We start from the raw sequence: 140697 nt of genomic DNA on the forward strand, positions 1-140697 counted from the left end.
GCTCTGTGCTTGTGGCTGCCTCTGACTTCTCTTGCCTCCCGCCGTCATGCACACCCCTGCATGAGATCCTGCTAGAGCGACCATGTGTTCTCGGAAAATAAGTCAATATCCTTGAGACATTCAGGAAATACCTGATGGGAAGTGTTGGGGAAGAAGCTGGGGAGAGGCATTCAGAGAACCTAGAGTGGGTTCAGTGTGTGCTGGTGGTGTAGAAGGAGGCAGATGAGAGCACCCAGGGAGACAAATGGGAGATTTACATCTTGGAGCTATTTTAGACTATGTAATTCTCTATGGGGAATTCCCATTCAGCTAAGAGTGGTGGCATTCTTGTAAAGTATTTCAGTGAAACTTTGTGATACAATTTTATATCAGAAACTATAAACTGTAGAATATAGAAAATACTACAAGAATTATCCACTTTGTCAAGGCTTTTAAAAATAAATGACTGTTAGTATTGCAGAAAGGGAAACTGTCAAGGTAGCACGAAGTTATTAACACAGGAGTTTAAGGACAACCTTAACGCTGATTTTAAGTATTTGAATTAATGACTTTGGAAAGGCAGTCCTGACCAACAAAGTTGGGAGGCATCACTACAGGGGAGGAACAAATCGGGCATGAGAGCCAGCTGCCTGTGTCCCTAGTGCTTCCTTTTGCATTAGTACTAACATTTGTATAACCAGAAAATGAGCAGAAGCTCATCTCTTACCTACGTCCTCACTCCCCCAAAGCAGGATTTGGTTAGATCAGGTGCTCAGCCTGGCTTGCCGTGGTTCATTGCATGGCCCCATAAATGCCAGTGCTAGCAGGGGGAGGTAGTGGGAATGAATGAGTGGTTTTGTGGAAGAGCAAAACGTCCCTTTTCAGAAGTAGAATAGACTTACATCAAATGAAGTGAGGGACTTCGGAAGCATTGCCTAAACTTCAACATAAAATAAGCTGGAATTTGAATGGCAGTCCATCCAAAGGTGTTCGAATGAGACTGTGTCAGGCCAGATGCCCTTTAAAAGGGAGAGAGGTACCCAAACCAGGTCTGGTGTCCAGCTGGATGGTGATGACTAGAGGCCAGCTAAGTATAATACCTTGCAAGAGCCTCATAATACGGAGGAAGTCAAGGCAGTGGTGGCAGGATCATGTGCTTGTGGTGCTTTGTGGTTACAGGGTGAGTGGAGATGGAGAGAAAAAAAAATACTGTTTTGTGTTGCTGTACTCTGCTGTAAAGCAGCCAAGATTTGGGAACACGTGTACTTCTGTAGGTTTTGGGGTTGTTTTTTTTCCCCTCCCTAAAAAGGAAGCAGCTTCACCTTCTAAGCATATGAAAAACAAAGATTATTAAGTTGATTAAATTATAACATTATTTACAGTAAGTAGTAGAAGACCTAAGGAATCCATAGCTTCTGTACCTTTTGCTAACAGCAGTGACTCAACAACAAACTGACATTGTAACCTCAGCTGCCTAAAAGGACCCAACTTACTTTCAAAAATATTTCCTTAATGTTTCAGAAGAAAAAAGAAAAACTTGCTGAGGTATTGAGGTTTGTTGGCAGTATCTCTTGCTCTTACAGTACACAGAATTCAGAATATCTCAGACCTTGACAACCAAGAAATGAAAAGTTATGGTACAAGAAAATCCAGATTTAAATCTTCCCCTGCTGAGCTGGCAGTAGCAACTGAAAATTATTTGCATGCTAAGGTGTAATCGCACTGAATAGTGGAAGGAGCAGTTGAAATATCTAAATGGAGCTGTTGATTGGATTTAAGGAGATTTATTAAACTTTCCCTGTTCACCTCATGTACGGTCTTTCTGCATGTTTATGCTTCATTTCTACAGTAAATGGGGCCCATTTTCTATCTGTAAGGTGAATAGGACCCATAGACTTACGGGTTTACTGGTACTCAGTCAGAGTTGGTTGTCATCCAGGGAGTGGGAATTATAAAAGCGCATTTCTACCTGGTTGGAGGGTATGGGGAAGGCAGAGGCGGGCTTGTCCTGGAGGTGCACAGTGAGGGGCAATGGACTCAAGTTGGAAAAAAGGAGATTCCCGTTAGATGTAAGGAAAATTAAATCCCCATGAAGGTGCTTGGTCACTGGAGAGGTTGTAAAATCTATGTCTTCAGAGTAATGTGAAACTTGGATCTATCAATGGCCTGAGCATCCACATCTAGTTGGACCTGCTTTGGGCAAGAGGTTGGACTGGAGACCTCCAGAGGTCCTTTCCAACCGGCCTGTCCTGTGATTCTAACCTATAGTTAAGTGTAGGTTTTCTGTGGAATGAGTGAAACACGAGGTTATAGGCCAGGTGTGCTGCCTGAGGTCAACATAAATTTAGTATGGGCAGCTCTGCCTTGTGACCGTGATGACTCCGCTATTTACAGGCCTCCACCTCTGTTCTGCAGAGCTCCATATGGCCTTATCTCTCCGTAGTTACCTTCTTGTGCCCTGCTTATGATAAACTACCCACAGAAGCTCATTGCTGTTACCGTGTTGTCACGGCCTGCCTTTTGCCAGCACTAGTGTTTGTATGGTGAATTACATCAAGAAGTTAATTCAAATTATAATTAGTGCAGCAAGAAAACATGTTAGTTTTAAGGGTCAGCTCCTGGTGCAGTTAGCTGTTGTGCTACAGCTAGGGGAAGGGTGAGGTGTAGGGCAGAAACAGATAAAATGCAGAAAAATTAGGACCGCTTCCTTCAGCAGTTGAATGTGAAAATGCAGAAATTTGGTATCAATTCCTGATAGATCATAAAGTTACACTTTGTGCTAATTATTTTTTCTTGATCCAAAACGTTGGGATTATTGCCATAACACTGTTCAAATGGCCAGGATTATCTGTGAACAGGCAGATATTTTTCTAGGTTGATTTCATATGAAACCGTATCATTATGTATTTACTTTGCACAGCAAAAATGTTTAGCATTTCTGTGAATAGGGTTTTGGTTTGGTTTTTTTGGTTTGATGATAGTATTTTGTGTATATTTTCATGTTTGCATATATTTGCTGTGCATAGGTTACCAAAACCAGAGGATTTCAGGAAATACCTGGTTTCTTAGAATTTTAGTACCAAAGGCCCATACATCATGGCGTGTGAGAGCTAGACACAAATATCAAATTTTAAGGCCTCAGTGCAATCCATTGAAAAGGATGTAACTGGTTGCATGACTTATAGCCATGTCTGTGTGGACACTCACTCCAAGGGATTCCAGCCAGATGATTTAGTATTACTACTTCTGGGCTAAAATGGTGGTTTGCCTTATTTATCGAAGACACCTGAATGTGCCTTTGTCTGGTCTCTTAAGGAAGTAATGTTATAGAAAGACTAAGAAAAGAGAACAGGCAAGACAAGCCTTAACAGCCTACGTATATCTAAAATTGTAAACAACTAAAGATAAAAAGGAAATATTCAGGCTAGCGTAGGGGCTTATAGCTAGAAATAAAGCAGTGAAATGAAGAAAGAGAAGATTAAGGCTAAATGTCATGAAAGAGCATTCTGCAACAGTAGTGGTTTTTTAGATGACTCTTCCAAAGAAAGCAAAGAAAAAACTGTTTCAGGACAAAGGCCCTTTTTTGCTTTTTCTTTTTTTCCCCGTTTCTTTCCTTCAGCTTAACCACTCAATGTAAAATAATCTCATATGGGTATATAAAAGAATGTATTAAATTTTTGAGGCATGAATGTGAACCTCTGCATCCTTGGGAGCTGCTGTGATGATGCCTGAATGCTGCACAGCTTTACAGAGCCGAAGGCGCAGTCTTTGCCATTGGGATCTCGCAGTACAAGGTTCTGATCTTGTGAGTGAGTCGATGGTAGTAGGTCTGTGCGCAGTGTGCACCTCACTAACTTCAGTGGGACTTTGTAGGAAGGGAGAGATCTGGGTAGTTCAGGATTTAGTTTTAGATCAGTTGAAAAAAGTGAGAATAAAAACTGTTTGGGCTGAAGTGGGTAGCAATGAAGGGAGGAAGATAGGAAGAAGTTATTAAGCTTTTATAGGAGTTTTTTTGCTTTCTTTTTTGAATGCGTACAAATGCTGCCGCTTTATTTACTGTCAGTAGGACCTAGATGGCAATTCTACTAGTAATTTGTACTATTTTATTTGAGATTAGAATCATTCTAAAAGAGCAAGATGGGGGTATGTATTTGTGGTCTGTTAACCACCAACGGGAGATGAAGAAATAACAAACCAAAATCCTGAATTTAAACTTTTAAATGTGTTAAATAGATGACAGTTTTTAACAATATCGTTATTTTGACATGGATACTGTTAGCTAAGCTTTTGAAAGCTTTTGATGTCTTCCCTTAAAAAACTTCTAGTATTATCTCCAGTGCCATAAAATTCTTGCAGATCAGAATTGCTTTGGTAGTTTAAATTGGTGAGTTACACTGGCATTAGCAACACTGCCGTAGAAAGGATACTTTGCAGTTTTCTCCAGCAGCCAAGCTGGTTGGAGAAATTTCTGCCCACTTCCTCTTGGCCAGTTTTTCCTTCTCCACATGAAGGTTTTCTCCCCTTTTGTACTTGCACCAGTGGAAGCGGTTGTGGTGGTGTATCTGTGGGCTAATGAAATGGTGCAGATAAAACAATTTTTTGTGTGTTTTTATTGGCGGGGGGGGAGGTGGTTAGCTGGATTCTGCAAAATTTCCTCCAACAGGTTCAATTTTTGTTCTTCTGGATTTTTTTGTTTGTTTTATTTGTTTGTTGTTTGCTATAAGCCCCAATAATTTCAGTGCTCTGGTTTTCAGCGTGGCTCTGCAAATATTTGTCTTGGCACATTGGGGCGTTAGAAGCGCTGTAAGAGCCAGGTGGGAAACACGCAGCTGAGGACCAAGCAGTGAATCTGTAACAGGCTTGGTACTAGAGAAGACACACAGGCAAAAGTGCCCTTGGATTTTTCTTCTTCCCACATATATATTTCCAGTCTTCTACATATCCCAAATAACCATTAGAAACTGATTAAGAAACCTGTTAAAATACGCAGTGCTTCTAAGAAACTTGTAAGTGCTGTAGCTGAAGATGAAAGTTGTTTCTAAAATTGTTTGAAATTATTAGAGCTATCAACATCACCTTATTCTCGTTTTCGATAATAGAACAGTAAACTTGGGTGTTTTTCCTTTACTTTCTGCTCTTCTCTGAATTTGAGCAGTGTTCCAGCTGAATTCTGAAATCTGACAGTCATCACTTCCAACCTGGTAATGAAGTGTCGCCTGGGTGAAACTGGAGACTAGTCTGGCTCCAGACCTCTTATGTATTTGCTCCATATTTAAAGAAGAGGTGTTATGTGATATTTTGTCCAATGTAACAAAAATAGTTAAATCTCTCCTTAAGATTTAAAACACAACTTTTCCTTGGGCTCAAATGCCTCCTTGCTGCCCCAAGAGGGTCTTATTGAAATGCAGACACTCCATCTTTCCCTTTCTTAGAGAGCAACCTGTCTTATCAATTACTTCCATAAAACAGCATTTACTACGAATACCGTTTCTGCTGTTAGACTGTGAAGAGACAAACTGCATACCTGATATGTCTGGATACTAAGGAAGTTAAGCAACACAATCCTTGTAATTCCTCCTGACGACTGTGAAACAGGGATGTGATGATTATGGTTCTCCTGGGAGATGTCTTAAAAAATTAACAAGGTCATTTTCTTAACAAAAATTTCCAAACCTCATTTCAACCAAGTAGGAAGGGAATACTGCTTTTATCTGCTTCTGACTTAATTGTCCATGCGCCTGTTGTGGAGATGTCATCATGTGATAGTGGTACCGCTAACAGCAGAGAGGTGCTTCTCAAACCCCTGGGAGGAATAAGGCAGTTTCCCTGAAAGATTTTCTTTTTAGTAAAGATAAGATGGAAAGAGTAATGATGGAGACAAAACTGATAAAGGCAGAAATACCAGAAGGAATGGCAGGCTAAAGCCAGAATTTTTCAAGCTGCATTAGATGCATCTTTGGAGCTAGAAAGGCCATTCAGAAGAAGTTACCTACATTACCAAGGCCTTTAATAGCAGATGATCTTTTCTCTGCAGAAAAATAGAGCGCTGAGCTCTTAAACTGAATGTGTCTTAACAGGGGTGTCTGGCAGCATGAGTCAGGTTGGCCTCCTGAGCAATGGCAAGCACAGGTAGCCTAGAGAAGCTTGGTATCACTGAACGTCTGAAGGTTGGATACAGGATTTCAGAGCTGTACAGAAACAAGTACTCCCTCTCTGATGCCTAAGTCCACTTTGTTAATAGCACAAAATTACAATTGAACTAAGCTGATTAAATGGCACAGTAGATTTGTCACACAGAAACAGTGTTGTTAATCTGGCAGGCAAATATATTGGAGGGGAAATGAGGTAGAAAAAATTATGAAGTCCATCCAGAATTATGATTTTGCTTATTTAAAAAAAATAAAAATAAAAAAGGAGGACAAAAACCTCTTAAGGCTTTTCTTTTTTTTTTTTTTTTTTTTTAATGTGCCTAGAAAGTCTGCTTTTCAAGAAGGCAGCACAATGAACTGGGAGGAAATAGGATTTTATCTTTTATTTAACCAAGGAAGGAATACAGGCATAACTTCAAATAAATTTGCTATTAAAAAAAAATTGCATTATTACATTTGAGGAGTATTCTGAAGTTTCTTGGAGTGATTTGCAGGTTCCACAGGACTCATCTGTATGTGCTGCACACACATAGTTAAAAAGGGAGATAAATTCCGTTCTGTTAGTAATACAATCATCTCGCAAGGTATTTTTTATTAAATTAGACTTGCGTAACGAAATTGCTCCTGATGCCTTTTGTGGATGCTCCTAAATCATCAGCTAAATAGCAGCTGATCTAAGTTTGGCAAAAGGAAGAAATGAAGTTTTGGAAGATTATATTCGTTGTTCCTGATAGTAATCAATCAGAATTTCTTACTTGTACACCATCTTGTTTTAAAAGCATTATAAATATGGCAGTGCTACAAATCACGTTAATGGAGGAAAAAAAGAAAAAATAGTAAATACGACTCGTACTTTGAGCTTAAACAAGCATATACTGGCTTACCTGGCCAATTAGCGAATTGTTGTCTTCTGTTATTTCCTGTTTAATTCATGCTTCTGATAACTATTCTTTGTCTTTAGAAAAATCTTTCCTGTGTTCTAGGGGTCTTTTTCAAAGCAACACTCAGACAATAAGACATGTTGGTATTTAGGGCATGTCCCCAGCTTTCATCTGCTTTTCCTTACCTTTCATGTTTGTTTTTTCCCATTGTCAGAACCTGCGGTGCCTCCTCTTTGGTATCCCTGGCAGCAGCCGGTTGTGTATTTGTTTCAGGAGGTGGGTGGCCCTTCTGTCCTGCTCTTTTCCAGACATTAGGGCGAAGGGAAAGCAGGTAGAGTAATAGGTATATGTGAATGTAAAGCCTGAAAAAGTGGGTATTAGGCTTATGTATTCAGATACATGCATTGAAAACATTTTAATCTCACATGAAAAGTTACACTAGATTTCAGTTTGATGGTGAACATGCACTGCTAATATAAAGAAATATTCCTCTGTTAAATCTTGTGGGATTTGGGGGCACTTGTGAATTAATTTGTTTCTAGGAGTTCCATCAAAAGAGAACTCCTTTGTAAAACTACGGACGTTAAAATACAGGCAAAAAACACTTCCTGTTCTGGGAAATTATAAACAGTTATTAGCAGTTGAATATTGAAATTAAAATGCAGAAGAGACCCCTGAAACCTACTATGTTTCTAAGAATTCAGAGAAACACTTTTCCTAGACCTTCTTTCTGGTTCCTTTCCTTAAAAATAAATAAGATACTTATGAATTTATGGAAATATCCATTTAATTTTACTTACAATTTCACCAAGACTTATTGCTTAGACATTAATAGAAGTTAGGTAAATTACAATGAGCAGGAGAACACGGAGTTGCACAGACACAGGGGAAGCCCCCAGCCATGGTAGTACCCATAACCAGGCAGAACAGCTCACCCTTTCATACTGCTATGAATGCATCTATTTCACTTGGAGATCCGGCGATTCCACAGGAGTTTTCATTTTACCTCTTCTACCTAAAATGATTTTTCAGGTTTTAGCACTGCCCTATTCCCTATCCCCTGCCACGCATCAGGAGCTCTGTACACGCACAGACACCCGCACTCTGGTCCAGCAGCGTTTGCCATCGTATTTCTTGTAGCCCCGTGACCCCATCTGCCTCTTCTTCTCGTGTTTGTGGGGTTTTCTTAGTGTTTTGGGTGGGGTTTTTTTCCTGTCAGGTGGGAAAGTCATCTGGCACAATAGGATATTGAACTGTTTTGAGAGTCTGGCCAGAGGTAAAAAAGGACTACTGCTCTACTGAGTGCCACGTATAATTGGTGCTATCAGACATCTGGCTAACCTGGTACCCGATATTAAGGTGTAACTGCTGAACAGGTAACAGGGGCTCTAGTGATATCCCTATGTTCCTCCTCTTTTGGTATCAGTTTTCTACAAAGCAGTAGCATTCTGCCTATTGGTATTTGAAACATGGTATAAAACTATGCGGTTTGTGCTGAATAATTCTGTTGCAGCTAAATGAATGGAAAAATAACATTGAATGGAAACTGTCACAAGATCAACCGATTAATACAATTTTTCTGTTGCATTTGATTGCCTTTTCTGTTCTTTAAAGAAATCAGAAAACAAAACAAGAGATATATCTGAAGAGATGCATTTTTTTTCTTTTGCTGTGTAATCATCACAAATTCATCCATTCTTAAATTTACAGCGTTTTGTGCTTCTAAATAGTTCTAATTTAACTTTGGAGGAGAAGAATATTTCTTCAAACAACTGAGGCTCAATGCTGCCTTTTTTCCTGTTTTAAAAGAAAGTCTCTGAAGAGATGTCAGTGTTTTATCTGCTCTGTAGTGTCCTCTTTTCAGTTTTTGATTCAGTGTCATGATTTCTGGTATTCAGTGTTTGAAAGCACAGGAACGCTAATTATTTTATAATAGTAAATGTCAGTAAGCAGTTTTATTAAATTAAACCAAAAATAGAACTTTAGTCCAACTTGTAACATCTTTGCAGGTTTTAAATTCAAGTATGGATAGGAATTAGCCATTCAGAAACTAAAGCTTTGTATCCATAGTTCTATAGTGCAGTTCCTTCATTCTTTAGTTCTATGTTTAGAAAAATTATTACTATGACATCAGTTCTCTACAGATTTGTTATAGATACAGACTGCCCTGGAGCTATAAAATGCTGTTAGGGTGATAGCAACTGCCACAAATCGGAGGTGAATATTTTTGGAATCATCTAAACAGCAGAGGAAGAACAACGTGTTGTAAAGCATGGTGATACAGTTATAAAGAAAATGTTTCTGTTTTCTTTTTTCAATTCAAAAATAAACCAACAGGTAGTATTCCTAATCCTTTCATTCATTTTTCCCAATCTACGCCTTTTCACATTTTCAAAAGAATTTCAACTATCTTTGCAGTGTTGTAACCACAAGATTACAGTTGACAGAAATTTTGTTTCCAACTGTGTCACCAACATACCAAGAATTTGAGGAGGTCACTAAAAAATCACTCTGCCACAGTTTTCTGTTAGAAAAGTAAGAACTCTGTCATCTTCACATGACTTAGGAAATGGATTACATTTGAGAGTATATTTTTAGGTACACTAGATGTTTGGATGAATGGCAGTATAGATGCAAAGTATTTTATTTTGTATATGGAAATTCAAAAAAGGTCAAAACCGTCTTTTTTTGGAGAGATTGTTCAGATTTGCTGATGTGTCATCTTCAGTGAAAGGTGAGGTATTTGTGACTGGTCATTTAGTGGTTATTTTAATTAGTCAAAATTCAAAAGAGTACTTGAGTGAAATGTGAGTAAATCTCATTACTTTGACAGTGGTTGCATAACTACAAAGAAAGCATATATTTAGTAAATGTTACTCACTTCTATGACCTAGTTTGTTATGGATAATAATTTTCTTAGAGCAGGACGGGGCTTACTTCCCCTCACTTTTCCCTTGTTTAACTTACATGAATGAGGGATTTTTCCCATCTTTCATCTTAATTTCTGGCTAACTCATAGCAAGGCAAGGCTCTTCCTGTTGGTGTCCATAGTAACTCTTGGTTCCCACTCTGGCTTCACTTTGGTCTGCTCCCAGTCCTCCTCCTGTTCCCATGGAAGCACTCAGAGTTTCCTGGTTTGTCATTTCTCTCTGATAAACTACGAGTTTAAACCCGGCGTTCTTCATCTTCCTATGTCTGCGGATGGTATAGATACTGGTTGGGCAGCCTGACTCAAAGACCAGCTGAGATGTGAAATAAATTGATGCCAAAGCTTCTGCATACTCAGTTGAATGAGTCATGATTTCTGTACTCACGTAAAGCGTTCTAGCTTTAAGAGCGTGCTCTACTATTAAGGTAGTATCAAATAAGTGAGAATAAGAAAGAAAAGAGTCGATGCTGCGTTCGCGTGTTAGTGAATGATGTGGCAGAGTATATATAATGCATGGTGGGGACTGAAGTAGGGGCGCACGCTTCCTTAGTGGTTTGGTTGATAGGGGATTTTGGGGGAGGTTTAGGGGGGTTTTTTATGTGTTTGTTTTGTTTTTTCTCTTTTGGTTTGTTCTACCCATTATGTAGGCTCAAGTATAGTTTTAGTTTCCTAAGATGTACAGCCTAAAGTCCTATGATGCTGCAGAAGGTGGTTGCACGTTAGACAATCTCCATGGAGAATTTTGCTTTTGCTAATTGTAGAAGAAGTTACAGTGTTCAGCTTTAAAGTGAGATGAGCTGCTAAATAAGTATTTAGAAGTAACCTAGAAAGGAAGGAAATGTAGATATTCATGTCTGGAAGAGAAATGGGATCTCTTTGTCATGTAGTTTGTGTCTCATTGAGGAATGGCTTTTTGTTCCAGAAATATTGTTTTGTTTGTCAGAACTTTTCATAGTATTGGGATTTTGACTATATTAAAAACTAAAGTATCAGTTCTCTATATACATAGAGGAAATACATATTTGCATTTTGTATATGCTTATAAATATAATATTTATATGTATGCACATACGGTTTAGACTTAAACATTGTGAAAAATAGATATATAAAAGCAAGTATCTGTTACAGAAACAATGCCCAAATTGAAGCAGTCCCACGCCACAGCGTTTTACCCTGAGGACTGCAGTGCGCTGCGTTGCCAAGTCCCGCTTTGCTCGGTGCAGTGACGGGGAAGTTTCGTTAATGACGCGGGCCCAAGTGCTGCTGGAGAATGCTTGAAAACTGAAAAGACTGGCCTTCACCAGCTTACTAGTGATAAAATTAGTGAGGCTTTCATACTTTTAGCTAAAATGTCTTCCTTTTTTTCTAATGCTAATTAGAAAATTCAGTTATATTGGTGTCAATAAAATGGTAAATAACAGTTAAAAGCAAGATGAAAATTTTTCTTAGAACAATATTGGAGCAGTCGTCTGTCATGTGATCTCATTAGTTCTTGCTTCCTCGTCTGACAAAAACAAGGCAGACCTGGTTTGTTTATTTCTTGCTTAAAACTATAAATTTTAAAAAATATTCAGGCTGCCTTTTCTGCATTATTGTGGAACAAAAAAAGAAAAACACGTGCTTTTTCCTCCTAATTCTTTTCCAGTGGTAGCCTTTGCAAGTGAGTTGAATCATCTTGTGGATTCTAAAATCGGAGAAGGATGTAACCTTGTTAAGGATCGTGGTGTGTTTTGTGCAGTGCTTATTCCTGTTGCTTTCTTCCTCTTCCAATATGCAGATCAGGTGTGATCACCAGTATGTGACGTACATGTGTGTTTGTGGGTGTTAAAGTAGAAAGCTGGAAAACAAAGATCTCTTCGTGTTTTCCAAATTTACTAGTCCTTTACATCTGTCACTAAAAAAACATCTAGAAAAGACTTTCAGTTACCCTTGTGTAGCTGTATGCAGATATTCTATTATGCGTACTAAAATTTCTCACGTTTTCTGTGTACGTTTATCTTAGTGTGAAATAATCTTCATGCGACTGTAAGGTTTTTTTTCTCACAACTAAGAAAAACATACCTCCCAGAGGCAAATGACTGATGGAGATTGCAAAGGCTTTGTAGTATTTCTGTGCTAGTGCCGCTCACATATATTCCCTTATCTAAAAGAAGGTGGTCTGAGATTTTGCACCTGTCCAAGCTAATGGGTTTCTTTTAATACCTAAACGTCTATATGAAGCTCGGGCATGTTTTTCACCCATGTGATTTGAAGTAACACATGTAACTTCATCAAAGTTACTTTTGATTTATCCCTGTGCAGAAGCTGGCTCTTTCAAGAACCTTATTTGCTGAAACTAATGCAAATATTTAATTCCTGAGGTTATAGTGTCTTTTGTTTGCATTTGTGTTATTCTAATTAAAAGCAAACCCCCTGTGTGGGGTGGATGTGGACAGTTACCACAACTCACGGACAAGCAACGTTTCGCCACCGGAGCTCTGGACCGGCCCAGAGACTCATCTAAAGAAATCCGGTCATGGGGTCAGGGTAGTCTATGCTGTATCATTTTCTGCATTCGAGTTATTTTTGTAAAATGTTTGAACAATACTTTGTGCCATTGTGTCAATAATAGTGGAAAATCTACCTTATCCCAAATAATACAAAAATAGAGTAGAAGAGCTATTTACGGGGGGAACAAATGGAAGGCTAGGCTAATGACATTAGAAAAACATATTGATGTTTTTGCATAGCTATGCAATAAAATATTTAGGTTAAAAATAAATCTGATGGGTTTAAGACTTAGTAGCACCCACGAGCATAAAAAATAATGTCTAAACCAAATTTATTGTTTTTCCCCAATGATTTTTGAGCATTAACTTTAAATGATTATTGTCATGTGTTCAGACAGTTTAGCTTCTTCAAAGTTGCTGTTTAGGAATAAATTAACAAAAATATATTTGGGATTTAGAAAGTTTCATATCTCAGAAGATACTAAATGTTGAGTTGTATCTAAATAAATGTTTTTGTCCCCAGTCCAGGAAGAAAAAAAAAAAAAAAAAAAAAAAATCAAAACAGATTCTTACATTTGAGCAGAGACATATGTTTTGTGGGTTGGCACCAGACTAGGATGCAGAATCTTGTAGAACCAACTCTTCATACTCTAGGATATTTAGAGGAACAACATTCAAAACAAGGTGCTAGAGAATTTATAAAAAAAAGGGGAGGGGGGAATATAGATTTTCTTTAAGACGGAAAATGTCTGTTTTGAGTCCCTTCATGACTGTCCCTTTATTTCCAGTGCTATGTAACTGTGTCTTTTGTGTCAGTGTCAAATGACATAACAGTATCAGATATTGTAAATAAGATAATGTGTTATTAGAAAGAAAATGCTTTCATTTCATTGGTAAATTCACATTAATTGAAGATGAGATCATAGTGACTCCTTCTGGCTGTTAGGATCATGATCTTAAAATCATATGAAGGAAAAATAACAAAATGCTTGGGTGCCGTTCAGCAAAACAAACAGGTCCCAAGAGATTTAGAAGATTGCCCTGAAACACGTGGTTTAACACAAAAGAAACTTTTTCCCTGTGATGTGATGCTCAAACTCCTTCGAGAAGGCTTAGAGATTTTGAGAACAAAATTAATGATACCCTTACAATTACTGCAGTTCTTGTGTATGAGAGAAAGATTATTAAATTTGATCAGCAATAACATCTGCAATGGGAACAAAGTTTAAATATCTGGATTTTGGTTGTGCAGTTCAGTGCCAACAAAAAAAGAAAATACCATCTATTAACACAAAAGGCAAAGTGAGAATGATTTACTTGTCAGGCAAAAAAAAAATATTTTTTCGGTGGCACTTAAAAAATCTGGGGACTTTTGGGTATGATTCAACTTCTTAAGAAAATTGAATGCTAAGTTTGAAGGGCAATTGATAGAAAGCCTCAATATCAAATTACATGCACAAAGTTGCTTTGGGGAAAACAAGTCACAGACTCTGAAACACTTTGAAGAATAATTGTTTAAAATGGCACAATGAAATGTTGCATTCATTTCCCTGTAGTTGCTCTGTATTATGTGTTCTCCCTTAAAAAAAACAAACATTTTTTACTCCAGTTCTCAGTGCATCTTCAATTTTAAGATCTCCTTGTCAGCAGGTGTGCTTTCTGGTTTGTAACCACTGATAAGTATCTTCAATGCTGAACTTATTCAACAAATCTGTTGATGGATTCTGCTTTGGCTTCCGTTACCAGTTTGCTCTTCTGACTTTATTGGTTTGGCGTATAAAACAAGTCAAGTACAGCCAAAGCCGAGCACAGCTAACAAAAGAAGCCTATGTCAGGACTGCACAAGATACAGACCTGTTGAATTAAAAGTAATTGTTTTGGTTTTAATGTTCATGCGGCATACCTTAATGCAGCAACATTTGGTATCTTAGATCGGGTTGTTTAGTGACTTGGAGCAGCTTATCAGCAGAACCTGTTGTTCTCCTGTTTCTTTCACAGACTGCTTCTGTGCGCTTCAAGGTATTTCATTAGATTATTTGAAACTTTTTTCCATTAGTCTCCTGCCCCTCAACCCTGTCTTGAACCATATCTGAAAATGCAGTGGCAGTCTGCTGGGGCAGCGTCACTTTCGGTGCATACACAGCAGCTTTTTAATACTTTAATAGGGTCATTTTGTATCTGGAATTTTTTCCCCATACAATCCATCAACTCTGTTTGGTAGGCATCAAGGCACAGTGTACGTCCAATTTCTTTTTCAGATTTTTCATTAGAAAAGGAGAGTTAGCATAATCATGGTATAGCCTATGCAATTTTATTTCAGAGACTGATCTGACAGTTATCTTTTCTACAAGGATTCTAAATTTTTGGAAGCACTAGAAAGAGCAGAGAATATTCATTTAAGTATTCAATAACTTGCTATTTTGTAGAAGAAGTTGATTTGAAAGGTGTTTATTCTCAGATGATGGAAGTTGGGGGGCTTTGGAATGATTTCAGAAGAAAGAAACATAGACAATTCAGATAAAGCATTATCATAAAACTGAGATGAAATAACTTTTTGCATTGATATAGGCAAACTGCAACAACTTAAGTGTTTTTGCTATTAGAGGCATTTAACTATTATTTAAGCAGCAATTAATTGTCCACAAAGCCTGCTAAGTAATCTGGTGATCTGATCACCTTTCCCATGTGTCCTGACTGCTGGCAATTGGATGTCCCAGGCTTGCAAGTAAATAAATGAGTAAATAGATAAATCATGTTCTAAAAAAAATATATATTCAAGACGAATTAGTTGCTTGTGTTAACCCAAGTTGGATTGCTGCTGTGGTTGTACACTGTCAAGAGGCAGCAGTAGGTTTTCCTGTGCTCAGAGTTGGATTCCTCCGTAATCCGAGAAAGTCTAAACCAAGTGGAATCAACTGAGTAGAGGGGAAAATTGTTTACAAGACAGAAGCTGTTTGACTTGATTAGTCTTCTGGTTAATTGCATCTGTTGCTAAATGAGGACTGAAAGATTTCAAAAGTATTGCAGCATATGTTAGGTTATATGGGTACCGGCGGGGCTTAGTTTTGTATATACCATCGAGCATGTACATAAGGGTTGGTTATACTGACTTAAGGCTGTTATCAAACTTTGTCTTGTGTTACTCAGCTATGCTTTGAGGTTCCTTCATTAAGGAAATGTTCTGCAGAGCAGAGAATGTCAGGACGTTCTGGACATCAGGAAACACCTTTTTACTGTGCGGGTGGTTGACCGCTGGACCAGGTTGCCCAGAGAGGCTGTGGAGTCTCCAGCCGTGGAGATGTTCAGAGTCCGACTGACCGCGGTCCTGGGCCACCAGCTCTGGGTTGCCCTGCTTGATCAGGTGGGGTGGGCCACATCGTCTCCAGAGGTCCCAGGCAACCTCAACTACTCTGTGGAAATTTTATCGTGGTTATAGTAGACAAGTGGGTTATCTTTCAATGAAAGAAGTTGAGACCTGAAAAAAAAATATTGTAGCTATTTGGCGTTTTAGTAGAAGTTGATTCCAAAGAAAGTACGTGCATAGACTAGTTCGTTTGATGCTGACCTTACCATAAGCATAGTAATTTTTTTTAAATTCATCTTTTCATAGTTACACTATTGAAATATGAAAACAGCACTAAGAAATTATACTGTATGGTTATACTGTTGAAATTATTTTTTTTTAAACATAACTGGCATTTTTAGGGAGATTGTTTTAAAGTTACCTTTAATTTGACTTTTCAAAGTTTAGGGAGGTAGTTTAACTTTTCATAATCTATTAGTGCTTATAATATAATGCATTTCAATACTAATTTGTAATTTTATTTATCTTTTCTAATCTTTAATTCATGGGATGATTACTGCTGTTGTTATTTTGGTATGATGACAGTGAATTTCCCAAGTTTGAGGTATTTAGTCTTAACAATTATTCTGCATTAGTATATTTATATGCCTCAAGTAGATAAATGCTTTCCCATGTAATGGCTCTGGTGCTTCTCTTTGTTTTTAACAGCAGCTAATAAATTCATGTATTGTATGAAATGCACAATTTTACTTTGTGCCTTCTTAATAAATAAATAATTTTTTTTTAAATCCTCAGTCTAGTTGCAACTAACCTGGCTTACATACTGCTTTGTGGTGTTTTTCTTCAGATCCTTATTGACGATGGTGGTCATTGGAGGCATAAATATTGAAGAATATATCATTTACAGACAAGATCTTTGAAATCTGTTTCCTTCAGACAGCAAAGGTAAATAAAATAATCTATATTATGCATTTTTATATAAGCAATAAGTTAGATAGTTTTTTACCTCAAAAATAACCAAAATTGAACAGCAGCTGAAGTTCAGGAGCCTGACTACACTACCAAAAGTTTTAACTTTTTTTAGTAAGTTTATTTATCCTACTAATGTGAAAAATAAGCTATATGGAAGGAGCTTGGTTTCTTTTCCTCCTTTTAGTTACAAGAATATGAGTCCTTAAGTCCTTTTTTTTCTGCAATTAATGCTATTCCTTATTCTTCCTTTCTCACAAGTTTTTCAAACTACAAATCATTTGCAATATCTGTGTGTGATACTGATGAGAACCAGGAATACCTTATATGTTAAAATCTGAAGAGTAGTTGGGCATGGGGATTACTACTCAAAAAGACAAAAGTTACGTGGAAAAGAAATAAACAGCCAGCAATACACAAAGTAAAATAGTGGTCAATCTCTTGAAGATTTCTATAGAAGTTTAGAAATGTGACTTCTTTTTAATTAAATATTAGAGACACAAATCTGATGTGCACTCCACTTGTATTATTTATTTTGAATGTGTGGGCTTTTGATCAAAATAAATGTTAGATATTTGGGAGAGTTTTGTTTGTGTATTATTTTTTTCTATTTTGAAACTAAGTATATAAAACACTCTAGGTAATATGGGAAGAATTTTTTCTGTTATGGAAATAGAGCTAATTTTCCCACTCATTATCTGCTGTTAATTTAATGTGTGGCAATATCTGAAATTTAGTGATGATTATATGGCAGTAGATTTTTGGTTAGCTGTACAGCTCATCTATGAGCAAACCAATTAAGACATAATTTCAGAATATAATTGAACTCCTAATGGGGCACTTTAATTCACTAGAAACTTACATATTTGCTTTGCTTTGTTTTAGTAGACAGGTCCAAAATGAGGGTACAGCTTCATTTTTGAACTTCTGAATACAGCAACTTCATCTGAGACTTTTGAAAATGAAGCATGTAAAATGCTGTTGAATAAGAGGATGGATAAATTCATGAATAAGCTACTTAGTTCTCAAATCTGAACTTTGGATAGCTCTCCTTAGCTCTTTATTTGAAGAATAAGGCTTGCTGTGTTGTTAGGATGCCGTGGCCCTATTGACAGTCTTTTCACCTGAAGTGCAACACCATGCGATGCAACACAGTGAAAACTGATCTACTTAGTACAAAGTTTGTTCACTGTTTGTAACTAGTTTGCTTCCTTTAGGCATGTCTGGGCAGCCTTGATGTGCTGGGAAAGGGCTCATTCTGCAGATCTTTGTAACTGATTTTTCAAGCAGCGTGAATAGAAAATTCTTGGAACCGCATAGTTAGCCCAGACCCAGCCTGATGGAGCATTGTCCTGGTTTCAGCTGGGATGTAGTTAACTGTCTTCCTAGTAGCTGGTACAGTGCTGTGTTTTGAGTTCAGTATGTGAAGAATGTTGATAACACTGACGTTTTCAGTTGTTGCTCAGTAGTGTTTAGACTATAGTCAAGGATTTTTCAGCTTCTCATGCCCAGCCAGGGCACCTGACCCAAACTGGCCAACAGTGTATTCCATACTATGTGACATCCCATCTAGTTTAGGAACTAGGCTGGGACACACAGGGTCGGAGATCTGTCTCACTTCTGTGTTACAAAAATGAAGTACCTCATTTACGTAGTGTTTGTAATGCATTTCGGGTTTACTGCCCCTTCAGTTTCTTTTTATGTAAGTCAGAATGAAACTCCCCTTTTACTTTCTTGAGGTTTTTTTCAGCCCAAGTTTAACTGCAAGGGCACTAAAATGTTATGTTACTCATGTGTATCACCATATGCAGTGGACACTGGCTAACGCAGCCCTGGTTCCATTGGGTTTTGCATCGTTCTAGATTTTCTCAGCTCCCAGGTGATGCTGCAAGAGAACAGCAGATGGGAAAGAGTTAAAAAGCGCAGCATGCATAACTGACTTACATGACCTAAAATAAGGAAACAAACAGTAGCTGTTTATTAGAGCAAAGCTCAAATTGAGAAAGAAATGAAGGCAGTTCTCATCTTTTTCTTCTTTTTCCCTTTTTTTTTTTTTTTTTTGACCCCCAGAATGGAAGACCTTTTTCATTTAAAAGATAAACACTACTGAGCTGAGAGAGGTAATTTCTACCTCTGCCATGTTGAGGTTAAATTTTTGTGTTTGTTTTGTTGTTACTGTTTCCTTCAAGGATAGACCTTTGCGTATGGTTTTGTTTGTTCTAAAATGGGGACCTAAAACATTTGGTAAAGGAAAACCAAACATTTGGGGGGAATAATTATCAAAGTTTGTATTTGGGTTAAGAAGAAACATTTTTCTGTATGTGAAAAACTGGGACAGGGAAAATATTTCTTTCTGTAAGGTTAATGTTTTACTGGTTATTTCCTTAAAGTTTTCATATGTACATGTGGATAAACCTCAGAATGCTTCTACGAAATCCAAAAAACCACTTAGCTCTCATTCTCAGCATCTTAGCTTTTATTTTGTATTCCTTTGTCTACCAATAATAAAATGTTCGCAGCTGTATAGGTATGTGGAGACACTGTTTCTATTCCATTTGATCTATTTTTAAATGCAGGGGCTTTTTGTATTTAATACGCATTACTGTGCTTGCAGTCTAATACTTCAAACCTTAGTGACCTTGGTTCACCTACTTGTACCTTGTACATTATCATGCAGTCTTTAATTATACGATAGCATGCTATTTTTCTCCATAGAAGGAAATCTTTGCAATAAATAGATGGCATTTAATCAGTATGGAGCTATCTAGTATTTTTAATTGTTCGGTGTGTGGTTCCAGATCTTCTGTACTATATAATTTTCAAATGTCACTCTGCAGATAGAATTAGGAATTTGCCTTTATGCTTTACTGTACCTTTTAGCAACAGGTTTTCTCTAAGACTTTCTGGCAAAATGCAATCTCTGAAGCCCAGCTTATTTTGCAGAAACATTTTCAGTTCCAGGAGTTTCCCTTGCCAGCTCTTTTGATGGACTGCTGGGGTTTGTATACTTTTACAGTAGTTGCAGAACTGGAGTACTCCCTCTGTGAAGATTCTTTCAAGCCAGAAAAGCGAGAGCAGCGATCCTCCATGAAAAGCACAGGAATTGAAAGGATTGTTGGCCTAGGCATCTTTTTTTGAAGTCATGATTTCATTCTTCTTGGTTCTCAGTTTCCCATTCAGCTATTCTTACTTGTATCCTAGTTCCTTGTATGTCTCGTGTCCTGCATCTCTGTTTTCATTCTCCCTCATCCAAGTAATTTCTAATATTAGCCAGTTTCTATTTCAAGTTCATTATCCATTCTCACACGGTACCAGTCTTCCCTCATTTCACTTGCTTTCCAGAATTATTGTTCTATTCTGGCTCCAGATTTGCGCCTGTTTTTCTCAGGGTGAGTCTGCACAGATGGGTCTTGAAGGTTGCACATCTTTCTACCCATGCTCTGAGTCAGCCGATGCAAGTCAACTTCAGTACAGCAGCCCTGTAGCTACTTCAGCGTGTCTGTGAAGGGCTACGGAGGAGCTAAGTCTGCCTCTGCTGTGCTAAGAAGGTTACACACAACCGTAATGCAAAGATCAGCCGTCTGCCAAATGGCATCCTTGCTGTAGTGCGTATATACATGGAAATTTTGCGTTTCCAAAAAGGTATGTTTCAAAAAGCTTTAAAATGTGTGTTGGAAACCAGTTTGGAATTTACAGTTATTTTTAATACACATATAGCAGTTTTAGCATGAACACTGTGGAGCTTCCTTATCTGTAAACTGAGATGGCATTTATTGATTTGTATTATTTATTTCAGCATGTGAAAGAAACCAGAATGATACATTACAAGTCCTCATAATATTTTGTCTTGTTAGTCACTTAGAAGGGTGCAAAAATATATCGGAGAAATATTGCATGAATAAAATAGAAAACTGGTTATGCAGACTTAAGGAGGATAAGTGAGGTTTACATCTGTTTCTTGTATTTTGTCTTTTTAAACAGTACATGGAAAATTCTAGTAGCTAGATAGTATTTTTATATTGTGTGATAAAATGATAGACTTGTTTAGTCCCCTGTGCCATCTCCAGCTGCAAGCCATGTAGTCGTTGAGAACTTTCTGAACTGCTTAATTCTGGGACTCATGATATATCGCAGCACAAAATTGGGCCTCTCACTATCCAAACTTCAGGATTTATAAGGCTGTTTAATTATACTGAAGTATATAACGTATGACTTGGCGCTGCATACACAGTTCTTCTCTAAATAGTTTGTCTTAGAACTGTGTCGTTACTAATGTTTTGATTGTAGTTATTCTAAGACAGAGAAGGAACAGCGTCATGTTGCATCATTTTTCTCCCTAAAGCAGTCTGCAGTCTGGATTGATGGACAATTTTTCCTGAATTGTCATTAAAACCAAGGAGCCCAATTGTCTTTTCTGAAGCCCTGATGTTTTCCTGAGAACAGTCAATTTTCTGTCTCTGTCTCATCTTTTAATATGAAAAGGTTGGGGTTTTGTGAAATTCAAGTTACTTTCACTAATACAAGATGTAAACTAATTCTACCTTCTTAAATTTAATAAAGGGAAACCTACTTAATTTGAAAGTTACTTTACAGAAATTATTTAAAGGATTTTGGAAAAAAAAATATATTCCTATAATATTGCTCCACAATATGACTACTTTTAGGTACATTTTAGAGCCAAATTTTAGAGTACATTTCAAATATGGTAGATTTGATAAGTCATTCTCTGCCTTAGGTAAAAATTTTGTACCTCTTCTGCCATGTTTTTCACATTTCACCAGAGCAAGAAGTTTATTTTCAATGGTTCCCGTTTCTTTTCTAGCTGGTCCTTCTGAAACAATTTTCAAATAGAATATGGGCTGCTGTTTTGAACCTTTTCTGGAAGCAGATACTGTAAATAAATATTGCAAAATACAAGGGCTTTCCATTTTGAAAAATTGGAACAGCAGGCACCCTGAACAAAAGTAAATAGTCCTAACACTTTTTTATTGTGACCAAATTAATCAAGCTCAGTGGTTTAATTGTAATTTCAAAGTTAAATATTTAAGTAATGCAAAAATTTCTGACACTGCAGTGCATCTCTCTCTTTAAAATTAGTAACATCACAGCAAAACTGTTAAAATTCATCTTTTTAATATATAATTTTCCTTAGCGAAGCTAGACATACACACACACAGCTTCTGAATTAGTTGCCTAAGGGTTGGCTTCATACAACCACAGTAACCTGGATATCTCCAGAAAGTTTGGGGGTTTTTTATTATTTCAGTCCATGATGTTAGAAGGTTTTACAAATATCTGTCCTTATGTTTTCCTGTAATATATCGAGAAATTTCTGTGAAGTAAAAACCACATCATCATTGTCTTTCCTTAAAGAGCTATGGATTTAAAATAACAGATAATAGAGTTAATGTCATTATTTTTTAATTACACAAAATATTTAAAGGAAGAATGTAGTTAGAATGTAGTATCTAAGATAAATTGGATTATTCTTTTCTGTTGTAACACAAAACCAAATTCAGATCTCTGATTTTTGTTTTCATAATTCCTTCTGAAAAAACAGTGCTCTGCAAAGAAGCTCAAGGGTAGCAAATTTAAAATCTAGCTGTTAATGAAAACCTAAGAAACCATTGTTTTTCTTTACATGAAGGTGGTCTGAAAGGTTGTGGAGGTGGGTTTTTTTCCTGTTTTGCTATTTAATTTTGTTTTATTTTCCCCTTACTATAAATTCACATCCTTGGAGGCCCGCTATCATGATGAAAATCTATTGAAACGGTTAAGGAAAGTGAAAATACAAAAGAAGAGAGATGTCTGTGCTGTGTTTCATCAGCCAGTGGTTGCTTTGGGTAACTGGCACTGGCGATTCTGACCAGTGGGTGCTGGTCCCAGATACAGGTGTCCCCACAGCAAAGGCCTGGCCACATTGGCCTGGATCCTCATTTCTGTCCTCATTATAATGTGCAGGGAGAGGGTGCAGCAGCTTGTCTTTTGGCTCTGTGTTGAGCTGTTTGCAGTTGGCTCCAGTTAAGCAAGAGTTTAGTTCTCTAAAGGGACTGGCGGGAAGGGATGAACTGTTAGCACTCCCATGGCTTTGCATACAGCCCTGGTTTGAAGTTGGCACGTTCAGCTTGGGTCACCAGCATTTATCCGCATCCGATCTGGCCTTGTGCCACCAGGAGCTGCAATTTATATATTCTAAGTATAGCCACAACAGCTTTCCTACAATGGGAAATAAGAGCTTTGAAATTAAACTAATTCTTGCTTTTGTTGGTTTATCTTTAAACAAGGCATCGTCATTTTTCAGGTTCTTAACTGGCCTCTGTTGGCATATCTCTACTGAAGGGAGACCCTACCCCAGTTAGTTTCTGCTGGTCCAGCTCAGTAAATCTCAAACATCTTGGTCTCTTCTCCTAGAAGGATCCCAGTTCAGTGAAACGCTTTTGAATTAAAACCAGTGATGCTTTTAAATTCAAGCTCACACAAAGTTTCTGAACAAAAAAAGCCACTCTTCCTCTGAAAACCTGTGGTGATACTCCAGAGCTGTCATTGCAAACAGAATGTTTATTTTTATTTTTTACCACATTCCTGAAAAATATTAATGAGCCAAGATTTTCACCAAGATGGTTCAGTAATTGCCACAGTTGGCTTTAACTTAGTCTCCCACTTCAAAAGATTCATTAAATTTCTTTTGGGTTTTATCCTTAGTGTGTGAAAGTTTATAGGTACCATTCTGAGAGTGGGGGCAAAAATACTTAAGCTTAGGAAAAAGATAGGTGAACTAAACTTTCCATTTGGAAGCTATCATGAAAAGTTAAAATACCTCATCTTTTTTCATCAGCTTCATCCATCTGTTGAGTCCTTAATACAGGAACCAAAACTATGTAGGACGTAGATCCCAGCGTGAATTTTCCAAAGTAACTGTAATGTATTTGAGATGCATGTTGTTTAGATGTTAGAAAACAAAATGTTATTATTTTTATACTATTGATACATAAATGGAAATGTTCATTGTTGAATTTTATGTATGATTTGATCATAGTTTATGAGAAGGTAGCTGCATGACAGAATTCTCACTTAATTGCTGTCCTGACAAAGGAAACAGGAAATGGAGAAGGAAGCCTGGCCACAGGTGCACCATCAGTAAAAGCAGAAGAACAAAAACTGTGTAATTTATATTACATGTATTATAATGTATATAATTTAACCTCACCTAGATAATTCTAACACATTGTTTTTGCTTATGCTACTAATTCTTGCTTGGAAGTTTTATACATTTCCTACTGTAGACATTTATATTGGTTCAGGTATATATCTTTTTGCTTTAATATTCTTTTTATCTCAAGCATAGTTTAAGTATTTGAGTGACAGCAAGTGACATTTTCATAGGATAGATTCTGTAGGCAAATGAACAGTTGACAGTAGGCATAATGGCAGCCTGGAATAGTCTGACATGTAGGTGTTCTGACTGGAAGATACTCATTGTGTTGAATGAAGTTCTCATGTAGTAGCTTTCCATTTATATTGTATTCTCATAGTATAGAATTAAATATATACCCATGACATATGCTTCAGATGGTTTTTTTTTTACACAATTTCATCACTTGAAGGAAGAAAGGGTATTACATAGTCTGAAAGGAAATTCACCAGGCTTTAGTCAAAGTTCTTGGCTTTTGCATTCTGTAGATGGGAGAGAGTGAGATGTCTTCCAGCGTGGATAAAAACACTGTATGTTCCCATACAACATCTCTGTAATTAGATAAGAACAACACAGAATAAAGGTGTTTTTTTGTTTTTTTTTTTTTTTTAGAAAGAAAAAGGGGGTGCTCGGTCGTTAATTGAATGCCAACTTTTGGCCTCTCTATGGACTTATAAACCCCAAATATTCATATTCAAGCAATCTTGGTAAAGTTATTGAGTACCTTCTGTGTAGTATGAAATTTCACAGCTGTAGAAAGTAAGAAAACTTTATCTGATTAAAGTTTAATGATAGTGTTTCCGTTGACTTGCAGAAGATTAGGTAACTGCTGCTAGCTGAAAAACGTGATGAATTCAACATTAACTTAGATTATATTAGTATATTATTTTGGCTGTATGGAAGATTGATCGGTAGATCATTTTACTCAAATATCATTCTAACTCTTATAATACCATTTAAAGTGTAAAAATCTTAGTAAACTGTCTTTAACTGTTATATCAAGAGAAATCTATGCATATGCCTTGATCAGGTTAATACTTATTAAAATTGGTTGTGATCTTTGGAAAACAATTATTTGGAACCAGTGATGCTAGAGAAAAGCACTGCTGTTCCTGCAAAGGGGCATTTTCAAACACACTGCAAATTCATTCGTATTATGAAACTGCAAAACATGTGTCTTCCCATGTAGCAAGTTATCAATTTGCTGATTTAGATGATATTACTTAAAAAATGCCACATTACTAATATTTAGCTGATTTTGCCATCTGTCATGAATAATATTAAGACTGTGGATAGCCCTGATACCTTATCTGCATATCTGAAATCCTGTAAAAACCAGTTGGTTTACAGTGTCAAAGATTGAGAAGAGTAAAAATTGAGCCAGGCACCTTCCTCAGCATGATGGTATAAAATTCAGTGGTTACTACCAAATGTGTTTCCATAGTTCAGTTGGTTTTGTCTGTTTACTTTGTACTTAAAAGACTTCTTTCTAATATCTTTTCAGTGGAAATTATTATGAAGTAGTAGTACATACATAGAAACAATTATTTTCATTATTTTTCTTAAATTGGGTTTTGTTGATGATCTACAATTTGAAGTACATTTCAAATCTCTAAAAACAGGTATGCTATTTCAAATGACACAACAAATTCACTTTTTGCCTACGTGTTTCAGATGGTGGGAGTACCATCCTAAACACACCTATTTTTATTTAATCCATTTTCTTAAAAGAAGAAGAGCCTCGTCTTCACAGCGTGAGCAGAATATTGACGTTTTGTTTTGGCGGCACAAAATATCTTGGAAAATGGTGGCTTTCTTCCCCTCCTAGGACATAAGAAAGATCTTTCTATGTTCTAGTTAGCAAAATGGGTCACTGCTTTAGCATGATCACCTGGTACATTTCCCAAAAAGCTTGTGATTCCCAGTTCTACTGAAGTTTAAATGTCCACTCTAACAACTGGGGGGACTCTGTCATTCAGCCGTAAGATACAATGTTCTGAAATCCTCTCTTTCATGTGAGAGGACAAGTCACTGGTTTGACACAGATGTTTCCGAATGAGGTTCGATGCTCTCAGATTAGATTATCACGATTGTCCCGCATAAACATATAAAATTATGCAGTCTTTATGAATACTTTTGATTCGGGCTATAGGAATGCAAAGCTAAAATTCCATCTGAGACAGTAAAAGATGGTTTATAATTACAAATGAACCAGCCTGGCTGCAGCTGCAGGGAGAGGGGGTAGGGAACAAGCTGATGAGAGTGAAGCAGCGAGGTCCGGAGATGCAGACCACACACCGCATCAGACGGTGCTCGTTTGGGAAGCAGGGTGAAGAGAGACAAGCTGCATTTCACATAGCTGCCGCCTCTTTCCCTGGTGAAGCAGACTCTATGAACGCATGCTTAATGCACAAAGTTATGTTTAAGTACTTTTGTAAAAGAGTGAAGTGCAGCTGATCAATGATAAAATGCTTTCAAACTAGAAATACTTGTTGTAAAAGCATATCTTCGAGCGAAGCTGGGAGTGGTGCCTTCAATTGGACATAGATTCTTTAGTTGTGTCTTCCACCTATATATCTACTCTGCTTGTTTTACTTTCCTGCCCAAGAAGGGTCCTTTTTTTTTTCTAGTCAACTAAGGGAGAGTAAGGCAATTTAAAAACCCAAAGGTCAGAAGAGACCACAGTGACTGTTTTCTGGCTTCCTTCAGCATGCAGACTATCACTTTTTGCAGAACCTGGATTAAAACTCGCCTATTTGAAAGCTACCTGATTTTGTTTCGAAGCCTGGAAGTGATAGTGAGCTCATCATTTCACCTAGAAAACTGTTTCCATATTTAATTACCTATAATAGTAAGAAATTGCATTTTATATAGAATTAATACTGCTCTGCCTTTCATCTGGAAGGACTTAATATTTTCTGTTTGTTTATATGTACTAAATCTTTCATAGTTTTGTTGCTTCTTGTTGTTATAGCGTGGTATACTTTCTTCATCTCCCTTAGCTTTGCGCATGCTTTAGCATTTTCTTGCACTATTTGCAAAAAGAAAAAATTATGCCAATTGGGAAAAGTTTGTGAAGGCCATTTACGTGAAGATGATCTGCCATACAGTGTGCTAAGAAACACAGCCTAGCATACTTTTGCTGTGGCTCTCTAGCATAAAATTGATACATAGCATACTAAGTTTGCAGCTATACTACTGACATGCCTTATTGCTTTATCCCCTAAATTGCTGATAGAAACAATGTGGTGGATGTTAAATAGAATTTAGAGATTTTTTGGAGGCTGAAACATTTATTAAGGCTAGTGCTGCCCCAAATATATAGTTAAACACAAAATTCTGTGATATGGAAAAATTACCCTGCTGTATTTTAGCACCTAAACTCCAGGTACTGACTTTCTGCAGAATCCCTCAGTGCTCTGTGACCGGCACAGTCTGTCCTTTCCCGTTACGGAGCTCTTCTGGTGGAGCAGCTAAAGCCGTAAGTGACTTCTGGGTTTGGGTCAAGGGGATTACATTTTTGACTGGAAGAAAAGAAGGGTCTGACTTACTCCTCCATGATCAATTCCTAAATCCAGAACTAAGTATATAAGAAGCTAAAACCAGTTTAGCCCTTCAGCCTGGGAACTGAACTTGCTGGCAAGGGGGCTGAAGGGAAGGGAGGCAAGGAGAGGTTTCGGGGGCTATAAGTTCTTCCTTAGGTGTTGGAATAGCAGGACTGTGTTCCTTAGAGTAAGTTTTAGCTTAGATTCAAGTTAATATAATATTTATGATAGTGGGATGTTTTCACTGAAAAGGTGGGGGTGCAGGGGAACACACCACAGTGTACAAAGTATCTACTGGACAGACACAACAGTAAATGATTTGTTTAGGTGGAAATAGAAGTTTATAAAACATGCGTCTAGGATTGAACTATGTTTTAGCATTGAACTAAATATAGTCATTTAGTGTTGATTAAAAGGTGATTTTAAAGCAGACAGATTTGAGGATACAGTCATTGTTCATATGCAATTACTGAAGTCTGAGTTAGGTCCTGGCTCTGTGGAAATTGATGGCAGAACTGAAAAAACATTTCAGTTACGTTCACAAAGTGCAGCGCTGTATTGATTGAAGTGTGTTTCGTTGCTACATTCTGGATAGGCATCTCATTTGAAACACCTGGCCCTTCTTCTGGATTTGACACATTTAGGTGTTTTTGCAGCATGTTTTGTAATATGAGCTCTACGCTAGAGATTTCGTATCAGTTAATTTTTTTTCTTATCTATCCTTGAACTGATCTAGTATTTTGTCCCATCTAAAAACTGTTCATTGACAACATTAAGGAACACTGTCTGAATGCTGAAGCCATCTCTGTTGTTCATTTCCTTGATTCTTTTGCTCTAATAAAAGGAAAAAAAGAAAAGATTTTGCAGGAGTATTGAAGATGTTTCTAATGAGGTTCTCCTGTGAAGATTTTCTAGAGAAATTAAACATGGATTTTTTTTTTTGTAGATTTTTCTGCAATTTGATGATTTAAGTTCAAGAAATTACTAGATTCAGGGTTTGGCCAACAAATACAAATGGCGGGGTAACCTCTGACACATCTGGATTTGTCCCAATCTATGTTGATTGAATGTGTTCATTGTGTACTCCTCAAAGTTCCCTCTTCTGCGTCTGCTGAAGAAGAGCTCTCCAGAAATTGGTGTCTGACCATGCAGTTGCCGACATGGGATCTTTAAAGACTGCACAGACAATCCTGTGCCCCTGGGTACTTCAGGCGCACATTTTCAGATAGGTTTCACTTGCCTGTCTTCATGCACTGCTCCCTCCTGACCAGTCGCCCCTACGGAGGCAGCATACCCTGAGTTTGTCCTTGTCCACTGCAGTTCAAGGCTTGACAGTAAAACAAAATACAGAACTATTTCTGAAAGCTCAAAGCAGAGAACGCTGACTTAATACTTTCAAGACTTGGAAGCAAAAGAGTACAATAAAAAACCAAACCTAATCTGTGCTTCTAAAGAAAATATGCTAGAATAGCTAAAAACGTGCTACACCTTCAAGGCAGTCTTTGAACATTAGAAGAACTTGCATTTTATCTAATATTCACTCACCTCACCCTCAGATACATGATCTTGGTGTAGTTTCAAATGCAAATGTTGGTGATCTCTAGAGCCTGTATGCTTTTTACCTTTGTCATTTCATAACTCCGTAATAAAGAATGGTAGGGCTAACTGTCTACCTAATTAGGTTGATTTAAGTTTTTAACAGTCAGCTTTCAATAGATTTAACATATGATATCTTTGGATGTATTTTGACAGAAGTACAAGATTTAAGGCCTTTGGCCAGTCCTTTTCAGGAATCAAGCTGTCTCTTCATCTGTTGTTGTTTCAGTGGTTCATGCGCACAAGTCCAAAAATGGCTTTAGAGATTTGGGATGCAGGAGGAGAGCTTTCCTGCGTGTCTGTTAATTTACTCTGATCAGTACTGGTGCCAAAAAAAAAAAGAAAAAATCCTGATGACTCACCAGGAGGAGGTTTCCATTCTGTGTGAAGTACTGTTTGGATGTTTCACTAGTGTGGTGGTGTATATAGCATCTGATAGTAGGACATCAACAGCTAGTGCTTTTATGATGGACACTTACATGGCGTGGGCAGCAGTTCTCAATGCTTCAAGTCTCAGATTATGCCGAGGCTTTTGACAGAAACTGCATGTTTCCATTGTGCAATATATCAGTGTGTATCCAGGAGGAGATAAAATGGAGTAAATCAGTTTGGGAAAACTTGTGCTTGGGGAAACTTTTAAACACTTGTTAGGTGTTTAAAAAAATACCACGTTTTACAGCATTCCAAAGAGTGCTTCCAAAAGAAGCTTAATAGCTAATAACTTCACCCTGTTAAGGGTAGGGTACCTCAGGAGTTGGGTATCCGTAGGTCATGCATGGGACAATTAGAGAGGCAGGAGGAAGCGTCACACCTGGGCTGCAAGACTCAGAGTGATACCTGCCCAGTAGTAACAGCACATGGTGAGTTTTGTGTAATATATGTGATGCTAAAGCAAGGTAATTACTGATGACTAAGTTAGAAGTAATAGACTTTCAGCTCGTCTTCCACAGTTTGAAGAATTGTTTCCTGTGCTACGGGAGATGGGGCTGGCAGCAGGGAGAGCAGGAGGAGATGGAATGAGCTCTTACTAAGGAGGTGGAGAAATCTGATGTATTACTTAGGCACTTACAAAATATTTTACCTTAAGCATCATACGCTGTCAGTTCTGGTTGCTTTCATAATTTCATCCTGCTTTCTCATTTTGTAAACTATTTACGCTTCAAATTTTTCTGTTGAAATAAAATTAACATTCCAGAAAGCTATCTGGTAACTGTTAGTATGCACCTGAATAGCAGTATCACATTTTACGCAAAAAATGGAAGAATATGTTTAGCATTGCTGTTAAACGAAACGATGCCAAAAATAAATTGGATGCCTGTTCCTTTTTGTACCTTCTGAAAAACAAAAACTAAGCTCAGAGTTGTGTTATATCCCTGGCACTTTATTAAATCCAAAAATATAACAGCTACTTAATAAAACAAAAAAAGGAAATTCAGAGACTGTATAAGTTGATAATTAGAAAAAAAAAAACCCAAACCTGCTAAACAGCATCAAGCATCTGAAGTTGCACAGGCGTGCAAAGAGCAGATAGTTTGTCCTCAGTGTAGTCCCTTGGCTTTCTGTGTGCTCTGAGGTGTATGAAACTGCTGGGAAATACTGTCCATCCTCAGGGAGAGCAGTGAAGGAGAGATGTCTTTTAGGGACTGGGAGAATGGAGCGAGTCCTTGTATCCTGTGCTTACAGTTCAATCTCAAGATCAGGATTTGTCTGCAGAGATGATCTTGGGTGCAGCAGGCATCTGTGGTTTAACAGGACAAAAAGCTTGTCCCTCTCATATCCAAAATATGTGTGTATCTTTGTACAGTACTCACAGTTCTTTCTCATAGGTTCACATGCTTCTCTTTCTTTCTTTCCTTCCTTTTTTCTTTCTTTCCTTTCTTCTCTTTCGTTCTCTCTCATATAATTTTCTATGAACAGTATTTTTAAATCGCTGTTCTTTGGCTAGATTTTTGGTTAGGCAAGGGTGCAGATCATTTGGTCTCAGCCATAAATTTGATCAGCACCTCAAGGAATCATAGAATTGTTTAGGTTGGAAAAGACTTTTAAGATCATTGAGTCCAACTGTTAACATAACACTGCCAAGTCCACCACTAAACCATGTCCCAAAGTGCCACATCTATCCATCTTTTAAATCCCTCCAGGGATGGTGACTCCACCACTTCCCTGGGGAGCTCTCGTCGTGCTTCTGCTTCGCTCCAGGGTGCTGGTGGCTGTAAAGGCTCGGACCTGAGCAGTGGTCTGAGCTCTGAGCTGCCAGACCAGGGTGCTTGGGGAAGTGAAAAAAGTTTTGAAATCTTGCGTACTTTCCAGTTCAGGAAGCATATAGACGGCTGTCCAGCCAGCCCCCAGAAAGAAATATTGTGCTTTGCCATGGAGAAATCCTGGGGTATCTGTGCTTATGGTGTATATGGGTTAGAGAGGAGAGGAGGCACACCACCTCTAGGAAGTCCTGTTACATTTTTCCTTGATTTGAGAAAGTCACTTTAGTATATAGTGGAAAGAGGAAAATTAGCCTTACTCTAGGGTGCTGGAAATCAAACAGTTAATAGTACAAGACGTCTTTATGGCTCTCTTGTAAATCTTGCTCAGTTAAAGGGAACATGGCAATTTTAAATCAGCTGTCCCAGGAAGTCAACACTGGTTTTAAATGTGTGCAAACTGAAAACAATCTATGCCAGAACTTCTTGTGCTAGTGCCAGCTAAAAAGAAGAAAAAAATCAAATTGATGGGTTTCAGAGTTGATAATTGTGCTTAAGCGTTATGCCTGTAAACTACTGAATAACTTTTGTGTTGATATAATAGTTACTGTATGTAAATGTACATAGTGCCGTTGCAATAATACAAAATACCTGAAGTCCTGAATTCCTTGCTAAGCTCGCAGCATTGCAGTTACTAAAATACAACCCGATGCAAAATATTGCCATTTGGCTTAACCTGAGATGATTCCATGAATGTCAAATAACATAATGCTAAGGATATTCAAAATTCATGCAAAACGTGAATATCAGTATGTGTGACCTCAACTACATAGTAGCATAATGTGTTAAATTATCTTGCTATAGTTCCAAAAAGCTTCATGGATTAGGTTTTTAAAAAGTGCTACTCTTTAACAGTGGGAAAGAAAAAAAAAAGAAAAAATTCTACCTCCTTTAGCTTTTTAGTTTACCTTAGCTTCTCAAAACTCCCATATCTCAAACTGTCTTTATAGGGTGACAGTTCCTGCCTGTGTCTGTAGTCATTTTGGGCAGAGAAAATCTTTGCTCTGAAGGTAAGTTAGATGTACTTCTTGGTATGAGAACACCTAGTTGCACACATGGCAGTCTCCAAGTTGTCTTCTATTGCTGATTGCACAAAAATTTGAAAGCAGAGATTAATATCAGCTTCTATTCCTTTTTATTGGTTTTATGTGTTAGTCTTCTCTACTGATAAGTGGCATCTGGAGAGCGTGCTACAAAAATGCATTTCTATCAAACATATCAGCAAAATTAATACAGAGATGCTAAATAGTCTGCAGTTGGTAAAGTTCAGGACTGTGGGGTTCAGCTGAGAAGAATTTAGAAGACCAAGGTGAAATCTGACTGCTTCAACAGACTTGTGCTATTTAATACTTGTACATAAATTTTGTATTTTCAGCTTTGAGACTGGTGTTGCAAGGGCCCAGGCTACCATTCAGTGTGCAGTTGCAACAAATTTAGAGTTTGCTGTGGGATTTGTATATGGACTAAGACAACAAATAAAATTAAAAAAGCAGAAAGGTTAGTTAGACTCTGTGCTGTCAAATTGACTCTGCCGCAAAATGACTTGGTTACATCAAGTGGGAAGAAATACTGATATAAAATATTTTGGTATGTGGGTATAACAATAGTTCTTGATGATAATATGAGGAATTCTAGGGTACAGTGTTACTTCTGTGCAGGTGAATTCATATCTTCTGTATTTAAGGTTTCTTTGGAAGAATAAACCAAAAGTCTATTTAAAGAAAAACCTTGTTTTAAACGGCTCATTTTTATCTGCTGCCTAGAATACTTGAATTACAAATTTATGTGCTGAATTACAAACTTACTTTACGCTACAGTATTTACCATAGTGTGCTTAGTTGGGCTGACCTACAGTAGTTACAGACAAATGATTTGACTGTTCCCATTTACTACAGTTTTGTGTATGTTCTAGGATAAATTCTTACTCTGAGTAAATTTATGCTGCTTTGTAGCGAAGCCTGGTACACAAGATGAGGATCTAGCTACATGAGTAGATTCTTAATTTTGGTAGTTTAGCAGAGGACATGTTTATAATTCAAAAAATAAATAATTCAGAAGACTGTATCTGGTTCGTGTTGTCCATTTGGACCCTTACTTAAAAATTACTAGTGCAGTCAGTCCACTTAGTAACAGCTAACTATTACATATGTGAACTTTTACAGCATTAAGACTTTTTTAGTAATGTTCATATTCTGTATCGTGGCTTGGTTAGGCATTTCACATTGTAACAACACATTTGGAGGTTAATTTTAATAGTGCTTGTGTTGGCTTTTTGAAAGCACATCAGGCTTTCTTTCTAAATTTCTTCTGAAACTCTTGTTTTGTGTGTAAGGTGAGTCACTTTCCCTAGCATCAAAACTTTTGATGTGGTACATGTTACTAGAAGTATTCAAGAACATAACGCTCAAAAAGATTGTAGCTACTGGAGTTGAGGAAAGACTTGATGGACACTGTTACTTGTACCTGCTAGTGCAAAATGTAAAGAAGAGTATACTGACATTTTCCCCAGTTAATGTATTATGAGGCTACTAGAAACTTTGGATGATGCCATAGAGCAGAAAACTTTTGACTGTTTTAAAATCTTATCACTAATGATTGTGGTGTTAAACTAGCCACATTAGGCACAGATCTCAGTTCACAGAGAATTAAAGGCATTCTTATCTGTTGTTCAGGCTATCTTGATATTATCAAGAAATTATTGAATTATTAAGAAGTAATTCTTGTTGCCCAAACTTTAAATACTTCTGTCTGTTCTCTGAGATTGAGCAGTAGCTAAAATAGGTATTTCCTAATGCACTAGTGCACATTGCCATTTTATATAATAGCTTACTTTTGTGTCTTTATGTATGACCATGTTTTGTTGACATCTTCTTACACTAAGATAAGACTGCAGGTCTTTAGTTCCTCAGGTGAAGTTCCTCAAGTGTCGATCATCTTGCTAATCCAAAGTGAGGCTGAAAGTAGAATTTTACATGGTGATTTTAGGTCCCAACTTTTGCTTAGGTTTGTTTGCCACAGGTTTCCACATTCATCAGTTCAAAAAAGCTGACTGAAAATTTCTCCATTGACATAGCTACCTACTGCCATCCCCTGTAAGACATTTTTAAAATCTAATCAAATTCTTCATGTATGCAATTACTTTCAGCCATTAGTGCTTTTTGAAGGCAGCACAACCATTCAGTTACTTTGTCAGGCATGCACCTGCTTGGTTTGGATGAGTTTGTAGTAGTTAAGAGCTCAAAAATACTGAAATACAGGGGAGGCTGTCTCACGAAGCATCAGCTTACGTGTGTTGTAAGGTAAGGAAGAAGTTTCTACATGAAGTAAGTGCCCAGACACCTGTAGTTTCTGGTTTCCTGATGAGGGAGACAGCCTATAGGTCCCTATAGGTGGCTTCAGTTCCATCTGCCGTACTCTGCTGTCTCACCACTCTGCTCCCCACTTTGGGTGCAGGCGGTTGGCAGATCAGGCAGTCCAAATAGCTGGACCTGGCATGTCTGGCTTATTACGTGTCAGACCAAGGCCACTGAGCACTGCTTCCAAAAACTTGGGAAGTGTACTCTTACAGCTGTCAAATTTAAAGCAAGTTTGCATTAAGATGAAGATATGCTTTGATCCTTAGGCTTCAGCTCACCGTTAGTATCTCAGCACTTGGTTTGAATAGAAATCTTTTTATCTACCAGATTAGTAGCTGCCAGGGGATCTGATTGTCCCATCAATTTCAATCTAGCGTAATTCAGTAGGAATTTAAAGTTTTTCTCCTTGAACGGATGTCTCGGTACTCTCTTTGGGAAGTGAATTCTGTCATCTGGAAGCTCTCATTAACCCCTTCCTACCAGCCATCATACCTTAGAGACGTTTACAAGTACAGAAGAGGAAACAAGCTTCAGGGGTCAGAAACTTTCTCTTACATTAAACCTAAATCCAGATAGTGTAAAAACATGCATGAAGGAACTGGGACACACTTAGCGTGTGGTTCTGTGAAGAAGGAAAAAATCCAGTCATTAAATTAGACCAGTTGACACTGTGTAATTCAGTGTTCTTAGATCCATACAAAATTCTAAGGCTATGCTGCTATTACACTTACATTTTTAATTATTAAATTAAGATTCCTTGTAAAGCAATTAAAATTGTTTTAACATCTTGTTAATGACTGGAGGTCTTAAACAATTTAAGTCTTTTGCACTGTATATTAGATGTTTCTTTGGCTTGAAAGGGTGGGTTTTTTAGTGGTAGAGAAAATTTCACATAAAAACTTGTAATTAAAAAACAAACTTAGGTGTAACAGAGTTATCTGTTCACTATTACTGAAAGTCTTGTTCTTGGATCCTTTTTCTGTGTGCTCCGCTGGACCTTGCACTTGGCCTTGTTGAACTTCATGAGATTTGCACGGGCCCACCTCTCCAGCCTGTCGAGGTCCTTCTGGATGGCATCCCTTCCCTCCAGCATATCGTCCACACCACACAGCTTGGTGTCGTTGTCAAACTTGCTGAGGGTGCCCTCAATCCCACTGTCCATTTTGCCAACAAAGATGTTAAACAGCGCCGGTCCCAATACCGACCCCTGAGGAACGCCACTCGTCTCTGGTCTCCACTCGGGCACTGAGGCATTGGCCACAACTCTTTGAGTGCAACCATCCAGCCAGTTCCTTATCCGCTGAGTGCTCCATCCGTCAAATCCATGTCTCTCCAATTTAGAGATAAAAATGTTGTGTGGGACAGTGTCAGATGCTTTGCACAAGTCCAGGCAGTTGATGTCATTTGCTCTTCCCTTATCCACCAGTGCTGTAACCCCGTCGTAGAAGGCCACCAAATTTGTCAGGGATGAATTGCCCTTAGTGAAGTCATGTTGGCGGTTGCCAACCACCTCCTTATTTTCCGTGTGCCTTAGCGTAGTTTCCAGGAGGATGTGCTCCATGATCTTGCCAGGCACAGAGGTAGGACTGACTGGCCTGTAGTTGCCCAGGTCTTCCTTTTTCCCCTTTTTAAAAATAGGCATTATGTTTTCCCTTTTCCAGTCAGTGGGAACTTCCCTGGACTGCCACAACTTCTCAAATATGGATAGTGGCTTAGCCGCTTCATCTGTCAGTTCCCTCAGGACCTGTGGATGCATCTCATCAGGTCCAATGGACTTGTGCATCTTCAGGCTCTTTAGATGGTGTCAGACCTGATCTTCTCCTACAGTGGGCAGTTCTTCATTCTCCCAGTCCCTTCCTTTACCTTCTGCATCTTGGGCGGTGTGGCTGGAGCACTTGCCGGTGAAGACTGAGGCAAAAAAGTCATTAGAGTTTCTCAGCCTTTTCCATATCCCAGGTAAACAGGTCTCCCATCTTCTTCCAGAGAGTGCCCACGTTTTCCCTTGTCTTCCTTTTATCACCAACATACCTATGGAAGCTCTTCTTATTGCCCTTGGTAATAAAAAATTGCATCTACGTTTGTGGAAATGTTGAGGAGGAGTGTTTTGGGCAGGGGGGACTTGCTGCGGCAATTCTTTCTAGTTCTGTTTTCATCATCTTCCCCCAGAAGCTATTTGGTTATCTCAGTAAACCAAAGGGATAGTAAATTTACGATGCTGTGTAATAAGTTTTTTTTCTGAAAAATTATTATAAGTTTTTAACAACATGATGTTTTTTCTGGCTTTTCATTTGCAGTTTGACTAGGTGGCATGACACTTTGTCATACATTGGCACCTTTAATTTTTAGCTTGGGAATCTGCCTTGTTCTTTCTTGTTGGTGAATTTCTCAGAGTAAAAACAACATGGTATTTTATCAAGTAAAAATTATCACTTCTGTTTTGCATAATAAAGTGTGCAAACCAGACCAATAAACCAGTTACATGCCTCTGTTCATTCATTATTCTTGAGCCTGCATAATTCTGTATTGCAAAGTACTGCATTAAAAAACGGAATTGGAATATAGGATAGAAAACTTTTTATTTGTAGTGATCTGCAAATTGAAAAAAAGTTAAAATCCAGTCAAACAGCTGGTTTTGAGTGCGAAGGTATCAGTAGCCATTTATGTGATGGTCTGGGAATTACTCTTTTTTCCCGGTAATTAAGAACTCTGTAGCAAAGGTTCTTAATGCCTCCCTGGTAGCTTTACACCAACTCTCTTTCAGTATTGCAAATGCTGAGTTCGTGCTTGAGTATCTTTGTTAGGTATCGAACTAAGTATCAGAATCTAATTAACTTACCGCTATCGGATGATTCTTATGATCAACTTGCTGTAGGAGATGTTTAATGCAATGCTTTGTCTATGTCAGCTGTAGCTAATACTGCAATCATTGCCACTGAATTTGATTTATATTTTTTTTCCAATTACAATCCGCTGCAATGAGACAGCCTGCCAGAAAGCGAGGATGGTGTGGCAGAAAACACCACGGATGCCCAAGTCCCAAGGCAGCCTTATCTGCTACCTCCCTAAAACTCTTACATTAGTACTTACAACCTTGCAGTTTGCTGAATACAGCCGGGTGGTATCCTGCTTTAGGAAATAGGCTGGGGTTCGGTCATCCTGATTTTTGTGACGTCAGGAAATCCGACCAGTGACCTATGCTAAGTCCGCCAGCGAGACTGTTGTGGATTGCTTGGTCATTTGCTTGGAAATACTCTCCCATGTGGCTGAAGTCTTACCTCTGGGGTGGGAGTTCTTAATGTTGACGGGGAGATGGGTGTGCTTCTGGCCATGGGACGGTGGTGGGACTGCTGAGGTCCCGCCTGCTTCTGGGGAGAACAGTTCCTTAGTGCCAGGAAAGAAGCAGGGAATAGGTGCGGATTAAGAGAACTGTCTTCATCCTTGCTTTGCAGGCACAAACTACCAGCTCAGGTATTTGTCTATTTCTAGATTTTTAACTGAAAAAGTCTTATGTGACTAGAAATGCTTCCATATCCATCACTTGCTTAAACTAGCCTATGACCATACCCATCAGCGATGTTCTTCACCAGCTGCAGCTCTCTCTGGTTAGCTCTAAAGTCATCAACAGCCTCCCTGGAAGAAGGTGCGTGTTTGCCTGATTATGCTTCTCTAAACTAGGTGAGGGCTGAGGAGGTACACTGAGACAAGTTTTGCCCTGATGAGACTCCACAGAGAGATACTAAAGAAGTTGAGACTCATATCCAGGGGATGAGTAGCAAGTGAGTTCAGCTGGCGTCAGGATGAGGTGTGTTACCATGGTTAGGAGAGGACTTGAGCAGGAGATGAGGAAGACTTTCAGGACTGTACTAAGTGCAGGCTGTCTGCTTGATACGTGTGGGGGATTAGATCCAAGAGGAAAAGCGTGGTGAGGAGAGGAAAAGGTAAAGGAGCGAGAGGAGTTGGTGGTGAGAGAGTGCAGGAACGAGCTTTCCAGCAAAAGCCCTGAAGGCATCACAGCTGCTTCTGCCATAGGGGTAGACAGGGAGTCATGCAAGAGGATTTTTGCTTTGCTCCTATGTCAGAAACAAACCAGTGGAACTGAGGTGTACCCACCAAGCTTGATGAGTTCTCTAGACATCCCTTTATTACATGCTCGGGAGCATGGGTTTTGTGGCCTGTCCAGCATGACATTCTCTGAGCCAGAATCTGAAAGGATTCTGGCAGGTTTGCAGTGCTGACTGCTGACCTGCTCTGCAGAAGCTTGTCGGAGGGCAGTCCAGAGTTTGCACTTTTATGAATGGCTTTCTCATTGACTGTAGGATGTTGCTGTGCGCTGTAGTTGTAGGCTATTGTCAAATCAATTTTCTATGGTTAAAAAGTTTAAAAATTTTGCTTTAGTAGTAATCGGATTAAAATTATGGTTTCCTCTTGCCAGCTTTCTGTACGTTTTTATTTGACTCTTGGATTAGGATTTTTTTTATTTTGTATAATTATGCATATTCTGTATTTCTATAAAATATTATATAGATACTAGTATTTTTAAATTTCAGTATGGATTTGTGTTCAAAATGTGGTTTCAGGGAAAATTTGGCTTTGTCAAATTCTGCAGTGAGGATAATTATTTTTATGATCGCAGCAGCGGCCAGAACAATACATGATGTATGTATCAATAATTGCCCAAGACCACCATAAAAGTTCCAAATTAGTAAATCCAGTAAGACATCATGAGATCTTAGATATATTTATATATTAACTATTGTCTGAGGCATTTTTCTCATCTCTGGCCTTTTCACAACCTCATAAGGCTTCAGAAAACCTTGCAATGAAGAAGTGAGTTTTATTAGCCTTTTAAGAGGATGGGTACTTTTTTTTTCCCCAATGACATTTGGTACGTTTGTCATTAAGGCACCTTAATATTATTTCATGTCTCTGTTTGGCCTTAATGCAGGTGATATATATTTCTAAAAAACAGAGGAATGTTTGATGATTTGGTACCATGGTACTTAGAAATACCTTAAAAACAGACTTCATAAACTCTATCGAAGCTTTCTGAAAAATTGTTCGATCGTAGGCTAAATTTTTAGAGAATTTTGACCTCTGTCTATGAATAAATAAGGTGGATATTTTTCGAATGATCAAACAGATTCAAATAGTAGGGCATTTTATATAAATATAGACTCAGTAGTGATCCAATGTGAATTATATTAAACTCAGTGGGAAACCATCTATTAACCTTAGCAAGAATAGAATTAGAATTCCAGAAACTGAATTCTTCTATAGGAGGCCTCTGTCAGGGGATTATTAAAATACCATCCTGATACTTTATGAATGAATTGGACAATTAGTAGTACTAATTAGTAGCAACGTCAGTTTGAAAGAACTACTTAGAGGAAACTCAATGATGAATATTCCTCGATGGTGAAGGAGGCAGCCTTCAGCAGGCAGCGTGGTATGTGCTGGGTAGTAAAATGAAATTCCTTCGCTAAGTAAATTTATCATAGGATCATAGAGTTCCTTGGGTTGGAAAGGACCTTAAAGATCCTCTGGTTCCAACCCCCCTGCCATGGACAGGGACACCTTCCACTAGCCCAGGCTGCTCAAAGCCCCATCCAGCCTGGCCTTGAACACTGCCAGGGATGGGGCAGCCACAGCTTCCCTGGGCAACCTGTTCCAGTGCCTCACTGCCCTCACAGTGGAGAATTTCTTCCTTACACCCAATCTAAATCTGCTCTCTTTCAATTCAAAGCCATTACCCCTTGTCCTGTCACTACATGCGCTTGTAGAAAGTCCCTCTCCAGCTTTCCTGTAGGCCCCCTTTAGGTACTGGAAGGCTGCTGTAAGGTCTGCCCAGAGCCTCCTCTTCTCCAGGCTGAACAACCCCAACTCTCTCAGCCTGCCCTCATAGGAGAGGTGCTCCAGCCCTCTGATCATCTTCATGGCCCTTCTTTGGACTCGCTCGAGCAGGTCCATGTCCTTCTTATGTTGGGGGGCGCAGAGCTGAACGCAGTACTGCAGGTGGGGTCTCACCAGAGCGGAGTAGTGGGGGAGAATCCCCTCCCTTGACCTGCTGGTCACGCTGCTTTTGATGCAGCCCAGGATACGGTTGGCTTTCTGGGCTATGAGTGCACATTGCTGGGTCATGTTCAGTTGTTCATCCAGTCATACCCCTAAGTCCCTCTCCGCAGGGCTGCTCTCAGTCCATTCTCCACACAGCCTGTATTTGTGCTTGGGATTGCCCTGACCCACGTGCAGGACCTCGCACTTGGCCTTGTTGAACTTCATGAGATTTGCATGGGCCCACCTCTCCAGCCTGTTGAGGTCCCTCCGGATGGTGTCCCTTCCCTCCAGCGTGTTGACCGCACCACACAGCTTGGTGTCATCGTCAAACTTGCTGAGGGTGCCCTCAATCCCACTGTCCATTTTGCCAACAAAGATGTTAAACAGCGCTGGTCCCAATACCGACCCCTGAGGAACACCACTCGTCTCTGGTCTCCACTCAGGCTTCAAGCCGTTGGCCACAACTCTTTGAGTGCAACCATCCAGCCAATTCCTTATCCACTGAGTGCTCCATCCATCAAATCTATGTGTCTCCAATTTAGAGATAAAAATGTCATGCAGGACAGTGTCAGATGCTTTGCACAAGTCAAGGCAGTTGATGTCATTTGCTCTTCCCTTATCCACCAGCGCTGTAACCCCATCGTAGAAGGGCCACCAAATTTGTCATGAATTGCCCTTAGTGAAGCCATGTTGGCTGTCACCAACCACCTCCTTATTTTCCGTGTGCCTTAGCATAGTTTCCAGGGGGATCTGCTCCATGTTTTCCCTTTTCCAGTCAGTGGGAACTTCCCTGGACTGCCACAACTTCTCAGATCTGCTGGATTTATTTTGAACTTTCTCAGCCTTTCCAGTTTCAGGTGGGATACTTGCTGTAGTACACACTGTCCAGGCTTTTCTGTAGCATGACAATTTTTAACACATTGTAAGGCGCTGTGGAGATAATAGAAATGAAATCTGTACGTATGACGACTTTGGTTATCATTTTACCAGGAGATTAACACCCTCTAGCCGTAGAGGGATGATAGAAGCAAAGAATACAGACAGTGTGCTATGGTGATAAAGTTGGTCACATCACTAAACAAACAAAGAGTAAAATTCAACATGTTAAAACCATTGACTCTGCAGTTAGTAGTGGTGAAAGCTATTCCCTGGCCTTCCTTAAAGTAATTCCTCTTTAACATGTTTAGTGATGAGCAGATTGTGAAGCAACAACCTTTTTTTTTTGTTTTCCTTCCTTCCTTTTTCTCTTAGCTTCCTTAACTGTTTCCAGTTATCTCATACCTGAGCAGTAACAACACAAAAAACATTTATATGTGGTAGTGTTCGTGTTCCTGGGTGGGATGATTCCTTTCCATGTGAACTTCAGACGTACGAGGTAATATTTCAGATTTAGCAGAAAACAGATTTCTCTGCCACCGGCATTGGTTGCAGACTGAGTCCAGACCAGAAGGAAATAGATGCAAAGAGTCTGTGCTGGACACAAGTCACTGAGTCCTCCTCCCGTCAACTGCCGTGGCAGCATTTGGCCTGCATGAGAGTTGCCAGTTACAGAGAATTGCGCCAAGAATTTTTAAATAAGAAATAACATAGTTTAGAAAAGTTTATGATATTTTCTTTTGGGGGGATTTAATTTTAAACAACGGCATAATGTCCTGTCTAAAAGAAGGCACTTTATTATGTGATGATAAAGTATCATGAGGCAAAAGTATAAACTGTTGGTGTGCTTGCTGCATTAAATTTCTTCTTTCCCTAATGAGTTTGAGGCTTTGGATAACAGTTTAATCTTGAAGTCAAGGTATCCGTTTCTTCTGCTTCTTATGCTGTTGGTGTATTTATTCAAGTATTTGTACAGTGCTTCAGCTGCTTACACCGTGTTCTTAGAGGAACAGAAAAGCTTACAATCTTGGTGTCAACACAAATATTTTTATATAAAATAATCTGAATCATAACTGGTGGGTTCAGTTAGGCCTTATCAGTGAAAGACGAGTTCCAGCCCAGTGTGGAAGCACACAAGCAGCTGGAGAGGCAGGAGGAAAGATGGGTTCAGCTGTCTGCAGGGCAACATTTGTGTGTCCTGTCAAACAGTGCAAAAAGAATGTACGTTAATGTAAATAAAATGCATATAACATGTATTTTGGCCTTTAAGCAATTTGTAAATATGTATTTGAGACTCTGTTTCTGCAAGTCGTATACATTATGACGTATAGGAGAGGTTAAAAGTCATAATCCAGGACTACTGACCCCACTGACAAATTCTCTTCACTAGTTTCCAATGTCAAGATACGATGCAACAAACAAATGAAGCCATCTACAAATTCTTTATTTTCATGTGTGGGAAGAAGAAGAGGAGTGTGTGCATTTGCTGATAGTGGAAAACAACATTCCTATCAAAAGAAAAATACTTTTTTTTTCCTTTCCGTTTTGTTTTTTTTGGGGTTTGAGTGTGTTGTGTTTTGGGTTTTTTTTAAGTTTATGACTATTACCAGGTTTTGTCATGGATCTTTCTTCAGTGGATGACAGCTGAGTTTGCAGTTAGTCTGGTAGGGACCCCTGGGGTGGGAAGAGAATTGTTTCTCTCTGCTGTTGGAGTTATCAAATGTGTTCACTTTGGGGTATTTATGTTTTGTATGTTAAGGCTTTATGTTAGCCATAGAAATCAAGAAGAAAATGGATTAACATTGTCGTGTCCTCATTCGAATGGCTCTTGTACTGATGGCTGGCTCTTACGCACCTTTTGAAATACCACTGTGTTTCAGGTAGAGGCAAGTACAGAAAGAAACTCCGTTATTTGTTAGTTTGCAATAGTAATGACTAAATAAATTCTTTTACTAATGCATTCTTTTGTACCTCTAACAACATTTGTTTAGGAAAAAAACGAGGGGAAAAGACAAATTGGTATTATACAGAACTAAAATTATTTGTTTATCATCTCAGTTCTCATCAGTTTCACAGTTATCTTTATATTAAATTAAAGATCAGTGAAGGAGAAAAGTAGATTACATTTCCATTGTGAGCTAGAAAATAGAAATGCATGTACAACAGATATGCAGACTAGCTAATGGAAATAAATCACAAGTTTTTAAAAAGCTGTGTTACAGATGAATGAAAATAATTTTTAAATTAATGAATAATTTTTAATTCTAAGATGTTTTCACAAAACCAAAATAAATTGGAATGCATGATTATTTGAGAGAACCTTCAGTTTCCATACCTTACAGGTCCAAATCTTGAGTATTAACTTCATCAAAATATCAAGAATAAGGAAGCAGAAAACATATTACTGTTTAACGTACAAAATACAGGCAAATGCTTGCCATAGCAACCAGCAGTTAGGTAAGATGAGTGCTATGGTACACGGGCCTGCACTGTGCTTACCTCTTTATTACCCAGGGTTGTACATGGGAGTGATTTTCTTCAAAGTCGGAAACTGATCTATTTGTCAATTTGATTGTTTTCATTCAGTTTTTAAATTGTGGGGTGAAGACTGCATGTATGCTGTTTCTGAATAGTAGCATGCACCTTTCCTGTCAAAACCAAGGCTTTTTATAAAATAAAAGTCTTTTCATGGTTGTAAGATATATTATTAGTACTTGTCACTTTCTTTATGAAAGTATCAGATATGCAGGATTTATAGGATTGAGACTATTGACTAAATTGATGTCTCTGATTTTCTCTTCTTGCAAATTAAAACTCCGTTTCTTTTTTTTTTTTTTTCCTGTAACTGGAGACAAAAAAATAGATAGTATCCCTTCTTACATCTTCTCCATTCAAAGCTACATCCACTCAAATGATACTGTTGCCAAATCTGTGAAAAATGTTAGTATGTTAGCCTTATAGCTATATATCACATACATAAAATAAATATGTTTGTGTGTTAGCCTTATAGCTATATGTCATGTTAGTAAAAGAAATGTGTTAGTATGTTAGCCTTATAGCTATAGCTAATTTTTAAATTAGCTTTTCTGAGAGACCTGCCTGTTGTTATTGTATTTGGTTTAGCTTTAATGGTTTTCACTTGGTATATTGTGTTGTTAGGCAGTTAAAATGCATTTTTGAAGTGTTATTAATATGGCCAACTTGTCATACAAAAGAACAGTATACTTGGAAAAAGCCATATGTTCATGCAAAGGTGGTCTTGGAAGGTAGGATATTTGCTTCTTGTTTTCTTATGTCATCCGTTATGTTTTAACTTCATTTTCTCCAGATACTGTGTCTGGCAAATATTTGAATAATAGATGTGAATTCTAATCAGTAAGGAAGGAATATTATTATTTCCAACAGCTTTATGATGTCTCTAGTCAGGCACTCAAAGCAGATTTTTTTAGACATGCCTACCTGCTCTTTGGGATCATAACAGTTAAATTTTAGAATTAGGATCATACATTTTGAATATGTAGACAGATAAATATTGCTTTTATTTAAACAATGAAATATACTGTGGTCCTCCTATGAAAACAGGAGATAAGAAGGTATTTTCAATACTACGGCACTCTAAAATAAAATAAATGAGCAAACAAACTGGGTTTCCCCAAGCACTTTGGACTGGCATGAGCCAAATTCGCTGCTGTTCCTTCCACTTCGAGTTACTCATTCCTGTACACGTGCCACTCCTTCCTAAGCGTCTAGTCCAGCACGAGCATTCCTCCAGCCACAGAGATTAGGGAACCGATCTAGGTTAAGACTAATCCAGCAGAAATACACAAATCGGCTCCCTTATCTGACTCACCGGACCGGCGTTAGCCTCTGCGCAGGAGAGGGAGCAGCACCGACCCGCAGCCTGGAGCAGGAGGAGCCTTTTAGCAGAGGGTTGAGTTGTGCCCTCTAACCTGAGTAAGGGGGGCTACACGTAGGGGTTTTCCTCCTCGGGAAGGGTCCCAGGAAAATGAAGAAGTAAGGAAAAAACCTGGTGTCCCCATAGTTTTCAAGCTTTCTGCTGAGGAGCTAACAGAGCCCTGATTTAAGCCAGGTCTTCTGAATTGATCAAGGTTCTGAGTCTACGTTGGGGAAACCTGAAAATCCTGTCATTCCCTGTAGTTAGTCCAAGTGTAGTCATGCAAAGATGTTTTCGCTCACTGTTTATGCTGGTTATAAGAATAAAATTAAATACAAGGCTCTGGTTAGGCTGAGTTCGTGATTCTCCATCACACGTCCAAGTCACAGAATTAGTTGTAGCTGTGTTTGTTTTAGGTGAAAAATCTACAAGGCATTTTAGGGAAAAATGCCTACAAGTCTAAAATCTATTTTCAATGGTATCTAAGCTACATTGGGGTTTTTATGTTAATTTATATATATGTGTATGCGTGTGAGTGTGGAGAGAGAGAGAGAGAGGTGTATATAAATTAGATATAAATAAGCAAAAGTGGGTATCTTCTTTTACAATTTTATTTGTCTGAAGTTTTATGGTAGATCTTCTCAAGAATATCACATTTAAAAGTCCTTTCATCCATTCTCCAGCTGTGCGGGCTCTATTTCTGTAGCTTTAAATTCTGTGAAAGTGTAAAGCAGTGGAGGATATAGCCAAATTTGGACCCAACTGTTGGACACTAGGGTATTCTTCTGATTTTGTGTTTGTGGTCAATGAAGAAAGAGATCCTTCTAGAGGGCAGTTCAGAATACAGCTGTATTTAGGATCAGATTAATTTATTTTAAATCACACTTTGAACTCTACCTTTCTTCACTGACCACTGAGTGTGCCTAGGTAAACTCACCAGTTTTGTTCAATGTTTGCTTTTCTGAATGTTCCCATGGTTTTTGTGTAGTGAAGCAGTCTGTTAGAGAAGCTGTGCAGTCTACGTGAAGCGCAGGTATTGATAACTTGTCTTTCTGCAAATCTTGGTTTAGTACAGCGTGTATTTTATTGCAGGAAGAAGCGGCTTTATCGCAACAAAACAGGCAAAGAAACATAAAGACTTGAACAAACAGCACTTCTCTAATTCTTTCCAAAAGTTCAGAGACCCACCAAAACCTTGTGGATTACCTCCACCAGTCTTCCTGATTTGAGGTAGGTGAATCCTCTCTTTGCCACTCTCTCTTCTTCTCACATACGTATGGATAGTAAACACAGTGATTTCAAATTTTAAAATTGTTTCTTCTGGTTTATTTGATATGTCAGAAAATAACGGTGGGCTTTCAGTAGGCTGGTGCTACAGGCAGTGTTGTTTATCTGGTGGTAAAGCAGTGCCACCTCTAGAAATTAATGATACCGTGGTTTTAGTGTTATGGAAGATGATGCAACCGCTAAATATAATTTTGTGTGATTTTTCCACTTAACAAAATAAAAATAGCAATTGTTGAAAATAAAATCAGACCCAATGCTTGTAAACAGGTCTCTAAGCTTTTGCCAGTGTTTTCCAGCATGGAGCCTGTGGCTCTGATTTGGGTTTAACTCTTCTGGAGGAGTGTTTTTCAGTTATGCCACAGGGTAAATGGGAAGAATAACCTGAGGAACAGCCAATAATCAAGTTGATTGGTTTAGCAGAAACATATTTAAGACCTACCTGAAGACAAAAGAGAACTGGCTGACTGCCATTCTCTTTCACTACTCATTTGTGACAGCACACAATTGAAAAGTTACTGAGTTTGTTTCTGTTACTGGAAGATCGTTTTCTGGTATTTTTCATTTGTTCTTATGAAAAGTAGAGTATCTTTAATTTTAGATACATCAAATACCATAGTTGTAAGAATATTGTATGTATCTTAAGAGATTAGATGGGGACAGGATTTTTTTAATGTGTTAGCACAGACTTGTTATGTAAATAGAAAGCTCACAAAGAGAATGAGACAGCACATGCACTGAAAAAACAGATGTCTATTCCCCAGAAATACATTCACCATTAGATTCCTGCAACTTGGTGAGAGCTCATTGGGAAGTTTATTGTTACGGATATATATGCAACTGAAAAATAAACATATTGTAGCCACTGTGTAAGTCCTGTACTTATCTCTGAATGATAAACTGCTCTTTTCACGTGTGATGCAGTGCTGTTTACTAACAGCTAGGACAGTCTGTGACAATCACCTTACATTAAATAGCAGACTTCAGAAGTATAAGTGCTTTTTTCAATGCTAAGTGTCCAATTTTTTACTTGAAAAATAAAATCCTTTGCAGTTTTTTTTTAAACGCTTATTTTTAATTCTTTATCACACAAACTGGTAGCTCCTAATAGGCAAAGAAAGATAGGAAGGCTGGTTTAAAGGAGAATGAGAACAAGACTTTCAGGAGGGGAAAAGCAATGCACAGCCTATTGAATTAGCCACAAAAACTCTCTTGGCTCACCGTGTAGGAGCCTTTTGATTATCACCAGTAGTCTATGCTTAGTATTCATAAAACTGTATTCTGTAGCTGGTCATCTGTCTCTATGGTGCTAATATTTTGATGCTAGTGAGTTTGTAAATGGCATATGCATAATTAAAGTAATGTCTATTTTTTCAGCAGAAACTTGTAATTACATCTTTACTTATATATTTCCATTTCTGTATGCTCAGTATGGACAATTTTTGTCATTCATTTGTTGTTACTATTTTATTTAGATATGTTAAAAATCAGGTTATTTATTTGAATTCATTTTGATAATGTGTTTCTGTAGATTTCTTGAGGCCTTTATTAGAAGCTTCTTTTACTGATGCTACTTCAATCCTTAGTACTGTCCACATGACCTAGTTATTTTAAGCCCTAGCATGACTTACGTTTTGGTTTGGGGCTCTTCTGTCCATCTATTGAAATTGTTACCAGTAAATTAGTTTTACAGTGTTTACTGTGATTAGCATTATATGCTGTGGGGAAGTTCTTCATAAAAATGTCTCTTATCGATACCTTTCAATGTGTTTAAACATTAATAAATAATTTTATCTGAAGAATGTAATATCCATAGTGAACTTATGATCTAAAATTTATTTGTATGCAAATTCTTTAATGGTAGGTTATATCATCTTTCTGTTGTTTGTTACTGTAAAGATAAGCTATGTTGTGAAGCCATGGATTCTTATTTATCTATAATTTTATGAATAACCTATGTAAAAATGTTCATTCTTTGAAATATTTCATGCAGCTTATATACAGCAGAAACAAGTTAAAAAATTATGTCATTTCTACAATTGAAGAAGAAATTCTTATGTTTAAGTTATGCCATTTATATGTTAGATTTTAAGATTTAGAATTTCTGGAGTAATTTAGAAAACATTGGTATTCAGTTTGTTGATAAGCTGAAGCTGGTAGCTGAGGCCCATTGGTCAGACCCCAACCTTGTGGATGCTTCACAGGAGAAAGTTCAGTGTGTCTCAAACTCTGTGAGATTTGTATCGTTCTCCTTTCACAGTATGTCTGACTTTGTTGTGAGTAACCTCTGCTGCAGCTCTGTCCATTGAATACCCCAATTCTTCACCTGCTAAAATGCAGTATTTTTTTCCAGTCACATATATTCAGTATTTAGAGCTTTATGACTCTTTCTGTTTGTAAACTCACAGTGTTGTTTGTTCAACAAAGTTGTTTAACCCTTTCAACTAAGGGGAGGAGGCTTTACTAATAGCAATAATGGTAATTTTGTTGTTATGTATGATTATTTTAATCATTTTAATAATATCTGTGGACTGGATGTGCCTTGTTAGTATTCTAGATACATAAAAACATTCAGTATTAAGAACAGGTAAGCCCTGTAATGTTCAGAAGCATTAAATGTATAGTGCTTAAACACAGAAGCTGTCTAGTGCCCCAGTCTTCAAGAAAATCTAAGCATATATTCATAATTTTATAGGGATGTAATTTTCGAAGTTATACTGTTTGGGGAAGAACTTTAGCGAGTTAATCATTTTTCTTCTAAGCAGCTTGCATATGAAAAAACTGTTTGCTGAAAGGCTCTACTGGGTTGGTTAATGCAGTTTGGAACAACCAAGACTCATTGGTGCCCATTTTTACAAAACGCTGTGCCCCAATTTTGCCCATAAATTGGGAAGATTCTGATCAACTGATAACTCAGATAAATTAGTGCTACTAATAAGGTCAATGAAAGCCAAACAGCAGGTCATCACCAAGAAAGCAAAAGGGTTTGCTTATAAACTTAACTAAGATATTTTAATAATTGTAGTAAATACTGTATTTGGTGTTTGCAGCCAATGTACTTTATGTGACTAATGTGCTTATACCCTGTTTGTTTGGCTGAAATTTTTCATTCACATTTTGTATCACTGGGTTTTCTGTTAGGGGAGAAGGTTTTAACAACAGCAACTGAGACCTTTACTGTAATGACAAATGGCTTTAAAAGAGATTCCAGATACGTGATCTGTAAATCAGAACAAATTCATTAGACTTTCTGTAAGATTCAGAAAGCATTGATTGGCTATGTTGCATCTATTTTAATTGCAGATTTATTTTTTAAAAAAGCAAAATCCCCAATAATTCTGAATTTGTTAAATGTGTATTTGTAATCCCTAACTGTGCCCTTACTGAGTCCTCAGGCTTTCAGGTATAATGTTTTAAAAGCCTACATTAACTCTTTTGGATATGCCTTTAACCTAATGAACTCCAGTCCATTTCACCTCTAAAAGAACTAATTAATTGACTTAAAGTCTTGCAAAGACTGTTAACTCCTTTCAGTGTCAGAGAAATTGAAACTGGCACGATCAAAGCCTCGCTAACTCTGAGCCGGTGGAGGACTGCAGGTACATTTTGGTGGTGATTCTGAAGGAAATGGCTCAGTAACAGGCAGGTGTTATGGAATAACCCAGGTTCTGGTTCAGCTGGGGGTTCACCAGTATCTGTGTACCTGTGCAAAGACTAATTTAAGAGCTCATCAACATTACTGGTGGAACCTTTTACATAACCAAGGCCATTTGCAGTATCGTAACTCTTTAAAGCCTAGACTTTTTGCCTTTGTAGTTGAAGGGTTTTAGCATGCATCAGTACAACTCAAGTTGTCTGAAGAAGTGACCTTTTTTGGTATGCATACTACTTCCGTCATAAAAATCCATATACTCATTTTTATAGAAATCTACTTGCTCTTCTGGACAGTGAACCACTGTAACGTAGTAAAAGGTATCTTTTTTTTCATCAGTTCCAGGCAGAGCCATCCTACCCTTCTTTAAAAGCAGATATTATTACAGCTTATACTACAAAGTAATTGGATAAGGGTTTACAAAGCAATCAAGAAAAGTGAAATAAAAATATTTGGCTCATTCTTTAATTTAAATAATGCAACTGTCTCAACAGATGTAACGTGGGGTGCACAAGTTCCTTAGATGAGGGGTGTAGTAAGACAAGGAGCCAGCCTCAATGGACATAGCCCCTTCTCGAGATCTAAACAGGAGACTATCTAAAGCAAAGCTGAAAGTGCATCAAGAATTTTAAGAAGCCTAAAGATCCCCAAGGTAACGAGAAGCAAGACCATGAGGAGTAATGTAGGTAAGTATGCAAAAGTTAATCAATGCATTTATTAGGCTGAGAAACTTTTGATTTTATTTTGCTAGTTTTATGCTGTGGTAATAAAGTTTGTTACAAAATGTATTTCAAGTAGTATGATACAAAAGATTTGAGCCAATATTAAAAAAAAATTAAACAGAAGAACAGCAGACACCTTCAACATTTAATGGTTCTGAATAGGAAAGTAAACAATTTAGCAATTCATATCTTTGTACAAAGATAGACAGTGCACCCATACGTGGACCTTTTTGATAACAGAACAAAGAAGAAAAAAGCATTCTTGACCTAGATTTAACAGATTGTATTGAAACAGCATATGAAGCACAGTATTTTAATGGTAAGAAAATTACCGTTTTGTGACAGTGTGATTCATATGGAGTATTAGTCATAATTGGTAGTAATATATTTTGACATAATTAAACAATAGAACTCCAGTTATCTGTATCAGAAAATATGCAGCACCATTCTTGACCTAGATTATATTGTAGTAGCTGCCTTGCCCTGAGATGAAGCCAGAACTTTACAGTAAAATGTAAAATGAAATGCTCTTATTCTTATACATTTTCATAATCAAAATATAAGGTTATACCATGTCAACAACCAGCAGATGGAGAAAAAGAACGTCCTAGGAAGCTCAAAGAACACGCTAGGAAACTGAGCTATAAATACCAGGCTAATTCCATAGCTTTAAGATTTCTCCAAAGCTTTTTTAAATCCCTCCAGAAAAGACTAAAGAGATCCCTAATCTGAAGTGCCCCAGTTGAAGAAATCTGTATGTTTTTATTTTTAAATAAAATTATGTTAATCTACAATAGACTGTTTGGACAACTTAATGAGTCAGCGTAGAGTCTGTACTATATTTGTTGCATCAAAGTAAGGTTTTTAAACACATTGGTACATTTTCATTCTTATCAGTACTTTCTTCTCCAGAAAAAATACAGAAACCTGTCTGATCACCTCTGAACCAATATGTATAGTATTCCCACAGAGTACTTGATGTTCACAACTCATTTTGAATCTCTATTTTTTAGAGAGCTGTCCCTTTCAGTAGAGAGAGCTAACAGAAGAGCAGTCTTCTTTAGTAGGATTTTATGAAAATTCGGAAGATCTTCTGATTTTTTTTTTCCTTTGCATTTGTAAATTGTACCTATGGAACCTAATGTTGCGGCTATATTTAGAAATATTTGTTTTTCTGGCTTCCATACTTAATATTCTAAATTCTTGAAAGCAGGCTTTCAGATTTCATGGCATTCCAAGGAGGATGTTATTCTCATGTTGTCATTGAATTTGGTGAATCTGGGATGTGAACAGGTTTTAAGACAAGTGTCTGTAAGAAAACCTGGACTTTGAGAAAAGTGAATTGTTGAGCATATAAGTGAAGGGATTCTTTTCTCCATTATGTTGGGTGAAAAGATGTGTACGCTTGTATTAATGAAGCACTGTGTAATGTTTCCTGTTGAAGTTAACAAAACCAGTAGCTGGGGATGTCATGAGACAGAATTATCATGTAACCATAGAGTGATACTGGTTGGAAGGGATATCTGGAGGTCACACAGAATGGCTGAGGTTGGAAGGGAGCTCTGGAGGTCATCTTGTCCAACCCCCTTGGTCAAGCAACGTCACCTACAGCAGGTTGCCCAGGATCATGTTTTTGAATATGTCCATGGATGGAGACTCCACCAGCTCTCTGGGTAACCTGTGCCAGTGCTCCGTCACCCTCACAGTAAAAAAGTGTTTCTTGATGTTCAGAGGGAACCCCCTGTGTTTCCATCTGGGCCCATTACCTCTTGTCCTGTTACTGGACACCGCTGGAAAAGAGCCTGGCCCCATCTTCGTTGCACCCTTCTTTCAGGTATTCATACACATTGAGAAGATCCCCCCAGAGCTTTAATTTTCCTAATATGTGTTAACAAAACTTTCCGTGTTGCACATGTGTCTGCTGCTTGTCTTTAACTATGGGCATCAGAAGAGACTCTGGCTCCATCTTCTCTTTAACCACATGTTAGCTAGTTGAAAACAGCAGAAAGGTCTCCCCTAAACCTTCTCTTCTTGAGCTTCTCCTTCCATACGGATCTCTTCAGTCCTTAAAAACGTCTCTTAGTTTTTGTACTTATGTTTTGCTTGAAAAAGTGCATTAAGAATAATAACTTTTTCAGAAACTTCTGAGTTGCCATTGCATGTTCCCTCTGTAAGAGGAAGACAATTGGAGAGCTTGGGAAAAAAAAAAAAAGAAATCACAAATTTTCATTCCTAGACCACTGGAAATTTTTACATTGTGTAGTACCAGTGACACAAGACTCGGTACGTGTTTGCTGTCAGTGAGACCTTAGGTAGAATATATTTTGCAGTACTGGGCACTGCCTTTTAAAGAAAATTTATATTAGCCAGAAGAAGGCAAAGGAGAGCAACAAGCTAGTGACAGATTTAGAAAGCAGGACTGTTAAAGAACAGCTGAAAGGATTGCGTTTGTTTATTCTAGGAAGAAAGAGAACACTGTAGGATGGGCATAAGGTTTTAAAAAGATAAGAGGTTCTTATAAAAGCAATGGAGGCAGTTGCTCTGTAGATTTAAAAAAAAAAAAAAAGAAAAGGCAAGTTCAATTTGCCCAAAGGATAATTTAGGATAGATGTAAAGAGAAAGCAATCCAAGGTTTTTTGTTTTACCTCATACCTGACTGCAAATATGGATGAAAAACTGGGATATTTTACCTATAACTGTCATGAAATCTATGATAGGAAATTTTTAAAAATGCATAAAGAAGCAGCTTTCAAAGACGATCTTGGTAATTTTGACCTTCCGCCACTGGCAGTGGGCTGAGCGGATTGCTCTCCTGAGATCCCTCTTCAGATCCTCAGTTTCTGTAATTCCGTCAACTTAATTGTGGGATTAGGTTTGTTTTGTTTCCCTGCAAACTTTTTCTATTCCTGATAATATACTACAGTTTGAGGTATGTGGTATTTAAAGTCTTTATGTGTGGCAGTTTTCATTACAAAAAAATGAACCAAAGGACCTTTTTTCTTAAATAAAATGCTTTGAAATGCTTTGCAAAGCTCTTATTTAAAATGGAGTGAAATTCAGGTTCAGCAGCCTTTGGAAGTTTGCCACTGATTTCCTTGAATTCAGATTTCCATTGAGATGGTAGGCTGAAGCGTAACATAAGAAATAAATACGTGCAAAACAAATGTGGGAAGCTATCGTACCTGTCTGTAGCTTGAATTTATATTTCTTAGATTTTTCTGCCAAGAGTTTATGGCATTTGTTCATGACACTAATGGCTTTGTTTATGGAGTTTTTTGTGACAGAATATATTTGTGTTACTAAATGAATTTCTTTTGATCAAGCTTTAAATATGTTGTGATAAGGAGCTGACTAAATGGTTCTTTGCCTACATTTTTTCCAGTAGCTCACTTTTTGGAGCATGGTGCCAGAACATGCTAAATATCTGTGTTACATCCCTACTGTCTGCATTTCCAGAGACATTTTTTCAAGCCTTTTCAGAGAATAAAGGACTGTTTGAGTTTTAAGTTAGTACCTGGCACAACATACCGTACTTCGATTGGGATAAAGTAGTGCTTTTCCTAGGTTCGCATCTTTTTTGGAGCTTTGTTCTTAAACTCTTGGATGTACTACATCCTTAAAGGGACACGTGGTTTTAATTTCTGGGTGCCTGCGGTCTTTAGTCTCATTTTTCTTTTCTCTGCTTTGACGAGCTGGTGGAATTCTCTTATACTTGTCAAGCTTGAATGTGATTCACCCTTTTGTTTAGTTCCTCCTGAAAAGAATCAAACCTTTACTGTGCATGCAGTAAAATCAGGTTTTATAGTAGTGCATCAAGTGAGCAAAGCCATGGATAACTGGCAGGACAGAGTTGAGCATCGTTACCAGGTACCATCTTGCTCTACATTAAACCTAACGATGTCATGTTTGGATGGCAAAACACCTCCAAGGAGAGTTTCACAACCCCTGTACTGAATTAGAGAATAGAATGCTTTTTATTATCGTAAAAACAAATGTTTCGTTTTCTAGGAGCCAGACTGCAGTCTTCACTGTTTATTGGACAATGAAATTTATCCTTATTAAGGTGTCAGTGTGAATATGTCTGATAATTGTTATATAAAAAGTCAACCCCAAAATACACAGACACTAATATTTAGGTACTTTGCTCATTTTAGTGGGCCAAAAATACCTCGGCTTTCTTAAAAGTAAATCTCTGAGTGAAGGGGATGGGACAGCCACACAGGAAAGAAGTTCTTCACTCATGAAGCACAAAATCTTATTTGAAAGTAGTGGTGTGTGTGTACAGTCGAGAACTTTATCATTTTTGTTGCCGGAATACAGATTAAACTTTAGTAGAGTAGATTTTTTAAAAAGTTGTACTTTAGTATTTTCTTAAATATTAGATGATTTTTTTCTGTGCTCATGATGTTTTATGGAAATCAAGTGTGTACAAAATATGAAGTGGAAACAGTTATTTCAGAGTTTCAAAGGAAGAATATTATTCTACGAAACCTTTCTGATTAAGTGTTTATAAATATGAAGAAATCATTAAGAATAATTTAATATTGATCTTAACGTCATAAGTGGACTGTATTGCTTACTATTGCTTATCTTCTGTTTCAACTGATTCTTTATTTTTCAGCTTGGAATGAACAAGATGAACATATCCACCTTCAATCTAATGCTTAATGAGGAAAAAGGTCAGGCTTTTTTTGTTTGTTTGTTTGTTTTCTTTTTTTTTAGTCCTGTGCCCTACTGTTAATTAGTACATTAAAAAGTACTTTTTATTTGCATTACTTATTTCACAGATCCTAAATAACAAACCAAATGTGATGTTTTAATATGAGGGCAAGAAAGTATTTTTAAATCGAACGGTATAGTCATAAAACAGCTGACTCAGACCAGTGTAAGTAGAAAAAGAAGCTATGGAAGGAAAGGTCATGTATACAAATCTTCATAGAGATTCATTTAAAAATGATTAAAATTATAATTAATGGACCTCTTGTATATCAAGAAAGAAATATTTATCATAATTTTCATGGAGTGAAAGCATTTAAAAGGATTAAAATCACCCACTTTTTCTTTTTTTTAAATATCCTTGAACTTCTGAGTCCTCTTTTAGAAAACAGAGAGAACTATCTGTCTCTTAAGTGAAACAATGGGGCCAAATTCTCCAAATACTTACACATTCAATTAGTGTATCACTGAAAGACAGTAAGTAATGATCTACTAATGCTAGCGATTCATCTATCATGTTGTACAGGTTTGTAGCATACCAGATTTCAGAGAGGCAGCCTAAGCTCTCAAACACTATTATATTTATGGCAGATAAGGCTGTAGAGTTTGCATTAAGGTGTCTGAATAGCTGATTTTTATGTTATCATTTTTTTTTAATATCTTAAGAGTATTTTCATTAGGGAAATTGCTGAGTAGAGATACATAATTCAGTAAACAATTTAAAAAATAGCACTTGGAGAAAAAATACCATGTGTCTAAAAATAGTATAGTCATGTGACTTATTACTTTGGCACAAAAGCATAATTTACAGGTTTAATTTGCAATCCTACTATGTTTCTGACATTCTCTTGCACAGAAACTCTGTCTGAATTATTCAAATGATTTAAATATTGCTGTGTCCTGAACTTCAGGTGTCTAATACAAAGGAGGTTTATACAGTTTATGGAGACCTCCGCATTTAAGATATGGGAGTATGATTTTAATTTTTACCTTTTATTGCTTAATTTTTGATAGCACAGTGCACAGTTAATGGAGATCTAGGGCTAATGCGGTAATTGTTATGCCAGAAGCTCAGAGCCTTTCACCATATTTCCACCAATCTGATTTTTTCCTTTTTTTAACTGTTTATCTAAAATCTAATTGAGTTTTCATGTTCAGGTTTTGAATTAGTTACATTAAAATATTTTGTTTTCACAAATTTATATTTCTCTAGCAATTGGTAAGTCATTAATGTACAGCAAAGCTGTCAAGTAGAACACTTATAAATAGTTGTTACCTATTTATTTTCTGCATCTATTTATTAGATACCTTAAGAACATTCTGTATCAGATGTTCCTGAAATTCATATAATCTTCATTATTAAACCATTATAAAACTATAATAATTTCAGATTTTTGGAAGCCTGAAACATGAGAATTGTAACAAGAAGTTTGTTTATTCACATGCTTGGATCTCCTTTTGAAGTAATTTTAACTTTGGTCTGAAACTTTAAAATACTTAGAGCTAAATCATTTCATAAGAATCAGTGTGTTGCTGTTAGAGTTTTAAGTTTATGTTAATTATAACTTCCTTATCACTTTTTTGGACAAATGTGAATGTCTGCAGCGGTCACTTTCTAATGAATCTGTGTGTTATGTTAGCAAGAGCGATCCCACTGTGACAAAGCAGATTTTCCTCTATTAATATCCTCTTCTGTTGTGGCAGTTGGTTTGGAAGGTCTGAATTCTCACTCTTGTAGGCGCAGATTGCTTTTTTCTTCCACATTTTGCAGTCATCTTTTTTTCTTGATGTGGAGTCATGGTAACTTTCCCTGATAGACTCTTCTAGAGCTTTTGATGTTTCTTATAGAGCTAAGAGAATGGCAATTGGTGTAGAAAAGTTTCACTGTTATAGCCATGAAGGATACCTGAAGCCACAGAGAATTAAGATTTACTCATACTTGTTCCAAAATGCTAAATTCTGGAAAAGCATTGCATAAAAAATCAAAATACTTTAAGAATTGTGACTTTCTTATGGCAAGATGGGTTTTGGAGGAGGCAGAAATTCCTAGTCAAACAAAACTTAAAGGGGACCCAGAAAAGGTGGCCTTCCCAATTGCAGAACTGGTACATACTAGTGATGCATCATCACTGCGTGATGGAGAAAGAAGAAAAGGAACTGAAGAAAAGCTGTTCAGAAAAAGACCTCAAGTGTAATTTCTCTTTATGTTGTAGAAAACCTAGTCCTTCAAAATCCTCAGCTAGGAACATTGCTTTGCAACTCTCCTGTGCTATGGAATACTATACTTGCTATCTTGTTTTAGAGAATTAAAACAATAACCAGTTTGTGTAAGATTGTTAAAGCTTTGTGCCTGCACATTGAAACAAGACCATTAAAAAGTAAACATATGAATGGAATGGCTTTTGGCCATTTAAAAAAAAAAAAAAAAAAAAAAAAAAGATAAAACATCCGAGTCCAGGTTTGCTTTTCCTAGATTTGTGGGTTGCTGAAGATGGACATCATATATTATACAAGTTCCACGTTTCATTATACAAGTTCCCCTAAAGTGACAAAGTGGATGTAATAACGTGTCCTCATTTCGTATTAGCATATAGGTTAGTACTATTCTATTTCATAATGTTTCCTAGGAAAGGCTTTGATAAGGGTGACATGATTCTTACCTACAGAATAACTTGGTTGATTTAAATTGCATACCAAATACCAGTCTTAATTTTTAAAAAAATCTGAGCGCTTACATTATTTTGACAGTAAAGTAGACCTGTCTCACATGCACACATTTTTGACCCATTTCCCTTGTAAAGAAAAAAATTAATGTGGTGGAAGGCCTGAAAGAGCATTATGACTCTTCTGTATTCTTCTGTGGACTCTATCGGGTGACCGCTGTATTTATTAAATTCTTATTGAGTAGACAGAGCTGAGGTTTAAAAAGAAAATCCTTTTGTTTCCTGCCATCTTTTTTGATTGCTGCATAGCTCAGTTTTGCTTTTTGTCAAAACCCTTGCAGAGATGCTGTGTGTATGCATACGTGCACATGTGTACACAAAGGAGGTTCTTGAAAGCATGTACTTTCTCCATTCTTTCACTGGAAGTGAAAACATCAGTTCCTCCTAACTCTGGGCGTTACACAGATAGATGTGTTAAAAGGTGGTCATACTTTGAGAAAGTTTCAGGTTTTGGTACTATACATACATTAAGTAAAGAACGTTAAAAGAATGGTGCTCCTTCTGAGTTCAGCCATTGCCTTGGACAACTCTAATGACACAGTTAAATCTCCTAAATTGGGGATACATTGCACCTCAGTGAACTCCAATTTTTACCTGCACTATGAACATTAGTGGGAAGGATATCGGATGGAAGGTTACAACTTCTGATTAGTAAAAGCATGCTGGTCCAAAATGCCCCAAGAGAAGAGATTCATATTTTGTGCTCTTAATGATCAGCTAGAATCCGTGAACATAAATCAGTCTTTCTGTGTGAGAATCTTTTCCTAAATAGTAGGTCTGAACGGACAGCTTTGGTCATCTAGTCCGGCAGGAAACCAAATACTATAGGGTTCTGTCCATCCACGTGCAGGTAAGCAAGGCTGGCTGAGCTGGGGCATGTCCAGTGGGCTACTGGTAAAGGTCGTTGACTGTGGGTGTAGAGACAGGTACAGTGGTCTGGACCCTTGAAGTTTTTCTGATATTTATGAGTGAATTCATCCAAATAGCTATCATTTTTTATAGAGTGGTTAAATTGGGGTCTTGCGGTCCTAAAAAGTTCTACAGCATCAAAAATAGTATAAATTAGGAATACAGAAGCCTTGTTATAGTACGTTATAACGCTGTCCTTTATACGGTTCAGAATAATTCAATACCAAAGGTAGTTGGACTGGTATAAACCCATTCGGCACTAGGGCAATTTAAAATGTATCATTTTAATTAAGTCGTTCGGTGCAGATCAATTTTCTGGTTGTTGCCATGTATTCTTAATACTCTGTGTTTACAAGTAAGATGAAGATGTCTTTCTCAAACCAAAGGCCAGAGTGTATCGTGTATACAGCTGTATTATAGTCCTGGATACCAATACAATGAGATAAGATTGAAGGAAGAAAGGTTTCCTTTATACTTCAGGCACATTTGTTTGTTGAATCACTCGCCTAAAAATAGGGCTTCATAAAGTATTCAATACCAATCTAATTAGTCAAGAGAATGCTTCTTTGCAAAATGGAAAAGCATTCCCCAAAAAGTGATGCAGCATTTGTATCTAATTAGATGATACAGGAGAATCCTAACTAATTGCTTTGATAGACTTAAACAGATTAATAATGTGCAAGCGATAACTAAATAAAAACTCATTTGAACTCTGCGTGGTTTGAAAAGAATGCTTTTTAAGAAGCGAAAACTTCCTGTTAGTTCTAAAACCTCAAGGCGGTGATTTGAGGGCATTTCTATTTCTGAATGTATTTTGTAGGTTTTTCTGTGATAGAAAGGAAAGCCTGGGAAATGAGATTGAAATTTGAATCTATAAGCAATGTTTTGAGTACGTTCCAAGTGTCTGCAAAACTTTAGACCCAAAACCTGGTAATTCTATTTGTAAGCACTGGGGTTTGTGCATCAGAGAGGCAGTCACTGATTGTGGACCTCTAAGTAGCCTTTGTGATACATGGAATCATTAGGCACACTTAAAAGTTCGTGTAAGAAAAAGTATCTTTGCAATATTAGACTATCAAAATTTGTCTTAACTGGCTTTATGTCCACTTATTAATAAAATAAATGTTACATTGGTATTACTATCATATGTGATAGATCTGAATCCAGGCCATTAGTACCTAATTTAAGTTTCTTTTTACTTTGTACCAAGTTTTCTATTTCACCACTTGAGTAAAAAATTTTTAAAGCAAACATTAACAGCTGAGTGTGCAAAGAGGCTTCCTAAAATGCAACATTTCAAAAAGTGAGACAGTTGCATTAAAAATTGAAAACATACTTTCAGCACATGAAAATTAAGGAGAAATTTTCCATGGGAGGAGGGGTTGGAGGGGGCTAAAGGGGGAAACGATTCAGTGTAGTTTTGCATAGTTCCCCAATGAAATACTTTTAAGCATATTGTAATGAAACTGGACTGCAAAACAAATCTAAACGGCATGTCTTGGCGCACAAAAAAAAGAAGTAATTGATTTAGATGTGGAAAGTTGTGTTACTCGTGGTGAGATAACATGAGTTGTCTGGAGTTGTTATGAGGTTACAAAGAAGAGGTATTTATTACATGGGTTGATGAAAATCAGGCCTCTGGATAGAATCCAGTGTCCAAAATACTTTGGATTTGGTCCAAAATCCAAATACTTTCTATCCCAATCCAAAGTACTTCAGATAGAATACTTTGATGGAGAAGGGGGAAATGGTACATCAAAAGAGACGGGATTTTTCTGCAGTTGAGTTGGAAGATTCTGGACTGGTAATAAATGCAGAGGTTTGAGTAGTCAAATGGATGCTCTGTATGTGAGAGCATTCACGGTCAGGCTGATCCCTACTGGGATTTAAATGTCTTTTTTCAGTCATGAAACAGTTTGCCAAACCTAATAGATCAGTGCCGCTGTCCCCACCAGTTGTCCCTTTAAACTTGCAGCTTCTCGTCCAGGCTGCCTTATCGTTTAAAATGTATTATAAAAGCAGCCTACACCAGCAGTAGCGTGAAAAAGAGCCAGACCCAGCCTGGTTTAAGTGACTGTCATCTTCTTTTTGACTGCTGTCTTCCATAGCTCTGTTTTCTTTGTTTGGCTGATAAACAGTTATTGGGAAAATGCAAAGGGTGTCTGTCCTTCGTTGAACCAGATTTGAGAGGTTTAACTCTTCTTGGAGAGACCTGTTCTACAATTAACTTTTCTATGGTGTTATGCAGTTAAATAAAATAACACATAGCAGCTCTGCATTTGCGGTTTAGTGAAGGATTTCTGTACCAAAACATGAATGGCAACCTCTTGCTTTTGCCATTCATGCCTAATAGAAATGCACAACGGTTACAATATGTACTGGGTATTTTATTGCCTGCAGTTTGTGGGAATCCACACAGAACTGTGCTGGGGTTTAGTGGAAAAAATCTCACTTCCATGAGCATTTCCCTATAAAACATGGCTAGTTACACACTGATTAGCTGTGTACTTCTACATGGCTAGTTACACACTGATTAGCCATGTACTAAGAAGCTTCCAGGGAGCCTTAGCCCTCTTTTCTGTAATTCATTGCACACAGGCACATTGGTGTGTCCTCACAGACCCCAACTTGCATATAAGTACAGTAAATTACAAGACAAAAGGTCAAACTTTGATGATGTGAGTAGTATCGTTCACTGTTTTCTGCTTCGGGTCAGTGTGGTGTTTGAAGTATTTTTGTACCTGGGGAAGAATGGAAAACGGATCATCATACCTGTGCTCTGATTCATTTTTATTTTTTACATCACTCAAATCCTTGTGTTAGTTTACAGTTCTTTAGTCTCTAGTACTTCTCAAGAAAAAGTCATACAAACAATAAACTTTGACTGAAGTTATATGACTGAAGCAGCCATTTTATTCCAATTCACTGTACTGAGTAAAAATATTTAAATATTTTCCACAGACAAAGCAGTTAAGTGAATTCTTTTGCCTCTTTTAGTACTATTTCAAGCTATGTGCAGTGCTGAAAAATGGTTTATCTGGGTAGATGATGATAAGTATTACGGTGGTGATGGAATGGGATGTTAGCTGAGGCAGAGCATTGCAGAACCGGTAGAAATATAAAGTTACTTCAAAGTGTCTCTTGCTGCTTGTGCAAAAAAGAAATTGATGGCTATTATTTTCTCATAATGGATCCAATGCAATCGCCCTAAATAGCAACATGAGCCACAGCAAGACTGGGCTAAGAGACGAGCAACCTTCTCTGCACTGTCTGCTTCCAGTATTTTAAAAATGTATTTTCTGATTCTGATTTTACTGTGTTACAGAAAGTTAATTCTCATTAAAAATAATAGGGGAATTATTTACCTATTTTAGCTTTACATGGGACCTGTAATAAAAATGCAGCATTCAGTAATAATGCTGAAACTTGGAGGTAAATTGTGCCTTGGTTCTGATGAAACATCGTCTGCTACCTTCTTAATCAGGATAAAACCAATCAAACACCAAAACTTCTAAACTGAAAACCTGAGAGAGTCCTGAACTGTTGCCAAGTGCTCTCCAAATCCTACTTCTGTGTACCAGATTTAGAGATTAAAGGATAGATTGTTTTTATATGAGAGATGGCAAGGTGTTTCATGTGACATTCACTCTAACCTTCGCTAGCTGGTTCTCAGTCACCTCTCCACTGTCAGCGACCAGGATCTCTTCATGGTCTCCCGTCCCTTCCCTGGTTTTGGCCGGCCAAGGATTGCATCCTGTTGGAGTGATCCAGAGCATAGGAAGGTTGAAACAGTGCCAGGCTATTCTAGAAGGCTTCATCCTGCAGAAAATCATACTCTTTACTCCGAAAATAGCACTCTATTCTTTAGATTTCAGCACCTTAGTCAAGAGGGTGGTATGTCCAGCCGGCTCCTTTCTAGTCCAAATCCTTCTTGTAAATACCACAGCTATTTTTTTTCTTTACATAGCATTTTGAACTTTACGTTTATAAGTAGCACATCTAAAGAGAATGTACTTAATGGAATATTTTTGAGGACTATACTTATGCCTCTGTAGCCTTCCTTTAGCGGTCTTGAAGGAAGGAGCTGTTACTCTTAAATCTAGATGTAATGTGTAGTCGGTATTCTTGTTGCAGAAATGTTGTAGGATCCTATGTCTTTATGTTCCATCTCTATCTCAAAAACCCTTTTCTTATTAAAATCAGTCAGGTCTATAGTAACATTTACTATGTTTTAAAATGTTAGCATAACATTAGTATTAGGAATAAGGCAGAATTGACATGCAATTCCAAATAAAACCTGTTAGCGTTGTTACTACAATAGTCTTCAATGCTGTCTTACATTTGAGTTCTAGGATTGTTGTTTTTTCTGACGTATTTACTATTTGAATAACGTATTCCATGTTTGTCTCACCTTAATAAAATGTACCGTCTCAAGAGCTAAGTCTCACCTCGTCAACTTGAAAGACGATTTTGAGGGAATAACACAGTTCACGTCATTCTGAACTTCTTTCAAGAAGATTTGCTCATACAGTATAATCATATGGAGGGGGGATTTTTACTTACGATATTCAAATTGTTTTATAGATATTCTGAGATCAGTGGATTGATGCTGTCTTTTCCCTTTTTTTTACACAATTTTTTTGTAAGGTGATTAATTTAGTCTAAATGCAGGGTTATTCCATTTTTATGGATATTATCAACCTTAGAAATAGCTTCCTTCACATTAAATTCATTCAGTTTTATAAACAATTTTTAAAGGGCATTAATTGAGCTAGTCATCTGTTGATAATTCTGAACAGAAGCATATGTGAAACTATTTAGTTAAAAGATACATCCCTTAATTCCCCCAAACTGTACGTTAACTATTTAATAACAGTTGCAGACTTGTAGCTTTTAAGATGCAGCTCTCTTGCATCCGCATATAAATAGAATATGCTAGCAGAATTATATTTACCCTAAGCCTTATTTTGATGGTTCCATTGACATTTAGAATTTTGATTCTAAGCTCTTTAAATGGATGCAGCTGTATACATCTTCACAAGTTACTGAACTGGGCTGAAAGACTTCAGAAAATGGCTCATGTGTTTTCTGTATCTGTTTTTTCAGGCTGTTTTATTGGCGCCAGGGAGTCATGAAAGAAACTCAAGAAGACAACTTGGATAATGAACGGAAGATAAAAAGAAAACAAAAAGAATGTGGCATATAAAGGGTATAATACCTGGAGGTATTAGATCTGACTCATATTTATAAAAATGAGACGAGCTTTCACAAAATACAAGTTATCTTAGACAGTCATCAAGCTTGGAGCCATGCTGTTGAACTAGAAATTCTCCTTTTCCCCATTCTCCTTTCTGACAGGTAACAAAGGATTGGTGAATTATGATTTTCCCAAGTTGGAAGCACTAATTTTTATCTATATAGTTCATCCTTATGAATATATAAGGAGTTAAACATTGCATATTTAATGTGGATTATAATGGGAAACTGACTCATTAACAAAAATGGCCACTTATAAGGACTTGGTTTCAAACTGAGCTGGAGCCTCCCAATGCACTTTGTACAGTTTGGGGAAAGGTGTACTGAATGGCCTTCTTTGGGAGGCCATGATGACATGTAGTAAAAGGATATCATCTTACTGTTGATATCTTTGAAGACTCGTAAACAGAAACAGAAAAATGAATGGTGGAAAGGAGTGTGACGGAGGGGACACGGATGGAGGGCCACCAGCAGTGCAAGTTCCCGTTGGTTGGCAGCGACGGGTGGACCAAAGCGGAGTGCTCTATATCAGGTAAGGTTACCTGAGGTGGTTACTCATTCTGTTTTCGTTGTAGTTTTGCCAGAAAGTGTGGTAAATTAGTGACTCAGCTAAGCTTTTGTACTCAAAAAATTCAAGGGCTTGTTCTTATGGAAGTATGAGGTCATTTTTTCTGCTGATAATAGTGGACTCCACTTATGTCAGTTGTGCCATTTGCATGCCCTTAACGTACTCTCAAATCTAATATTGCTTGGTCTTGAATATTTGATAATCCTTACTATACATTTTGCTTTAGGCATGAATGGTTCTTTATTACTTATTATTGTCATATGGATTTTAAGGCTGAGCAGTAGCAGATTTAACCTTACTTAATATCTTTATTATTCAAACCTTTTACAATGAAACTAACCAGAGGTTTAGTTATATGACACATCTGAGATGATGAGAAATCTCTGCTGTCTTTTGCCTGCTCCCACATGCATAGGCATTGCCTTTTCCTTGCACCAGCACGGGCTTTCTAGAAGAGCCTTTGCTGGTAAAATTCAAAGTGATCAGGCATGCAAACAGTTCATGGCAGGTAAGGTAGAGCGGGACTTTCTTCTTCTGTCAGCAACAAGCCTTCAGCTCAGTTCATGCAGTGCCATGCAACTTTATCCTGACATTCTGGAGCTCTTCTTCCCTAGGTCTTTTCTGGGTTTATGTTCCAGGTCTCCATTATACTTTTGTGTTTTACTTACTCTTTTTTGAAAGGAAATTTAAGCAGTGTGATTACTTAGTAGCTGCTGAAAACTTGCGTTTTCATATGCCGTGGGAAGGGTCTGTGTTTCAGTATCACTGACGTTCTCTGGCAAGATTTACTTCTATGGATTCCCCACGTTTCTCACGTAGAAAAAACAGGAACACAAGCCTAAATCCAAAGTTTGAGGTGTTTTATTTGTTTGTTAGCTTATTGGATTTTTTTGCTTCACCCTGTAACAGTCACAAAGAAATGCATTGAAATTACTATTAAATGAATGTGTTCAGACAAACAGACTATAAATTAGATGTTATTGGAAAAAAGATCAAAGTTAGCTTTAACAAAATATGGGTACATCAGGTTTACATCATAGAAGTCTAAATGATTATCAGTCTGTTATTTGCTTAATCTTATTCCACTATTCCGTGATTAAAATAACCACTTCTTCACAACATTTTATGTATTACCAATACAAAATCCTTTAATGAGTCAAAGCATACTCCAGTTTTACACTAAACTACCGTAAAAGATCAAATGCATTCCAGGATTTCTTGTTTATATTCTCAATTAGCAGAATCAAACAAAATCCATGTCAGTGATACGCATGTCAAAGATAAATCGCCTTCCCCTTGTTTTTCTCATTACAGCTGTAATTTACTGGGCCTCTGCCTAAGTTAAAAATCAATGTGAAAGAAAAAATTGTGGGTTGGGGTTTTTTTCTTATCATCTCTATATCCAGGCATCAGGACATATAATGCTTTGGTATTCTTATATACCTGATGATCCTACCTGCTTCTGAACTTCATTTTCCACAGCTATAAGAAGCAGGCCACGAAGCTTGTGCTGCCTCTTCAAGCCTGAGTCTTACATGTTTATAAGCTAGTAAATGTTGGTATAATTCTGACAGTTACTTTCTTTTCTATCTTCTTCATATATATAGTTCTCTTTGTTCAGGGGGACTTTCTTGACCCTATTAATCAAGTTTACCAGTTGCCTTTTTCAGCTTAGGGAAGCTTTTATTATTTCTGCCCTCTTCCCAAGTTTTGCCCACGTATTTTTTTTCTCTTTAATCCAATGGTTAATTTTCTTGTTGCCTTCTGTAAGCCATTCTGATTAAGGAAAGGCGCTTAGTATGGTCCACAGCTCTTACATTCTTATTTGGTGAAAGGTACAGAGTAGGACGCGTTGGTTGGGAAGGATGGAAGTCAAATAATCCAAGTTCCTGCTTGATGTGGAGTGTCTGCAGCACTCGGTCAGGTCAGCCCTTGGTTTCACCAGCTGCATCTTCAAGGACTGAGTTTCTACCACCTCTCCGGGTAACCTGCTCTAGTGCTGCACTGCCCTTCTGAAGGAACAACTGCCCTGAAAATATGCACAGCCTTTATTGAGAGAGTGAAAGGTCAAACAATATTGACTCAAAAGCTATCCAAGGGAAAATTAGTGTATATATTAAGATCTGACACGATTTAACTAGAATAGATGATCCCAGCTGAATAGGACTCATTCTATTTGTGCTTCCTTACAAAGCACGTGTGCTATTCCATCAACTGTCAACAGTTGTTTTGGATTAAATCCATTAATTAACTAGTTTTATTACCTGGTAAAAGCACTGAGTTGAGTCTCAGTGCTTTTCTTAGTAAAACAGTACTGCTGCCTTAAAGCAGGATCTAAATCTCTCCTTCGGCTTACTGTTCGTGAATAGTCATCGGTGGAATAAACTGAGAAAAGCTCTTTAATAACAGGAACACATTTCACAACTGACAGTAACAGATCCTAATATATTTTATAGTTTCCTATTTCTTGTTTCTTTGGGAGGCCTAAAACTTCTGGATGACCTCAGAGCTGAAAAAAAACGGTAGTTTCGTACAAAGGAAGCTGTGGATTATCCTTTGCAGTATAGGAGCGTGAGGAAATTTATGCACACAAAGATACTTTGCAATTACATAGGTCTTCCCAGGAACAAGGCAGAAACAGAAAAATTGGGCCTTTTTTAAATGTTGTTTTTCCTTGTGAACAAATAACCATGCATATAAGTGCAGAAGGGTTGCTGAATCCCACATGCCACAGATTCAGTGGACTGCTCTGTGCACTGCTGGTAAGCACGAGGATCCAGACCTTCCTTTACACCCACGGATCGTCGGTGCAGTACGTGTGTGCCTTACAGGTCTGTTGTTTCCAGGCTCCAGTATCTCCTTGTGCCTGAACGGGATATGTGTGCCCAGGCAAACTGCACGCCAAGGAAGGTTATTTGAAATTGCTCTACTCTAGAAATAGGGGGAAAAAATGAACTCAAATGGTATAGCTTTACTCTTGCTGCGCAGTGGGCCTTTTTTACCAGTGCAAATAAAATGGCATCCTGACTCCAGAGCATATTCCCAGGGATGCCGTTTAACCTGAGTTTTTAAGCGTCACAGAAAGTGTCTGTAGAGATTTTTGCATGTAGATGGGATAGTGTAGAGCAAATGCCAATGTGAGTTTCTCCCGTGGGAAGCTGTTACATCTTCAAGTCAGGACGTCGCCTGGGGTGAGCAGTCCCTCCTGTGTGTGTAATCAGGACAGGTTGGGAAAGCCCAAAGCGATCAGCCAACGCTGGAGATGCGGAGCCAAAGTAGAGAACAAATGATACTCACTGAGTTAAAATGCGATAACGGTAGCACCGTGGTTTAACCAGTCTAAAGGTGAAGTTAAAATAAATAAAAATAAAGAGTAATTTCCCCATTCTCCCCAAGTATTTCAATTTAAGATGGGGAAGGTTTTCTGACCTATCTATCACTTCATACCCGTACTGTTACTTTTAGATTGCTCTTTTACCTTGCTTACTCTCAGAACTGTCACTGTTTCACATGCGCGATCTGGGCGGTTCTCTCTAAAATAATTATTTCAGGGCAAGTCTGGCAAATAAATAACTTATTTAAATAGCATAACTTTAAATGTCACTTGCAGATGTTGCTTTATGTGTGACTTAGTTCCTGTGCAGAATTAAGTGTTTATACATCAGGTTTTAAGTACGAAAGTTCATCATAGTTTGGTATTTTGACTCTTGACTGTTTTCATGATCCAAACTATTCCACTTAAGGGGGTTTTTTTTGTTGTTAGAATAAGGGCTGTTTACAGCTGCCATTAAGAACCAGTGTTTTACCCAGTCCTCATAAATTATAGTATTCTTTCCCTGATAAACAGTTTAGATGGCTAAGTAATAAAGAGCAACCTGGAAGTTAGAAGCTTGTGACATGAGAACTTTTTTCATCTTATGAATTAGTGATTTTGCCGTAACAGAATTTCCAATGTCCTATTTTTGGATATGGAGATAATGATTTTTCTGGTGGGAGTTAGAGAAACCCAAGTGCAGTTTATCAGAAACTCACTGGACTGGCTTCTTGGTATAATATTTCTCACTTTCAGTGAGAGAGTTGAAATTTTAGCTGAACGAAACCAAACTGTTTATGCAACTAAGAGACCCCACTACAACAGTTTTGTTACTGTGCCCCCTTTTCTGTATGGGTTTTCTCGTAATTCTTGAAACACACTTTTGTGGGTTTTCTTTTTAAGTTAGGTCCCAGGTCTAAAAAGTACAGATGGCTGTCATGCCTGCATGGAACTGCAGTGATGTGGTGGAGGGGGAGAAGGTCCATGGGACTGCACTCTGCTTGTGTGTTACACTTTATAGGAGAGAGAAGGGAGAAAAATAATCTTAGTGTAGTTAGGCAGTAGTTAAGACTTTAAAGCAGGACTGTAATGTGAATAGTAAATATCAATAATCTCAGTTCCTTCTTTTCTCTGCATTTGCTATGTTTGTTTTTCTATAGTAAAATCTTCCTTTAAAATGGGGGTTGGGGGGCTGGTTTTGGTAAGTATCAACTCAGTTCTTGACTAAAAGGAAGAAGTACTATGGAACAAAATACGAAATCTTAGCTGTGTTATTTTAAACACTCTCTGTGTGAGCTGTTAGAATGGTAGATAGAAATCATGACCTATCAAATAGCTTGTATTCATCATTTCTGTTCCTTTACAGTCCCAGTGGGTCTTTATTATCCTGCTTGGAGCAGGTGAAGACTTACTTGCTGACTGATGGAACATGCAAGTGTGGCCTAGAATGTCCTCTTGTTCTTCCCAAGGTAAAGAAAAGCATCATTTTGGATCGCTGTGCTATAATCCTCATGAGCTAAGTATGTCAGCTGATGTGCTATGCTGTGACTCAATCTCTGTTTAGATCATGTATATAAAATGACATAAGTGGTATACACCCAAAGATCTACCATAACATACAAAACCAATCTCAGCTCTGCCTTCTCCCCTCATGGAAAAGACCTGACTCAGTTTTTATGGTGTTTGAACATTCTCCTGTTAAACTGGAAACGTACCATTGACAATGTCGTGTTAACATGTGAGAATCAGAGCAAGACACTGACTTACGTGATAGATTCAGTATCAGCTTCACAATTTTATTGTCTATGCACAAATTGTAAACTTTTCTTCATCACAGGGCAATCTCAAACACATGTGGTCCTTTCTCCTTTTTTTCTCTGTACGCTTTATACTGAGGAGTGTTGAAGTTCTGTTGCTAGATGACAACTTCTGTGACTCTGTTTACTTATTATAAATATATTCACTTTTTATTTATAATTTTGAAACGTACTGTAAAGGTATCTCTTGGGCAATGTAGGAGCAGTCAGATAGCTGAGAGGAACAGAGGCAAATTTAATTCTGTGTAAAATTTCTGGTTTAGGTATATTTGGTGAGTTTGCTGCCTATAATCATTATTTTAAATGTTGGCATTTTTACTCTTAGGTCTTTAATTTTGATCCTGGAGCTGCTGTGAAGCAGAGAACTGCTGAAGATGTTAAAGCGGACGAAGATGTCACCAAACTATGCATACATAAAAGGAAAATTATTGCTGTGGCTACACTTCATAAAAGCATGGAAGCACCACATCCTTCACTAGTTCTAACTAGTCCTGGTGGTGGAACAAGTGAGTAAAATCCTGCAGAATCATTTAATGACCTAATTTTAAATATATATAATTACTATGCAAAAACACCCCCAAAAGTCTAATGTGTCTATGAGTGCAATAGTAAACAGATTCAAGGAAGAAATGGAGGTAGTAGTTAGAGAGATGTAGGTAGATAGAAAATTAGTCTAAAAAGCAGGTCATCGCAGACTAAGAGCATGATTTTCTTGGAAAAGATATCAGATTGTTCTAGACAAAGAAAATACATTAGCTCTCATCTTTTGGAACTGTAGTAATATGTCTGATATTCTGTCACATGGGAAATTAGGGAAGCAGAATAAAGTGATTATAAAGGGATTAGAATGTGGCTAAGGACTTGGCTAAATGGGAAATTGTATTGCAAGGCAGAATATACAGCAAGAGAAGATCTCCACTGTAATTTCTCAAGGATTATTTTGGGGGACCAACCTGGATTAGCATTTTAATTATCCATATCAACAAAAAGATGAGGTGGTTTGTTGATGGATGGAATTGACAAGTATTATCGAAACGAGAGAAGATCAAAACATGTTGAAAAACTGGGGGATCATTGAGACCTGGAGTGAAAGAAAAGGTATAGCAACAAATCCTGTTAATTGTAAGGTTATTCACCTGGGGACTAGTGAAAAAAGCTATTAGCTGTAAATTATTGAGAAAGAAGCCCTAGATATAGTAGCTGATCAAAGATGCCTGTGAGCAGTACCAGATGGCAGCATGGTGCAGATCAATGTGACTCAAAGAGAGAGAAGTACAAATGCCGTTGTATGCTTACTGCCTTTCCACGCCCCTGTTCTCGCTAGCGGCGCTCAAGCTGAAATAGAGCAGAGGCTTTTCTCTTAGTGAACTGCAAAACCTGTTTTATGAAAGTCATCTAGAAGACTTTAGCTTGTTCATCCTGGCAAAGTGGTGGCTGAAAGGAGATACGATTGCCATCAATAAAGGCATCAGGAGAATCAGCACCAGAAAATACAGCTACTGAAGGACAAAGTTAGCACTGAAAGAAGCAGCTACAAAAACACAAGTTGCGTAGAAACTTAAACTGAAAATTAAGTGCTTTCTAAGGATTACAAGAAAAGGTTTCAAAGCAGTCTTACAAATCCAGATCGTTAGGACACAGGAGTGAAGTTACTGTTAAGACAGAGCTCAGTAAGTTTATGGTCATTTACTGTGATGCGTGCAACTTCTGGGAAATGGCCCTTGATAATCTGAGAGATCTTTTGCACCTCTGCATTGCTGTAATAATAGCTGGGTGATTGCTAACCGCTCTGCAACCTGACTTCAAACTGGAAAATTTTAAGGATATAAAAATAAATAATAAATTTCAGATAGGTAGGCAGTGCTAAGATACCAGCGCTGTTCATAGTGCTGACGTGCTCTTCCATTTTCAAATTGCTATTTATGATTTTAAAGCTTTGTTTAAATTGATTTTTTTGCAATGTAATTTATGCTTTTAAACTGAACAGTGCAATTTCCCAAATTACTATGCATTTTCCTTATTAATTTTTTTTTAGTAGTAGTAGTAGTACTTAAATTACATTTTTGTTTTCAAAAACTTAGCAAAATGAAGGACGTAAAACCAGCTAAATATTAAAGACACAAGTCACATTTATGTGGTCTTACCTTCTCTGTTGATCAGAATTTTGTGCACTAAGCAAAGAAGAAAATTTCCCAATAAATTCCTTTTGTAAAGGAAATGTCTTTTCATTTATGCACACTTACATTTGACCATTTGCTTAGGTCCAGCATTCAAGGTGAGGGGTCTCGTACATGCTTTGTTTTGCAATTCAGTCTTGAGATTTGTCCCTTAAATGAGACTTTGGTTGTATTTTGGGAAAGGTAATATGTTTGTTTCTGTCATGATGTAGCTGGTTGAGCAAATAGGATGAAGGCAGGATTGTCAGTGCCATCTGTCTCCTATGGCCAGGCTGAAGGAAAGAAGGGAATTGGGTTCTTGTGAGTAGAGGAATTTAAAGGCACCTCTGAGTTCATTTGAACATGAAGTCTTTAGCTCATTATTCGAGTTTAAGTTTGCATATTCAGAGGCTGCATGCCAAGCAGTCCAAGATGAATTACAAATTCCCAGAGCAGCAAAACTGGCAGAAAGTCCGCCAGACTTGGAGCTGCTTGTGATGGGATTCTTAAAGTAAGACATTGAAAAAAAATCTTTTAAAATAAAACTGATATTAGTGAGCAGAAAAGGAAAGTGGTCTTGTGGTTGTAGGAAGGTCTAGTCTCAAAACTGGGATTTGCGGGAAATTGTTCCACTGTAGACGGGTTCCCGTGTCTGCATATGCAAATATCCCCAAGGCCTTTATCCTGAAAACAAACATATAAGGTAGAGCCCGTTCTTAAATTTAGCATCTTCGCCCCAAGCAAAGCTTGTTGCAGCAGCTGTAGGAAAAGCCTTAATTCAGTAAAGTAATACAGGACATGATACGTCCTCACCTTTTTAGCAAAGCAGTTCCCAGGAGCAGATGAACTCAGAGGACTGGAACTCGGTGCCCTTGGTGCCAGCAAGGGATGCAGAGCAGCCACAGAAGCTGCACCCTCCCTTGCACAGCCATGGTCTCTTAGGTCTCTGCAATTAAGTGCTTGGCTGAATAGAAATCTGAGCCAAAGTCATATGGCACAGCTCCCCATTCATCCTGATCAGGGACAGCATTTGGAGCAGGACCCTTTTCTCCGCAGGGTATAGAGAAATTTAGTCTAAACCCATGTTGGGCTTTGTTCCTCCTGTACTCAATAGATGGTGCCAGAGGCTCCTTTTCCCTGCAACAGTGATAGCCTGCTCCTCCTGCCAGCTCTTCCAGTGGTAGCCAAAGCGGTGGTGCTGGAGATTCAGGAGTAGGACACTGGAGATGATGGTTAGAAGGAAAAGACCAAAGGGAAGGAAGACGTTTTAAAGTTGTCCATATTTATGCGGTCTTTTTATGGGATACAGAGTTAAGGTCTATAAAACTGCACTGTGTAGTAGGGTAGCACGCACCATTCCAGCAACTGCTTGGTGATTTCGGTATTATTTCTGTTGAGGCAAAAGTTTAGCCAGAAGGCTTTCTAGCTTTGATGAATATTTTCACACACAGTAGTTTTGCACTGAAATGTGTGATACCGGATTTCAGAGCAGTAACTGTTGTGTTTTTAATACCAGGTGCAACTCCAGTAGTTCCTACTCGAGCAGCAACTCCAAGATCGATGAGGAATAAATCGCATGAAGGAATTACAAATTCTGTGATGCCAGAATGTAAGACTCCTTTCAAGTTGATGATAGGGGCATCTAATGCCATGGGTAGGCTTTATGTGCAAGAAATGGCTGGAAGCCAGCAACAAGAACTTCATTCTGTCTATCCTAGGCAGAGATTGGGTAGTAATGAACTTGGACAGAAGTCTCCGTATCGTGGCAGTCATGGTGGGATGCCCAGTCCAGCTTCATCAGGATCACAGATATACGGAGATGGCTCAATCTCTCCTAGGACTGACCCACTTGGAAGCCCTGATGTTTTCACAAGGAACAATCCCAATTTTCATGGAGCACCCAACTCTAGTCCTATTCACATGAACAGGACACCTCTATCTCCACCATCAGTAATGCTACATGGTTCTCCCATACAGTCATCCTGTGCAATGGCTGGAAGGACTAATATACCTCTTTCCCCAACCTTGACCACAAAAAGCCCAGTAATGAAAAAACCCATGTGTAATTTTTCAACTGGTATGGAAATACCACGAGCAATGTTTCACCATAAACCTCCCCAAGGTCCACCCCCACCGCCTTCTTGTGCTCTTCAGAAAAAGCCATTAACATCAGAAAAGGATCCACTTGGCATACTTGACCCTATTCCTAGCAAACCAGTGAATCAGAATCCCGTTATCATTAACCCAACTACTTTCCATTCAAATGTCCACTCTCAGGTACCCGTGATGAATGTAAGCATGCCTCCTGCTGTCGTCCCTTTGCCAAGTAATCTTCCTTTGCCAACTGTAAAACCTGGTCACATGAATCATGGAAGTCATGTTCAAAGAGTTCAGCATTCTGCTTCAACTTCCCTCTCTCCTTCACCAGTGACGTCCCCAGTGCATATGATGGGATCCGGGATTGGAAGGATCGAGGCTTCTCCCCAAAGATCACGCTCTTCTTCCACGTCATCAGATCATGGAAATTTCCTGCTGCCTCCAGTAGGACCACAGTCATCCTGTAGTGGTATTAAAGTTCCTCCCAGGTCCCCAAGGTCAACAATAGGGTCACCGAGACCATCTATGCCATCTAGCCCTTCCACCAAGCATGATGGACTTAATCAATACAAGGACATCCCTAACCCATTAATTGCTGGAATGAGTAATGTATTAAATCCTCCAAACAATGCAGTTTTTTCTACTGCATCGGCTGGAAGTGGTTCCTTGAAGAGTCAGCCTGGTTTGCTGGGAATGCCTTTAAATCAGATCTTGAACCAGCACAATGCTGCCTCTTTTCCAGCAAGTAGTTTACTCTCAGCAGCAGCCAAAGCACAGCTAGCAAATCAAAATAAACTTGCTGGTAACAACAATAACAGCAGTAGCAATTCTGGACCTGTTGCCAGCGGTGGCAACAACGAAGGACATAGCACTTTAAATACCATGTTCCCTCCTGCTGCCAATGTGCTTCTACCAACGACTGAAGGGCAAAGTGGCCGAGCAGCACTGAGAGATAAATTGATGTCTCAGCAAAAAGATCCTCTGAGGAAAAGAAAGCAGCCGACCACCACGGTGTTGAGTTTGCTGAGACAGTCTCAGTTGGACAGTTCTGGAGTTTCCAAAGCTGGATCTGATTTGATAAGAAAGCAAAGTCAAAGCTCTTTTCCCATCAGTTCTATGTCCCAGCTACTTCAGTCCATGAGTTGTCAAAGCTCTCACATGAGCAGCAATAGTACCACCAGTTGTGGGAGCTCAAATACTGCTTTACCTTGCTCTGGTAACCAGATGCATTTTGCAGACACCAGTATGAACTCTGGCAGTCTCCAGAACTCGCTGGCACAGAGTTTACCCTTGCGAGGGGAAGGTGTGCACTGCCAGAACACAAACACTAACTTTGTCCACGGTACTAGCCCGGGCACAACCAACCATCTTGCAGGTTTAATAAATCAGATGCAGGCTAGCGGGAACTGTGGGATGCTCAGTCAGTCAGGAATGGCATTAGGAAATTCATTACATCCGAACCCACCTCAGTCGAGAATCCAGGCATCCTCCACTCCAGTGATACCAAACAGCATTGTTAGCAGCTGTAATCAAACAAGTCCTGAAGCAGGTACGTTTCCTTCTAAAAGGATACCCCTATGTTTGACTGCTTGGAAATATATGATGACTATTCTTAAACGGGTTCCTTTTACGTATCTACTTTTTAAACTTGAGTTTACCAATATGAAAAGTCTGCCTATTTCATGCTGATACCCAGATACTCAAAAATAAAACAAATAAGAAAAACCAGTGGTAGACTAAAATATATCTCCCTTTTCCTGAGCAAAATCATCCTGGCCTCCTCCTTGTGACAACTCTTGCTTCTATTAACTTCCACACACTCTGCATAAATAAAATCCGTGCACTTCTGTACATACCCAGACCTCCGCTTTTGCCACTTGCCCAAATAAATTGGAGGTGTTTTGCGGCATGCCCTGCTACTTCAACCCTAGAATGCTATGGCTAACCTGGCAGTGTATTTCCAGGCTATACATATGTTCTTTGCTGCTTGCATTAAAGAGTTGGTGTTATCAGAGATTGGAGCAGTTACTAGGAGTACAAAAGTACAAAATAACCCTTTTCAGGGGCATCGCGGGGGAATGGCAAGTCTGTGTTTGCCTTTATCATGATAATTTTACTAAGCTGGTAATTAAATGGTTGAATAAACTGTATATTCAGTTGGAAGAGTGCAGAGAGATTTCCTGGTTTATGCATCAGTGAAGACTTGGAGAGGAAACAGGTATGCTGCGGTTACTATCTCCATGCTTTTTAAAGATAAAAGGGAGAGAGCTCAAAAACGTGTATTTCATTTAACCACTACTGGTTGAACAAAGTATGCAGTTTTGAAAGATGGTACTGTGTTAATTTCTTAAGCAGAAAGAAAACCTTCCGTTTGATATTTCAGACTTTCAGCTTGGTTAACTTTCAAAGCGTGTGTTTGATACAGACATAGCTAAACTATGTCAGGTCAAACAGAAGTGACTGTAAGTGTGCAAGCGGTCTCTCTCGTTAACCCAAGAAAGAACCTGATGTGTATTCCTGAGCTTCCTCCGAGAGAGCTGTTTATTCTTTAAAACACAGAATGGAATTACATAAAAATGGACTTATATAAAAATATTTTCTGGTATCATGCTGGTCACAGTGTCTGATGACTTTTAAGGGTTTCTTTCCATTCCTGGAGAAAAAAAGGCATTTTTTTTTCCTTAGACATGTTGGCGGTTTGTGTTACAAGCAAGCAGCTATTAATCCTTGTGTGGCTGTTTTGCCTTGTCATGCTGACAAAGAGGAGTATTTCCTGATACAGTCTGTCTCTTCTGAGACTTTGTACTCTCTTCTGAACAGAGCAAAGGTCTGGTTTTGCCTTAGGAGCTTGCTTCCCTGTCCCACTAAACATACTATGGAATCCCTTTAGCAGAAACTCTGGGTTTCCACCTCTGTTGAGTTCAGCGGGGACCACTGGTGTGTATGGGTTCTTCTGAATTGTCACTGTCCACACAGCTGAAGAAAGCTGTGAACGTGTTGCAGCATTGGACTACGTTAACTTGCCCTCCAGAGAACAGAAAAGACTGAACGTTATGCGAGATAAGAGCCTGTGCGCCGGCGGTTACCGTCAAGAAGCTGAGCAGTAGTAATTCACCCCCTGTGGGGTACGGGTTGAAAAGGTTCAAGATTAAGAGAAGTTTTACGTTACATGGAAGTTATCAATAAAATGTTCCTTAAAGACTACTAAAGTGGGCTTCTAAGAACGAGAATCCAAGTTCATCCCCATGCGGGATCTTCTTGTTCCTGCTCCGTCACTTTGAGCCAGCCTTATGCTATAGCCATGCCCTGCTTTGGTGTGGTGGTAGCTGGGACCACCCGTGAAGGCTGCCTTCGGGTTGATGTGTTAGTTCATCAGAGCCTTTCCTTCTATTCCCAGTCCTTGTCTTCAGGCAAGCTGAATTTCTGCCCGAGAAGACAGATGCGACAGAAAAAAAAAATCTGTGCGTGTGTCAAAGCCCCATGAAGAAAGGTTTCAACATAAACAGCCAATTCAGTTCTTGTCAATATAGGAATAGTAATACGTATATAACCCCACCTGGAAACTTCTGTTCTGCTGTGGTATTTCTACAGAATGGTATTTCTAATACCCTGGAGGTAGCTGATAGAATTATAGCAATATAATTATGGGGCCTTAAAGTGACACTTTTTTTCTTATCTAAATGATAAATGGTAGTTCTGTGTAGGCAAAGACTAGAAAGATTTGAATATGTTCTCTTCCTCACTACTGAATGGGTTTGTTTCTTTCATTTTGATGCTTGCAGGATACACACAACCTGCATTTAATTATTTTATTAATATCCACGACGGCTAGAAGCCTAGAGACCTGTTTTCTTCTTTAAGATGAAATTTCAGATTCTGTTATCTTTGTATTATTCCCAGGAGCAAGGCCCTAAAACGGCGCATAAACCTTCATCCAGCCTCCTGCCTGAGTCATTGCAGCAGCGTGGGGCTCAGGCGTAAGATTTAAATCTAATCCATAGCCTGTGAAAATCCAGATAGGGACATTTTGTCGTATTTGCAGGAGAATGGAGGCATTCTTTCCATGAAACAAGTGTGAAATGTTGAGTGTTTTGCATTAATAATAACCTTTAAAAATAAAAGTTCGTTACCGGTCTGCATTCAGTTAAGTAGACAAAACTGCTAAGAGGTATATTGTGAATTATTCTGTACAGAGGTATAGAGAGTTGTTAGTGTTGGTGGATGGAGCTGAGCAGTGTCAGACATGCCGCGTGAACGTGCTTTCAGGAGCGGTTTAGCCGAGTAAGGTGTCTTCAGGAAACTCTTGTGCTCATATTTGAGTTTGTGGCTTTTTCTTTTGTTTTATTTCTAAGTATTTTAATTGCTAAATCTGTTTTCTGTTTCTGTGCCAGCATTCAGAATAGCTACTAATCAGAAAATAGTTCCTGAGAGGAAAAATACTGAGAATCATCACAATTAGATAGCTGGTTATTGTCTAAGCTTTTAATTCTATTTTAACCACATGGACCAAGTTTTATTATTCTAGCTTTTGTTTCTTCTTCCACAGATAATATCTTTAGTTTCCAGGTAATTTTCAGTATGAGTGTGTTGGAATTAAAAATTAATAAATACAAAAATAAAAATTTCTATTTATGCAGTAGAAAGTTTTTGCGGTTTTCCAAGTTTAAGCCCTTGAAAACAAGTTTGATGCTCAATTAATTCTTTATTAACAATTTCAGTCTCTCAGTTATATAGTATTTGGGTTACAAGCACTGTTTAATAACAGCTGTCTTACAGGAGGAGCTAGCAGCAAGTCTGTATAGATTATTTAGGGCTATTCGTTTGAAAAGAGTCCATTTTCTGCCAGGAGACGGGGTTCTAGACTCATTTTTTCTAGTGAGTGGTGTTAATATTTCTGTTAACCTTTGACGCTGTATTCCTCATTAATCAAGCCCTCAGACTTCTGATACAAGCTGAGGTAGAATCCAGTTTGGAAGCTTTAAGATTTATTCATTGCGCCACTTTGCCTCTCAGAAGTAGCCTTTGGATTTGTCTGTTCTTTTTGTAAAATGGGACTGCATCACTGTGCAATACATTTTATTGTAAAGTCTGGTTCATTTATTTTTTTTATTGCTGTTAGCATGTGCCATTAGTCCAGAAGTTCACAGTGTAGAAAATCTGCGTGTGAGTGTTGAACATTCAACATGCAAATCCTGCTAAGAATGCAACATGCATAAATGATGGGATTGATGAAAACAAGTGAAAAATATTTGGGAGTAAAAGCTATATACAGCTGATAAGGGAAATCAAGGCAACTAGTATAATAACCATAATGAATAGAAGTAAAGATAAGTTGTCTCAAATATCAGAACATCAGAAATATGAGAAAGTCTAGGTTGATAAGTTTAGTAGTGACAGGTAAAGGGCAGATTTGGCAAACAAAGGCTATATCCCTTCCACAGAGTCAGAACAGTAATTTTTACTGGTGAAATTTACAGAATAGAAAGTAGTAAAATATAATTAAATAGGGAGGAGCTTCTGTCCCACTCAAACAGAATTTATTTTAATGTAGCCAAATACAGTGTAATGTAATTGGGAATGGAACATTGCCTTGGAAAACAGTGACTCGAAGGGTTTTAGGAGGCTTTGATTTAATAGACTTAATGCAAACTGTCAGATCAGTGCTGTTGAGAAAAACAAACAAACAAACAAAAAAAACCCAACCAAAACCAAACCATAAAAAGAGAAGCTTGGTGGATCCTTGGAAGCACAGAAATGGGAATACGCAGTGGAACTGGGGATGCTCCTGGCTCTGTGTATAGTTGAGAAAACCAGAGTTAGGACGTGGCATTCTGGCTAGCAGTGGTCACTGCTCGTGAAAGGTACAGAAATACCAGCGATTTCAAAGGAGGGCAGCAAAACTGGTATGGGTGGTTGTCGACCAGACCTGGGGATGCAAGCCCTAGAGGCAATGTCTGTGCTGTTTTCCAGGAGATCCTGAAGTCACGCTCACCTCCCACGCTGTCAGCTTGTCAGCAGACCAGATGCCAGGGAGTTGAGCTGGATGGAAGGTATTCCAGCGCTTGGGAATTCCCTGAAATCTGCTTTTTCAAAGAAGTACCCAGGGAATAGTATCTCTTCCTACAAGTATTTATTCTTGGGCACTATCTGAAAAGGTGGAGGGCTGAATTATTTTTACCTTGTTGGCAGACATTCGCTAGCAACTTCAGTGGCTGAAAGCTGGTACATTCAGCGTCAAAGAAACAAGTGGTTTCCTTTTTGTGAGAATACTAAATGTTGAAATCCTCTAGCAGAGGACATGTTGAGTATATGAACAGGGAGAGTCTTAAAGAAATTTCGCAACCTGCATGTGCGTAGGATAATTTTGAATGATGATGGTGGTCGCTTCTGACCTTAGCATCGGCTCAGCTCGGTTCCCCTCTTGCTGCCCTCCCGTACTGACCTTCGGGTGGCACGAAGAACTGCGCTGCTTTCACACTCACTGCTCAGAATAGTTATACATCTGTGTTAAACTTTATAACGTAGCCTCGTTATCAGGATTTCATCCCAATATAACCTAAAGGACTCGTGAAAGATTTTTTTTCTGCCAAACTGACAGTTGGCTAGAGCTAGTCAAAGTGGAGCAATTGGGGATTGTCTTCTTGCAGAATCAGAAACTATCTTGTTGATAATCAGATTACAGCTCACAGAAAAAATATTTTCAAATCAGACCGGCCTTTGGTTTTTTTTCTTCTTCAGCAGCATGGGGGGGACAGGTCCCAGTTCTCTGCCATTTGTCATGTTTAGTTTCCTCTTGCCTGTGCCTATAGCACAAAGCTATGTCTCCTGAGGAGTGGATTCCTTTAGTCTAACTAAAGGATTTGTCCTTAATTTAGGTGAAAAATACTGATGAAAAGTACTGCTTCAGATTTTAATTTGTGAACCTGTTTTTCTTTGTAGTTTGGGGTAAGTATTCTCCCTTACCTGCTGGGGAGCTGTGACTAAATGCTTTAGATGGAAAGGAATGATGCTGCAGTCACGTCCATATTTTAATGATGTGAGGAACCTAAAGCATAAAGTGTTACATGAATAAAAGGTTAAATGTACTGTTGGATGTAGTGGTAGTTATCAACATAATGTAGGCCCTTGCTTCTCTGAAAAGGGTCTTTCCTATGCATGAAAGAAGATGGAGTATTTTAGAAGATACCACATTAAACATGTACAAAGTGACATATTCTAGTATGTGAGTCTCTGGATTTGCTCCCCAAAATTACTCTTATACATCATAGAATTACAAAATCAGTAGAACTTCTTGACTGGAAATTCAGAAGAGTATCTGGCTGGCATCCTTCATGGGGCTTGCTGTGTCTGAGAAAAGTTTCTATTAAACTGAAATAACCCCTAGACAGGATGCCAACCAGCTACTCTTCTAATTACAAAGCCAATTGAAATGTTCGATTGATTTGGGATTTCGGCATTTATATAAATGTACAGAGGGACTTTTTGCGGGGGGGTGGGGGGCTGTGATTATAAGGAATCACTGTTACTTAAACCTGGAACTCAACATTCTACTCTATTTCCCCTTGTTATTTTGGGGAGAAAGAAGTGATTATTTTTCTATTCAAATGAGAACTATGAATAACGGGGAAAACGTTCTCCATGAAGAATAAGGTTTCCAGGTGTGAGACAGGTATGGTAGGTCAGGTCTGCTCCCTACCCTGCAATTCAAATGAATATTCTCATTTATTTGCTCTTTTTAACTCTTGATAGAAGATTTATGCACAAAACCACTCTTATTCTCCGAACATAAAGGAATTACTGACTTAGTAGGCATCAGCAATCATATTAGGTAAAACTTAATTGTTAACCTGATAGACTTTTATACAGTCAGTGTAAACATACTTGCTACCACGAGGTTTACAGTGGAAGAAAAATTTGGAAGTGGAATAGATTTGTCTTTTCAAATTACCTCTATTTACGAATGTTTATTGTTAGCAAGTGCTAGCAAATTGGAAAAACTTAGGAATCAGCTCAATCTCTACTTAATTAACTCAGTTGTTTAGTTCAGGGAGCTGAAATGAATAAGCTTCTAATTTTAGTAGAAGTGGAAAAAGGAAATGTAGGAATAATTTATTTATAGCTATATCAGACATGTTATGCTGGTTGAGTTTTGGTGAGCGAAGACCAGAAATGGTACTATTAACTGAGCGCTGGCTTGTCGAGGGTTGTGCTGGGATGACGTACCGCTTCTCCCGCATCCTGGGGCACGTGCGAGGCTCGCTCGGGAAAGGCGTGCAGTTATGTAGACCTCAACGTTGCTACTACGTCCTTCATCCTTGTCTTTGAACTTGATACCGTCAATGTATATTAGCTATACTCTGACCTCACCTGCTGTCTGGGGCCCTTCAGGCACGGCCAGACGCAGTGCTTGAATCGCGGTGGTGTTACCTCCGAGATAGATACCGAGCTTAAAAGCTCAGCTCTGCTGAGCTCCGCTTACCGAGGGCATCGCTTGCTTAGACACACAGCTTGGTTTTTTCTTGTGTTGTTTTGTTTCTTAAAATTTGAATTTGCTGGTAACTCACAGTGTTTGAGTTAACCAGACTCTTAACTGGTTAGTGTTTTAAGTGCCATACATTCTTCTAGGAATTTATATTAATAAAAGTTGGAGTATTTGTAAAAAATAATAATAAAATAATACAGAAAGATGAGTCTTATTTTATTAAAGATGTTATTGTGAAGGAGAACAATTAATTATATAAGATTTTTCCATACATATTTAGCTCTCACCATCTTCTGAAAATATTCTTAAGCAGAACCAGTGGGCAATTCCAAAACTTGCTAGAGGGTGGAGTGGGCACTATTGAAAGAAATAACGCTTTTTATTGAATTTTTAATTTCCAAATTTGCAATAAAATGTTTTACCTCATCTGCAATGCATCTCCCACAATTGTGAATGGGGGAACGATACAGGACGAGGTCAGACCAAGTGCCAGTGCTGAGAAAATACTGAAAAACTACCTTCATTTGTATGCTGTTGTCTTGACAGTTTTTTACTAGAAGAGTGTTTCTGCTTTCGACTAACAGCTAAGCACATAAGAACAGTTTTCCCAAAGTCATTTTAAAAACAGCAGTGATGGTAAAATGCTGAAGTCGGAAGAGACAGGGGCAAGGAGAAGAGCCAAGACCAAAATTCAGTCAGGTATTTAAAAAAAAAAAAAAAAGCCTAATTTTAAGCATTTCTGTTGTCGTAGAAACTGCTTTGGGCTTTTTGCCCTTCCCCCAGAATTCTGACAGACTCATTCTTGACTAAGTCACTTTTCAGAAGATGCAGAGACTGCATGCTGTAGTCCTCAGTGATTTTCATCCTTAAAATAATCTGCTAAAGCAAGAGTTTGAAAAACACTATTAAGAACGGGGCCAACATTACAGCTGTTTTCTTGTAAGTAAGAAAAAAAATATGATCATGCAGCGTTATGCCTTTGGTAGTCATAGTAATACGCTCAGCTGCTACAGTGATAAGCGTGATATTATGGATAGGCAGTTAAACCTGTTTCACAGAAGAGCACATTCTGTGCGGACGGAGTATTGTATATGAGGGGAGTTCATGTTTTTAACTGGTTCTGCTGGGCTGAGAAGGATGTTTTATTTATTGGTCCGTTGTTCGTGATTTCTCTGTTGTCTCAAGGGAGTGCATGATCTCGATAAGGAAAACAACTGACGGTAGTTTGCGGTTAACTGCTGAATTATGGTTTCTTCGGAATTGAAAGCACTATAATAAATGTGATACCAGATAAATATCTTAAATGTTTTCCATTCCAAAAAGAAAACGGAGAGTATAATTATAAAAATGTATAGCTCTTGGTTCTAAGTTTATAGGTAAGTGATGGAATATGTAGTTAAAGCAAGACCATGTTGTCTCAAATTTTTTAAGGATTATGAGGTCATATCATTTCCATCAGCGATTATACTTCTGTGAAAGTTAAGCCTCTTAAAATCACTAGCTTAACAATATTGCTACTGGTGCAAACTATGTGTTCGTATCTCTAAGTTGATATTAATTCTTATTTTGTATTAGTATTGCAGTAGCTTCTGGAGGCCTCGAGCGCAGATTGGTGACCCTATGAGGTAGAAGTTGCACTAACCTTTTGAGATAGAGTAGTAATTACAATGCCTAAGTGATCTTTTCTACTTTCACACCTTCATAATCTCAGGGTAAGGCATGCAGTGGAACTTTCTTCTCTCCACTCTGGCTGGACCTTTTTGAAAGGATTGTGCAGCTCTCTTCTGCAAGAGCTACTGAGTTTTACCCTAGGAGAGGTTGGAAGTGGTGGAGGGTTTAGCAAGAAGCTCACTACGTGGCCAAGGAGTTAAATGTGAGTCTCTGTCAAGGGTTTCAAAAACTTGAAATGTTCTAAACTAAAAAAGCAATAAAGAAAATATCAAATATAAAATAAAGCTAGCTGCATTTTTATTGAATATGCAGAAAAGTAAGAATTGAGAAAGTGGTATCTATAACATTTGTTCTCAACTCTTAAAATGTTTTAGGTGTTAATGGCTAATGAGCAAGTTCTGCACTTTTAGATTCCTAAGTACTTAATACACCTGTTTTATCGGTTATTTTTATTTTACAAATTCCAGCAATGTACTGTTGAGACTGTTGAAATACTAGAGTACATAATGGATAGTTTCACAGAGAAATGCGTTGTAAAACTTATTTGCATTATTATTTTCTATTTGGTATACTTTAACTGCAATTTTTTAGGAAAATGCTTATATAGTTAATGTTCTTTGATGTGATGGAAATACTTTTAGCATCTATGAAGGCTACTATAGTTTGCTTTCGGTTTGAATTGTCTGGTTTCTAGGGAAGCTGAGCATTATTCACAGTATGTGAAGTCATTACCATTCCTACATATTTATATGCAGACATGATTCTTCCACTGCAGAAATGATGTATGGTTTTTGATTCTTTCCTTTTGTTTAGTTTGAAGTCAACAGCTCATACCCCAACTTCTCTTTCCGCGGACAGCCATTGAAGCTTGCCATACAAGTCTTCATATTGTTCAAATCTTAATATTGTTTAAAACCCAGGACTGAAAACAAGATAGACCTCTGACTACATCCTGCCATCCCAACAGCATATGTGTACCTATGGGTCCCTGTCTTTTCATGGTAGCATAATGCGGAGATATTAACGATAAATATCTTCTGCTCTAATTTTCTTTCTTTTAAGTGAGCAAGGAGAATGAATCTTCTCAAACACAAACTGATTTCATAATGCCCATTATTTTATTGTATTCGCTTAAGAATACTTGTCAAGCAATACTTCAAAAAAAGGTACGCGGATAAAATCCACACAGGAAAATAAACCTTCTTTCAAAAGAAAACAAAATAAAAATGCTCATAAATAAAATACTATAGCCCACAAAGTAATAATTTAAAAAAATATATGTCCTATTCAATTTCCATTTATTTACTCCCAAAACATTTATTTGACTCTCTAAGAGAACAATAGATCTACTTTTTCAGCATTCTGGATATTTCTTCTCGCTGCATTACAAAGACGGTTCCTTTTTCTCAACAACTGGCAAAAGAAACTTTTGGCAGGCACTTCTGTCTGCAGGAGCTGGAAGCCAGCGTTTGTCTTAGGCTTTTATGGCTTTTAGTCTAACTCCTTCATCTTTTTTTCATTCCCCTTTTACTCTTAAGAGCTTCTGGTTATTAAGGCCTGTTGTTTACGGAGCCAACATGTACGATACCTTGGGTTTCCAGGATTCAAAATACCTTGTTTTTATGAAACTTGGAATCAAACTTGTGATTTCCTTTTAGCTTTCAACTCCCATTCGTGTTTCTCATCAAAAGCTTCCTAACTGTCATCTTGGAGCCTGGATACAGTAATAACGAACCGTTTCGTGGTGGAGTTTTGGGTGAGCGAACACGCTGTCGAAACTCTTTGGTGCTGCGGTGCATCTTCTTTTCTTCTGGCTGTCATCCTTCTGCAGGACTGAAAGAAATCCAAGCGGTCGGAATTGCAGTCCTGCTTTCCTTACAGCACTGCTGGCCAAGACAACTTGTTTGCGTGGGGCTCTTTTTTCAGCTGACATCCACCATCTGGTTTCCACAGTCATCCTGCCCTCGTTGAAAATTCTAGAAAATACAATGTATGGGTCTAGATATCACTTTGAATAAAAGACAGACCTCAGAGGACATCCAGAGTCAGTTCCAGATCACCTCTGCTACACTTTGGTGCTGCTGCCCAATTTGGAAGGACAGGTCTCTTATTAGGACTTTTCTTCTCTTGTACTTGCAGTGTAGCTGATAGCATTGCTTCGATGGGGCACGTTACATTTTTCCGTGCTGTTCAGAGAACTCTTCACAGCTTCACGCTGCCGATGCCAGGCATCGCTTTCTTCTCATTGCACCTTGTCTTTTCGTGAGTCGAAAAGACAGGACTGCTCATATTTGTCCTGGATCTTGGAGATTTCATTTTGAAACTGGGGAAGGACAGTTCAGAGGGCTCTCCGAGGGCTCTCGTGGTCCTCCCAGAGGAAGATGGCCTTCTGCACCTTGTTTATTCAGTGCTATCAATCACAGTTATGGAAATTATCCATGTTTTATAAAGGGGAAAAAATAATTCAGATTTTTGTCTTTTGGATTGGGGCCAAACGTTCAAAAGAAGTTTAGCAGCACTATATTTTAATGAGAATGGGTTTGCATGCATTTCTTCATCTGGAATATTGACTTGTTGGAGGTGGCGTTTTGGAAGAGATCCAGAGATCATATTGTGGCAGTTCAGTCTGTTGCTGGAGATAGATTTGTCCCAGAATGCAGTTGTAAATATTGTATTGGCTACTACCCAATTCAGGACTTCTCTACACCAATTCCTACCGTGTCGTTCTGTGGGGCAGGTTTAACAGAAGCTGGGGGGGATATTTGCCTGTGTTTTCTTTTCCTGCTGAAGTCTGGCTGCTCATCGCCTCTTCAACTCCCAAACTTCTCAAGTCTGGATTGAAATAAGGACACATTTTCTTCCTCCTACTCAGAATCCACCCTTTTTTTTTTTCTTTCTTTCTTTCTTTCCCTAGTAGCAATTAATTAATTGCCTAATTAATCTGGAGAAAGGACAAGTGTTGAATGCACTCTAGACCTCTCAGGTTAGATCTCCAGAAGCAGTGTTTGACGGGGGTTAGAAAACAGAGCAGTGTTTGACAAAAACCTAGCAACAATTTTACAAGTTTGAGATTTGCTTCACACCAGATACTCTTCCATGTGGTCATTTACCTGCGTGGAATGGAAAGTAGGATCATAAATAAATTAAAAATGGAGATTAGGTCCACTTGAAAATACCAAAATTAGGTTTTATATTCATGAGAGCTCGCTGTATAGAATAGTTTCCTCATGCCTGAATTAAAAATCTATCCAAGTGCTGCTTAACACATTGAATACGATTTCTAGTAGCGAGGGAAGCCTGCCTTAGCTACCAAGGAAAAAGCTTGTATATCTGTCTTTCTCCTATTGTGGGAGTAAAGAGTTTCCAAAAAAATACTGCCTGAAACGAACTCATGCCTTAGAAAGTCCAGTATATCAGACTATTCCTGCAGGTCAGGCTAAGCTGACGGTAGCCTGGTTTTATCTATATGACAGTAAGATTTTATATGGAAGGTCATTTACAAGTGGGAGAAATAGCCATCTGAAGATGTTTGGGTATTACCTAGCCATCTTAAACTAGATGACAACTAGAGACACTCATGTTAAGTGTGTCTCAAGTGCAGTGACAGTTTTGGTTCAGCGAGCAGTTTTTCAGCCAACATTATTTAAGAGGCCCTATGTATTTTTTAAGTACGGTAGGCATCCGTCATGTGTCATTTGAGTGGTACAGCTGATTCTTCTGTTAAAACCATATAGGAATGGCGTTGTAATGGTATTTCTTACATCTCTAGTTTGGGACTTCTCCTAATATTTAAATCCTTGGAATGTCAGTTCTGGGTACTGATTTAAACAAAACAAAATAGAAAAATTTGAAAATTTCCTTTTTTGTGAGCAAACAGGTACCTGATAGTTAATAATGTGTATCAGTGTGGGCTCTGTAGCATACTGATCCGTTACAAGCCTGGCATGAGAGTTTGAAACTATTACAAGTGGGCGTGTTTTCTTTTCTCTGGTGAAACAAAAAGAATTTGCTTTTAGCCACAAGATTGTAAAGACTTCTCTGTTACTTTTCTAGAAATGCAGTTTAAAATATTTCAGAGATTAGTTAAAAAAAAGGAAGATGTGCAGTTGTATTTTAGTTTAGGTTCTCTGGGATTTGTGTAATTGAATTTGAGTAGCCAGAGTTTACGGTTGTGTGTTAAAAATAAGTAGTAAACATACACGTTGAATTTGATTTTGTGTTATGCCATTCATTTGTATGAACTGTGCTTTACTATTGGCTTATTTACAAAAACAGCAAAATACTGAAAGGAAAAAAAAGTGCACACACAAGAAAAATTGTTCTAACATATCATCTCAGTAGGTCATGTACACCTGGATGTGTAAACATGTGCTTGAGAGAATCTTTCTTTTTTCTGTTATGTTTCATTTTGGAGGCATTGCCAGAGGTGGCTTCCCTCCAGAATTAGGTAACGAGTAGCAGGACAGATACATTGGCAGAAAGCTGTGGTTTTCATTCATCTCTACCAATAGGTTTGCTGTTACTAGCTTCATCTTAGTTTTGAATAATTTCTGAGCAACTTGTCTGATTAGCAGCTTTTCATTGACTTTTATTGGGAAGGGTCTATAATTTGGAAGTCTGTATTTCTGAGCTAGAAAGCCGGGGAGGGCGTGGGTGCCAGTTTCTCAGTATGTATGAGACATTTGCCAGGCCTGGGGGTGTCAAGATATAGAGCATTTGCTATTCCTGCCTAATCTGAAATGTTAAACACAAAACCATAAGTGGAAATCCAGTGGGACATATATTTTGAGTGCATGGTTGGCTTTTCGTTCCTCAAGTGCTTATCTGTTTTTTTGTTCCAAACTGCTGCCTAGAGAAATGTACTTGTCATGAAACTGCTTTTACTGCTTTGTTAACATATTTCTCATCACAGCAGAATAGGATATCCTCTGCTTTATGATTACAATTTGTTCTTACTTTATCTTCTGTTAATTTATTATTTAATTTCTGTACTGATAATGGCACCTGGGAGAGAGGGTGTGATCTTTCTTCTCATGAATTCAATATAGGGCCTCATGTACTGTGTTAATTTTGTACCTTTTTGAGTTGTCATAACGTTACAGTACTTGAAAAATGGTATTTTAAGTTACAAATGATGTAAAGATTTGATTCAGTTCTTACCAGTTAACAGTGCAGTTGCATATCCCTTTTCAAACAGTATTTGTTTAGAGAAATGATAAGTGATACTTTCTGATAATCATAGAATCATATGGATCATGATCGATAACTTCTGATCTCTGTCACGTGAGCTATACTTGCGGGCAGTTGGAATGGAAAATTATTTTATTGCATCAAAACCATAGTTAAATACTTTTATAATTATACAGTTTTATATAAATGCAGTAGATAATTTTAATACCCAAATTTTCTCCAGTGAATTGCAATGGATAAAGTAGAAAGGCATAGTTCACGGCAATTTCACTTGCTTTAATTCTTCTAGTCTCCTCTTACATGTTTTTTGTGTATGACCACTGTCAGTTCAAGACTCTGCCTTAAGTGAAAGACAATGAATAATTTATTTTATACTTCAGATTTGGTAAAGGGCTATAAAGATACCCAAATAAACTTTATTATTCTCTCCCTCTTTCCATGTAACACCCTCACAGTAAATCTACCCAGTTGGTCTTTCTTTTCAAGCCAAGTGATGGATATGACTAGACCACCCCAATTATTTACATTTTTTTTTCTTTATAAATTGTTGGGGTTTTTTGTCTGCTAACCTACATTGACCATAATATGTTTTGTTCATTAGATTTTATCACAGGCATTGTCATGACATGCAATTGTCATGATTGTATTTTTTCTTCAGGAGTCCAAAATAATTCATTCATGTCTCCCATTGATCCTTCTTCCTAGTAGTTAATTTCATACTGGTCCACGACTAGCTACATTAAGTTATGGTTGCTTTTAGGTTTATGCTAATCAAAATACGTAATGAACAAAATCCTATAGTATCCGCACTCAAAGAAATTTAAGGGAAATACAAGTGTATAGTTAAATAATTTCCAATGAGATGTAGCACAGCACGTAGTATGGGAAGTAGCTGATGGCAGATACGTTCATATTTAAAAAATACTCAAGTCCGGATGCTCAAAAGATTTTCTTTCCTGTGCATGGGTATCAAACGTTACTGTTTTGGATTGATCTAGTTAGTTTATAACTTTGATGATAGTCTCCCAACAGGCAGTATGCTGTTAATAGTTTTGTTCTTTTGCGTTGCAGGGGGTTCAGGACCGTCATCATCAATAGCCATAGCTGGCACCAGCCAACCGGCCATCACAAAGACAACATCTGTGCTTCAAGATGGTGTTATAGTCACTACTGCAGCTGGAAACCCACTTCAGAGCCAGCTGCCCATTGGGAGCGATTTCCCTTTTGCTGGCCACGAACACTCGCTTCATTTTCCGCAGAACAGCTCTTCAAACAACAATCTTCCACATTCTTTGAATCAAAACCTCCTCAATTCTCTACCTATCTCTTTGCCAGTGAATCAGCAACATCTCCTAAACCAGAATCTATTAAATATACTACAGCCTTCAGCAGGAGAAGGCAAGTCTGAGGTCAACCTCAACCCTTTAGGTTTTCTCAACCCGAATGTAAATGCTGCTTTAGCTTTTCTCTCCAGTGACGTGGATGGGCAGGTATTACAACCTGTTCATTTTCAGCTTCTAGCAACCCTCCTTCAGAACCAAGCCCAAGCAGCTGCCATGCTTCCCCTACCATCTTTCAATCTGACCATCTCAGATTTGCTGCAACAGCAAAATAACCCTTTACCCTCAGTAACCCAGATGACAGCCCCACCTGACCATTTGCCAAGCAATCAGTCAGAAAGCAACAGGGTGGAGACCCTTTTAACCAACCCCCTGGGCAACCCCATACCCAGCTTTTCAGGCACTGACACTACTTCTAACCCCCTGCTCCTCCCAGCTGTCTCTGGGGCCTCAGCATTAATGGCCTTGAATCCCCAGCTGGTGGGAGGTGTCCTGAACTCTGCATCGGGCAACACCGCTAATCATCCAGAGGTTTCCATAGCCACCTCCTCCCAAGCAACCACTACCACAACCACTACATCATCAGCAGTGGCAGCACTGTCTGTCTCAACCCTGGGTGGTGGGACAGCAGTGGTGTCAATGGCAGAAACATTGCTGAACATATCTAATAATGCTGGGAATACATCTGGTCCAGCTAAACTCAACAATAACTCTGTGGTGCCACAGCTACTTAACCCTCTACTGGGGACAGGTCTGCTTGGTAAGTTCAATTTCTTCACAGATATAAAAGGAAAAAAAAAAAAGGAAAAAAAAAAGGAAGAGGGTTGGGGAGGGGGAGTTTTGGATTCTAGTTTCTTTTTTTAAAGACTCCACTTTATCATACTTCTTTTTGTAAGGCTTTTGTATGTTACAGCTTGTTTATTTCTGTTGAGGAAAACATAACTGTTATTATAAGAAATTTAAAATACAGTCTAACTTAATTCAGTAACATTTAATACTAGTTTTGGAAATTATTTTATATTCCATTCTTAATTCTGATGCCACCTAGACCTACTATATATACCTTAAAATTCTGTAAGCAATTGGACTTGTTTCATTTTTCAAGTAGTAAAAGCACAGGTGCATCTCTGGGATGTGGTGTTTCATTCCAAGTGTATGTGGCATCACAGGGTTAGTACGAGTAGCTGTGCAGTAGATGAAAAATGGCCAAGTGCATTTTTCCCAATGAATCAAAGGTGCCAAAACCATAAGCACGCTCCCCGTAAAGTAATCCGTAAAGCACTCGAAGTAGGTCCTTGCACAAGTTCAAAGAGGAAGGTTGCCCTTCGAGCCCTTTATTGTGTATTTATATTTTCTCATTTCTCATTTTTTGGGGTTTTTTTTGTTTAGCTTGTAGTTTAGAAACCCAGGGTATTTCACTTGACAAACATGTACATCGCAAAACAAGTGATTAAAAAGCCCTTAAATACAAGTTTTTTCTCCTGGGTCTTTTGATGATTTTTACCAAGAATATGTAATACAGTTAGTACTCCTCTGTTGTTTGGACTATGTAATCTAATAAATAGACTAGGAGGAGGAATTAAGTAGTGGCAAAGAGCTGATAAGTATTTTAACTTATTACTTCATACTTACCTACTAAATGGCTATCGTGAACTCAACTCAGCTTTGCATTTTCCGTGTAAAGTACAGCTAACCAATGATTCTGCAGATGGCAATTTTAAGAAAAACATGAGCTTTTTATTAAAAAACAAAAAGCCACCTAGGAAATGGATGGATTTTTAAGCTTTATTATTTCATAAAGTCAGGTTCAGCAGCGTTTTTTACTAGAACTATAATTTTCATTCATGTAAAGTGAGATTTTCATATAATACAAAATGTGAATACAGTTGTTTCTCTAGACCGTAAAAAAAAAAATTGTTTAGTGTTGGCTGACATGTCTGTGAGCCAAAAAGCCTTTGCTCATTTGCAGTTAGCTCATGTCATTTTGTCAGTTAATGAAAAACTAGTTTTGTTGTTTTTTTCAAATTATTTTCTCTTTCTCTCTCTCTCTCTCTCCCCTCCTCCTCCTTCTCCCCCTCACCACCCCAGTACTGTTTGAAGCAGTCACTCTTTGGAAACTAAGAGTAAAATTCCAAGACACCAAATATCATAGAAGCTCATTCTGCCATACTTGGCTGTGTACCGTTCCAAAGGCAAAGACAGTCATGTCAGAAACCTTTAGAAAGAGTCCAGATAGATGTGACGTGCAAAAGAAGTGATACTGAAGAAATACAGGAATAAAGAGTAGGAGACACATGCCTTGAGGACCATTCCGTAGAAGATTGAAGGGGAAAAGTGTTGTTTTACAGAGGCGTTTGCTTAGCAGTCAGTTAAAATTGGAGTCAAGGAAATTCCTCCTGACTGTTGAAAACTATACTGACTTATGTTTCCCTGTGTTTGAATTACAGGTGACATGTCATCTATAAACACTGCTTTGAATAACCATCAGCTGAGTCATCTCCAGTCGCTATTAAACAACAATCAGATGTTTCCTTCAAATCAGCAGCAACAGCACCTTCTCCAGGGGTACCAGAACATGCAGAGCTTTCAAGGCCAGCCCCCAATTCCTGGCCCAGCTAACAACCCAAACCCCATGGCATGTCTGTTCCAAAATTTCCAGGTAGAAAGCAAAATGAAATCAATATTCAAACAAATGTGCAACTCTCAGTAGGTAAAATTACATCCTCCATAGTCTGGTTTTTTTGCCAAGTGATTAAGACAATATGATATATACAATTGCTTGCCTCTTTCAGCAGGTCTTGGATTTTGCAAATCAGTAACATTTGTTACTGAAATTTTATACCTTCTTTCTTAGAAATTGGGTATAGTTTCTTTGGAAAGAGTTATGCTGCATATATTAAAAAAAAATGCTATGTATATTCTGACAATTACTATTCATTTTTAGCAAAACTATTTTCCATTCTGCAGAAATGATTGTAAATTCCCATTTAGACCACTCTAACAATTCAGCGGTGAGAAATAAATATTGATACCACTTTGCAGTAATTAGAAACTTAATAAATGATTATAGGGGACCGTGGGTACCAGTTCTCTTATATTCCCACTGAAATTGAATGGAAGAGCTAGCTGTGATGTGAATTGTATAGACTGAAGAAAACAGGTATTAGAATGAATATACAGTGACAAACTGTGCAAAAATTATACCTCCCTGCTATCCACCTAAATAGACAATTCTTCATAATGCAAGTTGAACTATCAAACTAACATACTGACAGGAAGCATAGCAACCAAAATAGGTAATAAAACCAGAGTTAAAATACATATTTATTATTATTCAGTATTACTGCGGTTGCTGCAGAATTCATGGCGTGAAGACGGAAGCATGCAGATAGTGCCAGAAAGTGCTTTTACCTCTTAAGAAGGAAGAAGACGTGCCATTTTCTCAGTGTAGATGTTTCACTGCTTTTGCAAAATCATAGTCCTCTAACTGCCTATTACCTCTCTTTGGTTTTGTGTGAGTTTTGGTAGCTTTATCTCAGTATTTTTTGCTTCAGATTCTCAGTTATATAAACAGTAATTGTAAGTATCTAAAGGAGCTTTTGGAAATATTTTACCCTTGTTTTTTACAGTTTTTTTGTTATAGCACTATTATTGACATCAGCTTTGCTGCCTATGTATGTGACAAGAAATATAAAAAGCACAGTTACTTTAATCTGAAGGTTACAGTTTACTGTGGCAGTGCCTGACATTACAGCTGCGGTGTAAAGGGATGCAGGCATGGTTTACAAGGGACTGAAGTAAAAAGAGATCCCACAAGAGAAGCGCATAACCAAAAGGGAAAAAATAGAAATGTTAGCCAATTCCAAAAGGACAGTGATGGCCTACGTTCCAGAAATTGAATGAGGAGAATACAGGGAGCACAGAACAGTGGGTAAGGAGGAAAGAAGCAAAAGTAAGGTCTGGGAAGGAACGAAAGAGAATAGTTGAGAACAGAAATATTGGCCTTGGTGGAGTTGTTTAGGACTTGAGAGAAAAAAGGAGGGTGCAGTACTTCAATCAGAAGAGGAAATCCCTTAAAAGACTCTGAAAGAGATGATAATGTGCAGCGCATGGTAGGTTGCATCATTTCACGCAAGGCATCTACTTTGATCCACGAGGCAAAGTCTAAGAGCCAGTGTTTTTGTTTTCCTCCAAATTATACCTTTTTTGTTTTCCATCTAGCTTGTTCAGCATTAAACTTCATAACAGATGTATAACCAAAATAAAATTACGTACTGTAACAAATAGTCACCCTGGCCACCATCCTTATTTTTTTATTAAAATGCAACAAAGTGTGTCTGTTGAAATGGAACTTTAGGCAGAATAGTAATTCCCATCTTTTTCTCTACTATTTCCAGGTGAGAATGCAGGAAGATGCTGCTGTCCTAAACAAAAGAATGATCACTCAAATGGGAATGGCACCAGTTCCTGAGAGCTCCAACACTATGCTTCCTCCTTTCCAAGAAACATCTTGTGATTTGCAGCAAAGAACTGAACCATCTCTTGGACAACAGGCAAAGGATAACCTCAATGTCGCTGCTCAGGGTGATACATCGGTGGACGCTATCTACAAAGCAGTTGTAGATGCTGCAAGCAAAGGAATGCAAGTAGTAATCACCACTGCCGTTAGCAGTACAACACAAATGAGTCCCATTCCAGCTTTGAGTGCCATGAGTGCCTTCACAGCCTCAATTGGTGACCCATTAAATCTTTCTAGTGCTGTCAGTGCAGTAATCCATGGAAGAAACATTGCCGTTTCTGATCATGAAGGTAGGATAAGGAACACTAGAGGAACACGAATACTGAAGAATTCAGAGCACGGTAAAAATTTGAGTGAAGGGGATGGGTATGAATATTACAAATCAACAAGTTGTAACACACCCAAAAAACAGTGGGAAGGGGAGCAAAGTCCCGTCAGTGAGATAAATAGATGGAAATGTGATGAGTTTCTAGACCACTCTACCCATATCCATAGTAGTCCTTGTCACGAAAGGCCCAATAACATCTCCACACTGCCATTACTACAAGGCGAGCAGCATCAGTTACTGTTATCACAGCGAAACTGTCAAAGTGATAAAATGTTGGAGGAGAATTTCAGGTATAACAATTACAAAAGAACTATGATGAGTTTTAAGGAAAGACTGGAGAACACTGTGGAACGTTGTGCACACATAAATGGAAATAGGCCTCAGCAGAACAGAGGATTTGGGGAGTTGCTGAACACTTCTAAACAAGACCTGATTCTGGAAGAGCAATCTCCAAGTTCCTCAAATAGCTTGGAAAGTTCGTTAGTTAAAGACTATATCCATTACAATGGAGATTTTAATGCCAAAAGCATTAATGGGTGTGTGCCTAGCCCTTCAGATGCTAAAAGCATCAGTAGCGAAGATGACCTAAGGAACCCAGATTCCCCTTCTTCAAATGAGCTGATACATTACAGGCCGAGGACGTTTAATGTTGGCGACTTGGTCTGGGGCCAAATCAAAGGACTGACTTCGTGGCCTGGAAAACTAGTAAGAGAAGAAGAAGTTCACAATTCATGTCAACAAAACGCTGAGGAGGGGAAGGTATATTTATATATATATGCACATATCTATCTATCTATATACACATGTACCCATGTTTATCAAAACATATCTCGGTCCATTCTTTATTTTAGTCTTTGTCTCTTGTTTTAGTAGTACAAATTGCTTTTTTTTTTCATAACCGTAGCTTGCAGAACTGAAGCTTTCCCATAGTTAACTAATAAGAAACTTCTACAAATGCCATGAAACAGATTATATTTTGGCCTGATTATGCTTTACTAATTTGTGCACAAAAGACTTGGTACACAAAAAAATGTTGTTAACAAAAAATTGTTCAACTTACATTGTGTATTTAGTCAAACTTCTGGCTGTGTCCAAAGAAACTGATATAGAGATATCTAAAAGTGTTGAAAACTGCAAAAAGGAGGAGTGATCTAATCAGATTGAGGAATCTATAATAAGTAAAAGCTTGCTGATTTATATGTACGCTCTTTAAGAGGAAATGCATGCGCATTTTCACCTTGAAAAGAGGTTTTGACCATCTTTTAATAGTGAGGAAAGCATTCTAATTTGCTCTCTAATACTAAAATCCTTTTTTTTTTTTTTGTCGACAAGCCATATGCTTGTTGGGGAATATACAGAAAATACAGTTATCAAGGAGTTATTGGTTAGTTATTGGTTATTTTATTATGATAAATATTTTAAATTCTGGTCTCCACTACTTCTGTAACTTTATATTTTTGTAGTTCTTATAAAAATATTTATATATGGAAGATGGGAAATACTTTGAGTGCCATTTTATAAAATGCAAATTTTAAAGATACGTGAGGAGAAAGATCTAATGAAATAACATTTTTGCCTCTGACACAAAGAAATCAAACCACTTTAAATTATGTCTTTTTTTCCCCATATACCTGCCTAGTACATTGCACAACAACAGTCACAAGAACGGTGATAGTGGGTTGGACCAAAGTATTCCTTTCCCCCAAATTTGTCCAACAGCAAATATCCAGAGGAGAGAGTACGAGAATGTGGTGAGGAGCGCTTCTTCACCAGCAGCCTCTGACTCCCACCAGTTTGTAGCTTAGGTACTTCTTGAGCTGGAACTGGTGTATCTATAGTGTAACCACTGCTGGTCTTACTGCAGTTCCTAATCGTATAGTTATCTAAGGCTGATGTGTAAATGTCATATACAGTCCAACAGGTCTGTATGAATTGGTGCTCTAAATAACTGGGGTGATGGTTGGCCAGAATGGTTTCAACCCTCGTTCAAGAGAACTGTAGTCTCGCTTTACAGCTGGCTTCTCTGTTGATCTCCTTAGCCACAAAGGTTTCAAAGAGACTTTTGTAGGGCAATCAACATGCTTTAGTAACAGTATTTGAATGCTTAAGAGCTCATTCCTTATAAAGGTTAGATCCCCAAGTTAGAAGTCAGTTTAGAAAGTATAGGCAAGTGAGACAGACCACAAACTATAAAAGATTAAACAAAACTGGAAAAATTAGGAGGTGCAATATCAATGTCCCATACGAATTACGAATACAGTTCTTACACTGCACATGTGTTCCAAGTATGCATTTATGTATTAACTTCACAAAATTGTGTATCCATATCTATATGACTGTTCTGATACATTTGAAGAGCTTATTTTTTATAACTTTTGTAAAGAGGTGAAATTTTTTTTCATTTGCATTCCTTAGCAATTTTATAAGTTTTCGCCCCAATTTGTGGATACCAGAATGTATAGTTGCTTTTGTGCAAACCCACCTTCTTTAATTTTGTGTCTCTTCTGTAAATTATATGAGCATTGTGTAATATTATATTCAGTGGCACAGATTTTATTGTATACTGAAGCACAAACAACAGGGAAGCAATCTATGGAAATGTGTATATTGCTGCTCGTGCAGTACCGTCAAGGCGCTTGTGGAGGCAGCAAGAGAGACTGTTTCAAGTTCTTCATCAGGAAGTCCCACCTAATGGATCACCTCTCACATCAGAAGGCCTTTAATAATAATAATTTTAAATTAAAGGAAAAAAAAGTATGTCTAATTTTCCCCAAGAAGAAGTACAGAGGGAATGACCATTCCAAAGGTCAGGAGTTGAGGTTGAAAGGTGGGATACAGGGGAATACGAAAGAAGTGAAAATATGTACGTGCTGTCTAATAGCTCTGTTCCTAGTTGAAAATAGGAGCTGCCATGCACAGTGGCAATCTGTACACGTGTTCAGACACTCCTATAACATGTTGTAAAGCTACATTCTTCAGATGTTTGGGCAGCCTTGTCTGAAGAAAAAGAAAAAAAAAAAAAAGAAACCACACCAAACAGGAGAAAAAAAAAAAATCACCACCTTGAAAACCAAAAAGAAATAATAACCTTGAAAACTAAATGGTCTTCAGAAATTCTGCACTTCAAAAAATCCTGAAAGGTTACGATTCATTGTGGGAGTGACTAGCAGCAGTTCTGAAAATTCTGTTTTCTGTGGAGCTTTCTTAAAACATCTTTTAGAGTATTTGTATAATCAAATGTTAACCTCCTATATTGTAACATTAGTTTTGCCATGCTGTTGGGATTTCATGGTACTTTGTATATTCTCTGTTCTTTATATCATACAGAATTTGATTTTTGTTTCCATTTAAAAGACTTTGGGTATTAAATGTAATAATGCTTCTGTTTGAAGAGCAGCTAGAATGGTGTTTCCCTAACAGGAGAAGGGAGGAATATTGCACCTTTGTTTCGTAATGAACCCTGGCTTTTTGGCTGTTGGAAAATTAAAGAGGAACCCAAGGGAAGTGCAGCAGTAGCAGCAGAAATATCTGAAAAGGAAAGGAGCAAGCCTGAAACTACATGCATCCTGAAACGGAGGCTGTGTATTTCATTAAGTAATTAATTTGAATATTATCCAAATCAAATCACCTAAACAAGAACAAGGCTTTGAGAGCAACAATATGAAAGTCAAAGGGTTTCTGTGAGCAGTAGTCACCTGTTATTAGTACATTTCATAGTGATTCTTACAGGTCAAGTATTGTTCTCAATAGGACTTTCCATCAGTTAAACTAGTTTTTTTAAGCTGAGCTTTTATAGTTCTACAGATAATAATAGGTGTGATTTATCAATGTCCTGAAAATCCCATTTGTATGTATTACTTAGAGTTGTAATGGCTTATTGTAAATGAAGGCATATGACATTATTAATTCAAATATATCTGTTATAGTTGCTTCCAATACCATGTTATGTTAGCAGTTTGATACTACTTCTTCAAAAAAGTGCTAGCAGGTTTTTTACTGTTCTACCATCACAGACTTCCAATAATGAAGATATTGATTCCTTTTTGTTACTTAACATAAGTCCCGTGTTACCCAAACATGGTGTTAGCCCTTCATAAAAATATTTACCATTGAATTTTCTTATAAATCTAATGGCAGGCATATACAACCCTTTGCGAAGTTTGTTCCTTATGTATGCCTATACATCATGGATATGGATAATGTACAATTTAGCATTCATGACAACTCTGTCACATAGTAAAGTGTCCAAGGTACGGGATCAAGGTGGTTACGTTATTGCCTTTTAATTCTGTTCAGTTTGAAAAATGTAAGGTTCTTCTTACACGCTATAAAATGAAGGCTTGAGCTGCGGTGTATTGCAGACAGAGTAACGATGCCTCCGATAATACTGTTCTAATGTAGGAGATGTCACGTATAAGCTTTCGAAGCCAGTTTGTTCATTCCGTGAGCGTTGTTTGCCTTTTCTTCTCATGTTTATCCTTAGAAAAGCCCTGCAGGTTTTAAATAGGTAGTATTTCTTATGTATGCGTTTGTATTGTTCCAAAGTCTGATTAGGAGAGGAATTATTTGAGGTATTTGCAGTCTTGCATTAAAAGTAAACACAGTTTTAAGGGAGAAGCACTGCAGTCTGTGGGATAATTGAATCTATTTCATGAAAATAGAAATCTTGCCTCCCCTTGTGCAGATTTCACCATTAATGACTCTTGTCTTGTAAGTTCCTGAAACAGCAGAATTCCCCAATTTCATTGTCAGATGCGTAAGTTCAAGGCATGTGAAATTTGGTCTAAACGTGTGTTATGTTGGGCCTTATTTCTAGAGGTTTTGACAACTTGCTCACTCATTAACTTCACATTGTCACATCTAAAAATCAGTTTCATTGTGAATATAAATGATTTCGTAATTGAAAGGCTGGGTTTAGAGGCAATTTGCATTTAAATTTCTTTTTCGGATTGTATATAGGCATGCTTAATAAATTTGTATTTATAGAATTAATTTTACTTGTGTCAGAGTACAAGCTGTACTTTTTAATGAAACAAATGCTATATAAGGTTCTTGTTAAGTTATGCAAAGATTAAAAAATAAGTCAAGCAAAATGTAGCAATACTGACAAAGAAAAAGGAATTAATCCATTCATTTTCTTTAAATGGATGTGCTATAAATACCTATTTTTGTTTTTACAAGCAGAAATGACTGAGCCAAATCAAAATAATATGCAGAGTTAAGTGAACTAATGTTTTGAGAATGCAAATGATAAAATCGTATAGATGATATAAATCATTTTTTTCTTGCTTGTATTGTTTACACTAGTACTAACTGGTACCTACGCAGTGGTGCCAGTGATTATGTGCAGTGGTTAATATACAGATTGCTTAAACAATTATAATTCTGGTTGATTTCAAGAGAACTTTAATTTCCAGTTAAAGTACTTTAAAAACCAGCTCAGCAACCCTGTTGAGCACGTGCTCAGATTCATTCCTGACTCAGCAGATCGCTAAAATATGTGCTTAAGTAAAAAAATTCTTAAAAGACCTTTCTCAGGACCAATAAATTAGCTGGCTAAAGCGAACTCTTGTTAAGACTCATAGAGTCATAATGCATAAATAAAGCTTGTCATCCTGCCCACCCCCCTTTTAAGGCCTTAAGCCTTTTAACTTAAGCACATACTGTTCCTCTTCTGAAATGGGAATTATTTGGCTGTGCCATTAGCAGCATGGTTGAACGGGGGCCTTAAATACTTTATCCAGAAATTTGAGGTGATGTGAAACACTTTTGTGTTGATGGCATCTGTAAAAATTGTATCATGTGTACTAGGCAACTTGGTATTTTAATGCATTCCAGGTGGTCTCAAAGGTGTAAAATATATTTGTAAGATGTGAGCACAGACTATGAGACTTTAACAACAGTGTTCATATTAATAATATAAAGACAAACAAGGTTTTAAAAATATTATTCTCCTTCTTAGTTTTGTTTTCGTGAGTGTCATGTTTTTGTTTTCTGTATTTCTATTGCTAGTGGTGTGGGCATCTAAAGAAATTATTTTTTATATATATATATATATATATATATATGTATGAGGGGGTGTATGTAGCCAGACGTTAATTTATTCTTGGCTGGGAAGGTTAGTGTCTTATGGATGCAGTGAAAATTAGGCTCCATAATAATGCATGTCTAGCAGTAAAGTAAAAGCAGTGTTTAATAATTGCAGGTCTGGGTAATGTGGTTTGGTGTTCATACCTTCACTCAGGTGGAGCCAGAGAAGTTGAAGACACTAACAGAAGGTCTAGAAGCTTACAACCGAGCCAGAAAAAGGAACAGAAAGTAAGTAAATGCTCATTTATTTACTAGTGAAATGGAATAATTAAATTCTTTTGCTTCCTAAGACTCTCATTTTAGGGAGCTTAGCAGATCGGCCAAACTGAAGAGTTAATTTTCTGAATTCCTTGTGTTGGTTATGATAATCATCCGAGATCTTTGATATCTGCATTTTTATTGCATCTTCTGATATTTACAGTAGCCTTTGTAAAATGTCAGCCTACTTGTTTGAGCTTTCATGTGTAGGATTTCTAATTTACAGCAAAAAAAGTTATTACATCAAAACTATTCTGACCAAATACGCTTTTTAACAAGATCTGCCCTTCTTATCTCTTCCCTCTCCCTCTGGCAGCTGCTGCTGCAGGCAGAGCACAGGTTTATTCAGATAAATTCAGTTTATTTCCCATTGCTGAGGAGCATTGCAGAATTTGTCAAGTCTGGCTGTATTTAACCAGACAAGGGGCTCAGTGCAGACATGTATGAACTGTTTGGTTTCATCTTGCCTTGTAGCTTTTTTTTACAAATATACAGGGATAGAAAGACCGTGAAATAGTAAGTATTAGGACATGAAGCATCAGCATAGACAAAAAGAGGAAAATGGTTGACTTTAGGAGAAAAAAAAAAATCTGGACAGCTATAAAAGGATGGAAAAGTAGAAATTGTACTACGATTGGATTTGTTCTAGGTTGCTGTTGCTTGTTTACTATTGCAGTGAAAATGTATTACTTTGAGTCTGTGTGAGGATTTAAAGTCAGCTTGCAGTACTTGTCTTTAGCACAATAAACGTAGGCTTAAAGGAATTAAATAATTATTTGTCTTCAACTCCTTTTAAGGGGTAAGCTCTTCTTCTATTTGTGTGTCATGCGGCACTTAAGAGAAATATTTTTTATGCCAATGAGACAATGTTGGTGGTTGTTTTTTCCAAGATCATCCTCAAAATATCTTACTGGAGTTTAAGGGCGTGTGGTGAGAACACAGAAGGGCTTTTGGCAACTCCCCAGTTATTTGCTCGTGTCCCTGAAGCGAAATACGTGACTCAAGTAAGGTGACACCGGGAGCAAATTTAAAGAGGTGTTAAAAGTTGAAATAAACAGTACAATTTAAGAAAAAGTCCCATCTTCTGATTTGCATTTGTATATTTAGCAGACTGCAGGGATTGTCTGCAATTCCACTGAATCCAAAGGCCTTTTTTGGTCACCTCTCTGGTTCTGCCCCATTGCTTGCCCGTAAGGAGACAGGAGGCATCAAATAGCCCAGCCACTCTGGGGCACCTGGTTGCCCCTTTCGTTGCTTTACAGCCCTTGCAGGTTTTTCCTCCATATTTCTACTTGTACTTATTTCAGAGTTCAAATCTTTTGGTATTTCTTCATGGACGCTTCCTTTTTTTCCTGTGTACTGTTGTAAATTTATCCGAAAAAGTTACTAATCTCCTTATGGTCTTCTTTCTGGTGTATGTCTGTGTAGTATCTTGTTACGTACAGGTTCAGATTTTTTAAAACATTTAACATTAGATATAATTGCTACATGTAGAATACTCCTATTTCTGTTTCCTACCTGTATAAGTACTCAGCAGTTCACATATCGTGTACTGGCATCAAGTTGAAGACTTCTGTAGTAAAGAGGACATAGGTAAAGAAACCCAGGATGAATTTACGTTGAGAGAGCGTCGACTAGCATCACATAGGTCCAGGGTGTTTAGCAGAGCGGGGTTAGCATCCAGGTCCTCAAAATGACTTTCAGATACCTTAACACCATAAATTATTCTTCATGTTCCTACAGTTCGTGTCTCAGCCCTAGTATATTGTACAATTTTGGCAACAAATGTTACTTATGGGACTACTGCCGTAGTCTCCTTCACTGCACAGTCTTGACTCAATCTCCAGTAATATATATTAATGTTATATATTAAAAATAAAATTATTAAAACTAAATTAAAGATGGAAAATGTTTGCAAAGCTAAAAACTGCATTATAATAGGGATGTAATAGGATGCAATTCAAGTTGCACCCTAAATCCAGTATTTGTGAATTGTAAATCTTAATCTAACTTTATGTATTAGTTTTTAAAATGGAAATATTTTGTGTGTTTGGTTTCTTAGGTTTCTAAATGAGACACCAGAAAAAATTGTCATTGTAGCACATTTCATCAGCACAGTCAGGTGTGTTAGCTCTGTTGCACCGAGCCTTGTAACTTCAACTAATAGTATGACCTAAAGCATTTTCTGTACCAGGAAAGTGTTTTGCTTGGGGATATCTCAGAGGCACGATGTGACTCCTAAACTGTCAGATTTATTCTGGGCCTTGTAGGAAGATGCCCTCTAGTACAAACCGCTGAGCCATCCCGGTCTTTCTCCGTTCCATCTTGTCTCAGCCGTTCTGTTCTTATTTGAGCCGCGTCCCTTCTGGCTTCCAGCAGGTCATGACGTGACGGCTTCTGCACCTCTCCAGTTGTAGTCTCCAGAAGACTATCTGCTGGAGGCCCAGTCTTCCCTTATCGAGGCCTCGTCTGATCCAGTCTTTGTTCTTCCCAAGCTTCGTAGTGATCTGTATTCCTCTGTTCACTAGCGTTCTCCAGTCCCACTGCATGCCAAGTATCTTCCAAAGGTCATCACCCAATACCAGTGTCTCCTCCTCCTGTGGTTTCCTATTCCTCTGCGTGTTATTTCCCACACCGGGCTTCTCTTTTGTCAGGAATGTGCCATTTACCATCCCTACCATTACCATCTCTACCATCCATACTAAGTTATTTCGAAATGAAGTTTGAGTGATGGCTTCTTAGAGTTGAAGAGTTACGTCTGTCCTATCCTTCCCATTGAACATGTGCCATGTTCAGAGTTGAACAGGCTCCAGTAAGGGAAGAACTAACGGATCTCTTCCACTACCTTTCCAACTTCCAGCTCCGATCAGTCTCCGTCCTGGCACAGTCTAAGTCTCTGTCTTCTCTAGGTGTGAGCCTTGCCCCATACTATTAGAGTCAAGCACGGTGGGTGCACTCGAACATCCCTGTTATCACTGCAAGAGCTGCCCAGAGGCAGCAATTGCAGGTGAAGTCTGGAATATGCCCACTGTGGGAGGGAACTTTTACTCAAAAGATGCTCAGGCTTCATTTTGATGATACAATTTGGTGAAATTTTAATGGGCCCTAGTAGGGAGGAGGAGGATTAAAAGAACGCTTCTGATGAAAAGGTTATTCTCCCTTCCTGAGGGAAGGAATTTAAATCCTTCTCCAAAGCTGGGGGCCGTGAGAGGTTTTCTAAGAGATGATGTGCTGCTTTTTAATGAGAGGAACAAACTGTTGCTAGAATCTTTTAAATGTAATTTGACAAAAATTGTGATATTTACAGGTTAGTTTGCATCACTAGAGACCTGGTGGATATGTTTATCTGATGTCAAATTCTCAGGTTTTTAGCTGCAGTGTTTTGTCTGCAGTAAATAGGTAATTCAGTGATGGGCACTTCTGACACTTTGATTTGCTCAGGGGCAGATCATCATCTTCACAGTAAAATGAACATAACAACAGTCTCTGAAGACTGCAATTCAAATGATCATTTGTATTTTAAATACTTTCAAGTGGCTGTTTTGACTAATAGCAATAATTTTGTGGATACTGTAATAAGGGTGGTTTGCTGATAGAGCATAATGTTGATTAAATAACTTTACATCACATAGGTAACCTGACATCTGCTTCTAGATGACATGCAAGTCAGCAATGTTATCAGTTATTAAGTTATCTGTCTTATAAATAGAGTCATACTACCTTTATAGGGAGTTATGCTGCCACCGAACAATATTCTGTTCATGGTTTATAATATCTAAGGGTGCCCTCACTTGCCCAAGTTGCGTAACTTTAACTTGTTTTTGCAAGCAGTCTAACTCAAGCATTGAAAAACCCAGGTGGACATGTCAGGCTTTGTATGCCAATATTTATTTCAGTTTATCTTATCATTTCTTTGGTTGATTTAAACTACAACAGGGTACATAATTTTACAGTTGCACAAAACTCCTTTACCACCGTTTTAACTAATTCATTCAAGGCCATAAACTTGTGCAACTTCATACGTGGATGAAGTCCTATTATACTTGACTCTTGTACAGTCAGGTCAGTAAGGTTTCTAGCTTTTTTAATTTTTTGTGCAATTCATGCCCTGGTATAGCTCAGATGACTGCTGCAAAGTGGTGTTAAAGAATATCTTACTTGAATAACAGACCCTCTGATGTACTGTCTTCGATCTCCCAGCTGTGCTGATGGGTATGAAAATCATTTTGCTGAACTAGGGGATGGAATTACTGTAGAGCAACGCTGGTCATACAGTTCATCTGAGCTCCTTCCTTGTCAATCTTTTGCCAATGCTTTTAGTTGCCATAAACAGTTAAGTTGGAGGGAAGAATGTCCCAGCTGACATGATGAGCTTGCTTGCTCTATTAAAAGGAAAGGGGTTTTTTTAGAAAGTGTCTTCTTCTGTGAGGGAGGGTCCTAGTGAGCCGACCATCCGTGCCAGCTTGGGATGAGCTGTTCTCTTACCCGTCTCTTCCATGATCTTTCCTCACGGTGCAGACGGCTCTTCCTCCTCCCCTCATTTCTGCCTCTCCAGAGCAGGGATAACGGGACTTTCTGACTTCCTGAGGATATTGTGATAGATGCTCATAAAACAGTCCCTCATCTCCAGGATGATCTCTCTCTCATCTCATATTCAGCCATTTGTCTTCAAGTTCATTACTCTTCTAAATGTACCCATTCAGGTGAAGTCATGAAAGAACCAGCCTATCTAAATAGATATGTATGTACCTCTTTTTAAGCACAGATCCTCAAGAAGCTGTCGACAAACGACAGTAACTTGTGCTCACGTACGACTTGTTAGCTTGAAGTTCTTTTTCAAGTGTGAACACGGAGCCACAGAAGTATGACCTGTCGTGCAGAGCACGGTGTTCAAGTGGGAAACTTCTTTAAAGAAGAAATACACGTAAATCAAAAATGTCACTGTAAAATTAAGTGTGTATGGAACTGCCCAGTGACTTGGGGTAACTTTTGGTTTGAAGGAAGAAAGTCTTCACCCTACCTTTACCATAGCCCTTGGCGTGCTGTCATTCCAGGGTTAAACTAGCAACATTTTAGAGGATTAATATGGCTTATTTTCCTCTGGCTGTTGAAAGTTAGAAGGGGTATTTAACTTTGAGCTTTGTGCTTTGGGTAAGTGGAAGACTTTGCAGCTCACACACTGATTTTTCAAGAAGACGGCAGTGTACGTATTTAGTTCTTCACAAAAGTATTGCTGAAATGTAACCACATTTACAAAGTAAACGCAGCATGTAACATGGAGTGGGAAGCAGGCAGAGGCGAGCTGGCCCTAGAGGTTTAGTAACACTTGAAGTCTTTAAGAAAGTCCAGAGTAGCTGGAGTACTCCTCTCCTGCTCCTGAGAGTCTGGCCCTTTACTAACGATTTTAAAAAAAGATTGCACAAAACGCTACATTACCGTCAAGTACTGTTGCATTTTATTTATGGATGTAATCCATCTTGCGGATATTGGAACTAACCATACAACTCCTTGAGGTGCTGGCTTTAATTTTTCTTTGGTAATTACAACACAAGCCTTTAGTTTGCATAATATTGTATATAGGTCTGATCTTGCTATCTGTGCTATAACAGCCTGGGAGGCTCTACAGTTAGTAGAATATGTCCAACGAGTTAACGTGTTTATTATTAATTTTTTAAAGTGTTTTTCTGTTACTAAGAATTACTGATGGCATTTGTTTTTTCTTCCTAGAAGTGGAAAGCTAAATAACCATTTAGAAGCTGCTATACACGAGGCCATGAGTGAACTAGACAAAATGTCTGGGAATGTAAGTTTCTTTTCACATTAGCAATAATTTTCTCCTTTTGCTATGTTTCTGCATGCATGTCAGCTGAAGACTGGGAGTGCTGCTTTGGGTTGCTTTCTAACATAAATTTTGTTTCTGTTTTCTTAAATAATGTGGAATTTTCAATTTCTCTCCTGCATTAAAAACTGTTTGCAAATGTCTAATCGTTCTGAAAAACGGCAAAAGTTGTAGAATATTAGTTGTGTTGCCAACTGCATTATTTTTTCACAAAGGTAGATTCCTGGACATACTTTTACACATGCAGCCTGATAATATTTGGATCAGTTCCAGTCCCACTCATATTCCATGGGTTTTCTCTGACTGGTGACACAAAATCAGGCTCATTTTTTTTTTCCGTTGAAGTAGCAAGATATTGAAACCGCATTTAAAAGCATCATTCTTTTGAATGTAAAACTCTTTGATTAAAGTTTTACTTATGCGAAATGGAAGATATTGTCTTGAAAGGTAAGTTCAAAAAGAAAAGAGTCTTCCTAATATCAAATCTAACAGTGTTCCTTCTACAATAATTACACTGTTATTATGCAAGCCCAGGATCTTTCTACTAGAAAATTTGGTTTATATAATGTACTCATCTTCATATTTAAAACATGGCTGTAATTTCATTGAAGCACATGTAGAAATGCAAAAAAGTCTATCACAGCACATGTAACCTCCCATAGCTTATCATTGGTAATATTCAAATTAAGAATTATAAAACATTTGAATACAGAAAAGAAGTCTTTTTCCTGATATTCAGTGCTCAGTACCGCAGATGGTTGTACCTGTGCATATTTAGAAGTAGCAGTAAAACTTCAGGGGAGCTTCTGGAGTTTATAAAAGGAAATATATACAGAACTGCAGACTTAGAACTGATTTCAGAACCACCAGGAAATATTAAGTAAGTTATTCAGTAGCTTTTAGTGGCTGCCGTAAGTAATTATAGAATCAAATCTTTTGTTTAAACTTGTGAATTTTATCAAATGAGATTGAGTTTTTATTTAAAATGACATGTGATTTCCTCTTGTCTTTGGAAGGAAAAAGAAAGCAGGATCTGATTGTAGGTCTGTTACAAATAAATATGGGATACGTGTTTGGCACACACATCTTCCGTGTTGGTTACACCACTTTATGTTTGGACTGGCCCACTCTGCTGATACCTTTTTTCATTTATAAATCCAGTAACACTAAAAACTGTATGCTATATGCATTTTAACTATGATACAAACTGGCTCGGGGGAAACAGCTGTAATTGGATTTGCTGTTCTGGTTGTTTCGTAATGCAGACAAGCTGATGTACCAGCCTGCATGTCATTACACAGTCTTGCTTTATATTTTAATTACCTGGTCACAAAATTTGTAATCGGGGCTTATTTCTGTAAAGATTATGATTCCTAGAAACACTTACAGGGAATCAGCGGTTTTCTTTTTAGTGACTTGCATTTTTTTTCAGCTACTACTGTTCAGTTACATTTTAAATGAAAAGCGTGTGCAAACAAGATAATTAGCTCAAAGAATTCTCTCTGCTGGTAAGAGCCGATAAATAGGTAGTAAATGTTAGCGGTCTGAAGGAATTCAGGAAGGACCCAAGGAAGTAAGGGAGCACGCTGCTGGCGGGTTCGTTGCCTGCCTGCTGTTGGGAAGGTGCGGACTGCTCTTCCCAGAACAGCAACTGGCTTCCACCGACAGATGGTGGTGGTATTCCACGCCAGGCACCAGCGCCTGCCTCCACATCCCTTCTTCCCATCACATTGTGCTTTTTACCGAGCAGTCGGTGATGAAAAACTGTTTTACGCTCTAAATTAATCTAGCATTTAGCTCGAAATTGAATATTTCCTTTTAATAATTAGATGAAGGCAGAGTTTGCTAAACATAGCTTGTTCCTTAATAGTGCTGCCGCAGACCTGCGTTTGACTTCTCTTATTTTTCCCTGTTAGCAATATTTTCTCACCACCTACTTCCTACTTTATTGCTCTTGTCACGACAACGTATAAAGGTTTGTTTCCGAGAATTTGACATAACTGTAGTTTTGGGTGCAGTTCCCGATTATGCGGTTTCACAGTTACTGTAGCCGGTACCTTTCGCCAGGGTAGCAGAGGTTCGGGATGTACCCACTGCGGCGTCGACCTTTTTCTCCCTGCTGCCTTAAAGTTCTTGAAGTTGCCTTTAATTCGGGCTTCCCTGTAGACATGAAATAATAAGAACCGTTTCGTAACAGCACCTCAAGCAATCCTGTAGCACATTTATTACTGGCTGGTTACGTTGACCAATATTCTTCGCTAACTTCTAAATGTACTTATTTTTAGGTCCACCAAATCCCACAGGGAGACAGACAAGTGAAGCCTCCAAAACCCAAGAGGAGGAAGATCTCTAGATAACATTGAATGTCTTTGTTACTGGTCCAGTACTTATCAAAATGAACGTGCACATAAGTCTATATGTAGGTATTGATATAGACGTGGTTATATCAATATTTATATGAAGACAGATAGATACCATCACAGGGTGCTACGCGGATTAGTGGTACAATATTTTTGATGCTTAGGAGGGATAGCGGTTGCTGGATAAGCCAATCAGAAATCTTGAAAGGTTGCAGTAACAATGTCAGATGATTACTGAAATTTTTTTCTATAATACTAAAATTGTGATTATAAGAAATAGTCCAAATGTTTCTGAGAAATTTTCATTGTGTATATAGATAATACAGAATTTCATGGTGATATCTGAAATGTAAATATTGTACAATATTGTCATGTACAAGCGTACCTAATGCACACTTTATCTTTTATTGTACAAAAAATAGTGTACAAAATTCTTTGGTTTCTATTGAGTACACATACAAGAGACTACCAGTGTAAAGTGATAAATAAAAATACAGCCTAAATGCTTTTATATGATAATGTAAAAGATGCTGTTTTTGTATTTAACAGCAGAGAGAAGGCATGATTATGTAATACCTTAATTATGACATACACTTCACGCCACTGAGTGTTCATTGATACTGTCTGTTTGGAATGAACCTTGCCTGGAAGTACTGTACTCCATTTCAGGTCTCTGTAGGAGAGTGCAACCTTGCAGATTCCTAACGGGATGTGGGATCACAGCTCTAATTAATAATTCAAAGGCTGCAACTATCGGTTGCGTTTTTATTTACTTAGCTTTTAAAGTAGAATGCTGTAGATTTTATTAAAAAGGAAAAAAAGTAGATGGACTATTTTAGTCAACCATTTCTGTAGTTAAAGTTTCATAGCCACCTGATAAACTAAACAGTTTATATCCCCCGTAACGTCGACCCCTCAAAACCCCTAGATTTATTAGCTTAAATTATCTAACGTCATTAACCATCATGTTTACTTTTAAAGGGGGCAGAGGCCCTGCTTTAACAATGTGATCAGTATTGATTACGGTTTGGTTTTGCAGTAGAATGAAAGGGCATGCTCCGCAGCGTTCGTAAAAGTAATTCCAGTATCCATCTCGCAGTATTAAAACAAAAAAATTAAGGGTGGCTTTCAAAACTATTAGCAACAGTAATTTTTATCAGTATTATGTAACATATCAGATTTATTTTATTTAAAAAGAATTATTTATACCATTAACAGATTCTTATATATATTAATGTGGCTGAAATGTGCAGGTTAAATCTATTAACCAAATTATTTATGTTATATTAAGTGAGAAATGTGAAACATATGTAGAAAAAATTAATACACTACAGATTTAAAAGTCTAAAGCTATGAGCCATTATAAAATTAACAAACGGAAGTGTAGCACAACATCATTTCCATTTGATTTCATTTTTCTTTTTAACACGGCTGGTGGTGATGGTGATGGAAGCGATGACGTCCTTTGTCTTCAAGGCTTCCTGAAATAACTCCGTTCACCATTCCCGGTCCCGGGGTGGAGTCCGTAACCCCTCCCTCTTCGTCCGGGACCACCACTTACCTCAGATTTCCTTTTTTCCGCTCCCCCCACCCCACCCCGAATTCCCAAATCTCACTTTCCAGCTAAGGACTGGCAGTGATCAGCATCCCGGGAAGCTGGCGGTATCGCCGCTCTCCAGATACCCGGCGCCAGGATCACAAGTCCTTGCTCCTCTTCCCATCCGCCTTGCCCAAGTCCCAAACTCCTCTCTCCGAAGGACATGACCGAGACCAGCTGTCCCCGAGGACGACGGGACCCGGCGGCTTTCCCAGCCTCGGCTCTCGCGTGCCAGAGCACGCAGCACTACCTCTGGGCTCGCCCCTGGGCTTTCTCATGTCCGGCAAAACGGCTCTCGTCCCTCCTTCCCCCCCAGCCCGAGGGATCGCAATAGCTACACTGGCTACAGGGGCCTGGAGGCAGGAGCCCTTCCTTCCGCGGGGTAGGTTCATTTGTCTTTTCTGTAACGCCACCGTCCTCCATGCAAGCTCGTGTGAAGTGATCGATTTTGTTAATTTTTAAAAAAAAAAAAAAAAAAAAAATTTTGGGGGGGGGGGGGGGGGGGGGGGGGGAGCTTAGCTCACGTTTTTCTGTTCCGAGTCGATGTGTTCGTTTCAAGAGTCGATGTCGTCCATTTTCCACGCCAGCCCGCTTCCCTGCTGTCTTGTCCGCACCCGCCTGGGTTTTAATTCATCACTCCGTGCGTGCGTGTGTATGTGTGCGTGTGTGAGCGCCTGTCTCGATTTAGTTTCTTTCTCCCTTTGCTTTCTGTCCTAGAACTGAGTTTGTATTGACCGACCCTTCTTTTGGCATTTTAACTAATTAGGTTTGTACTTTCTCACCAATGTATACTTTACATCAGTAGACTATGTAAAGTATTTTTGTGCACTTGATTTCATTGGTTAATAATGGCATTGATGTGGGTGCTAGGAGTAGTTTGTTTCAGTCCATACCAATTTTTTTCTCTTTTAGAGTTTTTATGGTTTCATGTAAGCAGTTAATGTAAATATTGTGAGCATTACAGGTCATGCAGTGTTGTAACATTTTAAAAAATGTTGCACCTACTTTACGATTAAAAAACTGGTCACTCATACTTGAATTTTGCCCATAGAGCCATTTCTTTCTCTTTGCATTAAAGCATAATATACTTTTTTGATGGAGGCCCAACCCTTCTTTCTACCTTATTATTTTTTGTTTAATAAATCTATATTTTTTCTAATAGAAGACTTAAAAATGAAAATTTAAAAACTACTTTTTGCCTACTTTCTAATTTAAGAGAGAATTCCTATATTTAAAAGGTGAAAAAAAAAATACTCCATTGTGGAAAGTGGAACAACACTTTATTTGTCATTAATATGGCACAATCACACGAAACTGAACTGGCTGAGTAAAGCGAGCCCACGATGTCAATCAGTATCTCGGTAGATTAGGGAACTACGTGATTCTTTGAGGATGTAAAGTGTTACATATTCTTGTCTATTTATTTATTTATTTATTATGCTTTCTTTTGCTAAGTGGGTGACAATGTGGTTGAGTCATTCAGATGACATTCAAATTAAAGGAAATATTCCTCTTTCTATTATGGTGCATTTTGTGAACACCATAAAAAAATATTTTCATTTATTTCAATGGATTTTCTTCATATTTTCACTTCTGACAGAAAACGTTTGGCTGGTATCAGCTGCAAAAGTAATATCCACCTAGTTTAAAAAAAAAAAAAAAAATCCAAAAAACCCACCTCTGATGTCCCAGGTCTATTATCCTCACAGTCTAAGGTTTTAGGGGTTTAAAAGAACTTAAAATTTAAAGGTATTTCCTAAATCAGCTTTGCAGAAGGTTTATAAGTAATGTGATATCCTTTTGGAGTCCCTGAGTTTGATGGTATAGAGATATTAGAGGGCTCGTGGTGGACTGAATTACCTTAGGACTGCTACCTTTCTTAGCTACAGTTTGTATTTTGCTATGTAGGGTTGTAATGTGAGAATTCCAGAAGAGCCGTAGCATAAAAGTGCTTTTCTATTTTTTAAAAAAACCCATTCTAGTCTTACTAAGAATTAGAGATTTTTTTAATATCAGTTTTGTAATTTTTGATAAAGTTGTCAATATTATGATTAAATCACCAGAAAAAAAAGTTACTGTGATGTTCTCTTCGGGGCAGGGACTGTCTTCCTATGTATTTGTAAGATGCCACGATGGGTTGCCTGGTCCTAAATGGGGCCACGGGCACCGCTATCAAATTAAATAGCAACCAACAACGTTGAGGTTGATTTAAATGCATAAAAAGCCAAGAGAATTCACAGTTAAGACTGCAAATCCGATCACCTGTCCTTAGTTTGCCTGCTGTGCCCTCCGTGAAGGTCACATCATCGGGTGCCACGTCCGACGGGTAAGTTGAGGAAGCCGATGGTTCTTGAAGCTTTTGCTCACACAACCCAGGACCTGCTCATCCAAGTCAAAACAGATCCGCTCTGTTAACACAGCCCTCAGTCCCCTCCCTCTCTCTGCTGTTTTTACCAGTTCTAGCTGAGCAACTCGACCTTCGTGTTTCAGGATTCCCCCAAAAATACCATTTATCCAGCGGTTTAAGCACGTTACTGATGTACAAAATCCCAAACGTGTCGACAGATCGTTTGGTTCCAAATTCACTGCAAGCATAGTTCACGCTGGTGTCGAATCGACTCTAGAAAAACACTTTGAGGCTTCCAAAGGAAAAAAAATCAATCCTACCAAAAAAAACATTTGTATACCCCCAGGACACGAGCCTGGGGGCTTCCCGGGGACCCCCCGAGCCCTGGGAGCCCGCAGCCACCGTGCCAAGCATTTCTGCCCACACTGCTGGCGTCTCTGGACCTGGTTATCAGGCACTTGAGATTTACTGTCAAAAAGCAAGCCCGCTCTCACATATTTCCTACAGTATTGCTCAGACGCAGGGGTTACATCAGGTGTTGGTTTCGTACTGCTGTAATAAATGCTGCCCAAGCAGACGTACCCCAAAAAGTCCCGCCAGCCTCTTGCAACCTTGTGTTGCAAGCTGTTATTTAAACTGCAGTGGTAATGCATTATAGTTGCTTTGCATTTGAAAGCTAAGCAGCGGGAAGTCAGGCCTCCGTAGTTCGTTTCTCTCTGCCAGGTTTTACAATTTATTTATTGGCTGTGAAGACTTAAAAGCCATTTTTGTTGTTGCTTTAAAAAAAAAAAAAAATCCGAGATTTGATTTGAAATATTCCCCGCGAAAGCAGGTTCTGGAGAGATTTCATCTCTCAGTTTTTACCTGCTGTGAGATAAGTATTTGTCTGTAATTGAGTGCCGTGCCAACAGAAGATAAGGGGTTAGGATTTAGAAGAGAAAAAAAAAATATTTTTGAGAGAGAGAATGGTTCTTTCTGGAAATTCCTATTTTGGAAAAGAGATGGGAAGTGGGAAGGGTTTTGATGTACTTACCCTGGACGAGGCGGAGTGGAGAAGGCAGAGTGAGAGCATCCCCATGTATCCCTGTGTACAAACCCCAAACGAGCGTGAGCGTAGGTTGCCCTGAGTCAAAGAGAACAACCGTGCGCATGCAATGTCAGCCGGCGTTTTAGAATTACAGGCAGGAATCCATACCAATGAGATGAGCGAGCTGGGTCTGAGCCCCAGTTTGAGTCTGGCTTTGAACGGCGCTAAACCAGCTAAACAATATGGGATGGGAGAATAAAGTCTGTTACAGCCACGTCCACATCCAGGTCTGGTGGTGCAGAAGATTTGCAGGTGAGTCCTCCTGCGGGCGTTCATGATTTTGCTTGGCTAATGGCGTTAATACCTATTAACTGTTATTTACAACCAGCAAGCGTGAGAGACTGGACAGATAAGGAAAAAAAAAGCATTCTCGACCTGAGGAACCATTAACACTGCAATGCAAAAAGACCAAAAGAATAGTATCCTAAAAATACAGAAGACAAATGCTTTCGGTTCAAAAAATATACATAACTTCTATTGAGCTGATTTCTGCTTCACGTATACCTATAGCATGTGAACATAGGCGGGGGGGTGTGAGGAACCACGAACTTTTCAGACAGAAAACAGTTTTATAGAATAGACTTTTTTTTAATCCTACTTCAGAAGTTTCCATCTCATCAAATCACAATCATTTTAGGCCTTTTTGAAAGAGAAGCAATTCTTAACTCCTGGTAGACCAACCACTCATTTTCAGTTCCAGGAAAATAATTTCTTGCTGCTCTCACTGATTTTTCTCTAGGAAGAGAAAAAATCATAAAAATAACAAAAGGTATTGGGGTTTGCCATTATCTGTTCTCAAATGTGGAAACTGTTCTCTGCTTCTGAGGAAAAAAATGAAGATTTACCTCTGAAAAATAAGGGAAAACTTTTTTCTTACTATTATTCTATTCCATTCTATTCTATTCTCTTTCTGTTTTTATTTCTATCCTATCCTTCATTTGTTTAATTGTGACTGAAAAGAGAATCTGTGGTTCCCCAACTTGGTCTCATACATCTTAAGAGTTTCATCAACCAAAATAACAAACAGGAGCATTTGTAATTCTTCCTCTCAGTGTCGGTACAGAAAGACATTCAAAAAGCCAACCCAATACAGCAAAATTATTTTCTGGCCACAAAGGTGTCATCGCAGTATTCAAAAATAGATAGCCCAGTGGCACACCTACTCCATTGCCCAATTAATTAACTGTGTGCCAGTCATCTCAAGCCTGCTTTTCATTTTTCAGATAGTCAAAAATTTATTTTACAGAAAAATGAAGTTAATATAAATTGTGAAATTTGAGGCTTTTGCCATTTCAGATGATGTCATGACAGCCTGTTATAGTTTAACCCCAGCCAGCACCTAAGCACCACGCAGCTGCTCACTCACTTCCCCCCCACCCAGTGGAATGGGGGAGAGAATTGGGGGAAGAATGAAGTAAAACTCTTGGGTTGAGATAAGAACAGCTCGATAGAACAGAAAGCAAGAAAATAATAATGAGAATAATAACAATAATAAAATGAAAAATGAATAATAAAAGAACTGGAATATACAAAACAAGTGATGCGCAATGCAATTGCTTACCACTCACTGACTGATGCCCAGTTAGAATCTGAGCAGTGGTCTGCACCCCCTGGCCAGCTCCCCCCAGTTTATATACTGGGCATAATGTCCCATGGTATGGAATATTCCTTTGGCAGGTTTGGGTCAGCTGCCCTGGCTGTGTCTCCTCCCAGCTTCTTGTGCCCCTCCAGCCTTCTTGCTGGCTGGGCATCAGAAGCTGAAAAATCCTTGACTTAGTCTAAACACTGCTCAGCAGCAACTGAAAACATCAGTGTGTTATCAACATTCTTCTTGTACTGAATCCAAAACATAATGCTATACCATCTACTAGAAAGAAAATTAACTCTATCCCAGCTGAAACAAGGACACAGCCTGTCTGTTAATTTGCTTTTTAAGTTATGAGGACAGTTATTGTACCTTATGAGCCAGGAACCTCCAAAATTAGTGATACAGCAGCAAGGAGCATCACTGACATCCTCCCCTACTCCAGTTACTAAACGTAAGATTTTTATGTTCCCATCTCACCATCCTAAGGCTGCATTGGCATGCTCTGCAAGAACTTTTTCTGCATAATAAAGCCTAATCATATATGTGATATTTCAAGTGGAAGTTGAACTAAAAGTAGTATAAACTATGTAGAACAGAAAAAAGAGGTTTAATTTAAAAAAAAAAAAAAAGTCCCCCCAAAACACCCAGAACATGTTGAAAGGCTTACTAGATACCCATGCTTTGAGGCTGTGTATATTGGTTCTTCAAGTGGTTCTCCTTCAGGGTACGATGCAGAGCAGTGCTCTGTCTCCAGGTGAGGGAAGCAGGCTTGTCCACTGGTGAGGAAAAAGATTAAATTAATGAAAAAATAAAATTTTTAGGCACTTCAGCATGTGCTATAGTAGTGAACTGAATCTGTGTTGTGCTATTTGATCCGTTAGTCTGAATGAATAAACTAAGAAACTTCTCCCAGAGAGAAAGGCTGGAAAGCAACTGACGGGAGGAGACCCCGCAGCTCCACACAGCCACCGCTTTCTTCTCTCCCAATTGCCTGGTGGAACCTGATGCTACCTAAGCCTTTGTAGTTCATAACTTGGATGTGAGGGAATAATGAAAATAGAAAAGAAAATGTTAGAATTAAAATTACATTTTAAAGACCTTAGGAGATTTATAAAGCTGCAAGCATGGTATTTGCAACCCTAAAACCTGCAACGGGGCAATAGCTTTTATAGAAATCGCGTATTTAGTCCTGCTTTAGCACCCACTTTGACAAGTTTCTGTACAGATGCTGAATCCAGCTGTGTCTTCAAATACCTCTCCTTTTAGCCTCGGGTCAGACAGCGGTGGGAGGTGGGAGAAGGTCTCCACAGCTTGGTGGAAGAGCCCTGACAGCAACTTCGTTTGCACCCATACAAAGAGTTAGGTGGAATGAGTTTGTCTTAAAATGAGACACATGTAGGCATGGAAACACACGTCCAAACTACATGTGATTCTTGTTAAAATACTTGGAATAGTTGTGGGAGAATTAGGCCAGAGCCCAGTAATGGTGCGAATTAAATCTGTACAGAGCATTTCTATTATAGGCAAAGAGTTCTTGCCGGGGAAATTTTAACATGGGTTTAGCTAAACACATATTCACGTTTTACAGAGTAACAACAAAATATCTGCATTTGTTAGAATTGATCTACTTCACTAACAGCAAAGCTAATATTACTTAGGAATATAAGAAAGGCAGCAAGGCACAGCAAGCAACAAATTATGAATTATTCAATGCAAATGTCAAGTTTTAGTAGTGAATGTAGATGTAAATCTTTTTTTGAAAGGCTAAGCGTTGCCATTAAGCAAGTCCATATGACGCTACATCTGTTGGATTTCTTTTATATTTATATCGTTTTATTTTTTATGTATGCTGGGGAAAAGTATTGGGAATTTCCACATTAGAATTTTAATAACATCATTTCCCCAACTTCTGTTGTCTGTTGATTTAATGTTTGATGAAGGGATGACTCCTCTGGCAGAGGTTAAAGCCGTAGCCTCTTCATTAGCTACCCAAGCTGTAAGTCTTCAAATTAAAATTTCCTTTTGTGGAGAAATTTTAGTTTTCCACATATTGAACCAAGAAGTCAGATAAATTTAACTGGCTGGCGTTTTCAGAGCACCACCTCCTGATGTGGCGCTTTCAGTGATCTTACACTGGGTATCTTTTTGAGTCGCTCCATAAAGAATTCTGCGTGCGCGGGGCGAGTGCAGTCTGGATGGAAACCTGTTTAATCCACCCCTCAAACCAGAAATTGCTAATGTCTCCCAATTTTTATTTTGCATTGCATCGCTCTTGCCCACGTAGGACATGGGCAATTCAGTCCAATTTGTCTGCTCTCTTCTGTGTTTCTTTATTTTGATGTTGTCACATTTGTCCCCCAGTAGCTGCATGCAGACAAAGCCAGTTTAATTTCTTGCGAAGATGGGGAGCGGTGACGTACACCAGAAGAGCGAGGAGGTCCATTACTCTGCAAATGCACAAGAAGCCTGTGCTGGGGGACTCCTATCTGCTCCATATAATCAATCTGTCCAAGTATTTCTATAGCTCTCATTATCCTGCGTGCCTCCAGGATAAGAAGCTGAGAACAATCGCCCATTGTCAGTTTATGAAGCAACTTTTTCATCTTCCTTCCCCAAAGACTAAATACTTAATTAAGGAAATTAAAATTAATTACGGAATCCATACAAGATGTTATCACGGCTATCCCCCAAACTGAGCTCTCCCTGCTGTTCCTGCATGCTCACCCTCCTAAACATAGAATCCTAGAATGGTTTGGGTTGGAAGGGACCTTTAAAGGTCATCTAGTTCCAACCCCCCTGCCATGGGCAGGGACATCTTCAACTCGACCAGGTTGCTCAAAGCCCCATCCAAGCTGGCCTTGAATGTTTCCAGGGATGGGGCATCCACAACCTCTCTGGGCAACCTGTTCCAGTGTCTCACCAGCCTCATCATAAAAAATTTCGTCCTTCTATCTAGTCTGAATCCACCCGAAGGCAGGAGGTGCCCAGTGGAGCAGCTCAGGTGCGCGGGTGGCTTTGTTCAGCAGATCCCACCTGGAGGTGGGAGCGTTCCCGTCACCTGGCCAGGGCCTCAGCCTTGTAAAAACATCTCTGCGCATTAAAGGTCAAGCACTGTGAACCAGTGTGCATGATTAAAAATATGCATTCGTCTTCCAGAGCTGAGGCTGAAAGCCTTTCACTTTTGAAAAGATCATTCCGTATTAAGCAATACCTAAATTTACAATGGGCAACGTCCGTTTCTAACAGACCTCAAAGCGTCTCTGCATGTTTTTTAATGATCTCTTGTGCTTCGTTAACAAGAGGTTTAAACTGAGCCAAATTCCAAAGGACATGAACGTTGCATTTCTATTAATTGGTTTTCGGAGGAAGATGTTGCCATTAACTATCTACAGTGATCCTCTTATTAACTGTCTGATAAGGGTGACTTAAGTATCTAATAAAATAATGGATTAAACGGCAAGAGTGAATGAAGTGTATCACAAGGATAGCTGAACCTGCAAGCAAAATGAACACAATTATTTACCAAATGAAAGGAAAGCGTAATAGGTTTATCGATTTTGATCTTAAAACTTTTAGGAGATGAACATCTTGAAGATGCCAAGTATTTTTGGAAGAGCAAACGTACCCGTTCTGCAAGCCGCTCAGAGCCAGGAGAAGACTTCTCAGCAGCATGTGCAAGTACAAACTGGGCCAGGCCAAGGAGGGACCGTTCCCACCCTGGGGAAGGGGGGTGAAGAGCAAGGAGACAACCAAAAGGGAGCAGTAGGGATGGCTGGAAGTGGTGCTTCTCCCCAAAATACCTCTTGACCCGCAGCAGCAGCAAGGGAGCAGGCACAGAGGCTGTTCTGCTGTCGCCCGCCATCCTGCTGCCCCAAGCTGCTGCCTATGCTTAGATCTTATTTTCCAAAAGGGATCAATGAATATTAATTAAAGGAGCTGTAAACAGAGCCTTGTGATTCAGGCGCTCATGCTTCGGGGGGGTGTTTGGTGGGAGCAGTCGCAGGGAAACGTGAATATTGATGGCTGTTGCAGGCATGCGGGTGTGTGACGGTGTGGGTTTAACCGCCGGGTCTTGCGGGCTTGGGCTATACAGCATGCAGTGGTGAAGCTCTGCTGGGGTACTCGTTATAAAGCTGGGATCGTAGAAAAGATAATAAATGATGCTCCCAAAACAGCAGGCTCCAGGAGAATGGGCAGTGAAGGAGTATGTCCGACAGCAGACACAATCATCCGCACGGTAACGCCAAGTTACCTCTCAGTCACTCTGCAGTACTACGGGGTGGTCCAGCAGCCAGGCTGCTTTGCCGCTCTTCTCACTTGCTGAAAAATTATCACCCATGCAAGAAAAGACGGGGTTTGCACTCCCTTCCTTCAGCCCCACGCTGTTCCCAGTTCCCAGATTTTATCACCATGTTTCAGATGTCAGGATGAATCCCCCTGAGTCCAGCTGTTAGGGGATCGTTCAGGTAATCTGAATGGGTAGTTCTTCCTCAAATGTGACTAATAATGTGTGCTGCGGAACTGTAACTAATTATATGGCCTTTAACTATCTGGCCCACAGAGTTGTTTGTGGGGTTTTTTTTAATGATCCTTAAAAGATGGAATGAGATTTCTTCTTGAGAATTTCCATGAGTTAGGGGCCTCCTAAATCAAAGAGATTTATTTCAACTTTGTCCTTCAATAAAACCAAACCCAGGTAAAGCACGTCTCCTCATCAGAAGTTTGCATCCTCTTCTACTTGTTTCTGGAACCAAAGAATAAGTAAGAAGTCTTGAAGTTTACATTTCTCAGAAAAAAAGGTGAGTTAGAAATTAAAACATCTGATGTTACTGCTGCAGAAAGGCATCGGGGCCCAGTGTTTTCAAGTAAATAACCATGAATCTGAAGTTTTCTTGTCTGGGATGCTCAGAAAAAGCTGCTTTTAACTGAAGTTGCACATTTTCTGTTTGAAATTTGAATGAACTCCTACTTAAGCCCCGTAGCAATTGCATCTCTTCAAGTTTTCAGAGAATTTAGAAATGTGGAGGGGGGGTATTATTTTCTAGAGCATTTTCTAAGAAGTATGTTGTAAGCTCAGCCTGATCTCCCAAGTAAACTCAGCTAAATTTATTCCTGCTCCCAACCACCTTCGCTAGGACTCTTGCTGTAGTTACCTGCTCATACGGCTGTGTTAGGGCTTAGTGGATTTTAAAGGGCGATGAAAATTGAATCGCCATTCCACAAAGGCTGCTGTATTTGGAAATGTATTTCCCCCTTCAGTCTCACTGCCCTGCTTTTCCCAGCTGCCACGCAGCTCTGGCTCCCAGTGCCAGGAGGAGACCTGGCACGTTTTCTGCATCACTGAAGGAAAATAATTTCTTGACCTGCACGCGTGACTTTCTTACTGAGAAATCCACCAAGCCAGCACAGTGTGTATTACTTACTGTCTATTTATTTGTTTAATGCTAAAACAGAGAACCTAGTTTGAGGCTGAAAAACTATGCTTAGAAACAAAACCCCTAGCCCCAAAATAGCAGTGCAGGGGCTCTGCCTGTGGGAAAGCCTAGGCCAGTGCTACCAAGCAGAGCACTGCATAATCCTTAGCAGTTTTTAAGCTCCATCAGACTGTATTTTTCCTCCTGTTGTTCTGATTGGGACATCATCCCGCAGCAGCAATCGTCTTCTGATTTCCAACCTATGTTTGCTGAAAGCTCATTTTCATCCATTTGTTCTTGTTCTGGCAGTTGTTCAGCTTCTCTCTCTGGATATGTAATTGCTGATACCTCTACAGCCAGTGATCATATCCCTCCTCAGCTTTCACTCTGTTAGAGCAAGCAAGCCGCACGCCTCGCATCTTTTGCTGTACGATAGTTTCTCCAATCACTTGGTCATTTTGGCAGCCGTTTGTTGCCAAATTAGGTAATCAGTTATACCTGGTATTTGAGAAGCAGCCCCAGCAGTGTGCTGTAGGATAACGTCAGTACGTAGCTGTTTCTCTCCTAAATACCTTTAAATCATCTGAGCCGTACTCGGAGCTTGTGCTCACATTGGAATCTACTAACGTATATAGCTGGTTGTCAGTTGTTTCCAGTTAACGAGATTTTATTTTATTAGCCCAACTTTGGTTTTAGAACTAGAATTAGTATACGGCGCTAGATTTCAGACTGAAAAGTATTAATACAAAAACCCCTTAAGATAAAATTTAACATTCCTACACAAGAGGGCACGTAATATAGAGCTTGTGCCACACGGTTTGTGCCATAATGCCCGTAATTAAGGCAATCGCTGGACTGGTGATTGACTTGCATGTGCCCCTTGTTGAGCATGTGAATTTGCCCATGGTAATGAGGGAAATGTATTTGTAGGCACACGTCTTTCAAACAGCAGCTCCAGCTGGTTCTTAAAGAAGCTGCGTTGTCCCATCAGTTTTGCCCCTGAAAAACATGGCACATCTACTTGCCTCATTCGCATTTTCCATCTTTCAAGGGCTTTGTCTTTTTGTTCTGAATGGTCTCTTTTATACAGCACAGAGCCCTGATCCATAACTAGATCTGCCATACACCAAAAGTAATTGGCAATGGTATTTCTCAACCAAAGTCAAACGGACTCGATTTATTTTCTTGGCCATTTGCTTTGTTGTGTGATCTTGTTCAAATAAAAGCACAATCGGAAAATGAGAAGATGCCAATGAGCTGCTTTTTTTGGTATTGCTCATGTAACTGGAGGTATTGACTCTCCCACATCACCACCTCTTCTTGCTCTGTCATCCAGCACTTTACCAGTAGGAACTTTTCTGCTTCGCTTTCTCTAAAGTAGCAATTTCTCATTGTGTTGGATTGTTTTCCTAATCACCCATTCTGGTTAGTCTGGCACTGAAGAAAACTTGCTCCCTGGTGAGGAGGCTCCCAGCAAAAGCCCAAAGCTGAATTCATCTCCTTGAAGCAGAGACTTGCAAGGAAGAATGAGATGACTGAGCGTCTTCTTCCATTTCTCCTCTTCATTTGCTTGCTAATTCACAGCTAAATCCTCTGTATAGTGGGAAGGTCCTAATCATCTTCAGTTATAGAATTTCATAAACTATAGGAGAAAAGTAGGATGCCCTAAGATGGTAGGACTTACAAATCCATAGGGGTTTTTTGGTCAATAAAAGAAATAAAAATATAAAACAATACGTTTTTTCATCTTCCAGTGTGTAAATGTTGCAATTCTGAATATAGCATTAAAAATATTGCCTAAATCCTTCTTTTAATTTCCAGAGGACTTTACATCTGGCAGCAACTTGCAATACATTGCAGAATATTCTGGAAAAAAATGAGAGACTGTCAAAGCTTCATCTTCTACTAGGATGTGATTTAGCAGAAAAATTCTGTAACAGATTGAGTTATGTTTTCTTCTAGCACAGTAATTGGCTTCATGTTTCAAAATATGAACCACTACAAATGATGTTTCTCTCATGTATCCAGAGGTATCTCATATTTATATCCCAATAAGCTCATAATATTGAAGAAATATGTTGGGTTTCAGGCCTTGCATGACAGCTGTAGCTCTTTCAATCATTATTATTAAAGAATATTTGAACAAGTTGCCATCTCTGTCATTTTAGAAAATTTTTTTTGCAATTTTGCAAAACAATTTGCCTCCCTTGATCTCTGCACATGTCGTAAAGACTCCACTTATTGAGCTCAGCAAATGTCACTTGTTGACTGCATGTTTCTTCTCTGTTCAGGTGTAAATTAGCCTAGGCAGAAGTTTCACAGAAAATTAGAGTCTTTGTTTTAAGAAAGTTAATTATTGCTGTAGCTCTGGTCTCTTCTGCTTTTATTTCAGACAAACATACGTTCACGCGGCTTGTTGGAATCGATGAGTGAGGGTATATATTGGGAAGTGGTGTGGGTTTGAAGTGGGATTTGCTTTGATATTTCTGTGCAAATCCATGTGATAGCTCACTGACTCATATAGCTGAAAATAGGTAGTGATATCAACCACAGAATTCTTTACAGATTTTTATTTTTTTCCCCTTTTCTTGCTTAGCTAGCTGCTCTTCCAAAAAATCCAGGTCATTATTCAAATCTGCACTTAGATTAAAACGCCAGATAGCATCACTCTTACTCATTGATGAATCACACTGGAACAAATTTTGGTCCTACTGAACAAACTATGTGTTGCCTTAGTCATAAGTTTGTTTAGCAAATCACATGTCAGGCTTAAATTAAGCACTTGCTTAAAGCGGATCCTTTTTTAATATATTCTGGAAAGTCTGCATGTAAGATTTATACTGTTTTATATATATAAGATTTATATTGAAAATTTTTCAAAGCAAAACTAGAGAACAAAAAATTCCGTCCAAGATATAGGCCCAGTCTTTATCCCCAAAATACACCGGTTCAGCTTGTATCGTTTGGACAGAAATAAAATGAGTTACAACCGTCAGGCATAAGAACATTGACCTTTTCTTTTAAAATACAACTAACTGCTGAAAAACATGAGTTGCAAGTAAAATGACCTATTCTAGGCTATTTTGCATTAAGCAAATTCAAATCCTTCTCTTTACTGTTCTTTGCCAGTTACATTAGTCTGCACATAAATACATTATTTAGCGGCACAGTGAAGCTACAGGCCGTCACGCTGAGCTGCAGCACAAGAGCAACGGCATGGGAGCGGCAGTGAGACTGCAAAGCCCGATGCTAGAGGAAGGAGAGAGCAATTCTCAGGCAAGTCCCTCCATACCCGACAAAAGCCAACTTCAGGAGCAAAACAGAGGTAATGTTGTGGGTTAAAATATGAACAGGTGTTGTTAGCAGCATACCTAAACGGACTGCTGGAGATACCTGAAATTAAACATGTTTCGTCAAGTCTATTTCTAAATTAACTTTAAACATTGGCTTTTGGAAGTGTTTGGTAAGGAGCAAAAACCCACCCTGGGTGCGGTGATGCCAGCCTGGCTGCCTGCCACCAACCACACCTGGGGGAGAGGAGCACGCTCGGTTATCCCCGCAGCCTCTGCTCTGTTACTCCTGACAGCAAACTGACCTTTCTCAAAGATTTTTTGTGTGTTTTTTGCTCCTATCCCTATGCCAGTATCAAATTTGCACTGAATCTTTTAAACTGTCACCAAATGGCTCTTCACATTAACAGGGCCTTTCTGCCCAGCCATGAATGAGGGAGGATGACAGGAATTTACCTGAAATTTAAATTTAAAAACTAAACACAAAATAAGTAACGTAAATAAAACCATTTCCAAAAATACTTAGAACAGAGCACTTGTGAAATTTTATTGAAAGGAAGGGTAGGAACTGAGGTTGTGATGTTCATTTATAAATCACACAGCAGAGGAAATGGGGTTGGGTTGCATCCACCCATGGCTCCGGCTCCTATGTGCCTTGTGCAGAAACATTAAAGTAGAAATGACCTTTGAGAGTGTATTTTCTAACAGATTAAAGGTATGGTTAAAAGAGGAAAAAAATTCAATTTAATATATTCAAAGCATATCCTGAATGATGATGTGTCCATGGGAATAGGATAAATGCAGAAATGAGACTGGCAGATTACAGCTAAACCACAGCATGATCCATTGGAAAAAATATCATCAAACCTTCTGAAGCTGTAGCAGACGAGGGCTCCACTCTCATTCTGAGCTGGAGAAAAGCAAAAGCTTTCGCAGTGCTGGTTAAGCATGACCAAGTCTCCGCCCGCAGTGGAATGAAGACCTGCGGAGCTGTCTGTCAGGAAATTAATAACCCCAACGATGTGCTAAGACCTATGGTTCCTTGTTGTGGTTGTCTTGTCATATGGAGAATCTGTTCCCTTTCCAACTGGTAACAGAGCAAAACAAAAGGTGTTATTAAAGAGGTGCCGGCAGGAAAGGAAAGCCGAGTATATAGAACCATAACTTCCCAATTTAGAATATTTTAATATGTCCCAGGTGACATGAGGTCACTGTTTTATTAATAATCTTTTGAGTTGGTGTTGTGGTTTAACCCCAGTCGGCAATTAAGCGCCAGCAGCCGCTGGCTCACTCCCCCTGCCAGTGGGGTGGGGGAGAGAATTGGGGAAAAAAAAGTAAAACTCGTGGGTTGAGATAAAGACAGTTTAACAGGACAGAAAAGGAAGGGAAAATAATTAATAATAGAATATATAAAACAGGTGATGGACAATACAATTGCCCACCACCCAGCCAATCCCCGAGCCATGATGCCCCCCCGGCCAGCTCCCCCCAGTTTATATACTGGGCATGACATCGTATGGTATGGAATAACCCTTTGGACATAGCTGTGTTGCCTCCCGGTTTCTTGTCTGGCAGGGCAGTATGAAAAGCTGAAAAGTCCTTGACTTAGTACTGCTCAGTGATTGAAAACACCAGTGTGTTATCAACATTCTTCTCACACTAAATCCAAAACACAGTACCATACCAGCTACTGAGAAGAAAATCAACTTTATTCCAGCCGAAACTGGGACAGTTGGTCATCCAGATATCTGAAGTTAGAGTGAAACTCATGAGTCTGAAACTCACCAGCACATAAAAACTCAAAGGTAAACAAGTCAACTGGTACAAGTCTCACTGCCAGACTGGGAGAGCCCCATTCTCCTCCGGGACAAGGGGCTGTTCATCTAACCCCCCCGCAATGGCCAGGAGCCTGGACAGCTGAGCATGTACTGCTGCTGATTTCAGTGCTGTTTCAGCCTGGGTTCTTACTGTACATTAAACATAGATACTGCTGAAGCAAAGACAGAAAATAAAAAGGAAAAGCTTAAAGCAATGGTAAAAACTCCCTTAATGGCTGTTTGAGGAGAAGGTACATTGCTTTAGCAGTGCTGCACATATCGTACTTATATGCAACTAGTGTATCACCAGAGGGTAAGACCAATGTCCTGGGTTTGGTCAAACTCAGCTCCATTTTCACTATCCTTTAGAACAGCTAAAACAGACCTGCAGGTACGGACAGCGTAGGTTTTCCTGATCAATCATGCAGTTAGTACGTAGCACTCCTAGGTGGGCAGATCAGAGCTTTAGAATCCTTCAAAACCAAAATAATAATTAATCTTTCTCTCTTCCTGCTTCAAATTTGTCAACTAAAAGAATGGAAAAAAAAAATTAAATATTACTTGCTTGTCTGAGTTTTTATGTATAGTTCTATTTCTATTTCAATAGATAATGCTGTTATGCATACCTATTCCAATGTGATACTGCCTATTAAAAATCTAATGGGGCCTAGAAAGCCTTTTGTTAAAAGCAGATCATAAGAAAAATCTCTTTAAGCTTAGCTGAGATCCATATTATCCATATTTGGGGAGTAAAACTAAGATTTTACAGAAATATCCCAAAGTTTGATACCAAATCTGTGTGAAAACATGTTCTAATGTATTTATCACTTTCCCCAAGAAATTCAGGAAACTCGGGGTCTAAATTATAAACTGATCTGACATTTATGATTGATTTCATGTTAATAAATTTCTGCTCTGAGAGCCTCTGAAAAATGCAGCACTAAGGTCCTGGACCGTCTTTTGCCAATTTGACATTAGTTGTGCCCATGTGAAAAGAAAGAACAAAAAAGGCACCTAAGTTATCATAGACAAAGCCATTTAAAACAGATTTTAAAATTGTAGAAGCTGTTTGACACATCAGGAGCCTCAGTTCCCAGTCCCTGGAGATCAGTGTGACTGAGAATTCAACCTTAGTCACTTCTGAAAATAATGTCATTTATTGCTAGAGGATCACAGTTGTGAGATGGTTGGGTTTCATTTTGAAGGGATTAGCGGCCTGGAGAAAGAGAGGAAGCTTCAGCCTTCAGTGTAAAGCTAATGTGTACTGTGTCTTCAAAACAAGATGTATATGCCCATTTTTTCAAGTTTCATGGTTAGGATTTTTTGATAGCAATATTCTATTCCCTTTCATCAGCATAAAACACAGGTAATCTCTGAGACCCTGAGCAGCTAATTTTCCTTCTGTGTTGCAACACATTTTAGGATCACAGACTAACTGAGATTGGAAGCAACTTCTGGAGCTCGTTGGCTCTGACCCCTATTCAAAGCACGCCAGGCTGGAAGTTAGCTTTAGTTGCTCTAAGCTTTGTTCAGTGAGTTTTTAAGTATCTCCAGTGGAAAAGATTCCCCAGCTTCTCTGGGACGCTGCATGTGTTTAACCAAACTCACTGTGAATTTTTTTCCCTTATGTTTAATCACTTTCCCTTGTCACGGCTTGTAACTCTTCCCTCTTCCTTTCACGGTGGACTTCCACCAAGAGCCTGGTTCTGCTCAGCAATCAGATCCCTCCTTAGCCTTCTCTCCCCACACAAAGCAAACCCAGTCTTCTCGGATGTTCCTCATACCTTAGGTGCTCTAGCTCCCAACCATCTTGGAAAGCCTCTGGACTTGGTTCCTGTAGGTCAAAATTCTCCAGACAGAGTATCACAGCGCAGAGCACAGGGGAGGAATCACTTTTGTACTTAGTTTGCGCTCAAATACATACACTCAGTCTTTCAAACTAACTTCATCTTGTTATTACCACCCTCCACTTTGACCCACCTGGTGTCTGCTTGATGATTTTGAACCAGAAATGGGATTTTCCATGCCTCGTTTTTCTAAAAGAGGAACCATGGAGGAGCTGGCATGGCTATCGGTGGGTCCATGTAGAAGCTCAGCAGTTATTCCTGGTTACCCAGCACAGGAGAGGATTATGTCTTAAATAGCATTGCAGCGATTTGAGCTCCTGGAAGCTAGGCACTAGCTGCATTTCATCCTGCCCCACTGAAAGAGTATCGCTGGCAACAGCTTTTTCACCTGGAGGTTAGTCGTGACTTAGAGTACCTAATTATATTTCAATATTTAGCTTTCTGGCTAATAGGAAAAGGGGAGTTACAATAGGCAGTTGATGTTTAAGCCTTGCAGGTGATAAGTTAATGCTGCTGGGTTGACTGGGATATTCCTGGGAACACACTGCTCCTGCTTCTACATTAAAATATTTTTCCTGGGACATAGCTCATGGCTTGAAGAGTTGAGCTATCTGACCCCTTCAACCATGCAATATTCTCTTTTATAAGATTCATAAATACAAATTTTCCTGCCACAGTTCATTTCTCCAGCGGAAGAGAGCCACCAGAAAGGCCATCATAGAGCAAGGAGAAAGGGCTTGTAGACTTACTGTGAAGTACTCCTGTAAAGCACAACTTTCCTGACACATCCCACAACTGTTGGTTCTTGGGATCATGGGGACAATGCAGTGCAGATCAAATACGTTGACAGATAGATTAATTTCAGTAATTACCACCACAATCTGAGAATAAATCTTCTCCCCGCACTGTGGTGATCCTCAGTGTCGAACTGTTGTTTCTGCATTGTTCTTCCCTTTACACAGCGCTCCCTCTCTACTTCTTTTGTTAACAGCAATTTAGAATAGCCATTTTGTTTCATTTTCCAAGTGATTTTTTTCCTGATTTTGCCATGTGGTATTATATTTTGCTGGAAAGTGGCAAAACAGTACAGAAAAAACTTGATAATGTTCTCGTAACCTTAGGAGGCTACACATCGCAATAAGCCTGAAGCATTAAACAAAGAAATTGCTACTGGCCTAAATCTATGCATTTGTTTTTCTGCTTTGAGAGTAAGATACTTTTTCCTGCTAGAACCACCATATAAAAGTTTTATTGGCTTAGTGTTGAATATAACAAGAAATCGATTAGGAAGTGTTTTCTTTTGCTTTATGGGTTGCTATAGGTCAGTGGTAGACAATACTTTGTGTGCATTTATTATTATTTAAATTTTGAGTACAAGCTGTTCATCAAGTTCCCTGAGTGGGTGACATCTCAGAAGAACAGGTACATGAACTACAAAGAAATCTGTCTTTATATCTCCTATTGCAGTTACTGTAATAGACTACTGTCTGATAGTTAAGGCGAGAGGAGAAGGTATCTCTCGCTTCACTATATTTTGCTTTTAAGGAAAACTTAAATCTGTCATTCTTTTTGATCAAAGAAAGCATAGCCCATATTGCATTATAATTTCACTGAGAGGAAAAAAACCCGGTATCTTACAAATGTATTTTGGATAATCCAGAGAGGTTGGGATTACAACTCCTTGGCTTTATGGATCATTTTCCTCTAAAGGATTAACCTGTGACTTCAGGAAAAGCTCACAAAAATATCGGTGTGTTTACAATCAAGAAAGAACTGTGCAAAGAACTTCATTAACAAACGACTACCAAATACTTGGGGGAAAATGGGAATGGATTAATCTGGGCTCCTTGAAAATATAACTATTGCACTGGCATTTTTTTCGATTGAAGATTTATACTAAAACTCTGATGTAATTTTCTTTTTATACAATGGCAGTATTTTCCACTCCTTTATTTCTCCTTTGTTTCTAAGAATGATTAACTAGTGATACTATTCAGGTACTTGCAGAAACATTACCAAACCCAGTCATTCTTTTGTGTTATATGAGATTTTTGGGGCACCTGGAGTAGCCAGAAGCACTTAGTGTCCTGATTTTTAATCTCATAGGCATTATTCAGGATTTCAGGGTTAGAAATTCCCATCACGCCTGCTACATTCCCTGATTTTCCTATGAACAAACATGGGACGTATTGCACAAATGTTACTAGAGTTTTCAAAGCCTCAGTAGCAAGGAGTAAAGCTTGCCAGAAGTTTGTCTTCCATTGACTCACTGTGCCTCACCACGGGGTAACCTAGATAGAAAGTGAAACGGTTGCAACTGGTTTTCTAGTAGTTTAAAAACGCTTGTGCAGGCTCTTTAGAAATTGTCCCACGGGGTTTGTTTACCTCTTCTGTTTTCTTCTGTCAAGCTGTTTTCAGCTGCTTCTGCTCCTCTGTGCACTAGCTCTTCGGTAAATCCTGCCTCTTCCCTGCTGCCCTGCGCTTGCTGGAAGCTAGGTGTTTGCAGTGCCCTGAGAAGTCTTCTGCCCAGGAGCCACCCTAGGAGACCCTGGGTGGCTACCTGGCCATTTCTGAGCCTCCTTGGTTATTTGATTCACTGGGGAGAAGGCAGTCTTCCTGCACCTCTACACAGAGTGAAATTTTTATTTAAAATATTTATGACAAAATCACCTTTTCTCTGGCTTTCCCAATTCCTATCTGGCTACATATCTTCATCGTAGTTCCACAAATACAACCTTCAGTTATCCGTAATTTGCATTTGCAAGCTTCCAAGGCTTACATGTGAAAGCTCAAACTTGAAGGCATCACCCACCTTTCCCTAACTTTCACTAGTGTCCTCTTACCCTGTCCGCTCTATCCCACGCCCACAATTCAGTTCCCACTTCTAACTCTTTTCTTCCTTTTTTTCTTAGTGCAGTTCAGAGAAATGTTGTGAACAGGTACTGCTCTGTCTGTACTCCAAACCTGAGTCCAGGACACATGGAGGAGGCTCTACACATCCAGCTTCAAGTTCAATCTCAGAGGAGTATGTAGTTAGACTCAGCTATGTGAAAATATCCTCTCAAGATCAATTCAAAGTGAAACAAAAGCTCTCAGAGGCGTGAATGGCATTATTCACACAGTGAGAGTGCCTGCGGAGCTGTATATGCACCGCACTTCCCTCTTCTTGATTACCCAGCTTTCTCCCAGCACCGAGCTGATGCATACTCCAAACTGGCCTTTTCTCAGCTCTGCATCGCACCCAAAACACGGCGTGCCTGCACCATGCCCTCGGTGCTACAGTCCGCCCTGCGCCATCACACACCCTGGGCAGCCAACCCAGTCCAGCACTCTGACTGGTGCATGTAGTAACCGTGGGCCAGCTGCAGCTCCCCACCCCAGTCCTCCCAGTTCATAGTGGCTAAATACACCATGTGGAGGTGACAGCAAGGGAAGGACTGATTGAATATGCATGAACATCTACAACTGGTAGCTCACTTGCCTTTTTTAATACAACTAGTTCCTCCTCTCTTCTCCCTGTCTGCTCCCACCTCTCCCATCACTTCAGTTCAAATCCCTGAAGTGGGACTTCCCAGGACAGGACCTAGCAATGGGTACGAGGCACTGGGGTCTACCCCAAATGTAAACACACTGCTCCTCCTTCCAAAAAGAGTTTGGCTGTGAGCCGAAAGCACAAGAGTGAAGAAGCTGAATGTGCTAATAGGCAAATTTCTCCCATCTTCTCAGGGAGCAATGCTGAACCATTAGTCACTTAAATAAGAATGAATTGCTCAGCTGAGCATAGCTCACAACATTGTTCCTGAGGAAGCAATAGCTGGTATAAATGTGTGACTTTTCTCGAAGCAGGTCTTCTAAAACGTCTGTGTATTTATCAAGATATGGTTGCATACGCAGCAAGGTATTTCAATGAATAGTGATCAACAGCAATTTGGAAGAGGAAATACTGTATCAGATTTGCTATGACTGATGTCTGCATAATAAAAGTGTCTTTTTTTATACTATTTTCTTAAAAAAACCCTCTTTGGCAAGGAAGTACAGGAATTTGAATCTTGAATACATTTTTAAATCTATGTGTTGATTGCATAACTTACAACGGAAGACTAAAAACTTTCTTTCGTTATTATGAATTTATGCACTGAGAGTGTACTACTAACAGTAGCACCACTATTCATTGCTGACTTAATGCTTTCATTTTCCTTTTGACTCTTCTTGCAATCAAGCTAATATTTTTGTTTCTTGATGCACAGCAACGTTGTGGAGAGACTTGTTTTTCTGTGATTGCTTTCAATCCCTTTTTCCAGAAGAATAGGGGAAGTAGAGAACACACGACGACACTACTCCGATACAAGTGATAATAAACTTCCCTCTGATTAGCATCACAGTCGAACAAAAGCACAACCTTTCCTCCTGGGAGAACGGACACCTCGAGAAGCCTCGAACTGTGCCCACACCTGAATTCACAAGAGGGTCACCCCAGCACCCAGGGTACCCTTGATTCAGCCCCGATGTCAGGCTCCCACTCAAGCCATCCCACCACGATGGGAAAATAAGTGCGCTGCATCGGCTAAGGCGTCTTTCCGCAGGGAGACACTTTGCTGCCAGCTGCACCACAGTTCCTATTTTCACTGTATTAATCCATTAAATCTGCCCTTCCTGCACCAGCAAGGACTGCTACTCCAGGTCAGGCCGAAACAAATCATATCAGCCCCAGAACTAGGTGGGCAGGGAAAATGCTGCCATTTTTAATCAGTAAGAAAAATTGTTATATCTGGGCCACTAATCCAGAAGACAGCAATTATCAAGATTTTTTTTTTTTAGGTAAGCTTGTGGCTGTTAGGGTATTTATAAAAAGTTCTGTTTGGTGTATTTCCTGATTTCTTATTTTTACAGTTGCCTGCAAATTTATTTTTAGAAAGCAGACCCACTTCTAACCTTGCACTAAAATTCAGCAGAATTATAAAGCTATGAAGAGGAAAGGGAGCATCTCTTACTGCTGGGCCAGAGTTTTTCACAGAGTCCATTTTAGGGAAATTCCTTCGCTGTGGCTTCTGAACTCTGAATAAAAATTGTAACAGTTTTTAATGCTCCATGATTCTTACTTTAAGTGGCAGGATGGGGTTTATTTTTTAATTTTTTAACACAAGCTGGGGAGCTCCCAGCTCCTCAAAACACATTGATTAAAAAAAAAAATTATCTTGTATTTGCCTCCTGAGGTGTGAAGCTTTGGGATAAATTTGTATACATTCGTAAACTTGGTTTTCACTATTTTCTCTGCTAGATATTTCTAAATGACAGTTGAGTAAATCTCTCTCTTTTTAAGACCTACTGTTCTTTTCCAAAACTTTATGGTATTAATACAATCCTTATTACGTACCAATTTTAAGAGTAGTTTTCTAGTTCCAGTCATAACCATTCTTTTCCTCCTTACTAGTCACTGCATTGTAAAGCTACCTTTTTCCTGGTGGTAAAACAAATGAATGTGCAACATTTACACAAGTCATGTGGCAGCAGTGGAAGCTGCAGCGCTCTTCAGAATGACCAGGAAGGGACTAGCCCATGCCAGGCCGAGCATCGTCTGGTTTTATTTAGTGCAAAGGGCTTTTTTTTGTTGTTGTTGAGGGGGAAGGGGAGAGAGTAGGAAAGAGTATTTGTTTGTCTTGAGAGAAATAATAAAAATCTATGCTGCGATTTCCTCGTGTACAGGAGAGGTTTGGTATTTATACTATTTGGCATTATCCCCTTCTGTTCACTTGCATACGATCTAGTTAATGACACAGAAGAAGCTGTTGCTTTGAAGCCCCTGGCCAGCCTGCCAAACCCACCTGGTGAGTAAACAAACCAGCTGCCTTAACGTGATCTTACTTCACACTTTCACTGCAATGTCTGCAAGATGACACCGTGTGATGTCGATGATGCTGCACTGGATCTTCTGTCAAGTCTTGCCTGTCAACTACCAAAAGAACCACCAATTCCCTCCATGCTGACCATTTTCAACATTAAGTGATGTCAAATAGGTTCAAAAAGGTTTTGGCAGACTTCTTAATGTTTATGATTTTCAGTGGGTGTATCACTTGAGATGCGGTGATTAGTATGAATTCATGTATCATATTTAAGCTATGAATATCCTTATTATTAAATTCCCTTTGGCGAAAAAGTACTGCTGGTTTAGAACACTGCTTTGTTTTCAAATGCATCATTTTTGCTTTATATTCTATCTTGCCTGTTTTAAAAATCAACCCCAGATTTCTGTGTTTCTGAGCTGCACTCGTACAGGTGGCTAATGGCTTTACTTGATGTTCTGCATATGCTCAATTTAAATACTAACTGTGAGAGAGATGAATATAGACATGTATGCATGTCTACATCAGTGAAGAACAAATTTCAGCCTGCAAAAGTAAAAATGTCTTTATAAGCACCTACGAATGACCTCTCTTAAAAGGAAAGCTTTTGCAACCTCAGTTGTTAGTATCTGTTGGGCAAACTAGTTGTTCTATAAGGAAGTAGTGTGTCATATAAATGTGCAGGTTTGTGGAATGTAATTCCAAGACAAATTCATCTGGTTTCATAATGGCATTGTTTTTAACTTACTGGTTGAATTGTGTCATAAAAGAGCGCAGTCGCAGTCAAGAGTAGATTTATCTTTTGACTAAGAATCCAAGATTTTATACAATAGGAAACTGCTGCACTGGGTTCCTTTAAAGAACTGATGACCCCTCCCGATGCCTATGTTAACCTTCAGACGTAAAGCATGCTTTCCTTTCATTTTAAATGTATTTCTTGACATGGATATTTTTGGTATAAAACTCCTAAATCAGGAGCTTCCTGCTGCTTCCTAGCTCGAGCATTTTTCATCATTTTACCTTCCTGCTATAATGTGGGCAATCGGCTATTTTCGTAGCTGCCTTTTTATTTAGTTTTGTATAGTGTCTGTTGCTGTCGGGCTCCAGTTTTTAACTCAATTTTCAACTTTTATAATTTTCATTCAGAGCTTTAAATCTCCCAAGAAGCTATTCCATACTAGATTTCAGGTTTTGGCTGACAGGTTTTGGTGACCTTAAAGAGGAAAATGTGCAGGCTGCCAGTCCCCTAAACCCTTTGAATAATTTGAAATAGAAATGGTTTGGAACAGCTGATACATTTAACTCTGAACATTAGCCACTAAGCATGCTTAGTAGCTACTTTGATCAAGCTCTTTTTCCTGACAAAACCCCCTTTGAAATGAATAGGACAGAGGTTCCTTTCACTTCAATAGGAGTTCTCAGACATAGGGAGAAAGAAGGACTTCATAACCTTTAAAAAGACTCCCCTAGTCCATTCATATATCTCCTGGAAAGCTCGGCACTTTCCCTTGTGCTGAAGTTACTAAGCCAGCCTCCTGGCTACTTTTAGGCTCCCTTCTAGTGAAGCTTTGCTTAAACATGAGATCAAAACACTCTATAATGAGGCTGCTGCTGCTGCTGCTAACGAGGCAGGAATCCTGAATGTACAATGGCTGTATCAGTGACATCGGAAATACTTGTTAGCATAGATTCGTCAGCATCACTTTCCTAATCGCATCTTCTAACCCTCATGCAGTGTACCTGGCATGTTGCAGAAGACAAAGACAATTCTTCTATACACTTCGTATCTTGATGGTTGTTTTTGTCTATCTACAGTCAAGTCCTTAGCACCCTAAAATACTAGTTATCTTCTAACATCGCTCAATTAATTGAGGTTTCAAACACCCCACAACGCTGATGAACAACACCATCCCTTTTCAGAGGCCATTAACCACTTCTGGAGTCTCTCTTTCTATACTGTCCCTGCATTTTTTTTTTTTTTTTACTACTTCTTGTACTTATAAGGTGACAACACACAAAACAAAGAACTATTACACCCTCATGACATATCATATTGCAATAACGTACATTGAGATTTCTTGACATAACCGTCCATAAGTGATGCTTCTGTTTGATGTAAGACTAATGCGGGGAGATATATATTATTAGCAAAAAAAAAAAAAAAAAAAGAAACAGGAAAAACTTGCAAAAAGACCACCAGAAATGTCCCAGGCTGTAGGCAGCTACAGTGAGAACAAGCATTCCTTGTGTTAAATGTCACTATGGAGAAGCAGAACCAAAAGCAAGGACGTGATAAAGCACCCAAGCCTATATAGCTCTAACATTTCTCTTGATATATGTGTTCAAAAGAAATTTGGGTATTTTTGGCCTATCCAGTATGCAAGTGTGCATATTCGATTGCGTTAACTTGCACAGGAAATACAAAGGCAAGTCAGAATTCAACTACTGAACAAGTACTTTTGTTTGAGACATTGTTTCCTTCATTTCTGCATCAAAAGTAAGTTATCTATAGGTCAAATAGAGCTCATAATTTTTTTACAGCTGAAATTCTTCAGAAAACCTGTAATATTTTACAAGATGAAGAGATCAGAGTATGTACTGAAAAGATGTGTGGTTCTGGCTTAAAGCTAAGCTACTGTAAGTTGAAACTTTAGTTCTACCCATGTTTGGCTCTGTGCAATGGCTTTTTTGACTACATAAAAACCCTCAGAATCCTACAGGGCATAATTTAAAAAAAATTGCATTGCTTGTAGAAATAAAATAATGGGATGAGTTTAGGACTAAGAGCCACCTTGAGGGTAAATATGTTGCATTTTTGTTCTTTTTTTTTGTTTAAGCAGTGAAAAAGAACAGAACATGGACACAAAGGGAAAAGGTTATTGCTATCTATTGTTCAGTTGTGCTAACTGAAAAAGCAAAAATATCTGACGGCAGTGTGTAAAATGCCTCTTTCTTGCTAGAAGGGAAGCAGAAAGAGGAAAGTCCTTCTTGTCTTTTAACTACTTGAGGAAGTACCTCAGGAGGAACTGCCTGTTCCATGCAGCTAACGTAACCTTTTCAAATGCACGTTATCTGTACAGCAGGGCCATAACAGCATCCGTGTAATGGTATTTATACGGAAAATTCATGAAACATGAGCTGAAAATGCATTTTATTTACTGAGACGGGAATTCATGACCCTCATATGTTGTTTGTCAACAACTGCAGGGGAAGCTCACTCGTGGGTACAATTTTTAATGTCTGTGCCAAAATGTGAAGGTGGGTCCCAGCAGGTGGGGTTGAATTCGGTTCAGCATTTATTTTAGGCACACATCTAAGTAGCGGATAAACAAGACAACTTCAGGCAGAAGTGCGTCGCAATTAGTCTTTGGAAAATGGCAACCGTCTGCTGCTACCAATCAACTGTGAATCAATTTGGAGGTATCAAAACGATTTTGGGTGTTGGAAGTTTGGCCACTTCTAAAATGGTGCTGAACTATACATTCTAAGCTAGAAACTATACAACTTTTAAATATTTGCATGTTAATTCTAATCCAAGTCAAGAATTGTCTATCTTTATGACTACAAATATTTTAAGGAAATTATAAATAAGTGCAATCTATCATATTTTTGTTCTCTGTTCCTTTTTCTCATAATTTTTACAGCTTCATTTGTTCATATGACTACTACTGAACATTAACCTGATGCTTTCACAGGAGTAGCTAATACAATTTCCAGCTCTCTTTCCCAAGCTAATTTGAGTCCATGGCTCATGAATGTAATGTTATTGCTGCTTCTTTTTTCCTCTTGTGTATTACTGCACTTATTTCATCTTCCTTATCTCTCTCTCTGGCTGACACAGTTCTTTATTCTTTGTTTTGTAAATCATGTGTTTATCATGAGCAGTAGTTGTATTTGCTATACAAAACCATATAAATAACAAATGTAGCAGGTAACTAAAAATGAATGGCAATTCAGAGACTGAACCTCTTGGGTCAAGCTTTTTTTTTTTTTAATCAAAGAAAGGGCATATTAGATACAGTTGGCACTGTGGTCCAAACGGTAACATCGTGAAGTTTTGTCTGCCTAACAGTTCCATTTTACTTCAGAGATGGAAGATTGCCCTGACAACTCCTGTGAGCTCTACGGTGGAGTTGAGAAAAAGCAGCTGGCCTGATCTCAGGGTGTCAAAATAATATGGAAGTGACGAGGTGTTTGAAGTACTACAGGTCTTTGATGAAGGGCTTTGCTGACTAAAGTCAAGACACTGAACCGATGTGGGAAGCCCTGGATTGGTAGAGGACCGTGGCTTTCTCTATGTGGAGAACTTGGGTTTTTTCTCTCCCAGTCGGACGCCTTAGTTTCATCCTTTGAAAAAGCGGGCCAAACCGAACAGGAGCGAGGCACTTCTATGGCCGAAGAGCCTCAACAAGCACGCACCGCACAGCTACCCCCCAGTAACTCCAGACCTACGGACAGGTCTTCAATACAAATTTTTGCGCATGAGAAGCACCTTATTTTGCGGTACGCAGGACTTAACCTCTCTTCGAGGCTCAGCCCGTGTGGAGAGCAATACGGGACATCTCTCTTGAGGAAGGGAAAAAAAGAAAAAGACAGAAAGAAAACCCGAGCAGGTCTGAGTTTTGTTTCTGAAGCGTTGGTTTGTAACAGTAAGTGAAGCTAGTTCTCCTGACGGCTGTCTTTATTGCTAAAACGTTTTAATCCCCAAACGGCTAACGGTGCGAGCCCTTTGGAGAGGAACCCGGGGCCGGCGAGGCGGGCTCCAGCCCCACAGAGAAGGAGCCCGCCCTTCCCGCCTCACAGTCACCACACGGGCTTCCCGCCACCCGGCACGGAGCTGACCCTCCTCGCTGCCTCTCACCGCCCCGGTGGACGGCCGGCAGCCGGCGGGGCGCATCGTTCGCAGCCACCGCCCGTCCCGGCGCCGTTTTTTCCAGTCACAAGCTCCTCCCGATGACTCCGCCCGTCAGCAGCGGGCGGGGGGACAGCGAGTTCCTTTCTCTCTCCCCCCCCGCCCTCACCCCCGCCATTTCCCCACACGTCTCGTCTCGCCTCAGCGGGCACCGTCCCCGTCCCGTCCCGCCTCACACGGCCGCGTCCCCGCCGCC

The 140697-nt window shown here is 38.7% G+C and overlaps 1 protein-coding gene across 7 annotated transcripts; it reads left to right on the plus strand.

Moving 5' to 3' along the window:
* Positions 1-16582: 16582 nt before the first annotated feature.
* Positions 16583-121199, plus strand: MBD5 (methyl-CpG binding domain protein 5). Of its 7 annotated transcripts, none has more exons than XR_774855.1 (17): positions 16583-16676; positions 46565-46702; positions 50903-51094; positions 55752-55809; positions 64585-65266; positions 69982-70084; positions 70758-70938; positions 74105-76234; positions 91100-92128; positions 93816-94027; positions 95766-96974; positions 102421-102533; positions 108291-108366; positions 110688-110821; positions 112386-112741; positions 114632-114685; positions 120958-121199. XR_774855.1 is itself a non-coding variant. In XM_010575197.1 (14 exons), the coding sequence occupies exons 5-14, from the start codon at positions 65154-65156 to the stop codon at positions 110757-110759; spliced, it is 5238 nt and encodes a 1745-aa protein (XP_010573499.1). In that variant the 5' UTR covers positions 16583-16676; positions 46565-46702; positions 50903-51094; positions 55752-55809; positions 64585-65153; the 3' UTR covers positions 110760-111273. The 7 variants fall into 7 exon arrangements, 2 of the variants coding, with proteins under 2 accessions (XP_010573499.1, XP_010573501.1); XR_774857.1 differs by lacking the exon at positions 120958-121199 and having other exon boundaries at positions 64585-64702; positions 64837-65266; positions 114632-115005; XR_774856.1 differs by lacking the exon at positions 120958-121199 and having other exon boundaries at positions 64585-64702; positions 65132-65266; positions 114632-115005.
* Positions 121200-140697: the final 19498 nt, after the last annotated feature.

Source organism: Haliaeetus leucocephalus, unplaced genomic scaffold (assembly GCF_000737465.1).
Source record: "Haliaeetus leucocephalus isolate CR32 unplaced genomic scaffold, Haliaeetus_leucocephalus-4.0 Scaffold451, whole genome shotgun sequence".
NCBI lineage: Eukaryota > Metazoa > Chordata > Aves > Accipitriformes > Accipitridae > Haliaeetus > Haliaeetus leucocephalus.

Excerpts from the sequence above, each read along its gene's own strand:
- MBD5 (XM_010575197.1), top strand. The coding sequence starts at position 65,154 with ATGAATGGTGGAAAGGAGTGTGACGGAGGGGACACGGATGGAGGGCCA. Across the intron at positions 102,534-108,290 it reads GCCAGAAAAAGGAACAGAAA|AAGTGGAAAGCTAAATAACC; the intron begins GTAAGTAAATGC and ends TTTTCTTCCTAG. Across the intron at positions 108,367-110,687 it reads TAGACAAAATGTCTGGGAAT|GTCCACCAAATCCCACAGGG; the intron begins GTAAGTTTCTTT and ends ACTTATTTTTAG.